At 40.3% G+C, this 144179-nt stretch overlaps 1 long non-coding RNA gene across 1 annotated transcript; it reads left to right on the top strand.

Moving 5' to 3' along the window:
* Positions 1–34753: 34753 nt before the first annotated feature.
* Positions 34754–109397, top strand: LOC119625295 (uncharacterized). Its single transcript, XR_005241439.2, has 4 exons — positions 34754–35003; positions 100237–100440; positions 101851–101924; positions 107358–109397. It is a non-coding gene; the product is annotated as an uncharacterized lncRNA (long non-coding RNA).
* Positions 109398–144179: the final 34782 nt, after the last annotated feature.

Below are 144179 nucleotides of genomic sequence, written 5' to 3'. Positions count from 1 at the left end.
GGACCAGGGGCTTACATGACAGAGGATGAGGAGGTAGAACATGTTTAGTGAGGACGAGGGACTTGGGGGGCACAGGATGGGGAAGTAGAGGATGTGTAGTGAGGGTCAGGGGTTTGAGGAATAGAGGTCTGGGAGGTAGAGTTTGTTTAGCGAGGGCCAGGAAACTGGGGGGTACAAGATGGGGAGGTATACTGTAGCTAGAGCCAAGTTTATCTCCTTCACCATTTATACCAGAAATGACTGTTTGCATGGATCTGGATTCTAGGAAGCTGGATGAGTCCTTCTCACTCTTTTTCTTTTTTCTTTTTTTTTTTTTTTGAGACAGAGTCTTGCTCTGTGGCCTAGGTTGGAGTGCAGTGGTGCGATCTCGGCTCACTGCAAGCTCCACCTCCCGGGTTCACGCCATTCTCCTGCCTCAGACTCCTGAGTAGCTGGGACTACAGGCACCCGCCACTATGCCTGGCTAATTTTTTATTTTTTTTTATTTTTTAGTAGAGATGGGGTTTCACTGTGTTAGCCAGGATGGTCTAGATCTCCTGACCTTGTGATCCGCCCGTCTCGGCCTCCCAAAGTGCTGAGATTACAGGCATGAGCCACTGGGCCCAGCCTCACTCTTTTTCTTTAACTCTTTGTTTGTTTGTTTACTTTTTTCCTTACTCAAGATTAAATAGTTGCTCCTTGACTTAGCTGCGAGGGAAGATTTCAGCCCTTGCAGGTCTTCTGTCTTCCCTTGTTCCCATTCTTCCAATTCTTTTATTTTTGGGGGTAGAGTCTTGCTCTGTTGCCCAGGCTGGAGTGCAGTGGCATGATCTTGGCTCACTGCAACCTCTGCCCCCCAGGTTTAAGCAATTCTCCTGCCTCAGCCTCTGGAGTAGCTGGGCTTACAGGCACATGCCACCATGCCCAGCTAATTTTTGTAATTTTAGTAGAGACGGGACTTCACCATGTTGGCCAGGCTGGTCTCAAACTCCTGACCTCGTGATCTGCCCGCCTCAGCCTTCCAAAGTGCTGGGATGATAGGTGTGAGCCGCTGTGCCCAGCCCACTCTTTCCATTCTTAACCGTCAATTTCCCAGTGACTCCGTATTACCTCCTGGCTGTTCTACTCAGTGGGGTATTTCTCTCTCTCTCTCTCTCTCTCTCTCTCTCTCTCTCTCTCTCTCTCTCTCTCTCTTTGTTTTTCTTAAACTATGTCCAGGCAGTGGTTGTCCTGGCCATGTGTATTCTATATAAGGCACAGTTATCCTGTGCTGCACTTACTGGAAACCACTCATAGACAAACTTACCTACTGCAGGGTAAAATGTCTAATAGCTCTCCTCCCAGGGATATTACTTCCAATTCAATAAGGGCATTATACTAAACAAAAACAGTGAATCTGTGATGGTAAAAGACTGAGTAAATTTTTTTTCTAGAGTTAGAGTAGGGGGGAGAGAGAGAGAGAAGGAAAGGAAAGGAAAGGAAAGGAAAGGAGAGGAGGGAAGAAAAGGAATGTAAAGAAAAGAAGGAAGGAAAGGAAAGAAGGAAGGAAGGAAGGAAAGGAAGGAAGGAAGGGAAGGAAAGAAGGAAGGAAGGAAAGGAAGGAGGGAAGGGAAAGGAAAAGAGGGAATAAAAGGAAAGAAAAGAAGAAAGGAAGGAAGGAAGGAAAGGAAAGAAGAGAAGGAAGGCAAAAAATGCAAAAACAAACTAATACAGTTGTGTATGTTTGAATTTTCAGAAACTTGGCAAGCTGGCACAATATTTCTGTATTCTGTATCTTCTGTTTTATATGAGAAGGTATTCTCAATCCCCTTCACTTAATAACAAATTATCCAACTCTAGAATCAGTCAAGTAAATGCACTGAGACAGACCATCAGGAAGACAGACTAACATAATACCATGGGTTTGCTGTTTTTTGCCATGTATAGACATGAATAGAGAGCATGTTGGGAACTTGTGGTCTTAAGACAAAATTTCAATCCCAGCTTGCTACATAATGGTATATGGCCATGTGATCTTAGAAAATCACTTAATGTCTTTGTTTCAATTATTTCTCTCTGTGTTACAAACTATCCCAAAGCTTAGTGGCTTCAAACAAGAATTCATTAGTTCAGGATTTTGTGGGTCAACAATTTAGACAGCACTTAGCCGGGTGGTCCTTCTGCTAAGCTCGCCTGGGATCACTCAAGTGTCAGCAGGCAGGCAGCTGCTTCCTGGGATCTGGAAAGTCCTGGATGGCCTCATGCACATGTTGGGAGGGTGTTGCTGGCTGTTGGCTGGTCCTCTTCTCCATGTGAATGCTCATCTTCAAGGCACCTAGCCCAGGCCTCCTCACGTGATAGTCTCAGGACAGGAGAGTGAAAATGAAATCTAGGGTCTCAAAGCTGAGACTTGGAACTCCTGCAATGTCACTCCTGCCACATTTTATTGGTGAAAGCTATTCACCAGGACCACCCAGAACCAAAGCCGTGGAGAAGAATCCTTCACTTTTTGATAGAATAAGTAGCAATGTAGCATTGCAATGGGATATGCATACGGGAAGGGAAGGGGAGGAAATTGTGACTGTATGTTTCAATCTACCACACTCTCTGAATCTATGTTTCTAAATCTGTAAAATGGGGCTAAAATCTCTTGTTGGCAGATCGGGATTTTCAGTTTCTTTTGGTGTCTCATCATTCTCTTCTTTATCAGGCTATGTCCTAGGTCCTCTGTCCGCTCCTTCTATGATTCTTCTTAAAGCTATCTCAACAATGCAGGCATTGGCAAACTCTGTAAAAGCCCAGATAGTAAATGTTTCAGTTTTTGTGGCCATAAGGTCTCTGTCATAATGACTCAACTTTGCATCGTAGGAAAAAAGCGGCCATAGACAATCTATGCATGATTAAGTGTGGCTGTGGTACAATAAAATTTCGTTTACAAAAATAGGCAGTGGACTAACCCCTAATCTATGCCAATGACGTAGATTACCCTCCACCTGCAGATGACTTTCTTTAAGTCCATTCCCAGCTGTTTCCTTCATTGCAACTAGAGTAATTTCCAAAACAGAAATTGATCACATCTCTCACTTATTTAAAATTCTCCATTGCCTCTGATTGATCTCAGGGTAAAGATGGAATCCTTAACATGGTCTGCAAGGCCCTGCAAGATCTCACTTGACCCACTTCTCCAGCTTCATGCTCTTCCACCTTTTTCCTCACTCTCTGAGCAGCGCTCTCAGGGCTCCCTTCCTGTTCCTTGAAATTGCCCACACTACCCACTGTTTCAACATCTGGGGTAATTCCCCACCTTCCTCTTTACCTAGTTATTTTTGACCTATCCAGTTTGCAGCTAACTTCTCTTATCTTCAGGGAAGTCTTCCTGACCCCAGATGTGATCCAGCCCTCCTGTTTGATCCTGACCAAGTACTCTCAAACTTCTGTCACTTTGCTGCCAGAGTTTTCAATTCTGTCATTATTTGTGATAGTTTGGATTATTGTTCAGCAAATTCCTCTCACTGTCTCACTGTGGACAGGGTATACTTTCCACTCCATTAGTTTTGGGCTTGGGGTCACGGGACTTCACTTGGTCAATGGGATGTTAGTGAATAGGACATGAGCAAAAGCTTGAAGTGTGTTTGTGAAGTGGGACTGGTTCTCTTGCACCTCTGCCATTGCCTTAAGAAGGACATGCACTTGGTCATTTCCTCTTCCTGGAAGAATGAGAGACATAAGGAGCTGAGCCGCCCCAGCTGACCTACAGACCAAACAAATGTGATAATTGATGCTTATAGTTGGATGCCACAGAGTTTTAGGATAGTTTCTTCTGCAGCAATAGATGACTGATGGAGTTATGTTCTATGAATCTCTCCCACCAGATTGAAAGATGCACAAAGAAAATATGCCTGCTTTGCTCACTGTTGTATTCTTATTGTCTGCTACAGAAGGTGTTTAATTTGATAAATATGTGTTGAATCAATAAATGATTAAATGAGACACTATATGTGGATACATTTAGTATACTACAGGCACATAGTTGTCACTCAGCAGACAGTGTTTTAAAGTGGGTGATATAATGCTTGATAGAATCAGTATTTGGTTCTCTTCTGGACTTGAAAATAATCTGAGCTTTATAACTCAGCTTTATGCACAAGAAAAATGTCCCTAGATCTAAAATCAGCTGTATAGGGACTCTGCAAGCACATTCTTTTACCCAAAGGAAATTTAAGATTATTAAGGAAAATAAAAAATAAATGCAAGTTCAGGAAGTTCTTCGCTTGTGTTACTCTGTTTTCTAATTTTAAATCTTATTCGTTTAAAGTGATAATAAAGAAAGTCATTTGGAGACAGGACAATATTATCACATCTGGAGCAACTTAATAAGATTAGGACAAAGGCTCTATTCTCTTCTTGATGCACATGTGCAGTTCTCATTAACTTTTGTATTATCTCGAGGAAAATATTAGAGAATGTCATGCACCATAAACATTCCACACAAAGGGGGTTAATTAATAGGTACATGTAGTATTAATGCAGATGTTAAACATTAACTGTGATAAGTGTTTCCTAATAGCTGGTGTCTGTGGACAATTAATGCTCACCAATTTCCACAGTACTTACAAAAAAACCATAAATATAAAACACAGTATAAATTATTACATAATTTTTGAAAATTCAAAATAATTTTGAAATGCCCGACGATTTATGTGTCCAATTGCTATGTGAATTCTTAAAAATAAATGTATACTTTCTATAAAACTATTTAAGATAAACTGAACCCCTCTCCCACCCCACTGCACCAATCACTTCCCAAACATTCTATATATGTGAAATACTAGATGTTGAGTATTTACATGTTCTTCCAATACCAGTGTGTCATTTTATATTAATAAATATATTATTAAATGTTAATATATAATATCTATGTGGAATTAAGTTTTTCTTTGCAAATATAACATATATTTGTATATAAAGAACTGGTGTTTTTCTTCTCCATTCTTTTGTGCCAATTTATGGCTGTCCGTTGGATTTCTAGCATTGCACATTTTAAAATGTTTATATGAACAAAATATGATGGCACATATTAGCAAGTCAGATATGTGGATTTGTAAATTTGTGTATGGTGTTGGAAAACTAAATAATGACATTGCGATGTATGTATTTATGTATCCTGATGCAATATTTAATCTATTAGTCTTAGAATTTCTCTTTCTTTTCAAAATTTTGTGTTGATGATTTGTCATTTGTTTAAAATAAAATAGAGGCCAGGCTCAGTGACTCACACCTGTAATACCATTGGAGGCCAAGGTGGGAGGATTGTTTGAGCCCAGGAGTTTGAGACTAGCCTGGGCAATATAGACTACTGTCTTTCTACAGAAACAATTAATTAATTTAAATAGATTTTTTTCTGTAGCAGACACAGAGATGCACTACTCTGATCCCCCTTCAAGAAAGGAGTTGCTGCCAGAGGAGTGTGGTTAGTGGGTAGTTCCTTGAGAATCTGCAGTTTTTTGCACTGCAGTCTTGCTCTTCTTGGGGAAGTTGGCAGACAATGACAGAGAAAGACGGTGGTACAAGGACGATTTGATGGAATTTCCATTCCAAAATGGGACGGGTTCATCTAACAGGCAATCTTTGCTCCCTGCTGGGCAGACAGTGACTTTATCAGATCTACGTCACTGTCTGACCACTTCCCCTGTCCCATCCTGCCTTCTTTTCTTTTCTTTCATGGATGCTACCCCCTAATAAACCCTTTGTTTGCCTACCTTCCCTTCAGCGTCTGTCTCCTGGAGAATCCAAATGGTACATTATATTTCCCTGGACCTAAGGGACAAACATGAATAAACTTGAGATCTGATTCGAGATGGTAAAGTTGGAAAAATTCATTACCTAAACAAACAATGATAACACCATATGCTGAGCTAGATAGGATAGAAGGGAAAAGTGAGAAAAGGGAATCAGTTCACTTTCTAAGATATGAAGAAATATTGGTGATAAAGAAATCAGGATAAAAAGCAAAACAGCCTTTACTACCAACCAACAAAACATAGAGATAAATGCTGTTCCAATACTTTTTTAAAAAGTTCTAAACTATCATATTTGAAATATAAGTTTGGCACAGATTCTGGATTAAAAAGACAATTTTCGCTGTTGTTAAACAAATAAATCTTTAAATAAATATGCCCTATAAATGAATCTATTTAACATATATTTAACACTAAAATACAATTTATAGTAGCCATCTGAGCAAAGCTGTGCCAGCCTGTGCTAACATCGGGTGTTAACTGTGCTAACTTCTAAATCAAGTCTTGGAAGGTATTCATTAAAATGATATTCTACCTGCAAAAACGTTAAGCTTGCCACAGACCATTCCATGGATCACATATTGAGAAACACTGCTCTATGCAGAATGCACTAGGCTGAATACAATTCTGATAGTTTTTAGGTGAAGAAGGAATCACAATGCAATACAAATTCATCTCTAATGCGTAACAGAAGGGGGAAAACAATGGAGAAAAAAGAGACAGAAATGGCCCCTGGTTACAGTCGGAGAAAATGTAACAAAACAAGTATGCATGTGTTTGTAGTTACTTTAAATAGATTCAAGTATTTTCATACAAACCCCTTTATTGTGATGTATTTGCAATAACTGGCACAGTGTGGAGTAAGTTGAAACATGTGTGTAATACCATCAGTTCATGTGGTAGAACCAGGAAAAATAGTTGACCAATTAAATGTGCTGTTTTCAGGGCAGCCTTGGAATAGTGATATTAACCCCTCAGCTGCCAGTGCCGAGTTCCTGTTGTCAACTTTTCATGGCCATGCCACGGGAAAAGTGTGTGGCAGGGTGTCCACCTAACATGCATTCACAGATGACAGAAATGCTCCCCTGAGCAGTTGAGCTTTGGCATAACATTTTAATTTGTTTCTATTCTTATTATATTTCAGAACAAAACAATACCCCCCGCTTTATCATAAGACAAAGAACAATGCTTTGAAAATTTTGAACAGAGAAGAGTTTCAGAACAAAACCCTTTAGGTGGGAATGGGTGATTACTGACAAAGACCCTTTTCTCAATTAAACTGTGGGCTCTATGCCCTTTTTCTGCTGGGTCCTGTCCTTGGGCCTGTTTTCAAGAGCAAGAATCCTAGTAAGTGCATTTAGCCATCAGATATCACCATCCGCCAGGTGATGTCTCACTATCCTGTCCTGCCTTCAGCAAGAATCCTGTCAAGCCTATTTAGCCAGAATCCTTCTCACCCCAATGCTTCCTCTTAGCAGTTGTATTAGTCCATTCTCATGCTGCTATAAAGAACAGCTTGACACTGGGTGATTTATAAAGGAAAGAGGTTTAATTGACTCAGTTCTGCAGGGCTAGGGAGGCCTCAGTAAACTTACTATCATGTTGGAAAGGGAAGCAAGCACATCCTTTTTCACGTGGTGTCAGGAAGAAGAATGAGAGCTGGGTGAAGTGGGAAGCCCCTTACAAAACCATTAGATCTCATGAGAACTTATTCACTATCTCGAGAATAGCATGGAGGGAACTGCCCTGTGATTCATTCATATCCCACCAGGTTTCTCCCATGACATGTGAGGATTACGGGAACTACAATTCGAGATAAGATTTCAGGGGGGACACAGCTAAACCACATCTTTCTACCCCTGGCCCCTCCCAAATCTCACATCCTCACATTTCAAAACACAATCATATCCTTGTAACAGTCCCCCAATATCTTAACTCATTCCAGCATTAACTGAAACTTCAAGTCTAAGGTTTCGTCTGAGACAAGGCAAGTCCCTTCTGCCTACGACCCTGTAAAATCAAAAGCAAGTTATTTACTTCCTAGATACAATGGGGGCACAGGCATCAAGTAAATACACCCATTCCAAATGGGAGAAATTGACCTGAACAAAGGGGCTACAGGTCCCATGCAAGTCTGAAATCTAATAGGACAAGCATTAAACCTTAAGGTTCCAAAATGATCTCCTTTGACTCAATGTCTCACATCCAGGTTATGCTGATAGAAGGGGTGAGCTCCCATTGCCTTGGGCATCTCTGCCCCTGTGGTTTTGGATGGTACAGCCCTTCTCCCAGTTGCTTTCATGGGTTGGGAATTGAGTGTCTGTGGCTTTTCCAGGGGCACAGCGTAAGCTGTTTGTGGATCTACCGTTCTGGCATCTGCAGGATGCTGGCATGCTTCTCACAACTTTGCTAGGCAATGCTCCAGTGGAGACTCTGTGTGGGGGCTCCAACCTCACATTTCCCTTCAACCTTACCCAGCAGAGGTTCTCCATTAGGGCTCTGCCCCTGCAGCACACTTCTGCCTGGACACCCAGGTATTTCCATATATTCTCTGAAATCTAGGCGGAGGTTTCCAGACCTCAGTTCTTAACTTCTATGCACTCACAGACCCAACACCATGTGTAAGCTGCCAAGGCTTGGGGCTTGCACCCTCTAGAGCAATGACCTGAGCTATACATTTACCCCATTTAGCCACAGCTGAAGCTGAAGCAACTGGGATGCAGTGCACCGTATTCTGAGGCTGCATGGAGCAGAGGGGCCTTTGGATGGGCCTGTGAAACTATTTTTTCCTCTTAGGCTTTGGGGCCTGTGATGGGAGGGACTGCCATGAAGGTCTCTGGCATGCCCTGGAGACATTTCCCCCATTGTCTTGGTGCTTAACATTCGGTTCCTCGTTACTTATGCAAATTTCTGCAGGGCTTGCATTTCTTCCCAGAAAATGGGGTTTTCTTTTCTGTCATACCGTCAGACTGAAAAATTTTCAAACTTTTATGATCTGCTTCTTCTTGAATGCTTGCTGCTTAGAAATTTCTTCTACCAGGTACCTTAAATCATCTTTCTCAAGTTTGAAGTTCCACAGATCTCTAGGGCAGGGGAAAAATGCCACCAGTCTCTTTGCATAGCAAGAGTGACCTTTACTCCAGTTTCCAACAAGTTACTTATTGCCATCTGAGATCAGCTCAGTCTGGACTTCATCGTCCATATTCCTATCAGCATTTTAGTCAGAGCCATTCAACAAGTCTCTAGGAGGTTCCAAACTTTCCCACATTTTTCTGTCTTCTTCTGAGCCCTCCAAATTTTTCTAACCTCTGCCTGTTACCCAGTTCCAAAGTTGCTTCCACATTTTCAGGTATCTTTACAGCAGCACTCCGCTCTCTGTGGTCCCAATTTACTGTATTAGTTTATTCTCATGCTGCTATGAAAAACTGCCCAAGACTGGGTAATTTATAAAGGAAAGAGATTTAATCGACTCACAGTTCCACAGGGTGGTGGAGGCCTCAGGAAACATAGATCATGGTGGAAGGGGAAGCAAACATGTTCTTCTTTACATGGCAGCAGGAAGGAGAAGAATGAGAACTGAGTGAAGGGAGAAGGCCCTTATAAAACCATCATATCTCATGAGAACTTATTATCACAAAAATAGCATGGGGGAAACTGCTCCCATGATTCAATTACTTCCCACCAGGTTTCTTCCATGACAAGTGGAGGATTATGGTAACTACAATTCAAGATGAGATTTGGGTGAGGACACGGTCAAATCATACCAGCAGTTTTCCATCCACTGACCCCCATCCTGCTCTTGGGCTATAAATCCCCACTTTTCCTACCAGAAAACTTCATTGCAATAGGCCCTTTTTGGATAAATTCCCTCTCACTGTCTCTAACAAGTGTTAGAATATTTTTTTAAACATTCTGTAGGTAAGATTCTTTATTCCATCTCAATTGGGGTTTTCATAAGTGGATTTCCACTATCTTTACCCACCTTCCGCTGACTGCTTGGATCCTTCTTATGTGGCCATAATTATCAGTATTTATTTAAAGTTGTCATTGTTTATAATGAATATATATGCACTTATTTTGTTCCACTATACTTTTTTTTTTTTTTCCCGAGACGGAGTCTCACTCTGTCGCCCAGGCTGGAATGCAGTGACCAAATCTCAGCTCACTGCAAGCTCCGCCTCCCGGGTTCACGCCATTCTCCTGTCTCAGCCTCCCGAGTAGCTGGGACTACAGGCGCCTGCCACCTCGCCCAGCTAGTTTTTTTTTTTTTTTTTTTTTTTTTTGTATTTTTTTTTTTAGTAGAGACGGGGTTTCACCATGTTAGCCAGGATGGTCTCGATCTCCTGACCTCGTGATCCGCCCATCTTAGCCTCCCAAAGTGCTGGGATTACAGGCTTGAGCCACCGTGCCCGGCTTGTTCCACTATACTTTAATGTATTTGTGCCCATCCTATTCTGCTGATGGTCCCTACCATCGTATCTTTTGGTTTAATGGGAAAGAAAAGGGTATTGGTAGAGCTAGCTTGCACATAACTCATGGCTGCCAACCTAAGTGGTCTAAGCAGTGGGAAGTAGACAACAGTCATTGACGGAGGGGTAACACGTGTATGGACATTTCTGTCAGACATATCATAGTAGATAAAAAAGTCCAAGAAATACAAACTGACAAACTTCTCTGAGATCAGTGTCCATTTCTCACCCTCCTGTCCAGCTCTCTGGACACTGCCATCAAGGTAATGACTTGGGAGGGCACCACTCCACCCATAGTGGGCATGCTTATTGGGTTGGTACAAAGGTGGTTGACTCAAAGAAGAACAATTGAGGGAATGGTGGAAGAGGCCTTGAAAGAGAGAACACAAAAGCTTGGGCAGGTGGGGTAGGGAAATTAAGGAGAGAGATGGCTGTAGTCTGAGTGTTTGTGGCCCCTCCAAATTCATATGTTAAAAGCCCTAGCCCCCAAGGTGGTGGTATTAGGACGTGGGGCCTTTGATAGGTGATGTGGTCATGAGGATGAGCCCTCATAAGCAGGATTAGTGCCCTTAAAAAAGAGGCCTTAGAGAGCTCCCTTGTGCCTTCTGCCATGTGAGGACACAGTGAGAATGTGCTATGAACCGGAAAGCAGGCCCTCACTGGGCAGCAAATCTTCCAGCACCTTGATCTCAGGCTTCTCAGACTCTGGGGCTGTAAGCAATACATGTTTGTTATTTATAAACTATCCAATACATGGTATTTTGTTATAACAGTGTGAATAGAGATCTTATTACTGGGGATCCACTATGCTTCCAGAATAAGTGAACTGTTTTGAGTGATCTCATTCTGAGAATGGTCCAGCCCAGGAGAGCATCAGGCTTAAGTTGCTGAGGTCTCCCTTACTGCACTTTCTCTCTCCATTGGCCATTAAAGAAATGAACTGACTAGCTGAGATTAAGTCTTTTGTTAGGTTTACCTTTTGTAAGTTATTTGCAAATGTGGTATTTGTATTATTTTCTTTGTAAATTAAACCTCTTTCTATGAATGATGACTGTTTGAAAGATCAGTGGGGTTGGGTGGAGGGGAGGGGAGACAAAGGGAAAGAGGTGTGTATATAGTCTCCATTGAATACAAATAATAATTGCAGGAACATCATAAGGTAATGTGTATTCCTATAAACAGCAACCTGAGCTCTTTGATGCTTTGGAAGGTGATATCAGAATTGCAAATGGGAATTATCTAATTACTTTGAGGAATATTCTGATTCTTCCTTATTGTCTAAAGACTGTCACCGTGTTAGGTACATACATCAAGGACAAATTACAAGCACTGTTACAGCAGTAGCCCTAGTAGGTTAGTGAGTCAAGTAAAAGACCATAATTTATTCTGAAAGGGACAGCAGGAAGGAGAAAAAAATCTATAGATGGTTTTTCCCTCCTTCTACCCCTGGGATCCTTTATATGCCAATTTTCTATGTCAAGGTGCCAAACAACTCATTTGGAGTTATTAAATGTGAGCTTAAGCTTGTTCTTTGCATAAATGTGTGGCACTATGAGATACAGGCCTCCGAGTATAAATTAGATCGTTGCTTCTAGCGCAGACACCTGAATTTGTACCTTTACTTTTAAAAACAAAAAGTAATTACACAGTGTTATGTATTCCCATTAGCTGTTTAGTAATACCTATGGGGGGAGAGGGATTGAGAGGGAAAAGTATGATCCAAGCATTAATATTTATGAGCTTTGTAGGCACACTCTGCCCCTGGAAATAAGAAAATTTAATGAACACATTTGCAAGGTTGAAATGCTCTATGGCTGTGACTATGTATTGCCAAAACAATTAGATCATAAATGAAAAATGCAGTGGATCAACATGCTGGCTAGTTTATCCAATGGCTAAAAATAACGTTGAATATTGTTTTTCCACCAGCGGGTCCTGAGCTGTCAATCAATCAGTCAGTTAGTATTTCATGGGCACCTACTATTGATCTGTAGGTGACTAGACACCCTCAGCTTCCTCTCCACCCAGTGGGGATTTGTAGGCACCTTCTAACATGATCTGCAGACTTCAGTGTCTTAGGCCACCTCTCCAGGATTCTGTCTTGGTTTTTTTCCCTTGGCCTGTGGTGTCTCCCTCATTGCTCCACATTCTAGCTTATGTCTCTTTCCTTTTAGATAAATTCTGCAGTTTGATGGGGGTGCAAGAGGGAGGTGGAGGTGGCACAAGATAGCTCATACCTATGAATACAAAGCACTTAAAGATACTAAGTGATTGGCTGAGAGCTCAGAGTTCATCTTGGGCCTCAGATATGGTTTTGTTTAGATCACACTTAAATTTTTAAAGGTCTTTTACATAGAGGAAAACATAGAGTGACTGCTTTGTTTTATCTTTCAATATCTAATTGAAACCTAGATATTTAGACTTCTGTACATTTGTATCTGATCTTTCATGAAGTCTCGATGATTTTCCTGGCTAACATGTTCTCATCTTTGCCCTTTTCTCTTGTATAAACAACGAATGATTTGGGTGTCCTGTCTCTTTCCTCTGAGAAATGTCTGGTTTTCTCACAGGAGTGGACTCCCAGCTGCTGCTGTTTTCTATTTGACCTTACATACTAGTCCTGAATGACTGGTCCCAAGCAGGGTAATTCTGGTTGATGCTTATGAAGATTCAAACCTGAAATGAGAAACACAGAAACCAGGAGTGGTCAGAAGTGGGATCACCCCTCCAGAGACCTCAGGCCTGCAAGAGAAGGTGCAGGGACCATTGCTGGTGAGGTCCCTGGCTCTCCCTGTTCCACTTCTCTGAGAATTGGTTTGCCCACTATTTCTCAGATTCCTCGAGACATCGCAATATGCTTGCATTGATTTCTTTTTTATTTATTTAAGTTAGAGTTGGTTTCTTAAGCAATACAATAGCCATATTGTTTAACAACACAAACAAAGGATCTCAAATGAGGGAGATCCTGTTTTACTGATTAAAAATACTTCTATCTTCTAAATATACAGGAGTGCTAATATTTTTTATCTTTTTGTCTGGTTTGACCAATAAATTAAAAAGAATAAATAGAATACCACCTCAGGAAGGAAATGAAAATTAAGCAAAGGGAATGCATATTTGTTGAGAATAAGAAGCACAGATTACTGGAAGGGTTATGGTTTTGGAGATAAGGAGACTTGGGCTAGGATTCTGACCTTTCGCTTGTAAGCTACGTGACCTTAGAGAAATTCCCTCACTTCTCGAGGATTTGTTTCCCTATTTGTGAAGGGGATAATAATACTAACCTTACTCGGCTGTTTTGAAGATTCTCAAAACTCACACAGTGTGAGAAGGTCTTGAAAATTACCAAAAACAATTTCTGAATGGTCCCAAAACTGTAATACCATCCTGTGTCGCCAACGGAGAGATTCAAAAGGAAACTGTCCCCTATTCCCAGGTGACTTTGTGCCAAGTACTTGACTTGCTTTTTTACATGATCGATAGTTATTCATGGTCATTGCAGAATCAATTTTCTAGGTGGAGGCGGTGTGTGAGGAAAGAGCAATAACAAGTAATGCACTTTGTAAACTTAGGGAAATAAAATACAGCCGCTTAAAGTGATAATGATGATTTTCACAGTCAAAATTTAACTCGGGAATGACCATAGGACTCAGGAGAGCCTTCAGAGACCTGAGTTCCAGCTCTGAATGTGCCACTCTGTCACTGTATCACATAACTTACAATTCTGTCAGCTTTCTTCTTTCAAATAAAAGGATTAGAACAGGTATTTAAGTTTCCATCTCCTATAGGAATAAAGATTTTCATTATTTTTAAGCAGAGATGAGTTTATTAGAGAACTGCGTTGAGATCACCAAAATGTCCCCAATGAGAGATGGAGGGTACGGATCCTGGATGTCATTTTGGAGATTTGTGTGTTTGAGGGGAGGGACTGGGTGTCACAATGGTTGCCAGAGGCCGGTGATGCTACATGTCCTGTAACACTGAGGTTTATCCTATGGAACAAAGTATTGTCCTCTGAGTGTAGGACGGTTCTCTGGGTGGCCTTAGACTGACCCAGTTCTCCTCCCTTTCTTCCTTGTAGTTCTTATGAGTAACTGTAGAATGTGTTGGGAATGTAGCATTCTGTGATAGGGAGGAACCAGCCAGAATAGCCTGGACTCTTTGTTCCAGTCCCTGCTAAAAACAGGATATCCTTGAACACTTTAGTTCAGTGTGTCATGTTAACTTGGGGTATAAAACCCAGGCTGGGCTGCCTGCTGAGGTCCTTCAACAAAGGAGGCACATGCAGATGAGACTCTGTCCACCCTAGGCAGCTTTCCTGAGCCATGGGGGACAGGCTTGAAATGACTCCTAGGCTTCTGGTGACCCCTGTCACCTATCTGTGAGTAATAAACCCACTTCATGTAGTTTGTGTGAGTGAATGTTCTGTTTGAGCAGACTTGGGCAAGTAGTGTAAGTGCAGCCCAAGACTCAGTGGGCTGAAGTGGTAACCAGTGCACAGTGAACCTGCTCAGCACTATCCTGTACAACTTAAACTCCCTGAACTTTCATGTGGATGAGAAACGTGTTTGCAATTATCTGAGTCTAAAACAGAACTTTATTTAACATACGAAAGCAAAATGTTTTCTGTATAGTTTTAATATATACTGAATTTTCCAAGAATGTAATTATTGGGTAAACTACAAATATTGTGTTTTGCTCTCTTTGGACGTTGACTATGAGAAGTGCACCATTTCAGATGCATCCCAAATGCTCATGGGATGAGGCATCGGTAGCATTCACAGTGGTTTCATGACTAGAGGCAGTGTCTGACAACTGTAGATGTCTTCTAGTGCAGCTGAGATAATGTATTCTAAATGACCTTCCCTGTACGTCTCCTTGATATTTCAGTTTACTCATTATGTTTATTTATTTTAAAATTTTAGTTGGTAGATAGGGTGCATTAGCCCATTTGAATTGCCATGAAGAAATATCTGAGGCTGGATAATTTATAGACAAAAGGGTTCTAATTAGCTCAGGGTTCTGCAGGCTGTGTAGGAAGCTTGGCACCAGCCTCTGCTTCTGTTGAGGTCTCAGGAAGCTCCCACTCATGGCAGAAGGCAAAGGGAGAGCAGATGCATCACATGGAGAGAAAGGAAGCAAAAGAGAAGAAGCGTGAGAGAGGAAGGAAATGTCAGTCTCTTTTAAACAAGTAGATAATGCATGAACTCATAGAACGAGAAATTATATGTTACTGTGAGGATAGCACAAAGCTATTCATAAGGTATGTACCCCCATGACCCAATCACCTCCCATTAGGCCCCACCTCCAACAATGGTGATCACATTGCAGCATGAGATTGGAGAGAACACACATCCAAGGCATATCATAGGGTATACTACCTATGGATTCTATTTTAGGACGACAAAAGGGATATAATTGTTAAAAGGGGGCATTGGATTTGGTGGAGTTGAGATTTACTGGTCCCACATCAGTTGAAGGATACTGGCAACCCCAGACGGTCTCAAAACTGCTATGAGGAGGATGTGGAAAGTGTCTATCCAGGATCTGAGAGGAAAGTACAGGGGATTTACTCTTGGCTTAATTTAACAGTAATAAACTACCTGCACCTGGTGAGAAAGGGCCCATTTCGTTTCCTTTTAACTGTGCCTAATCACACCTGTACATTAGTAGCATTTCTAGTTTGGATGAATTTATTTTAAACTGTCAATGCTCAAAGTCTGAGGCCTAGGAAAAGTCAGGCAGTTAGCCCTATGCTGTTTGAGCTTTAGACGTCACAGTTACAGGCAAGAGCTACTGAACGTTAGGCAGAACATCCTTCCAGGAGGATGTCATCAGCTGTTACAGTACAGCTGTCCTGCTTCAAGCCTGTGCAGTCTACAAGCATCACAGGCCTCTTACCAGACTCTCCTTCAACCTTTCTTCCTTCCAGTTTATCCATATTCAGCAAGTCAAGGAGAAAATAATTTAGTCTGTGTTCGAACCTACAGCTATTAGAGCAATAGCCATGAGAAGAAGGGAGATAATTCTAATGGAGAATGGAGAGGAGCTCAGGGCTTTTGTCTTGGCACCAACTGCCAGAAATTAGCAGGTGATAAATAAGTGACATTCACGACTGAATAATCACTTTTGAGCCTTCCTCGAGGGTAGATTCCAACATTTTTGTTGTTTGTATTAATGGTAGAGAATTGTGCATATAAATTTGTTTGTGGTCTGCTTTTTAAAAGGTGTGCATGCCTACAATCCCAGCTACTCAGGTGGCTGAGGCATGAGAATAGCTTGAACCCAGGAGGCAGAGGTTGCAGTGAGCCGAGACTGCGCTACTGCACTCCAGCCTGGGCGACAGAGCGAGACTCTTCTCCAGAAAAAAAAAGTGTGCATAGGAGAAATAGACACTGAAATCCTAGTTACCACCGATATTCTGATCTATTGTCTTTACATCTTCTTTTTAGAAGGCATTTTCCAAATATTTCTATTATTTTTTCTTTTCCTTTCTTTCTTTCTTTTGTTTAGTAAACCCAAAAGCTAAATATTGCAACCTTAATAAAGCAAGGGTGAATTTGGCAACGGATACTAACCTTAAGAATAACACAGTGGGCATTTCCACTTTTGATATTTTCTTTATGGTTGTTGGTATGTGTTGAGCAATTTTTAGGTAATAAAATTGTAATGAACTTTCTAAATGAGAGTGCCTCTGCTGACTGTTCCATAAGAAAAATTGAAGTAATTTGGAAGAAGTGAGACTGGCTGTTAAACTCTCACTTTCACTCTCTCTGTCTTGCTCACTCACTTGAAATACCCCTTTGTTCCTGAAAACCTCTTATCAACTTCAAACCCTAGGCCTATGAAATGATGCTTTTGTCATGCTGTATATAACCTGCTCACCTGCTCACTGCATTGTGAAAAAGACAGATTCTCTTTTATTTTCAACATAGAAAAAAGGATAGATAGCTGGATTTCTTTAAGGAAAGGGTGAGAGGTGGAAACACCAAATTGCTCAAAAAAAAAAAAAAAAAAAAAAAAAAAAAAAAAAGGTCGAGGGAGGGATGTTAAATGAATTTCCTCCCAGGAAACTCTAGAGGAGGATTACAGTAAACATGCACAATTCCAGATGAGGGACAGCTCCCTGAACTCAGGGCTAAAGGCGCCCACAGATCCCTGGATGGAAATTTCAGGATAAGGCAATGGTTTCTGTGCCTTCTAATTTCCTGGAAGGAATCACTTTGAAGTTGTCCTTTCTGAAAATGTCAGTTACACCCAGCTAACATGATTATTAGATATAAAACCAAAGGCCTTTCTTCACTCTATTGGAAAGAGTCATTTTTGCAGGCTTGAAAGTTGTCATTTCCACATGGGCAAAAGATAGAGTGCTAGATTCTAGCTATGGGAGGAGGGCAGAGATTTGTGCTAAAAAAAAAAAACCCAAAAAAACAAAAACACACAAAAAACCTCTGTGATGGCATTATTTTTTCTAGAAGGTGACTTTTCTTTGATTAACAAATATACTGCTTCTGGGGCAATGATTTCTCAATTACTCCCCAGACATTTTCTGACACAACTACCAGAGCTGGCAGAATTTGAGGTGGGTGAGCTCTCCTCATTCCTGTCCTCACTACTTACAGTAGCCCATCTTGAACTTGTCTCACTCTGCCCTCTTCTGATGTTTATGAAACCCATTTAGCACTTAATTACACATTGCCTAGAACCACTGCTTGTATGAGGCAGAGCTCTTTCAGGCAAGAGTTAGGAGCCCAACTTAACCTACTTCAAAAAAAAAAAAAAAAAAAAAAAGAAAGAATGTATTGGCTCACTTAACAAAAAAGTCCAGAGGGTTGTTGATATCAGGCACATCTAGATCTTGGGACTCAATTGATGTGGCCAGGATCCATCATTTCTCCTAAGCTGCTTCTCCTCCATGGTTTGACTTAACTCAGGCAGGCTCTTGCCATGTGTTAGCAAGATGGCCCCAGAAGAAAGATCCTTTTTCAAAAAAGTTCCAGACATGGAGCTGATTAGTATTCATGGAAAGTTTAATATGTACCAGGCATGGTTTTAAGCACTTTGCCCTTATCATCTTACCTAAACTGTCTCACCATCCTATGGCTAGAAATTATTTTCCCTATTTCCTACCCAAGGAGCTGGAGCCATCAGAGAGCAGATAACTTGCCAAGTTCTTACACCTGGCAATTAGTGAAGCTAGGATTTGAACCCAGGTGGTCTTCTGCTTAACTACTATACTATATTTGAATCTACTTCATATTGGGTTGGCTTGGATTATATGCCCACCCCTGGTCCAATTACTGTGGCCATGGCTGGGCTGCTCTGACTGGCCAGGCTTTGATCACTGTTTACTTGTATACTGAACGTAGGTTCAATTCCACCCAAAACAAGTGGACAGAGAGTGGAGGAGACATGTGTTTTCCCGAAGGAAAACGAGAAGGGAAAACAGATTCTGTGCAGAACAAATCATGTAATGTCCACTACAGTGTCCATTGTTTCACATGTGTTGGTTTCCTCAATAAGAGAAACATACAACCCAATATTAGGTACTTATTAGATGTTGGTTGATGATTGATGACTCTTCTTTTAAAGAGATGGATTTTGAGGTTAATTAAATGTTTTTTGATATGGGGTCTTAAAGTTCTGTTACCCAGGCTGGGATGCAGTGGTGGGATCTTAGCTCACTGTAGCCGTGACCTCCTGAGCTCAAGTGATCCTCATGCCTCAGCCTCCTGAGTAACTGGAATACAAGTGTGGGCCACCACATCTGGCTAATGGTTTTTTGTTTTGCTTTGTTTTTGTAGAGATGGGGTCTTGCTATGTTGATCTAGCTGTTCTCTGGTCTTGAACTCCTGACTTGAAGTGATTCTCCTGCTTGGCTTCCCAAAGTGCTGAGGTTACAGGCATGAGGTACCATGCCCATCAAGTGGCTCTTCTTGAATGTGTAATATGTTATGCTTCTGGCAAAAGAATTGGAGATAGAAAGTGTTAAGTCACCCTTGATTTCACAGTGGATCATTTTAGGGACCATGAGCTTATTGCCCAGAATTCTGTAGGAACACTTCAAATGCCATATTCGTACATATATAAGTGACTATCTTAGTATGCAATATGAGGTTTTCTAAAATGTCTATAAGCAGGCCAATATAGTGAACAATAACCTCACTCTGTTTCATTTAAGAAATTCATGGGAAAAGAGCTATGGAAGGTGGAGGGAGGAACTGTCCGGCAGTGAGGAGAAAGAGTTAAGGACTGTGGAATGAGCTCCCTGCCTGGGGCCGGGAGGAGGGCTGGGTAGTACAGGCTGGGATGGAGTGAGGGGGAGACTCTACAGTAGCCTAATACTGAAGTGGAACTTCATGTTCTGAAAGCAAATTGCCTGTGTGACTTGGTTTAGTCACTGGCTGCCAGAAGAACCATGATGAGTAATAGAGGTGGAAATATGACACACTGGCGGATGGAGGCCGACGGGAATGCCACCACTCCATTCACTCATGTTCCACCCAGCAAATGAAGTATCATGAGCACATGCCAGAGGAACAGAATTCTCTAGCATGAGTCAGGTATAGCTTTTTGAAGAGGTGCTCTTTAAACTGAGACTAAAGATGAGTAGGATTTTACTAAATGAATAGGATTTTACTGAATCCAGGAATTGGAAGGAAAAGAAAACAGTTCTCTATTCAAGCTGGTTAACTAATCAACTCAATATGTATTTATTGAACACACTACATGCTAGGCACTCTTCTAGGTGCAGGGGAGACAGCAGTGAAGAAAGCATACAAAGTCTCTGAACTCCTGTGTCTTCTATTCAAATGGAGAAGATGAACAATAAACAGATAACACAAATATGTCAAATGACAATAAGCACAATGTTGAAAAATAAATCAGATTAAGTAAGGAGAGTAGGGAGTGCTTGGGAAAGATAGTGTTATTTTGTGCAAGGTGGTTGGAAAAATTCTCCAGAAGGTGATAGTTGAGCAGAGACCCAAAGGAGGTGAGAGAGTGAACCATGAGCCTGTCCTAGGGAAGAGTATTCTAAGCAGATAGAGCAGCCAGAGGAAAGATCCTGAGGTGGGACATGATGGTGTTTGAGAAACACACCCGTGGGAGCAGAGTGAGCAAGAGGGAGAGTGGTGGGTGGTACAATAAATGATTTTAATGGGAAAAGAATTGGGGGCCAGAGGATGCATGATCCTCGACACAACCTGAATGCCTTTGGCTTTCATTTTGAATGAGATGAGAAGCCAGTGGAAGATTTTGAGCAGGTGGGCTACAGACATGACCTGTCTTATATTAAAATATAAAGGATTGGTTTGCTTGCCATGTTGAAAAGTTACTATAGAGGGGCAGGGATGGAAGTTGGGAGATAGTTTGGAGGCTACAGCGGTAACCCAGGAAACGAGCATGGTGGCTTGGGTCATGATGGTGGCAGTGAGTTGGTGACAGGTGATTAGATCTTGGTTGTATTTTGAAGGCAGAGCCAGCTGGATGTGCTGAAACAAGCTGTAAGAGAAAGAGAAAGGAGTCAAGAATGGCTCCAAGACTTTGACCTGAAGAAATGGAAGGAAGACCATTGTCATTTGCTGAAGTGGGAAAGGCTGTGGGAAGAACAAGTTTGAGAGGGAAGATCAAATCAATTTTGAACATGTAATTTCAAGATGCCTGTTAGACACCCAAGTGATTGGTTTCTGGACTGCCTGCCAGTCCAGAAAATCTGTGGATTTTGGGAAGATGAAAACAGTGCTTTTTACCACCTCTGACTCTGGCACTTAAGAAACTGACATACATTAGGAACTTAACAAATTTTGTCCAGGGCTTGCATGAATGAATAATGGGAGATAAGATTGGAAAGGAAACATAGTGCCAGAACATGAGGGGCCTTTATTGGATGGGGAATGAGCAGCATTGAGGTTTTCCAGTAAGGCAGTAACATAGTCAGTGCTGAGACAGAGGAAGACACGGGAAGACTTACCTGGTAGGTGTCCCATCCTGCCTCCAGCCCATTCGGAAACCTGCCACCACCAAAGAGCTGCACTCTCAGAACCTTCCTTTTACTCCCCAACTTTCTTTTCTTTTTTATTTTTTTTAAGATGGAGTTTTGCTCTTGTTGTCCAGGCTGGAGTGCAATGGTGCTATCCTGGCTCACTGTAACCTCCGCCTCCCGGGTTCAAGTGATTCTCCTGCCTCATCCTCCTGGGTAGCTGGGATTACAGACATGCACCTCCACGCCCGGCTAATTTTGTATTTTTAGTAGAAAAGGGGTTTCTTCATGTTGGTCAGGCTGGTCTCAAACTCCTGACTTCAGATTATCCACCCACCTCGGCCTCCCAAAGTGTTGGGATTACAGACATGAGCCACTGTGCCCGGCCTACTCCTGAACTTTCTGTTGTTTTGACAGGCAGAAACCTGACAACACACTTGTAGCTCTATAGCCTTTTGGACTTGGTATTCAGGCCAGGTTTTCCCTGAACTTGAATCTTGACTTCCTTTAACAGATAAGTTTATTCCAGCTGTACCCAAGTTGCAGCCCTGTGGAATCCAAGCCTTGGTTCTGGCTGCTTAGCCAGGCCGCTGCTTGACCTGAGATGGCATCCAGATGTGTGGATGCGTGGATGGACAGGACAGGAAGGAGAAGGGAGGAAGGGAGAGGCCAGCTGCAGAGGTCACAGGGCCACAGACCCTGTCAGGCTGGCAGGGATCTCCAGAAGATAGTACAGACTTCTTACAAAAGGGAGGAAAGCAAGTATACTGACATTGATTTGTTCCGTTTATTTTCAGTATTACACATGATCATAAACTTTTATTACATGATAAATTTTGCACTGAACATTATTTCAGTTGATTCTTCATGAACTCTAAACCCTTTACAATTTTTCTTCACGTGGACTTTTCTTCCCAGTAGGATTCTCACAGATAATTTTTCACAATCAGCTCTTTTTCATTTGTTCTGTGTGATGTTATCTTGAATAATAAATAGCCACACGGACTCAAGAAAAGTATATTTTGAAGATAATATTTCATTGTTTCTTTGCTTTGTTTAAAAAAAAAAAGACAACTCACAGAACAAACAAAAAACCCGTTTTAAACCTATAACCTTGTTTGGTAGTAAAAATAATTTGAAAACAATAGCTTATGTGACCCAGTAGAGAGATTGCTTTACACTTTTCTTAATGCAGTCTTCATTCATTTGTCATCTATTTCAATTTTTGTCTTTGTGGTTATTTTTACCTTCCCTCTTTTAAGTTTCACCTCAACTCTTGGCAGCTGGGTCAATCAGCAAAAAATCTGCAGATGGGATCGGTGGGCAGCAGGTCTTAAGAAATCCACACAGGTTTGATAATGCTTTAGAAATAATCTAGAGCTGGGCGGGCATGGTGGCTCACGCCTGTATCTGTGATCCCAGCACTTTTGGAGGCTGAGGTTGGTGGATCACCTGAGGTCAGGAGTTCGAGACCAGCCTGACCAATGTGGTAAAACCCTGTGTCTACTAAAAATACGAAAATTAGCTGGGCGTGGTGGTGGGTGCCTGTAATCCCAGCTACTTGGGAGACTGAGGCAGGAGAATTGCTTGAACCCAGGAGGCGGAGGTTGCGGTGAGCTGAGACCACACCACTGCACTCTAGCCTGGGTGACAGAGTGAGACTTCTTTTTTTTTTTTTTTAAAGAAATAATTTAGAGCAGAGCCATTCTCTGCTGTGCATAGTGGTCTCCATGAGGGACCCTCAGAGGTCCTGATTCAGCCTGGGTCTCCAGGTCCGGACATCTGTACTTTAAGACCCTCTGATGTAATTATTCTGTATATCTGTGTCTTAGAACTACAGAGCTCAGATTTAATTTTAATTTTTTTTTTTTTTATCAGACCTTGCTTGGTTTCCAACTATTTCATTTTTTCTGTCTCCACAGCTGATGTTATTATTTTATTGCCTTCATCTGGCCTAGCACTTTTAACTGTAGTTTTAACCTTCCATGTGTGTGGGGGAGGGTATGTGAATGTGTGTATGTGTCTAGGATTAATCCTGGCCTAAATAGTAGAGATTTAAGTGCAGGCAATATTAAATATATTGAACAACGGGTAGGTGGTGGCAGCCTAGGGTAGAGGCTGCAGTCGCAACACAGAACCACCCGGGGCAACTCCAGGGAAAGGCTAATGGGCAGTCGCAACTTGAGGTGGTGATGGGGGACAGACAGCTGGCCAGCATTTGCCCACAGGGAGGCCAGTGCTCCCTGTATACTGAGTTGAAGTACTGGGAAGAGGCTGTTGGCTATTAGACAGTGGCTGTCGGAGGAGTGGCCTAGGTGTTTGCAGGTGGTTGAAACAGAGCGAGGGGAAGGGGCCACCTGTTGAGGGTGGACGAGAGGGAAGGGGGAGCTACAAGAAGTAGCTTATTGCCAGCCAGGTTAGTACTGTTCCAATATACTAAGCAGAATATTCCAGCTGAATCTCAGTCCAGAATTTAAAGAACTTCATCCCAGCACCCTGGGGCTCAGAATACATCTTTCTTGTTACTACCATTCTGTCCCCAACCTTCTGTGCCTGTTCTGGAGCCTTAATTTTTGTCCTTCAGTTCTTGCTTGATAATTTCCCCATAGTTTGATTCCCCTACGACTGAGGCTTGCCTTGTTCTTCCCAGGCCTAATTGTGGATGCTGGATCCAGCCACCCAGCTCCTGAACTATACGTAGCAGCTGGAGCTCAACTGCTGGCAGGTCTTCCTGAGGCTGACTTCTGCCCAGTTTCCTGCCAGTTCCTCCACCTGTCTTTTTACCCTGGCAGGTCCTGCTCCTCCAACTCTGGCCTCATCCCCTGCAGATAATGAGGATTTGCCCAGCCAGATTCAGGCTTCTAAAACAAGAAGAAAAGAGAGTGAAAAGAGAAAAAGCACATTCCCTCTCTTCCCTTAGAAAAATCTGAGTTAGAATTTTTTAAATCTCAAAACAGAATGCAGTCTTGAGGCCAATAGTCCAGAGAAGGTGTGCTAATTCTGTCATCAGTCAGCATATCATAGAGAGAATAAAGATAATAACAGTGGATTATCCAAATAATCCATTTAGTTTATTCCTCTTATTATTACCAAAGGTAGAAATTACTGGACCCAATAGAAAATTAACCAGAGGAGGATATGCAGTCATCCTTTGGTATCTGCAGGGAATTGGTTTCAAGACCTTCCTTGGATATTAAAATCTGAAGATGCTCAAGTCCCTGATATAAAATAGTGTAGTATTTGCATATAACCTATGCAAAACACATCTTCCCGCACACTTCAAATCATCTGTAGATTACTTATAATACCTACTACAATATAAATAAATGCTATGTAAGTAGTTGTTATGCTATATTTTTTAGGGAATAATGACAAGAAAAAGGCTTGTACGTGTTTAGGACAGACATAATTCTTTTCAAATGTTTTGGATTTGTAGTTCGTTGAACCTATGGATGCAGAACCCACAGATATGGAAGGCTGATCATAGTTAACAGGTGATGATCATAGTTCATTGGAACACTTTAGATAAAAAAGAAAACTTGCTTCCAAACAAGAATGTGAGATGTAGATCACATCACTGGCACACCCCCCCCACACACGGTTGTAATACAAGTGCAAGCCTTCAAACTGGCCCCTATGTGGCGTTAAAAGTAGACTGCTGGTGTAAAGTATTACTGTTAATGTTAAGATGGGTCCCCTCCCACCTCTTCACCTAGAAAACATGAGACAGCCTGTTCATACAGGAGACAGCCCCAGGAGTAAACTTGTTTTAGGACCTCATCTAGAAACTGTTCATATTTTTCCATTTAAACCACGTAATCTGAACCTCTTGCCTCCTCACACATCCTGTTCCAGCCATAGAGATTTTCCTTTGGTCTTCTCTTTCCCCAGGACTTTTGCACATGCTTCCCTCCATCTCAGAATAATTCCCCCTCTACCCTTTCTGGACTGGCTTCCCTTCAGAGGGACACTTCTTGGCCACTCTTCCTAAAGGAGTTTGCTCCTTATTATTCTCTATTTCAATGATCTTTGTGTGTCTTTCAAAGTACTTACCAAAATTTACAGCTGTTTTGTTTGCTTATTTGTATTTCGTCTAAACTCCCAAAGTTCTGTGCGTCATTAGAACAAGGACCACATGTGTCTTGTTCCTCCTTGTGTCCTCAACATTGAGTACAATGGGTGACACATTTTGGATACTCAATAAGAATTTGTTGAACAAATGAATGAAAATTGCTACAAATGTCTGTCTTACATAGTAATAGGAGAATGTAGAAGTCAAAATAAATAGAAATACATATTAGATTAAAGTAAAATATTAATTTATATCAACAAATATTTATAGACAACCTACCAAACCAACCCCTTCCACCTCTGTGCCATTCCCTGTATATTTTCCCTATGGGATTCTTTGATATGTTGTCTTTTTTTTTTTTTTTTTGAGATGGGGTCTCACTCTGTCACCCAGACTGGAGTGCCACAATCTCGGCTCACTGCAACCTCTGCCTCCTGGGCTCAAGCCATTCTCCTGCCTCAGCCTCCGCAGTAACTAGGATTACAGGCATGCTCCACCACACCCGGATAATTTATGCATTTTTAGTAGAGATGGGGTTGACATGTCATCTTATTGAATCGTTTTTGCATTTGCATGCTTTCTTCTCCTATCAGAACTTAAGAATTTAAGCCCCTTGAAGTAAAAAACTTAATTATAATGTCTTTGTGCCCCTTTTTCTCAGTACACTGACCAGCATGTGATAGTACAAATATTCTTTTGAATGAAGAGATTGTATGGGAGAGAGATACAAAGAATTGTAATTTGTGGTCTGTGTATGAGAGGAGTTTGTTTACCAGCTAGATGAGGGGACAAGGTAAAAAGACATTAGAAGTAAAATGACATTCAAAATGTAAAAAGCCTCCAGAGACCAATATAATCATGTTCCTAGACTGTTCTTGACTAATTACAAATATTAAGTTACTTGGCATTTCAGGAAAGTAAGCAACCCTTTCAAACTGAGTAATTGGGAAGAATTTCCAAGGAGAAGCCAGGATTGAAGTTTATTCTTAGGGAAGGAGTAGGATTTGGATAATGTCGATAGAATCCACCTTTGACTGTTTGCCACTAATGAGCTCTGTTTCTGTAATGTATTGATTTCTTTCCAAAATGGAAACCATCTAAAAGTCTATAGATTTCTTAAACCGATAGGTAGCATTTTAATTGGTAGCATTATCAAATTAAGGAGGAAAATGAAAAAAAAAGAGAGTAATTTAGTAAGTGAATGCTTGAAATAACTTTGTGATTTATTGCCCTCTGCATATGAAGGGATTAATGTGTGGAATTTTATAAGATTAAAAAGACTACCATCTTTCAATCTCATGGGAATGAAGAAAGGCATTGCTTTGGGTTTTGATTATTCCACCTTTACAAACTTACTTCTGAAAAGTTCAAATTTTAAGTCCATTTGGGCTGTGAGGATAGAGTTATCTCTAAGAACTAAATCCTTGGGATACATAGAGGTCTCATTTCTTAGGGTGCAATGACAAATGGCTATCTGTGTTTACATGAGTGAGAACATGCACACTGGGAAATTCTGCCTCTGCAGATTGAGAGGATTGAGTGAAGCAATTTCTCTGCCAGATCCCTGCCAGATTTAGGTCACTGAAGTTGTTCAACAAATTGAAAAAGTAAATAACATTACAATCTCAACTGTTCAATTCAGAAATTATATCTGAAATTAGCCTATCTTCAAAGAAAAGAAAAGATAGGCTGCTAAGGCAAGGATCTGTTTTTCTTTGAGATTAATATATGTTTGCAGGCTGTACCATGAGGGAATACTTGGGATCAAAAAGTTCTCTGGAGCTGATTTAGGGGAGGGATGTGATGTCACTTGGCTTGGGTTAGGGGTAAACAAAACCAAATTGGGTGGGCTATGCAGCAGAGGGTAGAGAGTTCTGCCATCTGATGCCCTTGTTTTGAAGTTATCTAGAGGCTCTCTGGCCTTCTCTGTGCAGAGCCCATAATTTTCGCCTAATATGGTTCCCCAGGCATTATTTAATGGTCAAATGGTGCTCAAGCCAGGGCTCATTTATCAGTTGCTAAGTCACTGCAAATTGCAAAGGGAAAAGAAAACACAGCTCAGTAGAAAGACTTAAGGAACAGGTAAGGGGGTTATTTGCTGAGTGCAGATGAATAACTTGCTGAATTAAAAACATGTATTCATGAGAAGCATGTCAGAAATGTGCCACATCAAGACCCCAATTTGTACCATGCCATGTTTTGATTTAGGGAGCAACTAATTTGACATGTCTATGGAAAGAAAGAGTGTTGATTCTTTCACTCATGAAACCTACATGAACTTCCAGAACTCTCAAATCCCCAGATAAACAAAGGAGTGTCTTGTATTATTTTCTCAGTTGGAGTCTGTTTAGAATAAAACTGAGCTATTTTCCCAGTGGCTAAAAAACAGTCATTGAACATTATTCAAACAAGGAAGAACACGTAGTCTCCTCAACTTAAATCCATTAACATCTATATTTTCTTAAGAACTTAGTTTATATTTAGACCTATTTATCATTAAAAAAAATCTTTGGGTAAATAAGACCAGTGAAGATTATCTGCCCATTAAGCATGTCCTTAGAGTGTTTTGAAATAATTCGTATAAAGGAGTGAGCTTCATACATTAAATTTTAATGACATAAATATATCTGATTTTAAGTAATCTTTTCTTGTTGTTCTGGGCAAGTATCCTAGTTCCTGTTTCCTTTGGTCCTCTCAAGTTTTTTTTAATGTTGAAAATTTATTTTAAAAAATATGGTGTATTGTTTTGTCTCAGCATGTCTATGCCCAGTTAAATAGGTTTTCATCAAAGGATGTTAAGAGCTGTTGTCTGAAGTGATGTCAAATTAAGTTCAAAAACATCAGCTTCAATACTGTAGCTGGGTTTTTGTTGTAGGCAAAAAAGACAGTAAATGTATCAATTTCTTTCTCTTTAATCCATTTTGATATATTTATAGATAGAGTCTGGTTTTAGTTCAGAAAAAATAAAGTAACCATTCCGATTAGGAAGTGTGGTCCTATGCTTTGTCTGATTCTAAAGGATGTTGAGTCTTCTCAGTTAAACATCTTGACCACTGAATTTATATCGAATGTATGTAAAACCAAGGGCTGGGCCACGCACAGTGGCTCATGCCTATAATCCCAGCACTTTGGGAGGCTGAGGTGAGCATATCCCCTGAGGTCAGGAGTTTGAGACCAGCCTGGTCAACAGGGTGAAACCCTGTCTCTACTAAAAATATGAAAATTAGCTGGGTGTGTACTTGGGAGGCTGAGGCAGGAGAATCACTTGAACCTGGGAGGCGGAGGTTGCATGAGCCAAGATTGCGCTACTGCACTCCAGCCCAGGCAACAGTGTGAGACTCCATCTAAACAAACAAACAAAAAAACAAGAAATTAGCTGGGTGTGGTGGCACATACCTGTAATCCCAGGTACTTGGGAGGCTGAGGCACAAGAATCGCTTGAACCTGGGAGATGGAGATTGCAGTGAGTCGACATTGTGCCACTGCAGTCCAACCTGGGTGATAGAGTGAGACTGTCTCAAAAAAAAAAAAAAAAAAAAAAAAAAAAAAAAAAAAAAAAAAAAAAGAAAAGAAAAGAAAAAGAAAAAGAAAAAAAGAAAAGAAAGAAAACCAAGAGCTGATAGCTACCAGTGATGATAACTTCCATTTATTAAGTGCTCAGATGCTTTATGTATGTTTCATAAATCCTCACATGTGGCTCTGTGAAGGAAGATGCTGTCTTACTCTGTTTTGTATGAGTGCCCTGAGGCTTTGAAAGGCTAAGCAGCTTTCCCAAGGTAGTGAAGCTGAGGTTAGAACCCCATTTTCTTTACCTCTAAGTCACAACTCTTGTCGTTACTATGGTTCTTGAACTTTCATGGACCAGTAAAACTTCAAAAAGCAAAAACAAAACAGAAAAATAATTTTTTACATGTCCAAATAAATAAAAAAATAAAAGGAACTATCATTATCTACTCAACATAATTTTATGAAAGAAATTCAATGTTATAATATAATAATTTTATTATATTTTAAAATGCTAGCATGTAACATTATTTTGCAGTACTTTGTGATTTTGGAAGGCCAGAAGTCCATGAATGTGTTTGATTCCTAACCTGGAGGAAATGCTTGCTTTGAGCATGTGTGTAGCTAGGGTTACATCACATCTTAGAACAAAGAACAGTTCTTCCTGGGAACAGCTGGTAAACTTACACCAACATACTTATATAAACACTGTGTTGACCTTATCTTCCTCGTTTTGTTGAAAACCAGTGAAAATTTTCCCATAGACCAGCACAGGTCTGAAGACAAACCTTTGGATACCATGTAGAACAAAACTGTTTTCCTCACGTATGTTTTTTAGAGATAGGGAGACAGATGGGTAGGTATAGATTGCAATGTTCAGTTTCACTTTCTAGACCTGTAATGTAAAACATGGCTCCTCCCCGTGCCTATGGGGACTGCAGTAGTCCCTTGGTATCTGCCACGAGATAGCATTATCAGAAAACACAGGCTTTTCCCTATTCTTTAAGGCAATGGACTGAATTGGGTTTTCCTTTCTGCTTTATTGTTTTCACATGTTTGCCAACTCTCAACTGACCATTTTCTTTCACTGATAAATTTGAAGGAAATTATAGTCCCTGCACATAGAAGGCCAGAAGTGTCCCCTCAAGCCTCTAGATAACAAAAAGGGACTGTTTCTTTCATCTCTCAGATCAACTAAAAAATTGAAAACAGGGCCGACTCCATCAATAGGAGCTGGAATGATAACTCCATGGCTAGGAACAACCACCGTTAATGTAAAAGATTAGTTTTCAAAGCTTATATGAACATGAGGAACAGTTTTCCTCAGTGTCATTGTTAACTTAATTTAATGACGATGTTACTTACATAAGTGCAAACATAAAACTAGGTATAAAGGCTGATGCTTATAGCTCTTCTGATTATAAAACTGAAACAAATTTACAAACGGAAGAATAAAACTCTAAAACCAGTAAAACTCAAATTAACAACATAAATTTGGTGTGACAGATGAAGTTTTGAGAAAATTAAACGGCTACTTGCAGTGTGAATGTATTACTGGCTGTCATGGTACAGGTTTTGGAATTTGGCATGTTTATGCTGTTGCACAACACATTGGAGTGGCCTCAATTTCTCCACCATTTCTCCATTTGAACTACAGAGATACTTGGCACCTAAACCTCCTTTGCTTTCATTTGGCATAAAGTCATCTTTTATTTCACAAATCTACCTTTGTTTTTCTCTCATTTGCTTATGTCAATTAAAATCCTCACGCTTGTAATCCCAGCACTTTGGGAGGCCGAGGTAGGTGGATCAACTGAGGTCAGGAGTTCGAGATCAGCCTGGCCAACATGGTGAAACCTCACCTCTCTCTACTAAAAATACAAAAATAAACTGGATGTGGTGGCACGTGCTTGTAGTCTCAGCTACTTGGGAGGCTGAGGCAGGAGAATTGCTTGAAGCTGGGAGGTGGAGGTTGCAGTGAGCTGAGATTGTGCCACTGCACTTCAGCCTGGGTGACAGAGCAAGAGTTTGTCTAAAAAAACCTACTTGACAATAAAGTGATCTTGAAGACAAACACAAAGACAATGAAATACAGTAGTTAAAAAAACTCATTACAAGGTTCATTTCCTTTTTCAGTCTTCCCTGCTGCCGGATCCTAGAGAAACTGGAAGGGGGCTGTATCTGCTTTATCTTTGTATCTCCAACACCTACAACAATACTCCAGCACACAGAAGATCCTAAACCGTATTTGTTGAATGAATGAATAGATGAATACAAGTCTTGATAGAAGGAAGTAATGGTCTGGTACAGAAGGGGATGCGAACTCATATGGAGGTAAAGAGAGTCAATAAGCAATGCCACCACAGCAGCAGAATAGTGGAAGATAATTTGAAAAAAAAATGGAGAGATATTTCTTTAGCTACATGTGGAATTTACCAATATGCTACTGAGGAAGGATTGATAGAGAATATCAGTGTCATACCCTGCTGCTAGTACTATATCATTTGCATTTTTTTTTTGTGTAAATGTATGATTGTGTTATTTATTCAGTAAACTATAGTTAATTCCATAATATAGGCTTTATCGTTATCAACAAATCTTTCTAATGCCCTTATAAAATGCAACTTCAAAGGTAGGGAAATCAATTGGTTGTACTTAGCAGGGAATCAACCGGGCCTACCCAGCCGATATGTCAGCATCTTGTTTCCTTAAGTATGTTATTCAATGCCATGGTTTGAGGTGGGAGGTAGAGGTGATGGTCCTCCAGGCATTCCAGGCTGGTGACATTTGATGATCCTCCAGGCATCACAGGCATGGCCAGACCCTTGGTTGGGAAACAACACTTTCAAAGAGCAATAATAATCTAGCAAAGGAGCTTAAACTAAGACAATGCCTTGCTGCTGGAGTGTAAGAGATGTGGAACAACTCATGGTATCTACTTTCCAGACTGTCCCCTGGCCCAGGTCCCATGGGCTTGTGCCTGAGTCTTAAGGAGAGGGGTCATTGGGAGCAGGAGGCAGTATTACTTTGTTATCCATGCCAAAGGGGAAGAGGAAATTTTCCCTTACTTAAAGAAGAGCAAAACATTGCATCAGCATCTCAAAATCAGCAGCTTTGGTAGTGCTGTGACTTTTGGTTTCTCTGAACTAGTGTTCCTCAAAGGAGCCAGTATTTGAACGGTTTGCTACTCAGCCACAAAGAGATAAGAAGCCTGTCAGAATGCATGTGAACACGCTGCTTCCTTCCTAGAAGTCTTGCTGTGAAAAAGAAGGTCTGCCCATCTACATCATTTTGGCTGGTATGTCTCTGTTCTGCAGTTATTATTTTTAGTCTTTGCTCTCATGTAAATGGTAAGGTCTGGCCTTGTTAATGTATAACTCTAGTCTCTCAGAGAGTACTGCCGATAAAGATTTTTTAAAGTTAAATTAGTTCAACCACTGTGGAAGACAGTGTGGCAATTTCTCAAAGATTTGGAACTGGAAATGCCATTTGACCTAACAATCCCATTACTGGGTATATACCCAAAGGAATACAAAGTATTCTGTTATAAAGATACATGCATGCATATGTCCATTGCAGCACTATTCACAATAGCAAAGACATGGAATCAAACCAAATGCCCATCGATGATAGACTGGATAAAGAAAATATGGTACACATACACCATGGAATACTATACAGCCATAAAAAGGAACAAGATCATGTCTTTTGCCAGGACATGGATGAAACTGGAAACTATTATCCTCAGCAAACTAACAGAGGGATAGGAAACCAAACACTGCATGTTCTCACTCATAAGTGGGAGCTGAACAATGAGAACACATGGACACAGGGAGGGGAACAACACATACTGGGACCTATTAGGGGAGGTCATTGTGGGGAGAGCATCAGGAAAAAGAGCTAATGCATGCTGGGCTTAATACCTAGGTGATGGGTTGATAGGTGCAGCAAACCACCATGGCACATGTTTACCTATGTAACAAACCTGCACATGTACCCTGGAACTTAAAAAATATTAAAAAAAGAATAAATGAAAAAAATGTTTTTAAGTCACTCAGAGATGTAATGAAATATTCAGTCCTATTTCACTTCCCAAAAAAGGGTTTGGAGAAGCTTATGGACTGTGCAGTAGGTGTCCTCGCATGCCCTGATAAGCAGAGAAGAATGGCTGGTTTGCCTGTGGTACGTATGACCTCATTGTCCCAATTGCCCTGTGACTGGCTGGACTGTTTAGTCATAAAGGTGTGGTCCAAGCAGTGATCTGGAGTCAGGGAAATTAAACTGCAACAGTCCAGCTGGGACCCTTCTGCCATTACGCAGTGAAGCTACTGGGAAGCTGTGTCTTCGGGGGTCGGGGAGTCTGAAGCTTCGTTTCACCTCCCTGCTATGGTGTGAGGCTTCTCTCTTTCCAAAGCTAATTATTTGAAGCCATTGTGAACTCTTACTTTCAGGCGATTTGAGTTCCAACAGTTTATTTCACTGTCAGTTGTTTTGAACTTAAAAATAATTTTTCTACCAAAAATAATAAAAGAAAAGAAGGAACAAAAAGCCAGCTCATGGAAATCCAATTCAAACCTAGATGAACTAATGGACATTTGCAATGAAAAGAAGCAGAGAAATCAAATGTTATAGTTTAGGTATGCAGACTGTGTTTGCAAATCCATTAATCATAACTGAACATAACCAAATTAATAAAAATAATTTCTTTTTTCTACAATATGGCTTTGACAGTGGCATTTTTAATTAGAGGAGGAGAGGAGAACTTTGGAGACTTGTGGAGATTATCGAGGAGGAAATTCTCAGCATATTTGAAGGCTTTAGAAGTTAAGGAATAATTTTCCTTAAAAGTTTACTTTGACACCCATGTTTTACTAGCATTGATCAGTCACCCCAAGGTTCATTTTTAAACACAAAGAAAGAATACAGAGCCTTGAGAGTGTGAAGGATCATGACTGTAGTCCCAGCGACTCCAGAGGCTGAGGCTGGAGGATCACTTGAACCCCAGAGTTCAAGGTTACCTTGAGCTGTGATCGCAGTACTGCACTCCAGCGTGGGCATCCTAGAGACACCTGTCTCTATAAAAATGACAAGAAAGAAAGAATGTGGGGAAAAAGGGATGGGTATCTTGGGTCAGTTTCCTGGAATTCAGACTGTGAGCGTAGTTGACTGGGGAGCCGCTCTGAATCAACCCCTGTGGAGTAAGGGAAGTAGAACTGGAGAACAGGAGATGCAGCTACTGCAAAGGACTTGGCTGATGGCAGGGCAGCCCTGAAGCAGACACAACCCTTCAGTTGTCTGCCTCCTCATTGATCAGTGAGTGGATAGGGGCCACTTCAGGAGAGGTGTGACTTGCAGCATGCAACTCCCCAGCTGAAAGCAATTCCCAGGGACAAAGTCTCCTGAGTACCATGGCCACTGATATGGTTTGGCTGTGTCCCCACCCAAATCTCATCTTGAGTTTTAGCTTCTGTGATTATCATGTGTGGTGGCGGGAACCTGGTGGGAGATAATGGAATCATGGGGGCAGTTTCCCCTCTACTGTTCTCGTGGTAATGAATAATTCTCACGAGATCCTACGGTTTTATAAGGGGAAACCCTTTCGCTTGGCTCTCTGATTCTCTCCTGTCTGCCGCCATGTTAAGACCTGCCTTTCACCTTCTGCCGTGATTGTGAGGCTTCCCCAGCCACGCGGAACTGTGAGTCCATTACTCCTTTTTCTTGATAAATTACTCACTCTCGGGTATGTCTTTATCAGAAGCATGAAAATGGACTAATACAGCCACCAACACCACAGCCGTTGGTGGAATTGGTTCCGGTCCTTCCTGAAATCACAGTATCCACTATATCGCCATATATATATATATATATTTTTTTTTTCTCTCAGTAACTGGGCAAGGATGGGAGAAAAGAAGAAAAAGTGTGTTTATGTATGTGCGTAAAGATAGGGGAAAAAAGGCTGTGGAGGAATTAACCAAATTGAGCTTTCGAAGACAGAGGGCAGCAGGGAGCAGCTCTTGCAACACCTTTCTGAGGGGAAGAGGAGGTGAGAGGGAAGGCTCTGCTCAGGCTGCAGGCTGCTCTTGCCAGAACAGTTGAATTGCTGGTGAGGGTATGCTGCCCTAGGGGAAGGAGGGACAGCAGCCTGTGACCTGATATTCAAGGCAGGAAACAGTGGATGACATTTTGTATTCTACCTTAGGGGGTCCTGCACAGAGAAGCAGGTAAGGGCTGCTATGGTAATTCCCAACTTTTTTTTTTTTTTTTTTTTTTTTTTAAATATGGCAATACAGATCAGTTTTTTTTTTTTTTAAATCTTTCTACAGAATAGTGTTATGCAGGCAATTTTTCTTTTCTTTTTTCTTTTTTTTCCCAGACTGGAGTGCAATGGCCTGATCTCGGCTCCTTGGGTTCAAGCAATTCTTCTGCCTCTGCCTCCCAAGTAGCTGAATTACAGCACCACCATGCCTGGCTAAGTTTTGAATTTTTTTTTTAGTAGAGATTGGGTTTCACCACGTTGACCAGCTGGTCTCGAACTCCTGACCTCAGGTGATCTGCCTGCCTCGACCTCCCAAAGTGCTGAGATTACAGGTGTGAGCCAATGCACCTGGCCTAGGCACTTATTTTTGATGCCAAAGTAGAAATAATTGTTTTCATTGATTTTTAAATTAAGGCCAGGTGTGATGGCTCACACCTGTAATCCCAGCACTTTGGGAGGTTGAGGCCAGAGGATCATTTGAGGTCAAGAGTTCAAAACTAGGCAACATGGCGAAACCCCATGTCTACAAAAAAATAATACAAAAAATTAGCTGGGTATAGTAGCATGCACTTGTAGTCCTAGCTACTCAGGAGGTTGAAGCAGGAGGATCTCTTGAACCCAGAAGTGTGGGGTTACAGTGAGCTATGACTGCACCACTGCACTTTAATTTGAGGAATGGAGCAAGACCCTTTCTTTAATAATAATTAATAATAATAAGTTTTAAAATTAACTGTGCTTTAAGGATTTTTGTGATACCTTCCGAGACATACTGTTTATTGTTGCAGAACTGATTGGATTATCTTTTATAGAGCTCTGACCATAGAGGATACAAAGCAAATAAATAAAACAATCCTTGCTTTCAAAGGAGATTTTGATGCAATTTTGAAAAAAAAAAAAAAAAGAATGCAAAGTATGCTGCTCTTCCTAATGCCAAGGAGTATTTTACTTTTCAGCAAAAACCTTCTCTTAAATGTGGAGAACACTCAGGGGGAGGTAGAAGACAGAAAGCAGTGAACAGATTCATCTTCCCTTCTATATCTGAAAGTTTAAGCAGTCCGTGCTTTCCAGAATGAGTTAGCATGCTATTTTATACAAATTCTGGGAAATCTCGGGTGTTTAAGTGTTGCTTTCTTGTTTGTTTAGTTTTCATGGTACTCTGGAATGTGTGTATCTCAGACATTTGAGAGGCGTTCTGTAACCTAGATATTATCCCTTAGTCATCTTTTGGGCTAGTCTGTCTGTAATTGACGAGTGTGCTTTTGAAATCCAGGGTTATGTTTGTTTAGGAAATTATTAATTGCTTGACATCGATGACCCTATTTTGTGTTTCTTTATTCTATTTTGTAAATTAAAAAATGCTTCTTGTATCTTTGTATCTTTAACTTTGCCTTTATTACCTGAAAAATAGTTTATTTGCTGCTTAGGTGATGACCACTGCAAATCAGTGTTTGGTGGGAATGGCAAAGGGAACATGTAACTGTGCCTAAGAAGTAGTCTTTCTTTATCTCTTGTTCCACTCTTATGGACTCCAGCGAACCACTAGAACGAGCCTGTATCAGCCACTTACCAATTCTCTGCAGTGATTATGTTTGAAGCAGATGTTTATGTTTTCATTCCTGGTAATACTGGTGGGAATACTCTTGATAAGCATGAGATGTGGGAAATATTTATTTCTGGGTCCTCTATTCCTCTTTCAGAAACCTTTCTCTCTCTCTCTTTTTTTTTTTGTCCACTGATTCAAACTCCAGGCTTGCCACTTCTTAGTGGCATGACTGTCTCCTTTGCCTATCCCACCTAGACCACTCCATAGCTTGTGGGTCAACCTCCTCACCTGGCTTTTCTGGCACCTCTGCTGTATAAACTTGCTCTTTTGGTTTCACTGCCTCAGGGCCTTGTTAAAAGATCTGCCAGTTCTTCTGATGAACTAGTCTAGGCAATGCTGTTAACAGTTGATCAAAATCAACCCCAAATATGCCTCCCCTAAGAACCCATTCCCATTCTAATCTGACTGGGGTCTTTAATACATTTAATTCCAAGTTTTCCAATCTGGCCTGTACTTAGGGACAAATTCACGGGATAAGCACAACACAGTTTTCTGGAGCTTCTCATTTACTTTAAGAATTTTAAAGGAAAAACTCACATTATTTTCATATTAAAAGAAATAAAGATACAGATTACATTAGACATCAGAATTGCTCATATCTTAAAAATAAAACATAAGAAAATAAGAAATTTTTACTTTTGGTGAATTATTCCGGGTTAGGTCTCTAGATAGCCTGCAAGGCTTGCAATAAAAATCTGAAGAAGCCAAACTTCTTTGGTTTAAGCAAAAAAAAATTTTCAATGCTCAGAATTATAGACATTTGAGGAGGTTAATTTTTTTTTCTCTTTTCAGCACTTCTCTGATCATTTGCCCAGATGGGATGTATTTGCTGGGCCAATAATGTGGGCAGGAACACATTTTTCAGGCCTGAATATTTTTTGAATCTCTTTACAAAGTCTTGTTTGGGTCTATTTGTGTTTTTGCTCAAGTCTTGGTTGGTGAGTTAGACATCTAAGTGATGACATTTAGCAAAAACATGGCATGGAGCTGCTTTTTAGTTTGCATTTTGGGCTAAGATAAGACACTTTATGGGCTTCCTTATGAAAGATATTTTACATTTTTTGAAATATTTACTTACAGTAGTCAAGTCAATGTCAAACAAGAGAATGAATCTTCAGGGAACTTTGAAGATAGGTTTAAACTTTTAAACATACACATTTGTTTTATTGTATCATAAATTATATTCTTTAAAGAAGAATTATAATGAGGAATTGAAAAATTATGGGTTTTTTTGGTCAGAGGATTCTCTATGGAGAAATTATTGTAGAATTGGACAACAGTGCAAATTATTCACACTGTTGCTTTTAAAAATTTTTATCTTTTTTAGATTTTTTTTAATTTTTATTTTTTTAATACTTCAAGTTTTGGGATACATGTGCAGAAAGTGCAGGTTTGTTACATAGGTATACACATGCCATGGTGGTTTGCCACATCCATCAACCTGTCATCTGTGTTAGGTATTTCTTCTAATGCTATCCCTCCCCTATCCCCCCACCCCCTGACAGGCCCTGGTGTGTGATGTTCTCCTCCCTGTGTCCCCATGTTCTCATTGTTCAACATCCACTTATGAGCGAGCACATGCGGTGCTTGGTTTTCTGTTCCTGTGTTAGTTTGCTGAGAATGACGGTTTCCAGTTTCATCCATGTCCCTGCAAAGGACAAGAACTCATCCTTTTTTATGGCTACATAGTACTCCATGTCCCACATTTTCTTTATCCAATTTATCACTGATGAACATTTGGGTTGGTTCTAAGTCTTTGCTATTGTGAACAGTGCTGCAATAAACATACATTTGCACGTGGTGTCTTTATAGTAGAATGATTTATAATCCTTTGGGTATATACCCAGTAATGGGATTGCTGGGTCAGATGGTATTTCTGGCTCTAGATCCTTGAGGAATCGCCACACTGTCTTCCACAATGGTTGAACTAATTTACACTCGCACCAACAGTGTAAAAGTGTTTCTATTTCTCCACATCCTCTCCAACATCTGTTGTTTACTGACTTTTTAATGATCACCATCCTAACTGCCATGAGATGGTATCTCATTGTGGTTTTGATTTGCATTTATCTAATGACCAGTGATGATGAGCTTTTTTTTATATGTTTGTTGGCCGCATAAATATCTTCTTTTGAGAAGTATCTGTTCATATCCTTCACCCACTTTTTGATGGGGTTGTTTGTTTTTTTCTTGTAAATTTGTTTAAGTTCCTTGTAGATTCTGGATATTAGCCCTTTGTCAGGTGGAAAATTGCAAAAATTTTCTCCCATTCTATAGGTTGCCTGTTCACTCTGATGATAGTTTCTTTTGCTGTGCAGAAACTCTTTAGTTTAACTAGATCCCATTTGTCAATTTTGGCTTTTGTTGCCATTGCTTTTGGTGTTTTAGTCACGAAGTCTTTGCCATGCCTATGTCCTGAATGGTGTTGCCTAGGTTTTCTTCTAGGGTTTTTATGGTTTTAGGTCTTATGTTTAAGTCTTTAGTCCATCTTGAGTTAATTTTTGTATAAGGTATAAGGAAGGGATCCAGTTTCAGTTTTCTGCATATGTTTGGCCAGTTTTCCCAGGACCATTTATTAAATGGGGAATCCTTTCCCCATTGCTTGTTTTTGTCAGGTTTGTCAAAGATCAGACAGTTGTAGATGTGTGGCATTATGTCTGAGGCCTCTGTTCTGTTCCATTGGTCTACATATCTGTTTTGGTACCAGTATGATGCTGTTTTGGTTACTGTAGCCTTGTAGTATGTTTGAAGTCAGGCAGTGTGATGCCTCCAGCTCTGTTCTTTTTGCTTAGGATTGTCTTGGCTATACAGGCTCTTTTTTGGTTCCATATGAAATTTAAAGTAGCTTTTTCTAATTCTGTGAGGAAAGTCAATGTAGCTTGATGGGGATAGCATTGAATCTATAAATTACTTTGGGCAGTATGGCCATTTTTACCATATTGATTCTTCCTATCCATAAGCATTAAATGTTTTTCTATTTGTTTGTGTCCTCTCTTATTTCCTTGAGCAGTGGTTTGTGGTTCTCCTTGAAGAGGTCCTTCACATCCTTTGTAAGTTGTATTCCTAGGTATTAAATTCTTTTTGTAGCAATTGTGAATGGGAGTTCACTCATGATTTGTCTTTCTGTTTGTCTATTATAGGTGTATAGGATTGCTTGTGATTTTTGCACATTGATTGTGTATCCTGAGACTTTGCTGAAGTTGTTTATCAGCTTAAAGAGATTTTGGGCTGAGACAATGGGGTTTTCTAAATATACAATCTTGTCATCTGCAAACGGAGACAATTTGACTTCTCTTCCTATTTGAATACCCTTTATTTCTTTCTCTTGCCTGATTGCCCTGGCCAGAACTTCCAACACAGTGTTGAGTAGGAGTGATGAGAGAGGACATCCTTGCCTTGTGCCGGTTTTAAAAGGGAGTGCTTCCAGTTTTTGCCCATTCAGTGTGATTTTGGCTGTGGGTTTGTCATAAATAGCTCTTATTAGTTTGAGATACATTCCATCAATACCTAGTTTATTGAGAGTTTTTAGCATGTAGGGCTGTTGAATTTTGTTGAAGGCCTTTTCTGCATCTATTGAGATAACCATGTGGTTTTTGTCATTGGTTCTGTTTATATGATGGATTATGTTTATTGATTTGTGTATGTTGAACCAGCCTTGCATCCCAGTGGTGAAGCTGACTTGATTGTAGTGGATAAGCTTTTAGATGTGCTGCTGGATTCGGTTTGCCAGTATTTTACTGAAGATTTTTGCATCGATGATCATCAGGGATATTGGCCAGAAATTTTCTTTTTTTGTTGTGTCTCTGTCAGGTTTTGGTATCAGGATGATGCTGGCCTCACAAAATGAGTTAGGGAGGAGTCCCTCTTTTTCTGTTGTTTGGAATAGTTTCAGAAGGAATGGTATCAGCTCCTCTTTGTACCTCTGGGATAATTCGGCTGTGAATCCATCTGGTTCTGGGTTTTTTTTTTTTTTTTTGGTTGGTAGGCTATGAAGTACTGCCTCAATTTCCGAACTTGTGATTGGTCTATTCAGGGATCCAGCTTCTTCCTGGTTTAGTCTTGGGAGGGTGTATGTGTCCAGGGATTTATCCATTTCTTCTAGATTTTCCAGTTTATTTGCATAGAAGTGTTTATAGTATTCTCTGATGGTAGTTTGTATTACTGTGGGATCAGTGTTGATCTCCCCTTTATCATTTTTTATTGTGTCTATTTGATTCTTCTCTCTTTTCTTCTTTATTAGTCTGGCTAGCAGTCTATCTATTTTGTTAATCTTTTCAAAAAACTAGCTCCTGGATCCATTGGTTTTTTTTAAAAGGGTTTTTTGTGTCTCTGTCTCCTTCAGTTCTGCTCTGATCTTAGTTATTTCTTGTCTTCTGCTAGCTTTTGAATTTGTTTGCTCTTGCTTCTCTAGTTCTTTTAATTGTGATGTTAGGGTGTCGATTTTAAATCTTTCCTGCTTTCTTGTTTGTGAATTTAGTGCTAAAATTTCCTTCTAAACACTGCTTTAGCTGTGTCCCAGAGATTCTACTACATTGTGTCTTTGTTCTCATTGGTTTCAAAGAACTTATTTATTTCTGCCTTCATTTCATTATTTACCCAGTAGTCATTCAGGAGCAGATTGTTCAGTTCCCATGTAGTTGGGTGGTTTTGAGTGAGTTTCTTTATCCTGAGTTCTAGTTTGATTGCACTGTGGTCTGAGAGACTGTTTGTTATGATTTCCATTCTTTTGCATTTGCTTAGGAGTGTTTTACTTCCAATTATGTGTTCAATTTTAGAACAAATGCAATGTGCTGCTGAAAAGAATGTATATTCTGTGGATTTGAGGTGGAGAGTTCTGTAGATGTCTTTTAGGTCTGCTTGGTCCAGAACTGAGTTCAAGTCCTGAATATCCTTGTTAATTTTCTGTCTTGTTGATCTGTCTAATATTGACAGGGGGGTGTTAAAGTCTCCCAGTATTATTGTGGGGGAGTCTAAGTCTGTTTGTAGGTCTCTAAGAACTTGCTTAATGAATCTGGGTGCTCCTGTATTGGGTGCATATATATTTAGGATGGTTAGCTCTTCTTGTTGCATTGGCCCCTTTACCACTGTGTGATGCTCTTCTTTGTCTTTTTTGATCTTTGCTGCTTTAAAGTCTGTTTTATAAGAGACTAGGATTGCAACCCTGATTTTTTTTGTTTGTTTGTTTTTTTGCTTTCCATTTGCTTGGTAAATATTCCTCCATCCCTTTATTTTGAGCCTATGTGTATCTTTGCATGTGAGATGGGTCTCCTGAATACAGCACACCAATGGGTCTTGACTCTTTATCCAATTTGCCAGTCTGTGTCTTTTAATTGGGGTATTTAGCTCGTTTACATTTAAGGTAAATTTCGTTATGTGTGAATTTGATCCTGTCATTGTGATGCTAGCTGGTTATTTTGCCCGTTAGTTGATGCAGTTTCTTCATAGTATCGATGGTCTTTACAATTTGGTGTGTTTTTGCAGTGGCTGGTCCCAGTTATTCCTTTCCATGTTTAGTCCTTCCTTCAGGAGCTCTTGTAAGGCAGACCTGGTGACAAAATCTCTCAGCATTTGCTTGTCTGTAAAGGATTTTATTTTTCCTTTGCTTATGAAGCTTAGTTTGGCTGGATATGAAATTCTGGGTTGAAAATTCTTTTTTTTTAAGAATGTTGTATATTGGCCCCCACTCTCTTCTGGCTTGTAGGGTTTCTGCAGAGAGATCTGCTGGTAGTCTGATGGTCTTCCCTTTGTGGGTAACCCGACCTTTCTCTCTGGCTGCCCTTAATATTTTTTCCTTCATTTCAACCTTGGCGAATCTAACAATTATGTGTCTTGGAGTTGCTCTTCTCAAGGAGTATCTTTGTGGTATTCTCTGTATTTCCTGAACTTGAATGTTGGCCTGTCTTGCTAGATTGGGCAAGTTCTCCTGGATAATATCTTGAAGAGTGTTTTCCAACTTGGTTCCATTCTCCCCCGTCACTTTCAGGTACAAATGTAGGTTTGGTCTTTTCACATAGTCACATATTTTTTGGAGGCTTTGTTCATTCCATTTTGTTCTTTTTTCTCTGATCTTATCTTCATACTTTATTTCATTAAGTTGATCTTCAATCTCTGATATCCTTTCTTTTGCTTGATCGATTAGGCTATTGATACTTGTTTATGCTTCACGAAATTCTCATGCTGTGTTTTTCAGCTTTATCAGGTCATTTATGTTCTTCTCTACACTGGTTATTCTAGCTAGCAATTCCTCTAACCTTTTTTCAAGGTTCTTAGCTTCCTTGCATTGGGTTAGAATATGCTTCTTTAGCTCGGAGGAGTTTGTTACTACCCACTTTCTGAAGCCCACTTCTGTCAGTTCATCAAAATCGTTCTCCATCCAGTTTTGTACCTTGCTAGCGAGTAGTTGTGATCCTTTGGAAGAGAAGAGGCATTCTGGTTGTTGGAATTTTCAGTCTTTTTGTGTTGGTTTTTCCCCATCTTTGTGGATTTATCTACCTTTGGTCTTTGATGTTGGTGACCTTTGGATGGAATTTCTGTGTGGACGTCCTTTTTGTTCATATTGTTGCTATTCCTTTCTGTTTGTTAGCTTTCCTTCTAGCAGTCAGGCCTCTCTGTTGCAGGTCTGCTGGAGTTTGCTGGAGGTCCACTCCAGACCCTTTCTGCCAGGGTGTCACCATCAGAGGCTGTAGAACAGCAAAGACTGCTGTCTGTTCCCTCTTCTGGAAGCTTTATCCCAGAGGGGCACCCGCTAGATGTCAGCCAGATCTCTCCTGTATGAGGTGTTGGGTATCTCCCAGTCAGGAGGCACGGGTGTCAGGGACCCACTTGAGGAGGCAGTCTGTCCTTTAGCAGAGCTCGAGCACTGTGATGAGAGATGCGCTGCTCTCTGTAGAGCTGGCAGGTTGGAATGTTTAAGTCTGCTGAAGCTGCACCCACAGCTGCCCCTTCCGCCAAGTGCTCTGTCCCAGGGAGATGGGAGTTTCATTTATAAGCCCATGACTGGGGCTGCTGCCTTTCTTTCCGAGATGCCTTGCCTAGAGAGGAGGAATCTGGAGAGGCAGTCTGGTTACAGTGGCTTTGCCGTGCTGTGGTGGGCTCCCCCCAGTTGGAACTTCCCAGCAGCTTTGTTTACACTGTGAGAGAAAGCAGCTGATCCAAGCCTCAGGAATGGCGGATGCCCCTCCCCGCCACCAGGCTCGAGCATCCCAGGTCGACTTGAGACTGCTGTGCTGGCAGCGAGAATTTTAAGTCAGTGGATCTTAGCTTGCTGGGCTCCATGGCGGTGGGATCTGCTGAGCTAGACCACTTGGCTCCCTGGCTTCAGCCCCGTTTCCAGGGGGTGAATGGTTCTATCTTGCTGGTGTTCCAGGAGCCACTGGGGTGTGAAAAAAAAAAAAAACTCCTGTAGCTAGCTCAGTGTCTGCCCAAAAGGCTTCCCAGTTTTGTGCTTGAAACCCAGGGACCTGGTGGCGTAGGCACCTGAAGGAATCTCCTGGTCTGTGGGTTGTGAAGACCATGGGAAAAGTGTAGTATCTGGGCTGCAGTGCACCATTCCTCCTGGCACAGTCCCTCATGGCTTCCCTCTTCTAGGGGATGGGGTTCCTCAACTCCTTGTGCTTCCTGGATGAGGCAATGCCCCATCCTGCTTTGGCTTGCCCTCTGTGGGCTGCACCCACTGTCTAACCAGTCCCAATGAGATGAACCAGGTACCTCAGTTGGAAACACAGAAATCACCTGCCTTCTGCATTGCTGTTCCTATTCGACCATCTTGCCAGCCATCCATCCTTTGTTGCTTTAATGCCCATTGTGTCCAGCTGTGACTTCATAGCTCATGTGCTTTCTTTACAAAGGAGTTCAAATTAATAGTAGACTCAAAACATTGCAAAGTCATTTCCTTTGAAGAAAAAATTCTGTTTTTATATTATTCTCAACAAATAATTTACAGTCAGTATTGACTGAAATATGTTAGTATCTTTTGTCAGAGATGTTGGGGAAAAAAGTATATTTTATCTTCCTGCATAAGCATTTTCCTAGAGATAATGGGGGCTTTTTGGGAAAGGCTTACCCCATAGTGGTTTTACTATACTCATGCTACTTCATGAAATCTAGCAGGAGGGATTTATTATTCCAATCTCAGTGACATCTTGCTGAATGGATGAATGGACATTCATGTCATCTCAGTGGCAACCTGTAAAATCATTTATCAATCACTTAAACCTCAGTGCTGATTTATCGGCTCTAGTTCAGGCCTCAGGTTGAGAGAAGGGTGTGGGGAGATAGTCACATGTGGTCCAGGGTCTGGTGTTCTATGTTAGGTAGTTTGGATGTTGTTCTTTGGGGAATAGGGTACTAAAATGGAGATTTGGGGATACAGAAATGTGATCAATGTTTTGCTGGTTTTAAGAGGGAGTAATTATGGTGGGTAAGGGATTGGCAGGGTGAGGGTGAACTGAGGAGCCTAATAGTCCCATAGTTCTTTCCTTTGTAATGAATTTCTCACTATCTAGTGTGCTGTGAGTGAGGCTCATAGAAGGTGTTTAGTAACGATTTGCTGAATGGATGAATGGATTTAGCATGCATCAGAGCTTAAAGGTGATCATGTGTCTGCTTTAATCCCTGATCTTGTATGCTGTTTTTCCAGCCCAGCAGCCCCATGACTTGGGGCAGGACAACATACATCAAGGACACTTGAGCAACCCACTCAGTTCACCCCTCTTCCTTGCTTCGTGAGACTAGTGGCCAGTAAGGCCGAGGTGGAATTTAAATTCCATTTGGGACAATCACCAGGGATCTCTATTTAATTCTGAGATAAACCTCCTTGACCTTGGCTTCTATTTTGAATCCTGATTCTGTCTGCCAACCTAAAATAGTCAAAAGGGTCAGAGTCAGTTTAAAAGTTTATTCAAGCACGAAGATTGAGGATGGCCATCTTGGAAGCACAGATTCCAAAGAATGGAAGTCAGTGTCCTGAGGTATAGAAATTTGGGATTGTTTATATAGATAAAGTTTAGAGAAGCTTCACAGAAGTTCAATATCCTTCTACATAAGGCTTAAAGCATAGTTACAACCATCTGATTAGCTGAGGTGATTTTTCTTTTAGGAAAGGTATATTTAACATTCCACAGTAAAGCTATAACAGTCAAACAGTCATGGGGTCTTTTGCACCATCTGGTCTGAGTTAGGTACAGGACAATAAAGGAGGCAGTTAATCTATAACAAAGATCAGTGATTGGAAGGATAGAAGGTCTGGCTTTGGGCCTGTCCTGGTCATTTACAGAACAAGAACAATGAAGAAGAGGGTTAATCTGTAATAGAAGAAACAGAAGCTGCAGGCTGGGCATGGTGGCTCACCCTGTAATCCCAGCACTTTGGGAGGCTGAGGTGGGAGAATTGCTTGAGCCCAGGAGTTCCACACCAGCCTGAGCAACATAGTGAGAACTCCATTCCTATAAAAAGAAAATAAAAAAGGAAAAGAAAGAAACAGAAGTTGCAAACATGTTGCATGCCTCAGTCTCCAGGGCTTAACTTACCCTTGGCATAATATATTCAGAGGGTCCTAAAATGTATTTTCATTTCAGTTTCACCCATTTCTTCAAAATCTTTTGGAGAAAGCGTTGCAGAAGAATCATGTATTTAGGTCATTTATGTAGGTCAAAATCCCACATCGCTAGGAAGGCTCATTCCTAGGAAGTCATGTCCCATGGAGGGGAAAGTTGGAAAAGACCAAAGCTGAATTATAAAGCAAACACGGGAGAAATGGTCCTGAAACCTGATTCAGGCTACATGACTGCCTTTTCAATCAAAGTAATTTTTTGAGTGACCATTATTCCAGACTTTTCAGGTGTACATTGGCTCAGTTGCAAACAAATGCTGTAACAGCAGTGTAGGCAAAAACAGGACCAAACACCACAAATCATTATAATTACTAGAATAAGTAACAGCTTTTGCCACCAAGTTTCTAAGATTTAAAGCAGTTGCTTAGGCAATCATTTGGAGAGGGCCTTAGATCTGAAAAGTCAGTTATTTGGGTTTTCATATCAGCCATTAAGTTAATGATGTTATCTGATTCATCAGGGATTTGGACACAACACTGTTTCTACGTTAGCACAAGCTCCCCCTTGGGCTGCAGCGAGTATGTCTGAAGCCATACAGTTCTGTAATATAGCCTTTCTCATAAGAGTAACTTCATTGTTTAATAATGAAATACCCATATGGCTATCATTTAGGGCCTTTATGTATCATTGGTCAGGGCCTCTACATGCCAAATGACATCCTCAATACCCGGTTGTAGTATGAAGATGAAAGCTAATAAATGGTCATACCCATGAAACATAGAACAAACCCAATGAGATTGTGAATGAGGAAAATTTGCAGGTTTTAGCAGAGTATGAACTACTCAACCCTCTGCCCAAGTAGACCCCAAGGAATGTCACCTAATCATCCTGGGGTAACTGTGACCATAAGTTAGTGCCACAAAGCCCAGACGTTCCATTTGGAGCTAACCAATGAACACCTGCTGGTTGTGCCTATTCGGTGGCATGCCAATCAGTACTCTATCTCTAGTGCTATTGGGCCAGGTACTTTTGGTATAATTTCTCTGTTCCCAAAATAAGGGGACAAGCTGACTGAGCTGGCCAAAGAAGGGGGCAAGCCAGATAAAACCATCCCAAATTTGTGTTGTATCGTTCTAAAATTGACTTGTCTCAACTCTCAATTGGGGCAGCCTGGTTGTTTCATCCCTCAGTAGGGACAGCACCAGCATGAAAGCTAATGGACTAGTTTCTTTTACTGAGAAGCTCTTACTATGATCTTCATTCTGTAAAGTATTATTAATAGGCCAGTGATGTACTTTATCCTTAGTCCTACTAGCATCAAACATCGATGACTATTTTTGAAAAACACAGATATATTTCTGATATTCTATCCTATCTTTTCCTGGGAGATACCCATCATAGAAGGCCAAAACTGCTAGAAAGGGCATGAGACCACATACCCAACAAGCATATTTTTGTAATCTTTTAGCATAGTCTTGGGCACATTGCAAAGAGAGGTTTGCTTCAAGGGCAACAGCTGGTGATAGTAGAACCAAGACATGAGAACTAAGAATAAAAAGAAGTTTAGTGGGAGCTTGTAAAGGAAAATCTTCATCATCTATTTATTAACAAATGTTAATATTAAGCATTTGTTTACATATAGACCTGGTATGAAGCCTTGGGTTTTAGCTGTCTACATCAGGTATCCTCTTTTTTTTTGGCCTGGCATTAACTTGAGTTGAGAGTCACCTTCTGGGGAAACATTCCACTCAGGAGACAGAGCCTTTTTGATGAGAAATATGGATCTAGGAGTCTAGTCTTTATCATTTTATAGCACGAGGATTAGTAAAGGACACTTTGTAAGGGCCCTTCCACTTCGGTCAGAGATAGTCTTTTAAAATATGCCATTTCCAATAAACAAAATCTCCTGGTTAAAGAGTGTGGGTCTTTAATTCTTCATTTCTTGAGAGGTCTCTAAGAATCTTTCACTAGATTATAATTCTTAGTTAATTGTTTCATAAGGTTATAACAATAAGGGAACATGTCTCCCTTTATAATTAAGGAGTTACAGTTCCCTGGGAGCAGATTCATAGGTTTGCCAGTTACAACAACAACTGATATTTTCTAAATGAGACTGATCTTAGGTTAAGAAAAACCAATGGAAGAGACTTTGGCCATGGAATCTTTAAAACTTCTGTTATTTTTGCCAATTGAATCTTAATTATTCCATTTGTATGCTCCACCAATCCAAATGATTGGGGATGACACGCACAATGAAAGTGTTGCAGGAGAGGGCAACTTTTACATACTGACTGAATTTTCTGTCTGGTAAAATGAGTACCTCGGTCACTGTGGAGTTTTAAGGGAGCTCCCCAAGTCAGAATAATCTTTCCTGAAAGAATTTTACTTACTGCTAAGGCAGTCAGTCACTCTTCTACATGGATACACTTCGAACCAATGAGAAAACATGCAAATAATCACTGGAACATAATGGTATCCTTGCAATGGTGGCAGCTGAATAGAATCTAGTTGTCATACTCCATAGGGGCCTTCAGTTAAAGGCAAATGTCCTTGGGAATTGTGTAAAGGTTTCCCTAGATTATATTTTGAGCAGATAACATGGCAGTGATTGTATACCTTATGAGCTATAATCAGAGATGGTTTTTAAAAGTATTGTTTTCCCCAAGCAACCATTTCCTCAGGGCTCCAATGAGTTGAATCACGTATATAGGTTAAAAATGATGACTATAATTCAGCAAGAAGCATAGGTAAATTATTTGGCCCACACCACACCTCATCTTTGGGAGAGTGTGCTCTCCTTTTCGTCTTCCAATTTTCCTGTTCACCTTCTGGAGCTCTGTACTTAACTCATTTTATGTCAAATTCAGGTGCTTCTTTAAAAGTTAATATAGATTACTTTTCTTGTTTAGATGCATTTAGTGCAGCTCTTTTTGCTGCCGTATCAGCTAGCTGATCTGGAGTATCTGATTTGGGATGATCTGGGATTTTAATAATGGGCAGTGATCTTGGTATAATAATAAGTCTTCTAGCAATTGTGAAATAAGGTGTCCAATTTTTACAGACTGATGAGAAGCATTTAAAAACCTTCTTTGTTTCCATAGCATTCCAAAATCATGAGCAACTCCAAAAGCAGATCTGTTGCCTGTGTGAATATTAGCAGTTATTCCTTTTGCCAATTGACAGGCCCTGATTAATGCTATCAATTCTGTTTGTTGAGCACATGTGGCTCCTGGAAGGCAATCACTTTCTATTTCTCCCATTAAAGATACTATAGCATAACCTGCACAGTAAGTCCCAGATTCATCCTTTAAGTATGATCCATCTGTAAACCAAACAACATCAGTGCTAGTAAGGGGAGTCTCATGGAGGTCCGTTCCGGGAGAGAGAAGCTGGTTGGTTAAGATTTTGCAATCTTGTGCCCTGTCATCTGAAGCCAGAGGCAAAAGAGTGGCAGAGTTTAGATGATTGGACCTAGAGATTGTAATGTGAAGGGCAGAATTAGGGGGATGCTGACCTTTGACTGTCATCTATACCCTTAATCCCCTAGAAGTTCCCCTGCCCAATACATCGGTTCTACTTGCTTCTGGAGTCTCAATTACCTGAGCCCACCGCAGCCTAAGCACATGAAAGCAGTTTTCTTTAATTCAACAGTGGTTTTGGAGAGCTTTGTATCTTCTTCCTATAGGGAAAGAGCTTTGTCAGAGCCTCTCTTGAACAGGTCCACCATTGGAAGTAACTCTCCCAGTTATTGTTTAATTTTAGAGCTGTTTTTCTAATTGTGTGTGTAAATAAGCTAATTTAGGTATTTCAAAGGTATCTCATTTTGGTCATTGGAGTTTGGTGTCTTCACGGGTTAAGACTATTTCTCTAGATATTGACAGGAGATGGCCCCATAAGTATTGCATAGGAATCCAACCGGAGTTTCCACAGGTGGATCTCTCCTTTCAGAAGGAAGATGCGGTTTTTCATAGATAACTGCCCATAAATTAGGTTCTTTTTAAGCTGAAAGGGAAAGATGTTTTGGATCTGGTGTGCTGCCTAATGAGGATTACTCCTCAAGGTGTCATCTATGAGTTGCTTCTCCCCTGTTAAGCGTCTTGGCAAAACCATGAATCCTGGGTGCTTAAGGCACTGGGAGAGCAGCCTTTCATGGGGTCCCCTGGGTTAAGCAAGATTCCCCCTGTGTTCTTTTTTGAGGATTGCCTATGGGACCATTGCACATCACGAGCAATGAGGTCAAACACTTCCACAAGAACCTAGTTGCCTAAGGTACGTTTTGTCCAGGAAGAATAGTGTCCCTTATCTTTGGGATTTATCTTCGTTCTAATTAAAAGCTTTCCATTGGCTTTGGCCACTCAAAAAGGGACTTTAGATATGTCAAATGAACCCAGCTTCCGAGTTTAGCCAGTTTGTTTGTTTGTTTGTTTTTTAATTACAAACTTTGCTTAAACCACAAAAAATTCACTTCCTCTTTCCAGAGAGAGAAATAGTTTCCTTCCCTGACCATAGTGCGAATGAGAGAAAACGCTATACGAAGTCTAATGCATAGTTCAACAAACAACTCTTAACCTCAGAAAAAAGTGAAAATCACAAATTTATAGGACAGGCACAGTAGCTCATGCCTGTAATCTCAACCCTTTGAAAGGATCACTTGAGGCTAAGAATTTGAGACCAGCCTGGGCAACATAGTGAGACCCTGTCTCTACAAAAAGTAAATTAGCCAGGCATGGTGGCCCCGCACCTATAGTCCCAGCTTCTTGTGAGACTGAGTTGGAGGGATTCCTTGAGCCTAGGAGTTTGAGGCTGTAGTGAGCCATGAGTGCACCATTGCACTCCAACCTGCGAAACAGAGCAAGACCCTGTCTATTAAAAAAACAAGACCCTGTCTATAAAAACGAAACAAAACAAAACACAAAATAAACAAAACAAAATCTGAAAATAGCTGAATCTCTAGAGAACAAAACCCAAAACCTTACCTGGTTTAAAGCAGAGCTTTAATTCCAGTTCTGTTGAACGTGAAATTAGGTGGCTTGAATAAAGTCTGAATATCAACAAAAATCAGGGAGATTTGAGGTTGAAGAGGAACCTCACCAGAGACTCATCCTGGCTCTAGTGAGGTCGCATGAACAAAAGTCATTTGTGCTGATACCTATGCCCTGATTGTTGTTGGTGAAATGGTGGGGATCACTGGAGGCTTGCTTTGGGTCCCATCTGGGTAACCAAAATGTCAACCTAAAATAATCAAAAGGGTCAGAATCTAGTTTAAAGTGTTCAAATGCAAAGTGTGAAGATAGCCACCTAGGAAGCACAGACTCCAAAAAATGGAAGTGAGTGTTCTGAAGTGTCGAATTAGTCTATCTTTGGCCAGTGGGAACCTATTTAAGTTGTCTTTTGAATCTTTTGAGCAATCTCAGTAATCTCTGAGAGTCTCCTTATTGTCTGGTATGACAGAATGTTCTAGGCTCATCCTCTACTTTTTCTTTCTCAGACTTGGAGTCAGCCATTTTTTCTTTTTCTTTTTCTTTTTTTCTTTTTTTTTTTTTTTTTTGAGATGGAGTCTCGCTCTGTCACCCAGGCTGGAGTGCAGTGGCAAGATCTTGGCTCACTGCAACCTCCACCTCCTGGGTTCACGCGATTCTCCTGCCTCAGCCTCCTGAGTAGCTGGGATTACAGGCACCTGCCAGCAAGCCTGGCTAATTTTTGCATTTTTAGTAGAGACCAGGTTTCACCTTGTTGGTTAGGCTGGTCTCGAACTCCTGACCTCGTGATCCACCCGCCTCAGCCTCCCAAAGTGCTGGAATTGCAGGCGCATGATTGCTTTGATTTAGAAGTGATTAATAGAAACAGCAATATGAAAATTAAGACTCCTTATTGCTCTTAGGTTGATCTTTTCAGAGGATAGAGGTAGGAAATACATATATATATATGTATATATAATACATCATGAATTTATACTGATATATATTCAAATATAGAATAGGACTTTTAACTAAATCTCCTGCATCTTACATTTGTATCTCCTTTCTCTCATGTCAAAAATCCTGGTTTCTGATGTCACCAAGACAATTACTTATTTACTTAATCTCACAATACACCCAACAGTCTCAGAACAATACCTACCACTAGTGTCAGTGATTTGATAATTTTAAGATTTATTTGCAGTTCTTTTTGTCCTCAGAGTATATTTCAATAGAAATTTACAGTCAGTTTACAATGTTTCAAAGTCATTTGGAATAGTTCCTACATATGGTTTTGCCATCCACCTGATACACAGTTGCATTTACTTGATTAATTTTGCTCTCAATTGTTAAGTATCTCATTTTGTCATGTTTAATTTTATTTTGCAATTATGCAAAATATTTACACTCTACCAAATTCAAATATATATTCAAGGTATGTATATACAAGGTATATTCATAGAAGTATTACTTTGACCCTGCCCCTTCTTCTTCTTTTTTTTTCGTCATTCTACTGCTCAGGCTGGAGTCCAGTGGTATGACCTTGGCTCACTGCAACCTCCTCCTCCTGGGTTCAAGGGATTTTTGTGTCCCAGCCTCCTGAGTAGCTGGGATTACAGGCATGCACCCCATGCCCAGATGGGAAACCCCACCTCTATTAAAAATTTTTGTATTTTTAGTAGAGTTGGGGTTTCCCCATGTTGGTCAGGCTGGTCTCGAACTTCTGACCTCAGTTGTTTCACCCACTTCGTCCTCCCAAAGTGCTGGGATTATAGGCATGAGCCACCATGCCTGGCCCTGCCCCTTCTATGTAATTCCTTCTTTCATCATAGGTAACCATTTAAAGAACTATATATGTTAAGCCTTCCATCCCTTTAAAAAATTTAAGGACTTATCTGAAGATGATTCCATGGTAATATAGAGATAATTCTCATTTCTTTTTGTAGCTGCCTTATACTCCATTGTGTGGCTGTATCCTGATTTATTCTTTGTTGAATCCATTATCTATTATAGATATTTGGATTGCTTCCAAGTTTATTATTATTAATGGTGTTGCAATGCATGGCCTTGTGCATCTTCTTATATTTTTGCCAGTGTATCTTTTGAATAGATTACTCAACATGGGATTGCTGAGTAAATATCTAGCAAGGTATCAGCAAATGTTCCTCTGGAAGAGAGGTGCAATTTTGCATTCCCACCAGCAGAGCAAAAGTGCTTGCTTCCCCAGAGTCTGGTCAACTGTGTATGTGATCAAACTTTTGGATTTTTCCCATCCAATGATAAATGAGAACCAGAATCTCAGAGAAGTGTAAAATTATACTTCTCTTATTATTAGCACTGTTGAGCTTTTTGTAGGTCACTTGAATTTGCTTATCAATTGTTTCTTAGCTTTGTTTGGCAATAGAGTGTCATAGGTTTTTTTCTTCTCAAATTCTAAAAGCTCTGTTTACGTGAAGAATATTCGCTCTGTGTAATGTAAGTGGCACATATTTTCACTGGTTTGTCGTTTGTCCCCTTTTTACATTACTTATGACGCTTTTCACATACAAAGGTTTCTAACTTTATTTTACTTTTTACATCATCAATTTTGTCAGTCCTTTCTTTTTTTACTTCTGGATTTTGAGTCATGATTGGGAACATTTTTCCAAGTGTCATGTAATAAAGCAATTCACTCATGTTTCATGTAGTAGTTGTATGGTTTCATTTTATTACATTCCTGATACACTTGGAATTTATCTTGTTTTATGGTCTGAGAAATGGATCCATTTTCCCCTTTTAAAGTATAGCTATCTATCTGTTAATAGTTATCCTAATACTACTCACTTAAATGTTCATCTTTGCCTCACTAATTTGAGATGCTGACTTTATTATATGTTAAAGTTTCATAGGCAGTTGTATTCATTGCAGGGTTTTCTGTTCTACTGAAGGTATCACTAAGGGTTATGACTAAAGTTTGAACTCTAGTTAAATGAATAAGCAGGTCCTTATTCATTTAACAGGTCTGTGTTGCCCAGAGCACAGGAGAAGTGATACAGAATTGTATTAGCCATTGTCTCTGCATGATAAAAGACATGAAACATTTTGGATGTTTAATGAATAGTTACATGAGTGACTCAATTAAAAAAGTAAATTAGTAAATGATCAAAGAAATACACTTGAGATATATATTTGGAACAGGACAAAGTTTCTATGAAATAGCAATTAGTGACAATGCAGTGGTGAACAGTATAACAGGGAGAAAATAATGGTATTTATAATCTATCTGCTTAGAAAAAGAATAACTTTGTTGCATATTTTAAAATGCGAAACTCTGAGAACTTGTGCGTAAATCTTAAAATACACTCAGATAATTTCATTATATTGAAAATTCTTACTACTGTATTGAAAATAAACCAATGATGAATCCTTTAGTGAAGAGAATCTTTTTTTTTCAATTGTGAATAATTGTAATTTAAATGAGGTGTTTTCTTGGTTCAAATTTTGTGTGTAAGATTTTTTAATCGTGAGGCACATTGATGTGTTTTGAAAACAGAGTGTAACAAAAACAGTGACCATTTCTCCTTTGAGAGTGAAAGTAATGACATAAAAAAAAATTAATCTAGGTTTTCATTACACTGGGAAGACAATTCGTAGACACCATTGTCCAGAAATCTTTGACAAAACGCCTAATTAGTGTTCTCATCTAGCTTGGAAGTAAGAGCCAGAACTGTGAAGGTGTCACCCTGACTTTTGAAGGATTGTACATGTAATTCAACATAGCTATGTGTGACAAGCTCTTCACACATCTCCGCCTTTCTTTTAGTTTGACATACAGCACTGCAAAAGAAGTTAATTAATAGTTTTGTAAATAAATTACTTTAGGAGGTACACAGAGAAATTAAAGAAGAGGCGGGAAAGATAGGAAAAGCATTAAGCGAGAAGGAAAATTGACAAGATTGAGAAAGGAACTTCTCCATCTGGCTAAAGATTCAGGGCTCAAAATTCCTTTTCCAGCCATAACTGGAGTGTGTGGAAGGAAATGACAGCTAGTCCTCACTAAGCACCTGGGGAACAGAAAGGCTCTTTCTATGGTGTTAACTTTGCAGTAGTTCTCTGGGTTTTCTTGCTTTAGGATGTTATAATCAAGACGTATTGAAAGTGTAGCTTCTCTTTTTATAATCTTGCGATTCTGAGAACCAGCAGTACGAAATGTAGAGAGCAGTGAGATGAAAAACAGCTTGGGAAGAGCAGCCTTCTTTATTTTCTCTTAAAGCTTGAAAATATTTTTGTTTTATTGAGAGGCCAAGGTTTGAACTGGCCCAATTAATATTTATGTGGTTTTACCACCCTTACTAAGTATACTTAACCTCTCCATTGGACATTTTCCATCTCTTTATTTATTATTATTATTATTATTATTTATTGTTAACTTGAACTAGCCCTTAGTTTCACAACATTGGCTGCCCTCCCTAGGGGCATGAAAGTTACCTGAATGAAGTTTAACTCTAAAACATACAGTAAACCTTTTAAATTTGGTCACACTTGCCTCTGAGCCACTGTTAATATAACTAAATGGATGCCAAAGTTATTGTGAAAAACATTTTTTCCCTATTCTTTTAATCCTCTTATGTCAAATGGATAAGTGAATTTGTAGTATCATCATTCAAACTTGTCCTTGTTCTTCCTGCAGTTTTAACTATAATCTCAACCTCAGAAAATGAAAAACTTCTTCCAACATCTTTGCAAATAATTTCTCTTGTCTATGAAACATTTTATGGCAAAATATGAGGGAATTATATGGCTTCTGGACCCAGTAAAGGTTTGTGCTGAATGTCAGTTGAGGTTCATGGCAGAGGGGCCAAGTGAAGGCAAAGAAAGCAGGTGGGGAAATAGAAAACATTTTTAGTACCTGGTACAACTTAAATTTGCTACAATAGCTTTGTAAGATCCCATTGTGGGAAGGTGCTCTGGTGAGGCTTTTTCTGCATCTGGGAATTTTACCATGAATTTCAGGTCTCAACTAGGAAAAAATCTTCACTCAACTTGGTATTCTGGACTTTTCAGGTGTTGTGTCTTTTTGACAGCAAGAGAATAGTATATATTTTCATTTATTGGCTTCCAGAAAAGTAAACAATTCCAGAAAAGTAAAGTGTTTTACTTCCAGAAAAGTAAACATTGTTATTTTGAAGGGGTATGTGTTACAGGAGCATCTCACCATGTGCTTCCCCTTCTGATATATTTTAATTCATTTAAAGATAAGCTTAAAAAACAAATATTAGGGACAGCTTTAAGGGGTGATGATTTTGAAAGTCAAAAACCTTAAGACTAGGTGTTTTAAAAAATTCTTTTATTCACTTACTATGCAGACAACTATTCAACACCTGTTCTATGCCAGGCACTGTGTTAGCTACTGGAAATGAAACAATGGCTAATATAGTTATAGTTCCTGCCTTTTACAAGGCTTGGTATCTAACAAGGAAGTGAGATAATTAAACAAATAACATAAGAGTACATACATTTTGTGATAGATAATCATGTAGTTTATCATTCAAACTGGGACCTGAAGATGAAAGGGGAACTCTTAATAATTACCCTGGACCAAGAGGTTTAAACTGAGATCACCCTGGACAAAAGGAGATGCTTCTGACCTTAGGGTTAAGAGATCCAGAGATAGTTACAGGACTGTGTATAAGGATCACTTAATCCAGTCTGTATGTGGTGATGGTGGGAGAAAGATTTTTAGGAGGAAATTATGTTGTTACTCATGGGACTGCCTCTTCAGGTGGGTTCTCTCCTGCGGCTCTCTAATGACTGCCTGTACCTCTGGAAGCCAAATGCTTTACATTTTTATGACCAGGTGGGAGAAAGGAGTCTGCTACCCCAACAGCTCAACCCAAGACTTAGATTTGAGTCTCATTGGCCTGATGGACTCGTGTGTCCATCTCTGAACCAATCACTGTGGACTGGGGAATGGAATATGGAGACTGGCCTATCCTTATAACAGGCGAATTCAGGATAGTGTTAGGGAGGGGAATGGGTTAATAATAAAGCAGTTGGCAGGTACTACTTAGCCCAGGGCCTGGTGGCTAGGCTGGTTCTCTTCTTTCTAATCGGAGGCCTCTACCACAAACATGCTCCACCAGATCATCAGTCAGGCCACAGCATCCGAGCTTGATCCCCCTCTTTGTATTTATTGTAGCTGGAGATACGGGAGCGGCACTGTATCTTTTGCATCTGGCATTGATCAATCAGATGTTAGTTGGGACAGAAAGAATAACCCAGAACCCTGGAACAAACTGGGTCCTCGTGATCAATACGAGTTCTACTCAGTGAATGTGGATTACAGCGAACTGAAGAAAGAAGGTCCAGATTTCTATGAAATATTTCACTATAAAACTGCTTTAGAATGAAGGTTTTCCAGAAGCCATCTGCACAATTTTCCACTTAATATATTTCTCGTCTAAATGCATGAAATAATGTTGATGTAACCTACTGGAGATTATACTGATTAATAAATAACCGAAACTTGAAAAAATAATAAAGCAGTTCTTTTTTTTTTTTGAAACGGAGTCTTGCTCTGTCGCCCAGGCTCACAGCAACCTCCACTTCCCGGGTTCAAGCGATTCTCCTACCTCAACCTCATGACTAGCTGGGACTACAGGGACATGCCACCATGCCTGGCTAATTTTTTGTAATTTTAGTAGAGACGGGGTTTCACTGTGTTAGCCAGGATGGTCTCGATCTCCTGACCTTGCGATCCGCCCGTCTTGGCCTCCCAAAGTGCTGGGATAAAGCAGTTTTTATATATAGCACTTATTATGTGCTAGGCATTGTTCTATGAGTTTAATGTGTTGTATTTTTAATTCCCCTAAAAACGCTTTGAGCTAGAAATTATTAATGTCCTCATTTTACAGCTAAAGGGACTGAGGCACAGGGAGGTTAAGGAAGTTTCCTGATGTCCCACATCTGGTAAGTGATTAAGCCAGAATTCCAACAAAGGCAACTAGCTCTTATCCATTACACTCTACCACCCGGACATCCTGTACAGCAGGAAGTCGGTCTGATTGAATTGAAGAGTGTGAAGGCGAATGGTGAGAAATACTGCTCTCCAGTAATGGTTGGTTTGCCTTCCTACATCAGAAAAAAACAATTACATCATGTTTAAAAACACTAATAGCTGCTTTGTTGAGAGATAATTTACAGACCATACAATTCACCCATTTAAAGTATACAGTTTAGTGGTTTTTAGTTACAGAATCCATGACTAATCATTTTTTGTTGTTGTTACAGAGTTGGGAAATCTGTAACAACCCAATCAATTTTAGGACATTTTCATCCCCCCGAAAAGAAACCATTAACAGTCACTCTCATTTTCCCCACCCCTTCCAGCCCTAGGCAACCATGAATCTACTTTCTTTCTCTGAAGATTTGCCTATTAAAAATATTTTATGTAAGTGAAATCATACAATATGTGGTCTTTTGTGACTGGCTTCTTTTTCAATGCTTACTTATGTTCTAGAATGTATCGGTATTTCATTCATTTTTATGGCCTAGTAATATGACATTGTATGGATATATCACATTTTATTTATCCACTCATCAACTGTTGGATATTTAGGTTGTTTCTAGTGTGTGGCTATTATGAATAATACTACTATAAACATTCATTTATAAATTGTTTAGGTATATACCTAGGAATAGAATTGCTGAGTCATATGGTAACTCAGAGGAACTACCAAATCTTTTTCCACAGTGGCGGCATCATTTTAAATTGCCACCAGCAGTCCCAATTTCTCCATGTCCTTTTTGAATACTTGTTATCTGTCTTTTAAAAAAAATGTATATTATTAGCACCTAGTAGGTGTGACATTGTGTTTTATCATGGTTTTGATTTGCATTTTCCTGATGACTAATGATGTTGAACATGATTTAATGTGCTTATTGTTCATTTGTATATCTAGTTTGGAGAACTGTCTGTTCAGATATTTTGCTCATTTTTAATTGGGTTTTCTTTTCATTACTGAGTTGAAATAGTTCTCTATCTATTCTAGATATACATACCTCATCAAATATACAATTTGCAAATGTTTTCTCCCATTCTGTGGGCTGTTCTCGAACTTTCTATGTGATATCCTTTTCAGTACAAAAGTTTTTAATTTTAATGATTTTCAATTTTTCAATATTTTTCTTGTTTTTGATTGTGCTTTTGGTTTCATATCTAAGCAATCGTTGCTAAATTCAAAGTCACAAAGATTTATAGTTACGTTTCCTTCAAAAGTTTCACAGTTAGCTCTTACATTTAGGTTTTAGATTCATTTTAAGCTAATATTTGTATATGGTGTGAGTTAGTGGTCCAGCTTGCTTTTACACATGGATATCCAGTTGTCCCAACACCATTTATTTAAAAAATTACTCCTTCTCCATTGAAATATCTTGGCACTCTTGCTGAAAATCAATTGATCATATACACAATGGTTTATTTTTAGACTTTCAATTCTGTTTTATTAATCTACATCTTTCCTATACCAGTACCATATTTTATTGGTTACTGTAGCTTCGTAGTAAATTTTGAAATCAGGAAATGTGAGCCCTCCTACTTGGTCTTTTTCAACATTGTTTTAAATATTCTGGATTAATTAAATTTTCATTGGAATTTTGGGATCAGCTTGTCAATTTCTGTGAAGAAGCTAGCTGTGACATTGATAGGGATTTTGATAAATCTATACATCAATTTGAGAAGTATTGCCATCTTAACAATCCAGTCCATGAACATGGGATGGCTTTCTGTTTACTTGGGTATTCTTTAATTTATTTAAATAATGTTTTTTAGTTTTCAGAGTATAAGGCTTGCATTTCTTTTGTTAATTGTATTCCTAAGTATTTTTTAATGCTATTACAAATGGAATTGTTTTCCTAATTTTATTTTTGGAATGCTTATTAGAAGCATATAGAAATTAAATTGACTTTTGTGTAATGATCTTGTATTCTGCAGCTTGCCAAACTCATTCATAAGTTCTAATATTGTTTTTAATGGATTCCTTAGGATTTTCAGTATATGTGATCTTGTCATCTGCAAACAGAGATAGCTTTACTTTTTCCTTTTCAATCTGGATGCCTTTTATTTTATTACGTTGCATAACTGCTCTAACTAGAGCTGCTAGTGCTAGTTTTCTTTTCTGTGATGTCTTCATTTGGTTTCAGTATCAGAATAATACTGGCCTCATTGAATCAGTTGGGAAGGTTTCCCCTTGCTTCTGTGTTTTGGAAGAGTTTATAAAGAATGCTATTAATTATCCCTTTTTTTTACTTGTTTTTTTGAGACAGAGTTTTGCTGTGTCACCCAGGGTGGAGTGCAGTGGTGTGATCTTGGCTCACTACAACCTCTGCCTCCTGGGTTCAAGTGATTCTCCTGTCTCAGCCTCCTAAGCTGCTGGGATTACAGGCATGCACCACCATGCCAGATAATTTTTATATTTTTAGTAGAGAGGATGTTTCACCATATTGGCCAGGCTGGTCTTAAACTCTTGACCTCAGGTGATCTGCCTGTCTTGGCCTCCCAAAGTGCTGGGATTACAGGTATGAGCCACCACACCTGGCCTAATTCTCACTTAAATGCTTGGTAGAGTTCACCAGTAAAGTCATCTGGGCCTAGTAATTCAATTTCTTTACTTGTTATAGGTCTATTCAAATTTATATTCCTTCTTAGGTCAGTTTTGTTAGTTTGTGTCTTTGTGGAAGTTCTTATATTTCATCTAAGGTATTTAATTTGTTGGCATGCAATTGTTCATAATATTCCCCTATAATCTTATTTATTTCAGTAGAACTGTCCCTGCTTCATTTTTAATTTTAGCAATTTGAGTTTTCTCTTTTTTGCTTGGTCAGTCTAACTAAATATTTGCCAGATTTCTTATTCTTTTCAAAGATCCAGTTTTTGATTCTGTTGATTTTATTCATTATTTTTCCTAGCCTCTATACAGTAGTTTATTCTCTAATCCTTATTGTTTTCTTCCTTTGCTTGCTTTTTGTTTAGTTTGCTCTTCTTTTTCTAGTGCCTTTAGGAGGTATGTTAATGACTTGAGATATTTCTTATTTTTTAACATAAGTATTTTCAGTTATCAAATTTCATCTAAGCACTGCTTTAGCTACATCCCATAAGCTTTGGTATGTTGTGTCTTTATTTTATTTATCTGAGAATATTTTCTAATTTCACTTCTGATTTCTTCTTTGACTGATTGGTTATTTAGTATTGTGCTGTTTAATTTTCACAAATTTGTAAATTTTTCAAATTTTTTTGTGATCAATGTCTAATTTTACTACATTTTGGTTGGCAAACATACTTTGCATGATTTCAATTCTTTTAAATTTATTCAGGCTATTTTATGACTTAGCATATAGTCTGTTAATGAAAATACCAAACTCTAAAATATTTTAAAGAAGTTTATTCTGAGCCAATATGAATGATTGCAGCCTGGGGAAACACAGTCTTAAAAAGTCCTGAGAAAATGCACCCAAGGTAGTCAGATTACAGTTTGGTTTCATACATTTCAGGGAGGTAGGATGTATTAGTCTGTTTTCACACTGCTATAAAGAAATGTCTGAGACTGGGTAATTTATAAAGAAAAGAAGTTTAATCGACTCAGTTCCACATGGCTGGGGAGGCCTCAGGAAACTTACAATCATGCCAAAAAGGGAAGCAGGCACATCTTACATGCCTGCAGGCGAGAAAGAGCAAGAGTGAGCGAAGGGGGAAGAGCCCCTTATAAAACCATCAGATCTCATGAGAACTCACTCACTATCATGGACAGGATGGAGGAAACCACCCCGATGATCCAATCACCTCCTACTAGGTTCCTCCCTCAACACATGAGGTTTATGGGGATTACAATTTGAGATGAGATTTGGGTGGGGACACAAAGTCAAACCATGTCATTGGAGTTATAAGTAAAGACATAAATCAATACATGAAAGGTATATAGAGAGTCAGGCTGAAAAGGTGGGATATCTGAAAGCAGGGGACTTATTACAGGTTGTAGGTGGATTCAGAGATTCTTTAATTTCCAGTGGATTAAAGAGTAAGGCTCAGTCTCTAACTCGGTGTGATTTAACCCTTGCCTTTCATAGCCTTCGGCCTTCTTTATAATTTGGTATTTTATTGCCACAGAGAGTCTGTTTTGTCAATCTTATGATCTTTCTTTTACACTAATGCTGGTCAGTTGTTGTGCCTAAACTCCAAAAGGGAGGGGGTACTATGAGATGTGTCTGCCCTCCCTTCCTCTCATGTCTGGGAACTCAGTGTTTAAGGTTTCTCTGTGGTTCCCTTTGCTAAGAGGGAGTCTCTTCAGTTGGTAGGGGGATTAGAATTTTATTTTTAGTTTACAAGTCTATCCTGGAGAATGTCCCCCGTGCTCTTGAGAATAAGTGTATTTTGTGGTTTTGGGATGGACTGTTCTATAAATGTCTGTCAGATCTAGTTGGTTTAGAGTGCATTCAAGTCCTCTATTTTCTTATTTATTATCTGTCTAGTACAGTAGCCCTCTCCTATCCATGGTTTTCCTTTCCAGGATCTTAATACATAAGGTCAGCGATGGTCTGAAAATACCAGATGGAAAATTCCAGAAATAAACAATTAATAAGTTTTAAATTGTGTACTGTTCTGAGTAGATGGTGAAACCTTGTGCTCACTATGTCCTGCCTGGGATGTGAATCATTCCCTTGCCTATATACTACCTGACTGTTAGTCACTTAGCAGCTGTCTTGTCCATCAGATCAACGGTTTTTGTGCTGCAGTGCCTGTGTTCAAGTGACCCTTATTTTATTTTACTTAATAATAGTTTCAAAGTGCAAGAGTAGTGATGCTGGCAGTTTGGATATGCCAAAGAAAAGCCATGAAGTGCTTTTATTTAAATGAAAAGGTGAAAGTTCTCAACTTAATAAAGGAAGAAAAAGAAATCATATGCTGGCCAGGTGCAGTGGCTCAAGCCTGTAATCCCAGCACTTTGGGAGGCCAAGGCAGGTGGATCGCAAGGTCAGGAGTTTGAGACCAGCCTGGCCAACATAGTGAAACCCTGTCTTTATTAAAAATACAAAAAATTAGCCAGATGTGGTGGTGGGTGCCTGTAATCTCAGCTACTCAGGAGGCTGAGGCAGGAGAATGGCGTGAACCCGGGAGGCAGAGCTTGCAATGAGCCGAGATCACACCACTGCATTCCAGCCTGGGCAACAGTGCAAGACTCCATCTCAAAAAAAAAAAAAAATTATATACTGAGGTTGCTAACATCTATGTTAGGCATGCATCTTATATCCACAAAATTGTGAAGAAGGAAAAAGAAACCTGTGTTAGTTTTGCTGTTGCTCCTCAAACTGCAAAAGTGCATAATATGTGCTTAGTTAAGATGGGAAAGGCATTAAATTGTGGGTGGAAGACGTGACAAGAAAACATGTTCTGATTGCTATAATTGTTCTATTTTATTATTAATCATTGTTAATCTCTTACCAGGCCTAATTTATAAATCAAACTTCATCATAGTTATGTATATAGAAAAAAACATAGTGTATTTAGGATTTGATACTGTATTCATGGTTTCAGTCATCTACTGGGGATCTTAGAATGTATCCACCATGGTTAAGGGGAGACTAGTATATTGAAGTCTTCAACTATCATTGTAGACCTGTCTATTTTTCCTTTCAATTCTGTCAGTTGCTTTTTGTATTTTGGGGTTCTTTTTATAGATGTATATATGTCTATAATTGTAATATCTTCCTGATGAATTGATATTTTAATCATCATAAGATGTTCTTCGTTATACGTAATAACTTTTTTTGGTTTAACGTCTCTTTGTCTAAATTAGTATGGACATTCCAGCTTTCTTATGGTTGCCATTTGCATGACATATATATTTATATCTTTTTACTTTTAACATATTTGTAAATTTTAATCTAAATTGTGTCTTCTGTAGACAACATATAGTTGGATCTTTTTTAAAAATCCAGTTTGACGATCTCTGCCTATTTGATTTGATCATTTAATCAGTTCATATTGAATTGAATGTTATTATGGTTATAACTGAATTTATGTCTGCCATTTTACTTTTGACTTTCTCTTTCCCTAAGCTCTCCATTAAGCTATCTGCCTTATTTGGTATCACACTAAGCTGTTAGGCTTTACCAATTTCTAGCCTATTGTTTTGACAATTCCTGAGGCATAATTTGTTCTACAGCCTGACACGGTTAAATTCAAGCAAGAATAATTTTTGAGGCCAATCTTTGAGATTTGTTCTGATGCCAAGAGTACTCTTCTTAGCTATTTCTTTCCCTGATTTTCTCTCTTAATTTAGCTAGCCTATGATTTAGCTTGTTACTCTTACAGAGCTAGCAGCTTCCTTTTAATTATTTACCATCAAAATGTCCATTGTTTTTGAGAGTGTCCTTAGGCTTGAACTTCCCCACACACTATTTACAATAAAGTAATTTTTTTCACTGTCGCTCAGGCTCACTGCAACCTCCACCTCCCAGGTTCAAGCGATTCTCCTGCCTCAGCCTCCTGAGTAGCTGGGACTACAGACACACGCCACCATGCTCAGCTAATTTTTTGTATTTTTAGTAGAGATGGAGTTTCACTGTGTTAGCCAGGATGGTCTCAATCTCCTGACTTTGTGATCCGCCTGCCTTGGCCTCCCAAAGTGCTGGGATTATAGGCGTGAGCCACCGCGCCCACCCTAAAGTAATTTCTTTTTGGGAGAGATTCAGAGCCCTCTATTTAATGAATTGCTTCTCTCTCTGAATAAAAACTAAGCTTTGGGTGCTGGGCAGGGGGTAGTAGCCTCTGATCTTCTTATTTTGCTTATTCGGTGTGGAACCTCTGTCCTGTGAGTGAGCTGGAGGGTGATAATTGGGACCCTAGTGTTCCTGGCCTGCCACATCTGCTGTAGGGTTTCTGGGTGGTAGAAAGGAGCTCCCAACCTCTGGACCATACTTACCAGGATTTAGCGTTTCCAACCTGGAGCTGGAGAGGATGAAAACACTAGTACCCTGCCCTTTTGGTTGAGATAGCATATCCCTTAACAAGGGAGTAGAGGGAGAGGGAGCCCCACCTTTTGGCCAGTCCCACTCAGAGTGAAACTTTCCTGAAATTGAGCTGGAAGCGGGAGGAAGCTAGTGTGTTATGGCTCAAGTGCCACAACCTCAGTATTCTTACCAAGATTTAGTAGATTTTCTTTAATAGATTTATTTTCTGTACCCTTAGAACAATTTCTAGAAACTTTAATTTTTTAAAAATGATTTTTATCAGTTACAATTGCTTCACTGGAAAATGAGTCCTCAGAGGTCCTCGTGTTGCTGGCAGTGGAATCTATAGCTACTTCTTTGCAATCTAAAAATGCTCTTAAATGTGAAAAACAGCATTTTAGATTTTAGCTGTGTTTTGAAAAGTTGACGTAGATATAAAATCCTGACAATGAATGAAGAGGTTGTGGTTAAGGTCCCAGTAGGAAAGACATGGCCCACTCGAAAGGTCAACTAAAGAGGATGGTTTAAAAAATGTGTGAGTAATGTTAAGGCAAACCACCCAGGGATGGTGACAGGGACCAGCACAGCAGAAAGTGGCATCACTCCCTGCATGGTCTGAAGGAAGGCAGAGAGTGGTTACCAGAAATTAGTGCAACCTGGAGTTCTCTGGCAAGAGAGATTCCACCCGATAGGAGTAGTGGCCTAGTGCCAGGATTACAGTCACTGTACAACAGAACGTGGGAGAGAGGGAGAGGGAGTGGGAGGAGACTGGAGTGGGAAGAAATTTACTTTCAGAAGTGCTCACTCCTCTCACTCTCTGATCTCCTGCCAATGACTCTCATTGGCTAAACTTAATAAAAGCCAGAGGACAAGTGAGCTGGAGTGATATGGTCCACAGAGTGCAGCCTCCCAGGGAACAGAATGGGGCAAAGTGGTGAGTAGATCTATAGTACAAATACAGAACACCCAGCCCAGTGGGCTTCCCTGCATGGCACTTACAGTGCTGTAAACTTCAATGCTCTGCTCAATAGATCCTTGCGGAGAACAGTGGGAAGAAGAGGCCGATGGAATGGCATTGATCTGCTTGTAATCTCACATCTTCCAACATGCATCTTCATCAGAGTCCATAGTTCTCAGGTTCTTTAGGAATCACATCTTCATTGCATTAAGGAACTCAAAAGCAACTTTCAGTGCTGTTTTAAGCCAAGGAAGTGGATGCAAAGATGTTAGCAAGGTTGGTAGTGCTCTAGGAAACTGATTGAGAAGAAGCTTTCTCTTTAAGTTATATGATGAACAGAGAGAATCTGCCTTTGTTTTGTGGATCATATCAGCTGTCAAATATGTGGTCTAACAATTGCATGCATTTAGAAGGCAGAGAAAAAAGAAAATTTGCAAATGATCTCATTACGCTTAGTGACAGAGGAATAATATTCTGCAATAAATCACCCAATACCTCACCTTTGGTGATACTCAAATGCTTGAATAACAGCTCATAAAATAAGCTGGAATAACTAACTCATGCTGATGTATAAGCTGGTGAATAGGTAGGTCACTGCCTTCCATAAGCTTGAAGAGAAACCCCTTGGCTGGAGGAATTGATCAGGAATGACAACATCATCAGGTTGGTGTGATTTTGTGCAGGCATTTGCTAGAGTTCTGCCAGAAATCTCCTTGATGCTCAAAGCTCCCACTTCTCCTCTTTACTATTTGTAGCTTATTTTTTCCTTGACTATTTTTTCTATTTACTCTTCTTCAGGCTTCTACTCTGTGCCTCTAAAGACTCAACAAGAATGCTATTAGTTGTTTTTCTCCTCCCAATAACCCATAAAACCTTATCCTGGTGTCTGGTGATACTGCCCTGGCAATTATTCATTCACCAACACCACCTTCCACCTTGTATAGGAAGGCACCTTCTTGGCAAATGAAACTCCCACTTAGCACTTTATGGCTCAAAGTAGAGCTGCTGCCCCTCACCCTATGCCTCCAGCCCCACTCCAATGGAATATTTTCATGGTCACAGCAGTTTTAAGTAAGGCATAGCTTTTCTTGTCCCAGAAGGGTAGAAATGGGGATGGGGTAGAGGGATGTATTAAGCACAATTGCAATAAGGACTTTTGAGCCTTCAGGTCCCAGGCAGATCATATTTTAATACTTGTGACTAAGACCGAGCTATAAAACTTGGAGAAGATTGTAAATGCTTTGTTTTACAACATACAAATAACAGCCTGACCCTTGTTTAAAAAAAAATGCTGGCACTTGTTAAAACAGTAAGGAAGACTTTATTCAGGACTATTGCAATAGGTATCAAGACTATTAAAGTAGGGGAGAGACATTGGGTTCAACTCAATATAGCAAAGCCGTTGGGCATTTATAGCCAATGAACAGAGTGAGGGGGTCCGTGAATGGAAAACTACTAAGAGGAGACAATGAGGATAGGGAGATTCTTCTAAAGAGACTAACAGAATTCTTGCTGAAGGCAGGCCAGGGTGATTAGATATCAAGGGTGGGGGATTTTTGCTAGATTGACTTAGCAGAATTCTTGCTAAAACTGGACTAGGCAGGACAAAGACAAGGCCCAAAGATGAGGCCTCTTTGAGAATAGGGCACAAAGAACCTGGTCTAAAGTTTGTTTACAGAGACAGTCTTTGTTGTTATCCTCTATGGTGTTAAGTTGCTAAGCTTAACTTGGGTTTTCCATCCCTGTCCTTATGTCAATGACTAAGCTTACCCCAAACACAAGTACACACAGTCTTCATTAACAGAAAGTAACCACTAAAAGAGAGCAAAACAAATAAACCCATCTCCTACTGATTAAGTAAGCTAACTTGTAGAAACTTCTAGATTTAACCAGCTCCACCTCCCTCCTTTTCCTCCTTGCTTTGCTGAAAGTAAGTGCATTATTGCATTGTAAGCTGTGGGATTCTGCTGTGTATACTGTGTGCTGTCAAAATAATATCTGTTCTCAGGTTCAAAGTGATACAAGTAAAATGTTTGGAGATGTGTGCTAGGTGACACAGAAAGCAAACCAGAGATTTCCTTGCAAACACAAACTCAGTGGCCTAGTGTGACTAAGACTTCCCATGCCTGGTTTGGAGTTAAGCCAAACCACGCTTGACACAAAAAGGAGGAAGTCCTAAACTCATGTACTGCTCAATCATTCCCCAAGTAACAGTCTTCACTAATCAGAGGAGTCTTGGTTTTAGTAGAAAAAGGTAAGAATGTATGTGTTGGATGTAAGTTGGTTTTCCCTGAGTTGCCTTTCTGAAGCCATAATGCACATAAAGAAAATAATTTAAATAGCAAAAAGTTTTAAATGGCAAAACTTGTATTGACAATGTAATCTGTATTTGAATATTTGATTTTTAGCTAAGTAGATGCATTTACAGAAAATGAAAGAAAGGAAAAAGGAAATTATTGGGGCCCAAGGTGTGATACCCCAAAATATAGCATCTTAACAATTGAGAAAGCCACAGAAGCAAGAAGGTCACTCTGAGCTTCTCCCATTTTTCTCCCCTAAAACATGGCCATAAATAAAAATTCTCAGCCGGGAGCAGTGTTTCACGCCTGTAATCCCAGCACTTTGGGAGGCTGAGGCGTGTGGATCATGAGGTCAAGAGTTTGAGACCAGCCTGGCCAATATGGTGAAACCCTGTCTCTACTAAAAACACACAAGTTAGCCAGTCGTGGTGGCATGGGCCTGTAGTCCCAGCTACTCAGGAGGCCGAGGCAGGAGAATTGCTCGAACCCGAAGGGTGGAGGTTGCAGTGAGTCAAGATTGCACCACTGCACTCCAGCCTGGGCGACAGAGCAAGACTCCATCTCAAAGAAAAAAAAAAAAAAAGGGAAAAGAAATTCTCTGAACTATCTTGCTAAGTCCCTCTGAGTTTATTACCATTGGGTCATACTCCCTTTTTGTCCAATCATAGTTCTACATGACTGCCCATTCTCAGAACCTTAGCAAAAAAAACAAAAACAAAAAACAAAAAACAAAAACAAAAAAACAAACAAAAAAATTTCACAATTTCCCCTGGTTTGGGGGTATTCATTTCTGAAGCCTCCCATGTCATGTAAAACTCTAGTTAAACAATTTTGTTACGATTTTATCTTGTTAATCTGTCTTTTGTTATAGGGGTGTCAGCCATGAACCTTGTCATCAGTGAGAAAAAGATAATACCTTTTCTCCCCTTCAGAATACGTTTCAACAAACCTGGCTTAATATTTTAGCAAAAATGATACTAATTTTATTTGGAGTATATTGGGATGATGAAAATATTTATCCTAAATTATTTTTAAAAAACTGATTTCTAAGAGAGTCTATGTAGGGATTCTGGAGAAATATTCTACACCTTCATAGATTCAGAAATTATCTGACTTAGAAGGAGCTCTATATATAATCTGATCTACTTCCCTCATTTTCAAATGAACAACTAGAAAGTCAAGGAAAATATTCTTAATGAGTTTTCAATAAAAAGTACCAGTCATACAGGCATTTTTTTAATGCTCTGAAAATTCTGATGCCAATATTAATATTCAATATAACATTGTATATGACTGTGATTTTTACTAGCATAACTGAAAAGAGATTAGTCTAGGAAAAAATGCTTATTTTGGTACAAAAAGACCAGAAAAGTAGTACAGCAAAGGATGAATTCTAGGAGACTTAATATTAAGGTTCCCACAAGGAATTTCATCAAGAACAACCTTACCGCTAAATATTTGAATTTAATGATAAAAATAACTCTTCTAAGCATCAGAAAAGGAGTACTAAACCACCCCGTTTCGCCTTAGATTCATCTCAGGGCACATTTCTCTTTGGCAATAAATCAAATATGGAATATGGTAAAAATTACAGGGGTTGGTGATGCCTGTGGAAATGTTACATTTTGGTTGTAATTTTTTATTCTAAAGAATGGTTTATGATATTCCATTGAGACTTCTGTGCCCTAGGAGTAAGGATAAGCCCCACACCAGAGTTTGTATACAACAGTGGGATTTAGGCTACCTCTTTGTAAACAGGCTGAGAAAGAGGCTTATCTATGAATTGCTTTAGATTGAAAGAAAAAAGAAAAGTGCTGGGGTCTCACCCCTAAGTCTTCAGCTTTGTTCTTCAGTGAATGTAAACTTAACCCAAGGCAGTGAAGCAGCAGATGTGATAGAGCACCTAAGAAAACAGGAAGCCCTGAGTCTGGGAGCTGATGAGCACGTATTTGTCTTTCAGGAGAGTTTGGGGTAAATAAAAAGCACAGGGCTTCAGACACATCTCTCTGGTCACCTTAGAGTGGCTGGGGAGAACAGGAGCCAGCACAGTGCTGAGAGCTTTTGCTGCTATGTCTTGGACTTTTGTGCTCAGAAAAGACTCTGGAGTCAGCTAGGATTCAGGTCAGGACTTGGCCCCTCTGAGTTTATCTCACTCTTCTCGGAGAACCTCCTGCTGGGTCTGCAAGGCAGTTAATCTGACAGTGAGCCCAGAAAGCAAAATTCCATTCACGATGGGTTCAGTGACTCACACCCCGTGAGGTGAAAAGAAGTGATGGGCAGAATAGGAATGTCTGCATAGGTCCACTTCTTTCTGGCTGTGAGAATAGGGGTAAATTGCTCGACCTCATTCAGCATCAGCTTCCTCATTTGTCACAAAAATACCATTTTACCTTACAGGATTGTAATGAAGACCAGCTGAGCTTGTGCACAGAAATTGCTCAGTGCAGTCGTGCCAAAGGTTTTGACAGGCCAGTGTCGTTCCCCTAGGCACAGCCTCTGTGTCCCTTAGAATGGCCAGACCACCTGCCCTCATCTATAGGGATGACCTGTAGCCACTTACTCATTCACCACACTATGGAGCATGTCTTCTCCCATTCAAAACCCTCTGCTGGTGTATCAAATTTTGGACTGCTTAGAAGAAAATCAGTAGAAAACAAGTCCCTTTTGGCTTCTGTTGCTGTGTGAGCTGGTATTTAGAAATTTCTCTACGAAAAGTTAAATGACTCCTTCTCTGACACTAAAGACACATGATTGTGCTAATGTTTCAAATCTGTGCCAAGATGGCTGTTTGGAAGACAACTAAATGTTTCACTGTGGTCTTGTATCTCATGATCAGAAAAACAACAAACCAAAAAACAAAACAACGAAACCAGGCTCAGCCACCTTCAGGACGCCACTCTGCTCCCAGTTCCCATGCTCTGCAGGAGAATTTTGTAAATCCATCTGCTGCAGGAGGTTAGGCAAAGCCATAGCTGTAGAAATTCAAAACAGCAGGGTTTAACTAAAGAATATTTTTCCTGGAAATGTACATATATAAGCTGCTTCAGCAGAGCTGTCTCTAGCCTCAGGACCCAGGAAAGCTCTGTGGAGTCTAGGAAATGCACATTGGTTTCTCCTCATGGTGAGGGGGATCCTCACAGATACAAGGTTCAACTTGGACTTTGAAACACTAGGCGAAGGGCAGAGTCATTCTGTAGCAGGGGAGAGCAAGCATGTTTGAGTCATCCAACTCTTCTCTTGCTTTTTCTGGGGAAGTTGCATATGTAGTGAAAAGAGCATATCGTTTGGAGCTGGACAGACATGAGCTCAACTCCTGGTCCTGCTGGTTTTTTCCTTTCTTTCTTTTTTATTTTGAGACAGAGTCTCCCTCTGTCTCCCAGGCTGGAGTGCAGTGGTGTGATCTTGGCTCACTGCAACCTCCGCCTCCCGGGTTCAAGAAATTCTCCTGCCTCAGCCTCCTGAGTAGCTGGGACTATAGGTGCATGCCTCCATGCCCAGGTAACTTTTGTATTTTTTTTTTTAGTAGAGACCGGGTTTCACCTTGTTGACCAGGTTGTTCTCGATTTCCTGACCTCAAGTGATCTACCTGCCTCGGCCTCCCAAAGTGCTGGGATTGTAGGAGTGAGCCATGGCCCTGCTGCTTTCTAAGTGATCTGGGGGTGTTTCTTTCATCTGTAAAGGATGGTGACGCCTACCTTATGAGATTTCTGTGAGGATGAGATGAGACAGCGTTTGCACGACATCTACAGAATAGATAAGTTCTCAGTACATAAGTTTTGGGAAGTAGGTTGGGAAGCACACAAAAGGCCATGTGTTGCATTGTGTAAAGAAGCCAAACAGTATTTGTGTAGTTCATATATCATTTATCTTAGTGTGCAGGAGAGTTCTGGGCTTGATGCAGTTAGGACTCCTCGGTTACCTTTAGATCGAATGCACCTTCCAGTTTAGCACAGACTTTGAAACTCTATTTTTGGTATAGAGTTCAGTCTTGGGACTACAGAGAGTGTTAAGGGCAACCAGGAGGACTCTCTTAACCATTGAGGTCTTGCATTTTCACAATTCTTGAGTTTTGAGAACTTTCCTGGGTCTTAGATTATGCCCCTAATGGTCTTTTGCTGCAAAGCAAAATATGACCTAGGAATTCCAGGAGGTGCCTTAAGGAGGGCCAAAGAGCGATTTGGCTGAATATCAATCCCTGATAGCTTGCTTTTGAACTCAGGATCCCTGACCCTTGGCAAAGTGTCTGAAGAACCCTTTGGATTCCTTGGAAGATTAAGAATAAGGAGCTTCCATTTCTTATTCCAGGAAACCACCTCTGACCTTATCGGAAACCTGAGTTGAGAAGCCAAGGTTAAGTTGGATCAGTGGTGAGGGCTGTTAAGTGGGGCCCTATGTTACTGGATGTACTTTATTATTATTATTATTTTGAGACAAGGTCTCACTCTATCACCCAGTGGCATGATCTTGGCTCACTGAAACCCCCACCTGCTGAGTTCAAGTGATTCTCCTGTCTCAGCCTCCCAGTAGCTGGGGCTACAGGTGCACACCAGCACACTTGGCTAGTTTTGTATTTTTTGGTAGAGATGGGGTGTCACCATGTTGGCCAGGCTGGTCTTGAACTCCTGACCTGAGGTGATATGCCCACCTTGGCCTCCCAAAGTACTTTGGTTACAGGCATGAGCCACTACACCTGGCTTTTATTTCTTTAACAGGCTTCTGGGAACTGCTAGTTTCCAATCCTGTAAAAGCAAAACTTGGGAAGACCATATTCTTGCCCTCATAAGATTCCATTCTGTACCCTACTCCAGATGCCGCTACCTTAAATACAGACACCTTATTTCCCCCAATCTCAACCCTCAGCAAATCACTTTTATTCTTCTTTTTCTTGAAATATTTGACAAGAACTTTTGTGGGGAAAAAGAAATGGTGTGGGTGTATTGGAAACTGGGGAGAAATCTGGTTCTAGGGCTTGGTTTTCTACTAAATTACCTCTCTCTGAACCAAATTCCCTTCACTGGTAAATGAGTTGTTAGAGGTTCTCAACTCTACTGCCCATCAGTATTATCTATAGTTGCTTTTTCAACATCTGGGTTTGGATTCCTGGAATTCACCCCAGACCTATTTTATTTACTTAATTTTTAGAAACAGGGCCTTGCTCTGTCACCAAGGCTGGAGTGCAGTGGTGTGATCATAGCTCACTGTAACCTCAAACTCCTGAGCTCAAGTGATTCCTTCCACTTCAGACTCCTAAGTACCTAGGAGTACAGGCCTACACCACCATATCTAGCTAATTAAATTTTTTTTTTTTTTCATAGAGATGGGGTCTCATTTTGTTGCCCAGGCTCATCTCAAACTCCTGGCCTTAAGTAATACTCCTGCCTCAGCCTTCCAAATGCTGGGCTTACAGGCCTGAGCCACCATGGCTGGTCAGACCTGTTCAGTCTGACTCTCTGAGGGTAGAGCTCTTTGCCAAGGGGTGCTTATGTACATTGGGTAGAGAGCCCCAGGGTTGTGTAAACTTCAATCCCAGGATTCTTTAGAGGCCCAACACTGGAATTGGTGAAAGAAGTCTCCTTATAGCAAAAAAAGACTCTCATTTTAGTGTGGGGAGTGGGTTTGAGGAAACTTAATGCTTTTCTAGAAGGCTTCGGATAGCTGAGAAGAAAGCAGTGTTGTCAAAGATAAGAGCAGAGTGTCTCAACATGAATTGAGTCTCAACTATCAGCAAGGCCCTCTAAGCACAGCAGGATGGCCTGTCTCTGAGCAGGCAGATTCCAACCTTGCTTTATCCCAATTGTCTTTCCCATTCTCATCCACCCCAGTTCTAAAGGAGGAGACTGACAGGGGAACAGATGATGTGCCCAAAGTACCTGGGGCATGTTAGAAGGGGAAACACCGTAGCCTCAAGACAGCTCCACTTCTACAGCCTGAGGCGTCTGACATGCCGTCCATCTTCTCCATGGCCAGCCTGTGGGTAACCCTTGCCTTCATTCTGCTCCCCATATCTAGCCAGACATTCAGTTGTTCTCTAGCCCAAGCAAGCTTTAAGGTATTGATTCAGGATTAATAACTGGGATGGACAGGTCAAGATCTTGGCTTCACTCATTTACTCAACACGTATTTATTAAATGCATGACTTTGCTATTGATAGAGCAGTTTTCATTGGGAAACTCCAATACAGCAATGACCAATAAAGGCAGGTAGCACACCCATATAAAAAGGAAAAAGAAAGTGAAAAAGCCACCTAGAATGACATCTTAAATACAGCAAAATTAATTTAATTCTAAATGGGCACTAAAAGAATCCTGATAGATATGTAATGTATGCAAATATATGCAAATCCTGGTACCAATTATGCAGAAAAGGATTGGGTGGCATTTCTAAAGACCAGCCATGCTCTAAGCTGTCACCTGCCAGCTTGCTTCTCTCTGGAGTCAGATTAAGACCAGATGGCAGGAATTAGAAATCAAGAAAAACGCCTCCCTTGAACCTTCACCTTCAAGTCTAATTTAAGCATCTGTGAGCTTTGAAGTGGTGGGACTACTTTGGTTAGCATTCAAGAGCCCTTTTAGGAGTTGCAGCAGGACATTGATTCAGGAAACAATAATACCTGACCATGCGGACTCTGCTAGACTCTTGCATGGCCTGCTGAGGTAATGTCTATAAAATGTTTTGACCTTCTTAGAATAAGACAGCTTTATGTATTGCTAGAAAAACAACAAAACAGAATGCCTCACAAAATAAAATATTCTATTTCCTCTAAGGGGATAAATTACAAATGTGCACCTGCATACACACACACAGGCATGCGTCTGCATGCACACATACACTTACCATCACTTTACAATGGAGCTAGTACAATTTCTTTACAGAACCCCAGTCCTGTCCCATTCAGGCTTAGCAGCAGATCACTTGCACAGTGTTGACTGCAGCTCCTTCCTTCATAAGTGTGTTCCCTCTAGACTTCTGAGTCAGCATCATTATCCAAATAAACATCTGCTATATTTTGTTGTTAGTAATGATAATGACTAGCTGGGGTCACTAAGGATGGGCTTAACGCATACCATCCAAATGGAAAATTTGAGAAAATTGGAAGCTTTAGAAAGAGCGCAATTGTGTGTCCCTGTTTACTTTTAAAAATAAAACTCTGCCTTATATTAAAGTCATTCTGTTTTGTTATAGTGCTCAGGGCACCAGCCTTGGGATTTACAGAGTCCAGTGTACTCCAAAGCATTGTTGGACGCAAGATGGGGGTTAGAAGCCTGAACCACGTACTTCTGAGGGTCTCTCAAAGCCTGCAAAGAGTAGGAGGAATGCAAGGTCCTAGCTGGTAACCTTGGGACTGATAAAGGATGCCAGAATAAAGTACCTTCTTTTGGAGATCTGAGGAGTAGGGCTTCCCCAGCAGAGCAGTGCGGGGGGTCTGCAAGCTGGAAGGGAGGAGTTCGGATGTTCTGAGCTGTGTCTCACCGTGGATCTGGCACAGCCCAAAAGCTGGCCCTCACTAAGTGAATTTTGGAAACTCCCCACAGGAGGATCCTGCGGTGTGAGGTCTGAGCACACACTGAAATGTCCATGGGGAGAATGAATCGCTTTATCTGGTGGAGAGCAGAAGCTTCTCTGAAAACAATTCCTGCATTTTCTATTGTGACCAGGAAGCTCAAAGCACTCCATATGTCTCAGAAGCAAATGGCACATACTGGCGTTATATTAAACTCTAGAGCAACTTCTGAAGTAAGTCTTCTTAGGCTCAGAATCTACTGTTGGGGACTGACTATGGAGAACTGTTCTCTGAATGATGAGTTAATTTCTTTCCTGAACTTCATTTACACATACAATGGGCGCATATTGCAAGAGGTAATGTGCTTAGCCCCATGAGTTAAATAGATGCTTCAGCACATTCAGGCAGGTGAGCTCAGAAAACAACTCTTGGAGCAGACTCTGTGTGTGTGTGTGTATGTGTGTGTGTGTGTGTGTGTGTGTCTGTGTTTTAGAAAAGAGAATAGGGATGGCACCCACTGTAGGAAGAAGTAGGTACTCATTGCTTTTGAGCTTTTCCTCAGTTTTACATTTGGAGGAGTTCTTGACTTTTCTTCATCCTTCTGAAATCTCAGTGCTTCTTCCAGGGTTTGTTTTCTAAGGGTATAATTTCTTGGTAGAGACAAATGTCTTTATTTCCTGAACTACTGGGGCTTATGACTGAATGGGAATAAGAGTATAAATCAACTATGCCAATTGTGGGGCTGAAGACCAGGAAGTGCTTTGAAGGCATTAAGGGCTTCACCAATTTTTAGGAATAATGCATTTTTATATGAGTTTTATATGTAAAATTTGTCAATTAGTTATAATTACGCATCACTCTGAAATGATCTGAGACTTAGCCAGAACTGATGAAAACTCAGTAACAAAAGACTGAAACACTATCTTATTTCTATATTTCTATGCCTCCTTCAGGTCCAGATCTGTTAGTGACATTCTGAGTCTATACTACTTGTCTCTGGAGGTAGTGTATCAGTTAGCAGGGCTTTCGCCTGCAAGTAACAAATGCATCTAAAAATGGCTAGAGCAAATACTGAGTTAATTTTTCTCACATCTTCAAAAGTCTGGAGGTAGCAGTTTTCTGATTGGTTCATTAGCTCCATATTGCCAGCACTCGTGTCTCTGGGATTCTCTTGAGTTTTCCCTGATGGTTACAAGATGGCTGCTGCAGCTCCAGGCATCAGGGCCTCTATTTTTTAAAAAAGTTGATGAGTATGTTGGTTTTAATATATGGCCTCAAATTCTTTCACATACCTCTTGTCTTTAAGTGGGGTCTATGTCCTTTTCCCTTGACTCTCAGTGGGTTTGTGTCCATTTCAACCCATAGAGTATGGTAGAAGTGACACTGTGTGACTTCTGAGGCTAGATCATAAAACGACATGCAGCCTCTGGCTGGTTCTCTTGGAACACTTGCTGTCTGGACATTCCCCTTGGGAGTCTTCCTTTTGGGATCCTCCCTCTCAAAACCCAGATCACATATCCACAGGAAGGATAGAAAGCCCATTAGGAGCGTGCTACAAAATGGAAGACATTTGTGGAGTTTAGGAACATGAGTCAGCAACTGCGGGTAATAGCTCTGTATTAAAGGAGCAGCAGTGCTCTGCACCCATAAAGTGCACACAGCAAGACATCCTTGAGCTTTGTGTTTATTTTCTGACCGTACATGTTTTTTTAATCAGTCTGCAAGGCTCAGCTCTACTCCAGAGGCAGGCATTCTGCTTTCCAGAGAACAGCTGGACTTTCTCAGAGAATATGCAGACAAGTCAGGCACCCTTTTTCTTTGCCCGTAGCAATATAAGAATGCACTGGCAGACTTATTTCTTCTCACTACTAAGGATCCATTTTTATAACTCCCTGCCTTCTAGAATGTCTTTCCTTGTTTTTTTGTTTTTTTTTTTTTTTTTTCTGTGTTGGCGGTGCCCTTCTTTTCTAGTCACCTTTGAAAGACATTCTTTTTTTTTGTTCCTTGGGCATATCTCCAGTCTTTTCTCTGGCAGCTACTATTCATTATTTAACTTACTTCTGTATTTTTCTTCTTTTTTTATTTCAGCTTTGTGAAAAATATAGGGGAAAATCTTGCTCCGGTGTCCTCAGCATGTCCTGTTTTTGCTTGCTCTTAGTTTCCTAGAGACTAGCATAGTAGCTTGCACATGGTAGGCACTCAAAAAAATGCATTCAGTGTGAATGAATAAATGAATAGATGGATGGATGGATGGATGATTAAATGTTTATATGGAAAGTATGGACTCAAACTAAAATGCAGCACAGCAATTAAATCAATGATTCCATACAACAGGTCAGGAGTTTAAGTGTGATGTTGCTGCTCTTCTGTTGTGATATCTTGTGAATTTGCACCATTCTTTCTTTCTTTCTTTTCTTTTCTTTTCTTTTCTTTTCTTTTCTTTTCTTTTCTTTTCTTTCGACAGAATCTTGCTCCGTTGCCAGGCTGGAGTGCAGTGGCGCGATCTCGGATCACTGCAACCTCTGCCTCCTGGGTTCAAGCGATTCCACTGCCTCAGCCTCCTGAGTAGCTGGGACTACAGACATGCACTGCCATGCCCGGCTAAGTTTTTGTATTTTAGTAGAGACGGGGTTCACCATGTTGGCCAGGATGGTCTCGATCTCCTGACCTTGTGATCCGCTCACCTCGGCCTCCCAAAGTGCTGGGATTACAGGCGTGAGCCACCGCGCCCAGCCGAATTTGTGTGTTTCTTCATTTACTTCACGTTTATTGAGTGTCCATTTTGCTCCAGTCCCTGTGCAGTCTAATGGGGAGACAGGCTTACATAATGCAGCCTAATAAACACTATGGTAGAGCAGCCAAGTAGGCTCTGGGAGCACAGAGTTGTATGCAGGCTTTGGGTGGATGGAGTTTTGCTCTCATCTTGACTAAATCAATTTAACATCAGGGTCTCCCAGAGGTAGCATGGCCAAGGGTTACATTTTCAATATGAATACTCATTTCTTTTTCTTCTTTTCTCCCAACACCTCTGACCCTGTCTTGGGAATGAAAGCTTTTCCTTTCCCATCCTGGGAGGGGAGGTAGAGCATTGTGCTTCTGAACATTGAGCCCTCCCTATATCTTAGATTGTGGAGATGCACGGTTGCCCATGGTTTGAATCTAAACTAGTGGGATTCTGAACTCTTCCGGGTGAAACATCCTATCAAAGTTAAAGTCTTTTCAGTTAAAGAGCATTTGAGAAGGGATCCCGGGACAAGTAGGAAAGGCTCTGGATCAGAGGCACCTGTTGCCAAAAACCTGATTCTAGAGAGTTATCTAAACAATAGGTCTGATGCCAGCTTGGTGCTCCAGTCCTGGGGGAAGATCTGCTGTGATGGGAACTGTTTGAGCACACAAGAGATATACTAAACCTCAGGCCTCCCCAGCAGACCTCCTGATCTTCATGTACGTGAGAACTTTGCATGCCTGCACCATAGCTCTCTCTCATCGGGCCACCCAGTTAATGACTGAAAGGTTACAATACCAGCCCTGGCTCAAGCCCCATCATCTGGGCCTTTCAGAAGAAACTTCCCTGCAATGTACAGAATGTTCTGTAACCTACGATGACCCCTGGAGACTCCTGGGGAGGAGCTTCTATACAGATATTTTGGAGCCAAGGGGAATAATCCAAGTGACCTCTAACCAGGACAGTGGGAAGAGGGCACACCCATTACAATGAAAGCATATTCTGAATTCCCACAGCTTGCATTTGAATCTTGCCTTCATCACTTCCTAGTTGTGTAACCTTAATCCTGGGCAAGTTGGTTAGCCTCTGTGAACTTTAGTTCTCTCATCTGTAAAGTGAGGTCCTAGTATCTATTACACTTAGTGGTTGGGAGGATTCGATAAGCTTTTACATGGGAAACAGTTGTCACAGTGCCTGGCATATAGTATGTGTTGCTATTGTATTTTTGTTGTTTTTGTTTTTATTATGATGGGCAAGAAAGACTCAAGGGACATTTTAGAAATATCTAGAACTTTCCTGAATCCGAAGAAAAGATTTGGCCTCTACTCATCTGCCCATCCCAGCCTTTATTTGGGGAACTTACTCTTCTCTGGGTTCCACTTTAGGATTGATCTGGGATCAAACAATGGTGGAAAAGGGAGAATTTCTACAAAAATAAAAATTTGAATTTATATAAAAATGTATGTAATAAATACAATTCTGTTTATTTCATTCTTCTGTGAGGAATAGGTATCTCTATCTATCAGGACTACGAGTATATTTAAACGGAGTATATTTTATATTTATATGGAGTATATTTTAAACGGAAACAAAAGGTCTTTGTCTTCCCCTGTTTTTCTATGCCCGATTTGGGACCAGCTTCTACAACTAACTGTATTATTGTCCCTCCTTGGCCATGCTGTTTATCTCTGTCTTACATCCAGCTCCCAATACTGACCAGAAGAAATGATGTACTAGTCTGAGGGACAGGGATTCAGATATCATCAGAATAAGATTAAGACCTTCCTCTTGCTTAGAGACTTTCAAAGCCATAGTAACAGGAAGGAAATTTTTTTTATGTTCATTTAGGTTCTTACTCAGAAGTGGTTATTTCTTATTTTTTGACTCAATTTCTCATATTGTTCTTTTCAGCCTTCTTGTTGTTATGCTAGATTCAATAGACACTACTGATGGTTTACTGTGGGCCAAATGCTGTGCTTTCAAGTACAATTACCTCTCTTTCTCCTCCTCACTTCCCTAGGCTGTAATTCTCTCATTTTTATTACTTGGGAAAGTGCCCCAGATTGCCAGTTCTTCAATTAACAGAGCAAAAGAAGACATCATATAGAACGTCACTGACAGACTGAATAAATTACTAAGAAGTGATTTTGTATGTTTTATTTTGCCCTAGAAAATTTTCTTGTTCAGATTCCAAAAGTCACTTCCTTTAATCTAACGTGCCTTGAGTTTTAATTCTGAAAAAAATTGATTGCTCTAAAGTGACAGACAATGACTGAAAAATCATACAGAATTTAGTATTACCAAATTGACTGGCAATATGTGTTCAACAAAGTAACAACAAACATCTTATTTCTACAACAGTGCTAGTGTACTTGGCATGCCAGGAACATTTTGACTTCATTTTCAGCTCTAATTGATCATGTTCAAGGATTTGGATATCTGAAAAGCTGCAATAACTTCAACATCAAATCATCCTGGTAGATTACCAAAATGCATTGTTCTTCCAAAAATCGTTGGATAGCTTTCTTTACAAGTGAACTGGAAAACCTAGTACCAAGGCCAGAAAAGAAAAGACGTGAACAAAAGTAAACTGCACAAAACTGCTTCAGAACCACCAACTACTTCATTTGGATAAAATGAAAACTTTAAATATAAAGAGACACAAAAACTAGACATGTTTGGATAGCATTAAGCTGGATGGAAATAAATTTTGATTTGTGACTTAGAAGCCCTTTCAAGTCTGTTATAGTTTTAGTCTTTAAAAACAGCTGGGAAAACAGTATTTTCTAATTGAAGAGGGAAAATAATTATATATCTTCAAGAAGGAATTCTGACCTAGAAATTTCCTTGTATATAAAGAAGCAAATAATTTCACTAATAAAGAAATTAAGGGCAAAGGACTTAGGATCTTCAAGAACCTGAATTTTAGTAGAGTAAGATCTCACAGTACTTGAAATATGGAAAGGCTGAGGAAAAAGACTAAACAGCGAGGATCACCAAGGGCAGGAATTGAGAGGTACTGATTAGTAATGTAGATTTCCCTGAAGATGATACCAGCTTACATACTGCTGAGAAAATTGATTCCAAAACCTTATCTTTCTGACCTATTTTCCAAAGTCAGCTTTTTCCTGTCATGCTATTAAAGGGGGACTTTCTCCTGGCCCCTGCCGTGATGGCATCTTTCTCTTTCTACCTGGAGCTCCCCCCTGCCCAAGCCCTGAATTGCCTTCCTCCATTTCTTCCAGAGCCATTGAGTGTCATCCCATTTCACCCTACAAATGGACATTTTGACATCATTTACTGTGCACAAAAGACAGAAGGCCCTCCTGCTATGGTAAAACACTCCCTCACTTTACAGAAAAGTAAAACACTTTCCTTTTCTGTAATCTAATGTGGTGGGGCTTCTGGGCCACTTTGGTGAGTCACTGGCATTGTTTCCTACAGAGCCTGGGGGTCTTTCTTTCTTTGACTTCTCTCCTTTCCTTCTCCAATCCTCTCTTTGCAGCATGTGCTCTCCAAAGCTAGCTTTTGACACCTTGAAGACACCAAGAGGGTGCTTGCTGCTCTGTTAAGTCCCTGGTTTAGCTGAAGGTTGCTGGGATTGGCCTGTGCTGCTCTTGGTAAGACAACTTCTGTGCTGCAGAGGTGGCTCTCCGTCCCCAGTGGGCCCCGGTGGACCTCCTTACAGAGAGTGAGTCTCAGGTTCTAATGGGCATCCCTGCCCAAAGCATGTGATGTAGAGAACACAAATAGTGGCCTTGATTATATTGTTCAGGTCCCAAGTGCTTGCTGTGAAGTAAAGAAAGGTTGTAGGTTTTGGTGACAGTGGTCGGTGGTCAAATTGGCCTGGAATTACTAGGGAGAAATTTCTTGGAGCAACTGGGTCTTGAGTTGAGCAGGATTTGAAGCAGCATCAGCAATGAAGAAAGCATTTCCCAGAGGAGCAACCTAAACATTTTGAGAATAAATATTGTTTGTTTGAGGGTAGGTAGGAGAAAGTCTGGCTGGAGTAGAAGGGGCAGGCTAGAAACTGGGACGATATTTATTTGTCCATTGCTTTCCATTTTAACTGTTAATTAATTAAAAAATTAATGCATACAGATGATAAGAAACCATAATATACATTGGTAAATGGTGAAAAGTTTCTCTTCTACCTTCATTTTCCATTTTTCTTTCCCAAAGGTAATCATTGTTTCCAGTGTATCATTCCAGAGATATTATATCTAGGCCTGTATATTTATATATTCCTATATATTTCTATGTTTCTACCTGCCGATTTGTCCTTCTGTCTCTCCATCCATCTCTTGATCTCTAACCCCCTTCGTTTTACACAAACAGCAACAGACATTACATGCTGGTCTGTATGCAGGTTTTTTTTTTTCCTAACTTAACCGAATATTCTAGAAATTGTTCATATTGTGACCACAGTTTGTTCCATCAAAATTGGGATGTGGAGTGTGACGGATTCTTTCTGATTTGTAGATTCATTTTTATAAAAGACTTATAAAAGTACAATGATTGTATTGCATTTAATTAAGCATTAAACTGAATGTGTCTGTGGTATTTATAATATCCATAAGTTTAGCCTGGCAGGTGTATGTGTGGAGGAGACAGGTGGGACGCAGGCAGGCCTGGAAGTAGGAGCTCCTTTAAACAACTTGGGTGATCCAAGTGCAGTTGTGGTGGGAGTGGAACATAACCACGCACAGTAAAAGCTGGTTTGAGCCCTGTCTCCTATTATCAGGTTTTAAAGAGACTGCCACTCCATTCTTTAGATAGTATCAACTGGAGCTGGATGGTATTTGAAGGAATGACAAACCTCTCAATACCAGTGGTTTTTAATGGTGCCCACAACTTCTCCAGCAGATTTTAGCAGATGTTGTCAGAGCCTTGATCATATCTGCTTGGCATTCATCATCACAGTGAAAGTGGATGGCAGCGTCTCACTGCAAACACTGGGAACCTGCCTGAGGGTTTCCTCATGGACTGCCCGTGGGCGGTGGAAATTGCCAGGCAGTCAGTGCACCTGGAGGAGCCATCATCCATGATAAACTGGAGCTGGAGAATGAATACTCCTATTTCCTCACTCTTCAGTGGAACAACTCGGAGATTCTGGGATGTGATCCACCCTGCATCCTAGATGTACTCAGAGGGATTAAGACTCAGGTACCCACAGCATCCGGTTTATGTACTAACAGTATACCCTGTACTGGCTTTTCCCCCTTGCTCGCATTCACACTTTCCTCCTGTCCTCCTGGCACTTCCTAGGACTGACTTTCTGTTAACTACTTGCGTAGTTGTTTTTTTTTTTTTACGGGGTCTCACTGTCGCTAGGCTGGAGTGCAGTGGCGTGATCTTGGCTCACTGCAACCTCAGTCTCCCGGGTTCAAGTGATTCTCCTGCCTCAGCCTCCCAAGTAGCTGGGACTATAGGCGTGCGCCACCACACCCAGCTAATTTTTGTGTTTTTATTAGAGACAAGGTTTCACCATGTTGGCCAGGATGGTCTTGATCTGTTCACCTTGTGATCTGCCCACCTCAACCTCCCAAAGCAGATCACTGTCTTAAGATCTGTTTCTGAGTGAAACCAATCTTAGACCCAGGATCTTTCCTGCCCTATTCTTACCTCACTCTAACAAAGAGAAAAAAGCAAATGTCATCATTTGGTGGTAATGAATCACTTAGTGTTAGTGACAAATTCCTTTTTGACACATGGAAACCAGTCTTACTGTTTCAGAGTCAATTTGGTCTCCTTCATCCTCACCGCACCCCTACCCTGGCTGCAGTCCCATTCTCATTTCCAGGGAGAACAGAGTGTGAAGGGGGCTGACTGCGGCCCATGCACTATCTATGTTTTCCATTTGAGGAGACTCCCGTGGGGGTTGGCTCATGTGGTTGACAGAAGGCAGCACTTTGCTGGGCTCATGTGAGGAAACAGTAAGAGTGATATGTCCAGCTCTCTATTCTGACAATAATCATTCCATGCACATCCTGTGACTTTCCAGCCAAGGTCTCTGCCCTTTTGTAGTCAGTTTATAGCTGTCTTGATCACCCACGTTTTGCCTTTTATTTGATGGGCTTTCAAAAGCACAAATTTTGTGAGTGTGCAGGATTTTGGATATATAAATGAACTCCACCCTGGGGCTCTCAAAGAGTTCTGTTTGTGCCAACCAGTAAGCATGGTTATGTGGGTCCTGTGGGGAGAAAGAGGATGAATTCTACAAACAAATCAAAGTGATCTGACCAGAGCTTCTCAATGCTTGTTTGACCATTGCCAGGAAAATTTACATTTTTATTGTGCATCATTACATACTCATGGACAGATTTCTACTAATAAACAAAAGGGATAATTGAAATGTAGGCATTTATTAAGTGTTGGAGTCTCAATCCACTCACGTATCTATGTGAAAGCAAAATGTTATGACTTCTCTGCAAAGACTGGTTCATCTAGTAAATGTCTGGTGTACCTTGCAAAGCTCCCTTTGTTTTAGAAGGAAATGTAGCTGTTGGTCACAACCTAATTATCACCAGTTACTCCACATGGCCTGGCTGTGGAGACTTGGCTTGGTAGCCTGGAGACTTGAAATAAAGATCGGATTTGTGCCTGAGGAGTATGAGAGTTTTCACATATGCATAACTCTGTTCTGCTTGAAAAGAAAGGTGGGATGGGCCAGAAAATAGCTTATTCCAAAGCCATTTAACTTTAGCCAAAGATCTGTCATTTGGTGCCGATTATGAGAATTACAGAATTTACTGCCTCAAATGAACTTCTTAAATCATCTCTTCCATTTTTAAAGATGAAAAACTGAAGCTTAAAGAGTTGAAGGAATTTGCTCAAGGTCATTCAGCTTGGAACTACCACGCGAGACACTGTCACCTTGATTTTATACTAATGATGCTCAACCCTGTCTCAGAATAAGGACCCCTTCTTTAACATAGAAGAAAAGTTTTGGGACTTTCGCAGGATAGCAGTTGTGGTTTTGAACAGTCACTGCTTGAGGAAACACATATATGCACCTGTTTATGTGAATTCTTGGTGGTAACTCAGCCCCCTGTCCATCATGGAACCCTGTCCAATGCCAGTATCAGTTCACCCTTTCCTTCTCTGTATAGTGGCCATGTCAACTGCTCGTTGTTTGCACCTCCACTCCTGGGTAAAGAGAGGCAAGAAAAGGGCAGAAAAGCCACTTTGGACTCCTGCCTCTCCTTTGTCACCTACCTTCCATCACTAAGCCTCACCAAGTGCCTCTAATCCCTCCTTTGAATGACTGGACATCATTCTCCACCATCGGCTCCTCCCATCTGACTTTTACTGCCAGCATTGTCTTCCTGCTTGCCATCCCTTCATGTCGGAATTACTGAAACAACCTCCAGTGGCATCTCAGATTCTGTTTCCTTCCTCCTTTAATCTGCCCTGAGCACCATGGTTGAACTTATCTTCCTAAACCACAAGTTTCGTATCAATCTCCTCCCAAGAAATCTCCAACACTCAGAAAACTCTACTGTCTCTAATGTATAAAACCTCCCAGAAAATCCATATTAGCTTTTAAAGTCTTGCACAATCAATATCTACCCTTTTGTAGGAATCACACTATTTTACTCTTATTTGGTGTGCTTTTATATTTATATGAATTTCTTTTTCATTTGATCTTGTGAGATCCCTTGATATGAATAGCGTAGGCTTTGTAATTGGACAAGCTTATTATGTGCTGAGTCTCAAATTTACTCAGTTTCCATTTTGAAGATGATAAATTGGGTTCACATGCCTGCTTGGCTATTTACTGATTATGAGAAGTTGGCAAATTTCTTTGTCTCTGCAATTCTCAGTTTCTTTATCTGTAAAATGATCGCCGCCATGCCTATCTTTCAGAGTTGTTAGGAGAATTAGAAAAAATATCTGACACAGTACTTTCAGCCTTTATAATTTAATGCTGCCACTCCCCCACATGAACTCTTCTCTCTAATAAGACTGTTCTCTTTGCTGACTGACTTCTAAATGTGCCATGCTCATTCCTAACTCTAAATTTTGGTGCATTCATGTCTTCTCTCATAAGAAACTTCTCTCTCTCTTTCCCCCCAACCCCAGGCCTATCCAAATTTTATTTTTATCTGAGAATCCAGCCCAGAATTCAGTTTAAATTTCATCTTCTCTGGAAGTCTTTCTCAAACATTCCACTCTGTTTCTGTCCTCGAAACTTCTTAAGTGAATAGAACAGATGATATCACTTAACTTAGTGTTTCTCCAAGTCTGATTGGTGGAAGGTGATGCACATAAAAAGGTGTTCACAATCAAGTAGTACAGGAAGGACTGCATCGTGCATCCCTGTCTTAGAGATTTGCAATTTACATTAACCCAGTCAAGGTTCTGAGAGAGCTGACAAAAAAGAAAATTATTTACCTTTGTTCAAGCTTGCAGTTCTCAAAACTATTTAGTGGTTGAATTGTTTTTTCGTATAAAAGCTATTAAATCAAGTAGTGTGTGTTCTTAGGAGCATGCTGTGGGAAACTGACTTATTGCCTTGTGATTTTTCTCTCTATAGGATGTTTCCTGGAAGTTGCTGTCTCATATTTTTATTTTTACAGCAACATTGAACTTTTAGCTATGCATCTTCTAGGTGCTCAACAAATACTTGTTAAGAGAAATAAAGTTTGTAGTGTGGAAAGTCAGAGGAATTTTAACATGGAACTCTTATCAGCAGGGACTCTAGTCAAAGTAAGGTAAAAACGGTTATGCAAACTGGTGCCTGAAATGAGGTTTGGGAGCTTGTGGGTTTCAATTAAATAAGCCATTCTTTTGTTCCATTTGCTTAAAGGCAAGAGATTTTGTTAAATTATACCTATATGTTCCCATTTGTTTTCCTTTATAAATAGACTTGGAATAAGCTTTCTGAATGGCTTCAAAAGTTTGTGAGGATGGAAGCACAGCTCTGAGAGTAAGATTGGGTATACCTCTTTCAGATATGCTTGTGTAGTGTCTAGTTTTATAGCCCACACACATTTTTAAGCTGTATTGCTTTTAAAAGGAACTTAAACATTATTTTGATTTAAAAGTTATATTTTGGGGGAAAAGTCTAGGAATAAAGAGACCATAACAATGTAATGCCATGAAGTTACAACCTTATGGTGGTGTTTCCTCTGGGCATGTGAAATAAAATTTGATTTATTGAAATGATTTTTTTAAACCATACTCTTAATTCACTGCACATTTAGGCCTTATATTTTGCTTAATTCTTATACTTGAGATCTAGCCCAAATGCCATATGTGTGCTTGTATGTATATCTCACTTTATAGGGAGGGCTCTTCCATTTAAAACTCGGAGAGGGTAAAAAGCAGAAGATAACCTTTGAAGAAGAGACATAACATTACCCACCAAATGCCAGAATTTCTAAAGGAAGTTGGATCTGTTGAAAGGAGCCTCCGTGTTCCTAAGATGCCTTGGTTGAGGCCATGGAGGTCTTTGGTTTTATATTCTTGGTCTCGCCTTTTAAAGAGGAAGTGCAGCTCCTATGAAGCAATGGCCTGACATTGGTAGGGTTGAGGTTCACGACTTGTTCAGCCTGTGGACCCTGAGATGACCTTGCATTAGTCATGTGTCTGTGGGCCAGCACCTCATCTCATGCCCCGTGGGAGGGTGGTGCCCTTTGTGAGGTTCATGTTTGGATGAATTACTAACCACAGTGAAGCAGCCTCTTGAATTAGGCTTCTGGATTATGGAGCAAAATAAAAAAATGTGTCCTTCTCTCACATGTTTTTGCATCAGCCCTGCTTGCCTGTGTGTGCTGCTTTTATTTCCTCAGCTGTGGGGCAAAGGATCTATAGCTCTTGTTTAGCATTTAAGTACAGAAGACATTGAGAGGGTAAGTCCTCAAGCATATAAAGCCCTAAAGAACATTGCCATTCTTGTGCTCTTAGATGTGCACGAATCTTTCAAGACACTTTTCATTTTCATATTCATTGTGAATGATGACGTTTGTAATTTATTTTGTTGAATTGTGAATATATTTTTTCATGTATTGGGCTGAAGCACACAACATTGCTGATGTTTGACCACTTTCCACTTATAAAAATAGCAATTTCATTTGGTTCCCTCTAGGGGAAGTGAAGAGAAAAATCTGCCCAGTCTCCTTTCCCTTTAATGAATCTTTATTATCCTGTTGGTGCAGATTGCCTGACTCTCCAACTATAAATCGGGAGGGAGGAGGGCTAGCCTTGGAGTTGTTGACTGGGTTGTCATAGCTGGCCTGGGCTCTGGAGTGAGGATGGTCAGTGTTGGGCACAATTAATTCATCCATAGAAGGAAAAAGATGTTGAGCAAAATATGTCAATGAAGTAATGGATTCAAATGGTGTCAGGAACATCTAAACAGCACAGCAATTGCTTCTACATCAAATGTGACATTTGGCATTGAGGGTAAGTTTACAGAGCCAGAGCTAAACTCAGGTCAGGATTCAACACTGTGTTAAACCATTTTGACATGTGGCTTATATTTGTTGATGAGACCAACTGCATTTGACCTGCTAAACATTAGGAGAATGAAAATACGAGAAAAACATAGATCCTTATGGGAAAAGATGCAAGTAGAATTATTTTCACTGAGTGGAAGATGGAGATGGAGGTGGGGGTCTGAGGACAGAAAAGAAAGTGAAAATATGAAAGTAAGAGAAGAGTGAGGATAATTGCCAAGGAATTTAGCACCGCAAAAGGTCAGTGTGTTCTTGGGCAATGCTAGTGGCTGTAGCAGGAGGTAAGCATGATTGGAGGTGCTGTGTCCTTTCCACAGCACGCCTCCAAGTTCAGTGAAGACTCTAATCAAATGCCTGGTCTACCAGAAGTAGGAAATTGGGTGACATTAGGTAGAAAAATATTTTATAGGTTTGTGACAAATTGTCATACCTCTAAATCCAATTCATAGCTGATATATATATATACACAATCTTACACAAACATCAACCTAACAAAGCATTGATCCACATATATCCACATTTCCTTTCATGTGGACTTAGTTTTTCTTAACCCTCAATCAGGTTTTAGTATTGCCTGTAAACAGGTATCTTGCTGAATGTGAGAGCAGTTTCTAAAAAGAAGATACAGCCCCATTTCTGGTCTGTACCTTTCCGCAGCTTATATGTATTTTTAAATAAACCTAGGGTTACTGGTTTTGATTGGCCTATTTCCGCTGAATATTACTCAAGGAGGAATATTATTATTGGAAAGAACCTGACATGTACTGGTTGTGGAATGGAGGAATGAGCATTCTGAACAAATAGTTAACTTCTAATAGTTAACCGTTTTCCTTGTAAAAGTCAAGATAAGATACACTCAGCAAGCTTGTGAATTTTGAACGCTGGGAAGCCCTGGATTCCTGCAGAGTCATTGTGAGGTTTGCCTTTATTGGCCTCTGTTTCCCATGCAAGGGACAACTGTATAAACCCCCTCTCCCTGCACCCACCTCCCTCCCATGTTGGTTTAATCCTTGGGCTGTTTCCTGCCTGTCCCCCTGGGAAATGCTGGTAAGAATTTCTTAAGATAGAACTTCCAGGGTCTTTATCTAGTTCCTCTCCCAGGCCAACCATTGGAACTTTCCTTTTGGATATGTCTCATTTGTGCAGCAAGTTTAACAGAGTGTGATATGCAAGTTCTAACAGGCAATGAGTATAATGGAGCATTCAAGACTGACACCAGTGTACTGGCTTTTTAAAACCTTAGGCACAAAACCTCAATTCAAAAGAGGAAAAATCTAAAGGTAGAAAGACTGCTTTTGGTCAGGGGGTTAAGTTAGATTCCTCAAGTCTCACTGTACAGGCAAGTTTTCATTGTTGTTTAGGGCTGTAGAATAAATCTTATTGTGCCCAATATGGAAAACAGAACAAAATGTTAAAGGGGAGTGCTGTGGCTTAGAGTCTCACCCACTCTGCTCTTTTCATTTCTTCTACTTTCCTGGGAAACCTTGAAAGATTTCACAGAGCCCTTGGGGTTGTACAGAGCACCAGGGCGGAAAATTGGTTGGGCCAATATTCTCAAATATAGTAAATCTGATGATTTTTATTAAGACCCACATGATGATGTAGATTTGCAGAGAGAGCAGATAATAAGATAAATAAGATAAGAGGCATGAGTAACGGGCCTGGTTCAATACACTCTCAGGTGGCCTAGAAAGCTTTCTGAGTTCTAAATATGTTGAACACATGTACAAATGGTTTATGAATGTAGGTTTTCTGAGAGAGATAAGTAAATAAAAAGAAACAGTACCAGGCTTGGGTCATTTTTGCCTCAGGAGGAAGAGGCTATTTGTTCATCCATGGAAAAAAGGACCAATGAGCTGCAATTTTCAGTCTAAACTCTCTTAAAGATGGCTGGTCAACTTTATGTCAGATGCAGAGTTCTTTCTCCTCCAAAAACTCATCATTGATTTAGGAGACAAGACATAGACAGATTAAGTAGTTGACTGTCAATACACGGCAATCCAAGGTAAACACTTATGGGAGTGACAGAGGTACCTGCTGCTGAAAAGGTACTTGAATGTTGAAATAGTCAAGGAAGCTTTTCTGATGAAAACGTCCTATGACCACAAGTGGTTAGAGAGGGTTCGTGTGCTAACTATATTCTCTCTGTGAGGATTAGCCTAGGTGGTTAGAGGATACAAGTGGAGATAAGAAATCTTGGCCCTCTAGCGAGGACTTTTGTGCACAGGAGAAATAAAACAAGCAGGCTTCATGCGTGGACTGGAAGCCATGGAACAGCCACGTCGCATGGTAATCAGGAACCTCAAAGGACAGTTGTCTACGGTCTGCCAGCAGCAGTGGCTCATGGGTGATTCTTCTAGGGCTGATCATTAACGTAACTCAGCCTCGTTGTGAATGCTCATTTCCATCTGCAGCTCACTTTTTAGAGATTGGCTAGTCTTGGTGAGGAGCTTAGTCAGTTGTGGACAAGTGGACAGATTCCCAGAGTAAGGCATAGAAATATGGATGTCTGTGTTGCGGTGGCTCCATCTCTGTAATCCCAGCACTTTGGGAGCCCGAGGAGGGCAGATTACAAGGTCAGGAGTTAGAGACCAGCCTGACCAACATGGTGAAACTTCATCTCTACTAAAAATACAAAAATTAGCTGGGCGTGGTGGTGCACACCTGTAATCCCAGCTACTCAGGAGGCTGAGGCAGGAGAATCGCCTGGAGGTGGGATTTGCAGTGAGCCGAGATCATGCCACTGCACTCCAGCTTGGGTGACAGAGCTGAGCAAGACTCCATCTCAAAAAAAAAAAAAAAAAAAACAAAACAAAACAAACAAAGAAAGAAAGAAATTTGGATGTCTGCAACTCTTAAGGCTACTTCCTTCCTTGGGGGACTGTGGCAGGGACCCCTTTAACAGTGCCTGAGATTGTGGCACTGGCTTCCCACTCAGGCGGTATCCATTGCGGAAGATGTGTTGTACCCCAAAGATCTACCTTATACTGCACACATTTGGATCAGGAAGCACTCACTAATTAATTCTGTCTTACTTTTTATCCATTGCGGAAGATGTGTTGTACCCCAAAGATCTACCTTATACTGCACACATTTGGATCAGGAAGCACTCACTAATTAATTCTGTCTTACTTTTCATATTTGTTTTTTAGAGTCCTTTTTGTCAGAAATGCATATGCAAACACAATGCAAACATGTATCAATGCCATTTCTATATGATTGTCAGGATTTATTATATAAAAGGATTGACTTTACTGATATTCTAATAGAATAAATCGGCCTGTCTTGCATTCTTCAAAGATCTCCTAAAGGTAGCAACAAATGATGGGATCATTATTAAACTGAGATGAAGGTGTTGGAAGGGCCTTGGAGAAACATGAGCATAATACTGTTAGGAGAACTGTAAGTTCTTAAATATGATCAAGACCCTCAAAGTCATCTTGCCCTGAACTAGGGAGAGTCTGTAAAAATCATCCACTGCTATCGTGAAGCTTGACAGGGAGGCTGAGACTGTGCAAGCTCTCTCGGACAGAAATTTATGGGACAAATCTGAGCTTTTATTGGGAAAAGAGAGTGAGAAGAGCCTTTCACTAAAGAGAATCTTGTCGCAGAAGATGGTCCATGGGACTTTGTGGCTAAGGAGAGGTTACTTTTAATATACAGTAGTGACAAGGAAAATAAGAGGAGGTGGCAGACACAATTCCATGCTTTTGACCCTTCAGTATTAGCTATTCTGAACTTTGTTCCTTTAACATCTTAATTTCTTGTCAACATTTCCCCGCCGCCCCCTGCCGCTCCTCTCAAATCACTCCCTTCTTTAATTACCTTGTATTTTTAATTTCTTTCGTATTGTCTTTGCCTCTTGCTATATTTCCTAATATAAGTGTTTTAATTGCTTTGAAATAATTCTAAGACTAAGGCATTTTAGGAATCAACATATTCTTTTCGTGTGTGTGTGTGTCTTCAGTTCTTTTTTCTCCTCCTTCACATCCAATGCAATTGTTCCTAAATTGTGTTATTTTTACTTGAAGTGGCCTATATTTGTGACACTGTGGGTTTAGCATAACACAAATAATTTAGTAAGTTAGTACAATGAAGTAATGACTTATACTCTCAATGAGTTCTGCTCCTAATCCTCATCCTCTTTATTTTGTAATTTTTCTTTTTCAAAGTATTTCCAGTTGTTATCTCAGTCTACTATTGTATAAACTGTCTTGTTTTATTTTCACACACATCGTTTAGGGAAGTAGAAAGGTGTGGTAGAGAATTCGAGTTATGTGCTTTTTATGCTTGCTCTCATTTAGTTTTCCCAATAACTGTATGAGGTAGGTATTCTTGTTCCTGTTGTACAGATGAGGAAACTGAGCCTGAGAAGGTTTAGTAACTTTTCCAATTGCACACAGTTCTATAAGTGTCTTAGTCAGCTTAGGCTGCCATAACAAAATACCACAGACTAGGTCCTTAAACAACATAAATTTATTTTGTTGCAGTTCTGGAGGCTGGAAGTCTGAGAACATGAAGGCAGCATGATGAAGTTCTGTGAGGGCTCCCTTCCTGCCTTGCAGACAGCTGCCTTCTTGCTGTGTCCTCATATAGCAGAGAGAGAGAGCAAGAGAGAGAAAAACAGAGAAAGAGAGAGAGAGAGGAGAGCAAAAGAGAGAGAAAGAGAGGTGAGGTGGGAGGTGTTGCTGAGATGCTGTGCTTATGTATGATAGAAAGTCTCCCTGCTGATAAAAAGGTGGAAGAGGTAAGCACTCTTGGGCATATTTCCAGGGAGTGAAAACACACATCAGGATTCTATGAGGGGTCTGCATTCAAGGAGATAAGGAGGAGGCTATGGGGACTGGCTCTCAGGACACAGAGTGGAAAGACACTGGTTGCCGTATTGGTCTCTAGGAGTGAGGCATTGGGATGTGGATCTGAATTGCTACATCCAGAGATGAGCTCTGGGATTGCCTTCAGGGTCATTCTACCTTTGTCTTGAAGAGTAGTGTATGTTCACAGCCAAATTGCTCTGTAGTTCATAAAGTCCAGTCCTTTAGGGTCCAAGAATTCCAACAGCCTGCCTTCATTTCGTCTCATCTTGATCCCTTTCAGTTCAAACTGGCAGTGTTTCTGCTGGGGTGGCTGATTAGGTTCATGGTTCACACCCAGCTTAATCTCCTTAACAAATGGTTGCTTGGTCACATCCTTAGTGTTCTTTTCAGAGCAAGCTTTCTTATTTTTTGCAATACAGATAGGCTGAGAAGTTCTTGTTCCTTTTTGCTTACAATTCCATCTTCAATTTATCTTGTTCTTCTCACATTTTACTATAAGCAGTCAGAAGAAAGTTGCTCTTTCAACACTTTGCTTAGCAATCTCCTCAGCTAGATGTCCAATTGCATCATTGGCAAGTTTTGCTTTCCATAAAACACTAAAAAACAATTCAGCCAAATTCATTGCCACTTTGTAACAAGGATATTCTTTTATGCATTGTCCAATAATTTGTTCCTTATTTCTGTCTGAGACCTCACCAGAATGGCCTTACCTTCCATATTTCTATTAACATTTTATTCACGATTACTTATATATTCTCCAAGATGGAAGGTTTCTCTACAACTTTCATCTTTTTTTTTCTTGTGCCATCACCGGGATTGCCTTTAACAGTCCCTTCATAGCAGTCTTGCTTTTTCTAGTATGTATCTCAAAACTCTTCCAGCCTCCTCTATCCATTACTTAATTACAAAATCACTTCCACATTTTTAGGTATTTGTTACAGTGGTACCCCACTTTTTGGTACCAAATCTGTATTAGTCTGAGTTTTCTAGAAAAACAGAGATATCTATAGATATCTCCTCCATTGGTTCTTTTTTGTGCATATATATAAAATAAAGAATTGGCTCATGTGATTAGGGGTCAGAGAACTTCATGATCTGCAGCTGGAAAACAGGTGACTCAAAAGAGCCAGTGGTATGGTTCCAGCTTGAGTCTGAGTCCAAAGACAGGAGAACACCTATGTCCCAGCTCAAAGACAAGCAGAGAGGCACTCTGATCCAATTGAGATGACACACAAAATCAATCCTCACAATAAGTGATGGAGTCTGGATACAAAATTCAAAGCCTGTGATTTAATTATTGTGCTCTACTGGCTCCCCATAGAACTACTATTTATGGGCTACTTACTATGTACCAGGCAATTTTAGATACATTTTCTTATAAGATATCTAACAATCTATGAGATTTAAAGAGCTATATAACTTACTAGCTGTGTGACTGTCTAGTTAGTGTGCCTGAGCCATAGTTACCTTGTGTGTAACATGAGAATAATAACACTTGTTTCACGTCTAACAGTTATTGTGAAGAGTTCATGAGAGAATGCATATGAAAATAATTATTGAACCATGACGTGTGATGTAATGGTATGCATTGCAAATGTGGAAATGTTATTTACTCCATTATGTTAGACAACTTCCAAATGAGGAATCCTGGAAACAAAGATTTATATGTAAATTTAGCCAATATTTATCAAATATCCACTGTGTGCCAGATACTCTCCTCAGCACTTGCTAGAGTGATCTTCTCAAGATCTCTTGCTTTGTTAGAGCAGATCTGGAATTATAATTGGTGTGTTGGCTCCAGATTGATGAATGAGTACTTGTCCCAAAAGTGAGAACTGAGCTGAAGACTTGTTGCAGACAGAGTTGCTACTGAGTTGACCAGTGAAATTTATTTCTTGTTGACTTTCCCTTCTTAATTTTTGTGTTTTGCTGGGCTTTCCCCCAGTCCTGCATTATAATAGGCTTTTCCAGTATAATAGTTCATATCCAGATTTTTTCAGCTCCTTTAGAAAATTCCTGTGATAGAGTGCTGGACCTGGAGCTTTTTACTATTCATTTCTTGCTTTACTTTTTAAGCTAAGGGAAAACAGAAGCAAGGTGCTTGGTTTAAAAGCATTCATGGCTTGACCATGCTGGTTCTACAGGTGCCCACATGCCACACATATGTTTTCTTGAGCACACAGCTTCACTCAAAGCAGGTTCAGGCCACCCGTTTTTCACCTGCTGGTGTGTTCTCTGTTGGAAGGAGGACAGTCTCTTGTCCTCTCTCTCAGATAATGAGGCAGGATGCCCCAGGACACTAGACAAGGACAGGGGGGCATTGGATTATCCTCCCTCTTCTGCCCCTAGCTCCCACTGGGCCTTCAGGTGGGGAAAGTTCATTACCTTGTGTAAGGCTGAATGATGTTTGAAAGACTGCAGGCTGTAGTTTCTAAGTGGAGATGTATTTGAGATAATGAGGAACAGACTTCTATATGAGAAATGAAGCTTTTTGTAGCTGGCCTCTGAGGCTTCTGCCAAAAAAACTCAAGGCTGAGCTAATCGTAATGAGTTTTTAAAAGTTATATTCAGGTAACAATGTAAAAAAATGGAAATATTATTTTAGCAAAAAAGCAGTGTTTAGAATAGAGGTAAATGATTTCATTGATTAACCCAAAGCTATTAACCAATAACACAAATATAAATTTTTATTATAGACATATATTGCCAAGCTACAGAAAATCCATGACTTCCCTAGAGGGAAAATTAGCATTTGTTTTATTTATATTAAAAATAATCATATTTAAGATTATTTTGCAGGTGGTGCATGCGTGTGTCATGTGGTTTAATCTATTTATTTACCTCAAGTTATGGAAAAGTCTATAGCTTAGGTGAAATGTGGTTTCAATCAGTCTTCATCTGTTTTTCAGATGCCTTATTCATTTGAATGAATAAGAGAAGAAAAGATGAAAATAATAACAATAAAAATAATGGAAATGATAATAGCAGTAATAATATTTGTTTAGTGCTTTGCAAAGTTCACTCACAAAATTTATCTCTTTTAAACTCTAAAGCTCTTAAGAGGGAGTTTTTGACCTGTGAGTCAAGACAAGCATCATTATTGCTGTTTCTTTGACAAATGAGCACAGTACCACTATAAAACATAGTTAAAAGAAATAAATATTTTTCTTCTTATAGCCACATTAAAAACTCAAGGTGAAACCTTTTAAAATTAATAAACTGAGTAGGATTTTATTTCCAGAACATAACGGTCTCTGGAAAACACTACCCCGGTTGGCATCACATGGAGTAGGAGAAAGGTATTTAGCGCTAAAGCTACGTAAAATGTCTAACACATGGTTGTTGCTCAATACATGTCCATTTTCCTCCTTGCCTGGACATGACTATGTCATTACTGCTGAGCACTGTGCTGGATTATCTTGAGGATACAAGTGAGCTTAGGACATGCGTCCTGTCCTCATGTTGTGTATAATCTAACTGGGAAGACAAAGCATGGCCATCTCTGAATCAATCACTGTGGCCAGTACTGCCTGAGTCATGGGTGTGTGTATGTGGGATAAGCTCAGCCTAACCACATACATTGGGTTACAGTGGGAGCGTTCCCTGAAGTAAAACCAAAGTGTCATTTCCAGATGAAGGGTGAATGAATGATGGGCTACAGATGTCCAACTCAGGTGCATCTTCTGACATCCATGGAGTTAAGAAATCCCAGGAATCCCTACTATCCAAAGCCCTCCCTCTTACGGTCAACTCTCCTCTTTCCCAGGCAATCCTGCCAGCTCTAGTTGCAAAATGGAATGCATTTCCCCATATAAACAGAGTTATAAATGCTGGCTAAGCATAGCTAATATGGTACTATTGGTAGTACATATTTCAAATACATTAACTTTAAAGTGCCTTTTGTGGGAAGTTTTGAGGATTTAACCACAATTTATAATACAGCGTATATGAGAAAATGTGTGCTGAGAAACTAAACACTCAAACCAACAGACAAACTCTCTAAACATGAATTGGAGTTATATGAGCACAATTGACTGCTAAGTTGTGCAGTAGAATTTGGAAGGGCTGAGGCCATTCAGAGAAAGGAGAGTTCCATAGGAGCACTCTGAGTCTGGGGAAGGGTTAGAGAGCCCGATACTATCCATCCATCTTGATGGCAGCAAAATCTGTCTTGGGTTTCCCAGATATTATCTCATGAGATGAGGGTGACCTGGGTCTTGTGTCTCAGGGCAGCTGAGTTTGGGTTCCCTCATTACCTGATATATGTCCCTCTCGACACTTCATTCTTGCTTGAAAACAAGAGAGGAGTATGTATGTATTTTAATCAAGAGTATTTTAAATATTTGTTTAAAAGGTTTTAAACATAAAAATACAAGAAAATACAAAAATGTTTTGTAAAAAGTGTAAATGGGAAGGTCTTTCTGTCCCCTCCACTCCCTCCTATCGCATTCCCTTAAGTGAGGTGTTGGTATGGTTTGGCTGTGTCCCCCCCACCCACATCTCACGTTGAATTGTAATAATCCCCACATGTCAAGGGCAGGACCAGGTAGAGAAAATTGAATCATGAACGTGGTGTCTCCCATACTGTTCTTGTGGTAGTGAATAAGTCTCACAAGATCTGATGATTTTATAAATGGGAGTTCTCCTGCACAAGGTCTCTTGCCTTCCGTCATGTAAGATGTCCCTTTGCTCTTCCTTCACCTTCTGCCATGATGTGAGGCCTCCCCAGCCATGTGGAACTCTTTCTTTTGACTGGGTGCAGTGGCTCACGCCTGTAATCCCAGCACTTTGGGAGGTTGAGGCGAGTGGATCAACTGAGGTTGGGAGTTCGAGACCAGCCTGACCAACATGGAGAAACCCCATCTCTACTAAAAATACAAAATTAGCCAGGTGTGGTGGCGCATGCCTGTAATTCCAGCTACTCAGGAGGCAAAGGCAGGAGAATTGGTTAAACCTGGGAGGTGGAGGTTGCAGTGAGCCGAGATCACACCATTGCATTCCAGCCTGGGCAACAAGAGTGGAACTCCATCTCAAAAAAAAAAAAAAAAAAAAAAGGACCCCAGAGAACTCTCTCATTGTCTTTGCACCATGGAAGGATACAACAAGAAGACAGCAACCTGAATACTGGAAGCAGGACCTCACCAGAACCGAACCATGTCTGCATGCTGATCTCAGGCCTCCAACCTTTAGAACTGTGAGAAATAAATTTTTGTTTTTTCTAAGTCACCAAGACTAGACTATGATACTTTGTTATAGCAGCTTGAACTGACAAAGATATTCTTTGCTTTGAAAATCATTGTTTCTTATTTCAAAGCCTACATTAACTAAACCTGTTATGGTTTACAGCATGCATCTTTAACTTATTGTAGCCCATTTAAAAAAGTATTATACTACTTTAGCTAAGAAATTTGCGATAACATACTTTCATTTTCTCTCTTTCTAAATGTTTTGCTATTTTAATATACTTCTACGTATATTATAAAACCCACTGTAAAAAAACCCCACGATATATATTTGCTTTACATACCCATCTTTTGAATAACCTAAAAAGCTAATCATTTGAAGACACTAAAAAATTAATATGTGTTTTATATTTTTTCCATTTCCAGCCATCTTCATTCTTTTTTGTTGATTCCAGTTTCCATTTCAAATTGAGGGAGGTGCCTGAAGCCTTGGTGGGTCTCATGCATGCATAGGGGGATGTTTGCAGAAAAGCAACCAGAAGTTTCACATCCCTGGGTGGGAGCTGGTGCAGAACTGCTGAGAGAAGGTGGACTGGAAGAGGCCTGGAGTCTAGACTGGAAAGCCATAGAATGCAGAGACATTGAAATGGGAGATTATAGCTGTGACCTGAGCTTTAGTAGTGGGTGTCTATTTATTATATAATAAAGAATTTGTCTAGTCTTTTTCTCTGGTTCCCGGGGAGAACTTCTAAACCCTTGGAATTTCCTGAGTGAGAATATCTTTTTTCATTCATGATGGCCCCTGATAGTTTATGCTAATGAGGTGACTTGGGATAGGGGCAGGCCAGAAAGACCAACCATGTGGTTAGAAGGTTGAGCCACAGGATATCAGCCTACCTTCCCAACCTCTGCACAGGGAAGGAGGCTAGAGGTTGAGTTCAATCATGTAGCCATGATTCAATTAATCTTGTCTACATAATAAAATTCCAGGCCAGGCTTGGTAGCTCACGCCTGTAATCCCAGCACTTTGGGAGGCTGAGACAGGAGGATCACTTGAGCCCAGGAGTTTGAGACCAGCCTGGGTAACATAGCAAGACCCTGTCTCTACAAAATATATATATACAAAAAATAATATAAAATATATATTTTAAATTAGCCAGGTGTGGTGGTGCATACCTGTAGTCCCAACTACTCAGGAGGCTGAAGCAAGAGGATTGTTTGACCTTGAGAGGTTGAGGCTGCAGTGAGCTATGATCACACCACTGCACTCAAGCCTGAACAACAGAGCAAGACCCTGCCTCAAAAAGAAAAATTCCAGTAAGAACTCTGGACACAAAAACTCAGTGGAGCTTCCTGATTGGTGAGCACATTGATTTTCTAGAAGGGTGACATGTAATTCTATGGGGAGAGTGCGTAGAAGTTCTATGTTTGGGACCACCTCCTTTCCCTCGACCTCTCCTTATGAGTCTCTTCATTTGACAGGCCCTGATTTGTATCCTTTATAATCAAACTGTAATTGTAAGTAGAACACTTTCCCTGAGTTCTGCAAGTTGTTCTGTAAGTCATTCTAGCGGATTATCAAATCTAAGGGAGGTCATGGAGACCTTCTGGATTTGTAGCCAGTTGAAGTGCTAGTGGCCTGAGGATCCCCAAACTTGTGACTGGCATCTGAAGTGGGGCAGTTTTGCTTTAGATTGTGCCCTAAAATCTGAGAAATCTGGCACTAACTGCAGTGATTAGCATCAGAATGAATTGTAGTGCAGAACCATCCCATAACCAAAAGGACTTGTGGGATTAGCCACACTGTAGGATGCCATGTAATACAGTATAGCTAGGACAAGATCAGACCAGCCACCTTGTAAGAAGTCATCAATATCATCCCCAGGTGATTCAGAGGAAGGCCCTGTGACCCGAGGCCAGATGCCATATTGAGAGAGGGAGGAGGGGGAAGGAAGTCTGCTTGTAAAGGCAGAAATAGCTTCACTAAAGTGTTTGAACTTTGAAGGGACTGCAAACTTATGTGCTTTAAATTAGAGGAGACTGTGGTTTTAAAAAAATTCTTAAAAACATTTTTTAATCAACAAGTTTGTACCTCTGAATCATCAAGACTGGGAGCTTGAGAATAGCAGATTACTATAGAAATGAAAGAGCACTGCCTTTTCTCCACCCCTGCTGCCAACACTACCCCCCAAACATTTGTGTTGTAGTGACTAAAATTGGAATCTACTATATATAGCTTATTTGAATGTTCCCTTACATTTCTTCTGGAGTTCTCTTTTTTGGTTCAGAAGTATCTTGCCCATATCAACACACCCACATTTTCCTTTCCAGTTGTCAAATTATATGTATCAGGTGGGCTGGAACAGACTCAGGTAGTTTCCACAAAGCAGATGGACTATATACCAGTGATTCATTGGTTTCCATGGGTGTTGGCCCAGCTTGTGTTTTGGGCCTCTGGTCCAGTGCTTGGTTACTGTGGGAGTCTCTGTGGCTTACAAGATTTGCTTAATCACTTACTGCTTATAGTAGGTTCTGGGAAGGAAGGAAATAATGGATAAGATTCTAGTTGAGCTTGTTTTTTGTTTTGTTTTGTTTTAAATAGCTCCCCTTTGCCACCCCAGTTGACTTCTGAATTTAGTAGGAAGACAGAAGAATAACTAACTTTAACAGAATTTTAAAATTGCTATAATAAAGTACTGCTAGTAAGGAATAAGTTATGGGTTCAATCAGTTATTTTGTGCATTCTTAGGCCCGCTCTGTCTCTGATTAGGTGTCTTGAAAATGTCAGATGCTGGTGACAAGTGCAGAAGAGGAGGTCACAGACTGAAGTGTCTGCAGGGTCAGGTAACAATAACAAATGAAATGGGCTGGTGTCGATTGGCGCAAACTGGGCAAATGATACCTGTGTTGCCAGGTTTTCTAATTTTTAAAGAGAAGCTAGAAATTTGTTATTTTTTAGAAAGCAAATGATGCCAATATTTAAATGTTGGCATAAGAACATAAACAAATATAAATCACTATGCAGGACAAATAATACCTCCTGGCTGGCCACATTAGGCTAACCATACACTGTTTGCAACTGTCTATATAAATGGAGTGGCTCAATGCAAATCCACATGTACAAACAACGAGAAAACCACACTGGTTTACATTTGAAGTTTATCTCTGAGCAGAGCTCTTCCTTTTTATTTTCCAGCTTGGGATCCTGTCGCTTGATGATAATTATTGATTAATATTCTTTCAACATGTCCCATAGTTGCCATTCTCCATGCTTTCTGCAGACTTCCCTCTTTGTGGATTGTCCATCCCTCCTCACTTCCACCTGGTCCACAAGGATTAAACATTGTCCCATCTGTTTCTGCTTTGTTTCTCTCTATTTCTCATATTCTACCTTGTGCTATGGCTCACATTTCTCTCCTCTGTTTTGGCATCACTCAATGTAACATCCTCTGTAAACATTCTTCTAAATTAGATGAGAGTCCAAATCTTGTACAGGGCTCACATCTTCCATTATCTTCTCTTTATTCCCCTTAATTAAACCCAAGGGATTGTATTCTAGAGAAATTGTGGTATTCTGTCCCATTCCTTCTCTCTGCCTCTTCTTTCCATACCTATATATGTATACTTAAAAAAAAATCCAGTCACATGTATCCTGCCAATAATCACTAGCAAGTTCTCTTTTACTGTAGTTTTAATTAGCTTTTTGGCCTTTAAACCATACGTTCACTTGTCAGCAACAGATTGGATTATTAGTTTTATTCTCATGAAATTGTTTAGTTAAAACTCATTTTTTTATTATGTACATTATGAGATATGCATCTAGAATATTCATAAATTATTTTACTTTTCATTATTGCTGGACTTTTTGTCCCTATGTCTACATTAGTGCTTAGGTTTGCCAATTTCCTTTGATTTGGAGGAGATAATTCATAATAAATGCTAAAAAATTGAATCTAGTTCTAACTACACCAACCATATCTACTGTGATTCATTTTTTCTTACCTTTTCAGTAGCTTCTGAGAGTTTCCTATGGATTTTACAGTACAACTCTGAAAATTAGTGTAGAGTGATGAAATCTAAAGGCACAGGTGATGGTGCAGAGATGTGAAGTCCTGAGAGGCCTGTCTGAGCCAATGGTCCCAGCCTGTGCCCACTAAGGACTGGCTGTCTCTTCTTCAGTTTTCTCTGGGCTCATCTGAGTGGGACCTCTAGAGATCCTTTGTGTGATTATATGGCTGAAAAGAGGTGGACTTGGCCAGCAGATCACATGAATGGGCCAACTCATTGTCTGAGAGGTAGTGATCATTGTGCAAAACTCTAAAGTATTTCCTTTCACTTAGATCAGTTGGAACCAATCATTTCAGATGAAACTGGCCATGGCCATAAAAGTTATTGTCAAGCTGCAGAATAAAAACAAATTTGCATCTCAGAATATTGTTCCTACTAAGGATGGAGACAGCACCTAATATTTGACTTATTCTACTTAGTATCTGTTGGTTTTGCCATTTTGGTTAACCTTTCTATGAGGGATGTTGGCTTCTCAGAATAGACTGGCTTTTCATTGGTAGGAAAATGTGTAGATATCTCAGACAACAGAACTTGGTGTTGGCAGTATTAATGCTTACATTTATTTCTCCTGCTTCTCCTTCCAAAAAAGAATGGCAGTATATGTTTTTTAAAGGGGACTTGGTAAATCACAAGTAAATATGATATTAAAAATATCTCAGCACCACCACACCCAACATACAGGCACTTATCTCACATTTACTGCCTAACTTCAGTTTTTTCTTAGATTAAGTCCCAAATATCACTTCCTTCAACAAGAATTTATAGGTTCAAGTCTCTCTGCTCTATTTTCATATTGCATACCTAATTTTTCCTATTAAAACATTTATGACACTTTAATTATTTCTTTTATGGCCTATATCCCTAACTGAACTGAAATTTCTAAGAGTAGGCACTGTGTGTGTTTTCTTTACTGTAGTATTCTTAGCACCTGGCACAACTGATCTATCCTTTATTAGTCTGTTTTCGTTGCTATAAAGGAATACCTGAGACTGGGTAATTGTAAAGAACAGATGTTTAATTGGCTCACAGTTCTCCAGGCTGTACAAGAAGCATGGCACCGACATCTGCAGAGCTTCTGGCGAGGCCTCATGGAGCTTTTATTCATGGTGGAAGGTGAAGGGGAGCAGGCATGTCACATGTTGACAGGGAGCAGGAGAAAGAGATGGGGGAGATCCCAGACTCTTTTAAACAACGGGATCTTGTGTGAACTTATAGAGTGAGAACTAACTCGTTACCTCACAGTCGGCACCAAGTCATTCATGAATGATCCACCACCTGGTTACCATGATTCAAACACCTCTCACTAGGCCCACTTCCAACACTGGAGGTCAAATTTTAACATGAGATTTGGCAGGAACGAAATATCCAAACCATGTCGTATGCCTTCAACAAATATGTTCTGGAAAAATACTTGTCCGAAGAAATAAATCTATTCTCCATTTACAAATATATCTATGATTCTTGATACTAAATTATTAACCCATTTATGGTACTAATCTAAATGGCATTATGTCTACATTTTTATACATATGCACAAACTTAGGCTTGTGTGTGTTTGTATATATACTTAGTTTAGTACTGTAACTCATCAAATTTAAGATAGCATTAATTATGTAACACACTATTATCTACCATTAGGAGAAAACAGTCCTACCAATTACAGTGTGACCCAATGTTTCTTTATTTTTATAAAAATAACCTCAGGTAAGTAATAACTCATTTTAAAATTTATTGAATTTAGTTTTTTTCAGTGACATTAGGAAATGCTCCAACTGAAGATTAAAACCAAATACAGGTACTGGTAAGCAATGAGGTAATTAAAAATATTTAAGCCCAAATAATTTTAAACCTTGTTGTGTATCCGTTACTAATTAAAATATATAAGAAAATAATTTTTCCTACAATGAGTTTTTAAAAAGTTGTAATGCATTTTTTGCCCTCTTCATGAATATACAAGAACAATATAGTTGCCATTTTAAATATAGTCATTTTCTTATTTCATGATGAAAACCTTGACCTTTTGTGTTTCTGAGATCCAATCTAATTTTGTAGTTTAATTGTATATTGTGAAGTGTTCTCTTCTGCTTCCTGGTTGCATTAATTCATTTGCATTGTTATAAAGAAATAGCTAACACCGGGTAATTTATGAAGAAAAGAGGTTTATTTTGGCTCATGGTTCTGCAGGCTGTACAGGAAGCATGGTGCTGGCAGCTGCTCCTGGTGGGGGCCTTAGGGAACTTTCAATCATGGCAGAAGGTGAAGGGGAGCCAGCATGTCACATGGTGAGGGAAGGAGCAAGAGAGAGGAGGAGGTGCCAGACTCCTTTAAACAACCAGCTCTCATGTGAACTGAATGAGAACTCACTTATTACTATGGGAAGTCACCATGCCACTTACGATCCACTCCCATGACCCAAACACCTCCAACTAGGCTCTACCTCCAGTGCTGAAGATCACATTTCAACATGTGGTTTGGAGGGGACAGATATCCTAACCATATCACTGGTATTCCCCAGAAGAAACGCAAAGTGGTGCTAAGTATTTTCCTCTAATTATTTTCACAAAACTCTTAAAGGAGGAATTTTGGTTTTGGGGGAGAGAATCAAATGCCTAGAATACCTTGGGTGACTGTTGGCAGGAGACATGAAAATATGAAAGTGGAGAGGAAGAGGGAGAAGGAGAGGGAGAATGAAGGGAGAGGGGCAAAAGAAAGATAAAGAAAAGGAACAGAAAATAAAGATCATTAAGTGTTGGCTTCTTTTATCTTCCCTCACACAAAGATATTTCCAACGCAGCAGTCATGTAATATAATGAAGTCCAGGCATAGTTTAGAATTTTAAAGTATTATACAAAAATATATTGTTAAGAAATCCATGTTTTGGGTATTGCAACTGAATTCTTCTCTTAATGCTTCTTCTTGATCGATCACATGGTTTGCTGCAGTTGCTCATTCTCAGAAAAGTCTTTTTTGCATTTGAATCGCAGGTTCCTTCCTGTTTAGTGAGTAACTTAATATCTCCATTTTGGGTATCTATTTAGGCATCTCAAACTTATTATACCCGATTCCTTATTTCTACTCTCCCCCTCAGCAACCTGCTTGTCCTACCATCTTACCTATCCAGTGAATGGCAACTCCACGCTTAGATGAAAGTGCTGGGTAGTTCTTGACTCCTCTGGCTCATTTCACATCCAATCTATCTTGATTGTTCTATCTTAGAAATATATCCAGAACCTGTCCACTTTTTACCATACCAGTGACACCAGCCAAATCCAAGTTTACCTGGGCCACTGCAGTGGTCGCAGGAGGTCTCCTGATTTCCACACTTGCCTTCATCCCACCCGCTCTCTCTCTCTCTTTTTTTTTTCTGAGACAAGAGTCTCGCTTTGTCACCCAGGCTGGAGTGCAGTGGCATGATATTTGCTCACTGCAACCTCCACCTCCTGGGCTCAAGCAGTTCTCCCACCTCAGCCTCCCAAGTAGCTGAGGTTACAGGCACCTGGCTACATACACCCGCTCTCAACACCTAAGTAAGGTTGTGTTACTCCTCTACTCAGAAAGAGCCTCCAATGGTTCCCTTCTCACTGACCGTGACTTACAAGACTCCTCATGGTCTGGCCCTGTTACATCTTTGATGTCTTTTGCTATTCTCTCCCTCACTGACTGCTCATGTCCTACTGGTTCCCTTGCTGCTCTTTGAAGAAGCTCAGGACCCAGTGAGGCCTTCTCTGGCTACTCTTTTTAATTTTTGCAATACCACCTAGTATTCTCTATCCCTGTTTTCTGCAAAAGTATATAGCTAAATTATTTATTTTGTTTATGTCTGTCTTCCCCAACTAGAATATAAATTTCACAAGGGCAAGAATTTTGTCTGTTTTGTTCACATAGCAATACTGGGCACACAGTGCGCGTTCAATAAATGTGCTGTTATCGCTGCTTCCTCTGTGCTAGGCATTACTCTAGCCACAGAGAGCTGAGGGTGGCAAGATGAGAAAGGGAAGGGGGTCATATGAGCAGATGACAGTGTTTTACAGACAAGCTGACATTTGAGTCAAGTGCAAATTTGTTAGGAGGAAAGACAATGCGCTCCACTTAGAGGAAGCCATGCCTGTAAAAGCATGATAGTATAAAAACAACTCCAATTCAGAATGCACTGTTCATTCATTCATTCATTCATTTATAGCATCTACTATGTTTTACTCACTACCCTAGGCATTGGGGGAAAGGAATAAAGAAGAGCAACAAAAAGTCTCTGCCCTTAAGAAGCTTTTGAGCAGCAGTTAAACAAGGACAAAAATACATAATGCCATTTTGCGATAAGGTCTATGAAAGAAATAAGCAATGTGACATTAACAGCCACAAGCAGATGAAATGTGAGAGTTACATTAAATAGGTGGTCAAAGAAGGTGTCTTTGTGGCAGTGATCTCTGACTTAAGACCTGAAGGAGAAGGCACCAGCCACACAAAGATGCAGGGAGGGTGTGGTCTGGGTAAGAGGACAGTAAGTACAAAGTCCCTGAGGAATCCAGATGGAGGCCAAAGATACTCCAGTCCAGTGGGTTGTGAGTGGGTAAGACCACGTTACATAGGTACACTGGGCCAGATCCTGGAGAATTTTACAGATCATGAGTAGTAGACCATGTTTTGCTATCCGGTCCAACTCCCAGAGCACCACTTTTTGGAATGGAGCACTCCTTTTCCCAGCTGCCAAGAGCGTGGGCAATGCCAGTTTGAAGCTGAAGTCTCACTGGGAATTGCCCTTGGCTGAAGAGATCCTGGTGGTGGTCCAAGGTCACACTTGTTTTCCAGAGGGCAGCCCAGGAATGACTGGCAATGCTAAGATACAAAGACTGGGCTCCTTTTGATTCAATTAAGGATGACGCTGCATAGTCACGCAGGTTCCCAAGCTCTGTGGGACTGGTGGCGGCTTTTGCTGCAACTGTTTTCTTCTCTGTCCAATCCTGCCTCCTTCATGTCCTCCACAGGAGTTGACCCTGAGAGCACTCCCTGATTAATCTCCTATATTCTGACCTTCATCTCAGGATCTACTTCTTGGAAAAATTGAACTGCAACACCATGGTTTATGTTTTATGTACAAACTGAATCTGAATAAAGCTTTATGCAGAAGGGTGACATCTGATTGGCAATTTAGGAAGAGGACCCTGGTTCCTGATTGAAGAATGGATTATAATTGGGCAAGGGTGGAGGCCCTCCTATAACTTTCAAAAGCTGTGATGGGTTCAAGGGGAGATATGTTTTTTCCACTTTGAGCTGTTTCTCAGGATATTACGTGCTATGTTGTTTATGCTGGCTGGAAGGATATGCAAGTCCAGCCCTAACACTGGAGAAAAGATTATTCAAAAGCAGAAGACTATGATTTCACTCATCGGTCCAGGCAGGACTGTGAATGTCTTAGATGAACTTCTCTCCAAGACTAGATAAGTGGATGTTGGAGAATGTTCTAATATCGGGCCACTGGTTTTTTGTTTTTTTTTTTTAGATGGAGTTTCACTGTTTAGCCCAACCTGGAGTGCAATGGTGCGATCTTGGCTCACTGCCATCTCCATCTCCCAGGTTCAAGTAATTCTCCTGCCTCAGCATCCCAAATAGCTGGGATTACAGACCTGTGCCACCATGCTTGGCTAATTTTGTATTTTTTTAAGTAGAGACGAGGTTTCTGACCATGTTGGCCAGGTTGGTCTTGAACTCCTTACCTCAGGTGATTTACCCACCCAGGCCTCCCAAAGTGCTGGGATGACAGGCATGAGCCACTCACCCAGTCTATTTTAATGTTATTGTTCTATTGGGTCTGGGGGAAACCATAAAAGTGGTTGAGAAGGGTGGACATTCATACTACTAATCATATGTGAAAGGAAGCGATTTCTGGATAAGGAAATGGGGCCCTCCATAGCAGGTCTAAGACCAAGGAAGCGAGTTGGGCTTCCTCAAGGCAGTTCACAACCCAGAGGGTTGCAGCCAGCCTGAGGTCAACCTAACCCAATTTTCCTCCTATCCTCTGAAGCCATAGGGAAAGAAGGCCCTGACCCATGCAGTCAAGAGAGGTCAACATCCTAAGCAGAGAACAAAGGTAGAAAAGGGTGGAGAGTGAATATAGAGAGGCCAATGTGCATGCAGATGAAAGTTTGTCTGTGTCAAAATTCACGTTTCTCATAGATGACGGGTTGATGGGTGCCGCAAACCACCATGACACGTGTATACCTGTGTAACAAACCTGCATGTTCTGCACGTGTACCCCAGAACTTAAAGTATAATAAAAAATATTGTTGAAAAAGAAATTCGTGTTTCTCGAACTTTAACATGCATAAAAATTACCTGAATGTTTTGTTAAAATGCAGACTGTTTAAAAAGACTGGGATGGGACCTGAGATTTTGAATTGCTCTCCAACTCCCAGGTGATGCTGAGGCTGCTGCTGCATGAACCACATTTGGAGCTGCAAGGTTACTATTCCCTCCTGTTATTTCAGGACCTTAAATGAAGTGTTGTCCCAAAAGTTACAGCCTGGCTTCATCTGTGTCAAGGAAATATCTCTTATACACCAGACACTCAAGGAAAAGGGAGGGAGTGCCTTCATTCCACTTTTCCCTTCCCTCCTCAACCAAGAGTGGCATGGAAATAGCAGCATTAGCCACAGACAGGTCGCAGTTCTAGAAGAGTAAACGGCAACTGGCATTTGGCCTAAGTGGCCAGTGGACAGAGTGGAGATTGATGGTCTGAGCCCGTGGAAGCAGAGATTAACTGACTCAGGAAAGCACATGAAATACCACCACGTTTGAGGATTCCTGGGGAAGGGGACTGTGGCCCAGCTAATTTGATAAATGGAGTCTTGAAGTTGTTGTAAATAATAGGAAAATGACCTTCCTTATTTATGTTTGCAAGCTAGGGAAAACTGGACTTACAGGGAATGAATCAAGTTGGATAGTTGAAGCTCAAAAACCATTGCAAAATACCTTTGTGCTTAGCTTTGTGGCTGCTTCACTGTGAACAGCTGCCTTTCACAGTTGTTTGTATTTTGTCCATGATATTGAGAACAGACAATCCTAAATGGGAGAGGACCTGTCTAGTAGAATCCTATGGATCCATGAATCAAAAAAGCGCAAAAATACATTTTTGACTGCAAGCAGGGTGCCTCAGCTTTTGCTACATGGTATTCTTACAAAAGTCATTGAAAGCAGAGGAATGGTAAGGAATGAATCATCTTTTCATCTCGTGCTGTGGTGTAACCAGTACTTACCTTCTTCCACCCACTAGCGTTCCTGAATTGGTAAGGCAAAATGTTAACAAGTTGACTTTGAGATGGATGAATCAGCGGGGAAACTGTTGAATGAGCGAATCAATGAAGTGAAAAGTGAAATATAGGGGTTTGTCAGCACCATCCAGGCAGCAAATGGATGGAATTTAAGAGGGGATGGCAGTGAGGACCGCCTGCACATTTTTCTTTTTCTCAGTATTAATTATTGAGAGTAGCTTAATCTTCAAGTTCCCTCTCCAAGAGCTACATCAAGTGGGGAGTACTTTTTAACTTTCTCATCTGTAGAAACAATGATTTTAATCAAAGTATTCAGAGTTAAATTCTGTAGGCCCTAAGCCCTGGACAGTGATGAAGGCCATGGTCTATCAGGAAAGGTAGGAGTTGGCTGGATTAGGGGTAGGGAATTCTACACGAAAGGTACAAATGTGAATGCAAATGTTACTACTGATCGCAAATGCTTACACAGCATTTGTTATGTGCCAAGCACTCTTCTAAGGGCTGTACATGAGCAAGCCCAGGGTCAAAACCACATCCTCCCAGGAGCTTTGAAGGTCCCCAAATGCAAAGGCGGCAGGGGTGAAGAATGGGGAAACTTGATTTACAGTATTTTTATTTTCTTTTCTGTGTATTCTGGCAACGTACCTCACTAATCACATAGAGGTTAAATTGAAAACAAATGAGTTTATGCAGTCCACATTCAGTAAAGGTAGACTGCAAAAGGAAGAAGGGAAAAGTTTTTATTTCTTTTGTGGAGCTTGGTGACAAATTCTTTTGAACCTTACACTAACTCCATGATGTGGTCTGATATGATCCTCTCTATTCTACAATTGCTTCCACTCCCTCTCCCTTCCCCTCAACCAGTTTCTTCAAGCACAGCTGAAATCTAGGAATGAACATGTTGATACGCCTAATCCTGGGCCCTCGTGGGAATATTCATTAAGAATAACCTTACCCTTTGCCAACTGCTAGATAAATCAGTTTCATCAGTTGGTGCACACTGGAGCCAGATAACTTCTAAAGACCTTTGCAAATCTGTTTCAGAATGCGTGACCCATTCTATCCTTCCCCTCATAGAAACGCCAAGTCATCCATGCCCTCTGGGCTGAACCTTGGTCTCAGCCTGCTGAAATCACCTGCACCCCATGGGAACTGTAGCCGTATCTTCAGTCCTGGGAGCCTCCGCATGCCCTGTCACAGGAGTAAATGAGGAGTAAGGTGAGGGAGGGCACTAAAGAGAGGATAACTAATCAATCAATCTATTATCATTTTTGACCAAGCCTCTCCGGTTGTGCTTAGCTCCTCTGAGGTTAGGAGACATGAAGAAGGTGAATTTTTAGTTTTCATTTTGATTATTTTAGAAAATACTGAGCAAAATGGCAAGCACATCCTGGTGACCTTTGGGAGCTCTTTCTACGTGGAGGGGCCCAGGGGCAGCAGTGTCTGAGGACTGTTAGGTGGAACCTACAATTCTGCCTACGTCCGCCTACATCTGATCTATATATTTAGTAATGATTCTGAGTCAGGAAGTTAGGAAAGTTTTCATGCACTTCATTTTTATCTGTAGTTGGCTAAGTTTGTGAGTTGCTATGAGGAAATAAACAAACAAAAGCAGCTCTCCCTCTCCTCTGCCGCCACGCACCACTCCATGCAGGACAAGGGCTCCAGGCTGATGACAGTGGCTCTGTCTCCCTGACTTACTTCATCCTCTCCTACAGCCCTTTCTGCTTGGAAGCTCAGGGGCTGAGCAGAGGCCCCAGGGTTGTGTCACTGTGGAGAAGAAGGCTGCGAGATTGCAGTGTTAGCACTGACTCCCTGTCCCCACACCCTGGCTGCCTTGTTCTTGACCCCTGCCTGCAGCCTTAGCCCTGTTCCAGACTCTGGGTCCAGACCTGACCTTTGTCAGAAAACTGCGGCGTCCAGCAGCATGGGCCACACACTGGTGAGCTGCCCTGCTCTGACCTCGTGCTCCAGTTCTGGTAACTGGGCTTCTGTTTTGACCTGTGGTCCCACTGGGTAGTGTTTTGTCACCCTGAACTTGTGTCCCTGCCCTGAGTTTCAGTTTATCTAAGCCTGAGGTCATTCCTCTGAACCTTAGCTCCTTAGCTAAACTCTGCTCATACCTGTCCCCTATTTTGACCATCTGCTGGGCAGCCTGTTTAATGCTTTTTCCTTGGTGCTCAGCTGCTGGTCCATCATGACTCTGCTTCCCTGAGGTTCTCTCTCCCCAAATTTTGACCTTTGGGATCTACTCTGATTATTTGGTAACTGTACCTCTATTTTACTGAGAATTCTCCAGGGTTACCACTGAATGACCTTGTCTTTGGAGATTTCTTTAAAAAAAAAAAAAAAAAAAAGAAGTTGACTGCCGCTGCTATGTGTTAATTGAGATTGAGATTCATTTGATTAAAGGGGGAGAAACAGACTTTGTCCAGTTTAAGTCAAAAGAAAAATTTATTGAGAAGATCTGAGTTTGAAAACCAAACCTCAGCAGGGTAAGAAGTAGGGAGGCTCCACAGACCTTAACTGTGGGAATATCTGGACTTTCCCTTTAGGATGCTCTGTGACCCAGCTTCCAGGACGCTCAGGGGCCGGTCCTCTGAACACAGATGTCCACATTTCCAGGAGAGACAATATGATTAGCCCAGTTTCATTTAGGCATTCAGCCCTGAAGAAAGTAGCCCTGGCTCATGTCACCAAGTAAAGACATGACCTCTGGAACTCACCTCAGTGAATCAGGGCAAGTCCCTGGGAAGGGGCCAGGGATGTGAACTGAGAAGTTCACTCCAAGAGTCACACCAGACGTGATCATGCTGGCCTCATATGACACGCCTCTCCTACCATGCCAGCCCAGCATGACCTTAGTTCCCTCCAGCACAGCTGAAGCATTTTTAAAGGCCCTCACAGAAGGCTAGATTTTTAACAAAAGCATCAAGTAAGAGAGGAACATAAAATGAGAAATACGCTTTGTAAAGTAAGATGTGTTAGTCTTCAGCTTGAGATATCTTGCCGGATGCTTTCTTACCTTCTTTGGGGCTGGGTTTGTGTGTCCAAAGCCGCCTTTAAGCTTTGCTCCCAAGCCAGCTGAACCAACTCCAAGTTCAGAGGGAGATAGAAAGAAAGGCTAGGAGTTCTGTCCTATCTGGCTAAAACCCGCCTCCTCCTCAGATAAGTGTGACACTGGAACTAGCCTCTCTTTTCAGGAGTAAACCTCTTCCCTTTCTACAGGAGTATGGTCTGGCCTGATGTTCTCAAAAAAATACTCTATCAGGGCTGGGTGGGGCGGCTCACATCTGTAATCAGCACTCTGGGAGGATGAGGCGGGAAGATTGCTTGAGCCCAGGAGTTTGAGACCAGTCTGGGCAACATATGGAGATCCTGGCTCTACAAAAGTAAAAAAATATTAGCTAGATGTAGTGGCATGTGCCTGTAGTCCCAGCCACCTGGGAGGCTAAGGTGGGAGGATTGTGTGAGCTCAGGAGTTCAAGGCTTCAGTGAGCTGTGATTGCACCATTTCATTCCAGTCTGGATGATAGAGCTAGACTCTCTCCGAAAATAAAAATAAAAACTAAAGCTCTATGCAGCCATTGAAAACATATATTTTATACACACACACACACACACACACACACACACACACACGGCGGGGGGGGGCAGAGAGAGAGAGAGAGAGAGAGAGAGAGAGAGAAAGAGAGAGAATCTATCAGAGCACTACCTAATAAGCCCAACCTAGTAGGCCCACTATTTATCCACAAGATAGTCACATCTAGTAGCAGGAGATTGACTTATTCTATTACCCAAATGCTAGGACATCTGTGCTTTCAGTCCTGGTCATCTCAATGTGGCTTATTGCCATGAGTACTTCGTTACAATCTGATTCAGAGTCAACACACACTGACTACATGTGGGTGATCTGCCAGGTTCCATGGGTAGGCATTTATACCTGTGTTATTTAATTCATTATTTAACACAAGTCACACAAAATTCTCTTGGGAAAAGTGTGGTCACCAAATCTGTTTGGTTAACATGGACTCATCTGCCTTTCTTTTGTAGGCCCAGAATACTCAGTACCTCTTAATGACCCTCAGACGATGTAGGAAGGAGATTGGTTCACCTTTTAATCCAGAATTTCTCACATTTAATGGTTAGTGTAATCCTTTTCTGTCTAGTTATATTTTTGCTGAACTGGCTTTCAATGGAACACTTTTAAGGAAATGAGAATTTAATTTAATGTTCCCAGCATTTGTATGAAGAAGGTGCCGTTAGTCTCATTTCATGGATGGGAAGACAGAGCCCCCCCACCTCAGTGTCCTCGTACAGCTTGACCAAGTTCATTGGGTAGCTCTGTGGAGCTCTGATCTAGGTCCTCTGAGTCCAAATCTATGCCTTTTTCTGCTGTGTCTGGATCTCCACCAGCTTTGAGACTTGCCAAATTCTGCTATGTGCCAGATCTGCATGCTGATTATGGTTCATGCTTTTGTTTCACCATGAAACCCCAGGTTTGGGTTGCAAATCCCTAACCAGTCAGAGAGAAAGCACGAAAAGGTGACCTCCCTGGGTAACTTCCAAGGCCACATACAAACTCCTCTTCTGTTTCCTCTCCTGCTGCCAACTCCACACACCTCCAATTGTCTGCATTCTTCATTCTAACTTGGCAGGCGATGCACTACAGTAGGCCTGTTTCTAATATGGTACCTCACACCTCCTGGTACCCCACAACATGTGTCAGCTTCCTCTCCCCTCGAGTGTTGACTAGACCAAGTAACTCACTTCTAACAAATAGACTATGGCAAATGTGATGGGCTGTCCCCTCCAAGGTTAGATTAGGTACTAGTCAGGAACTTCCAGAGAAACAGAACATGTAATATACGGCATTCAATTATAGAGGTTGGCAAGTCTCAAGATCCCCAAGCTCTGCAGGTGGAGTCTACAAGCTGGAGACCTAGAAGCTGATGGTGTAGCTTTCATCCAAATGCTAGGAGGCTCGAGACCCTGGAAGAGCCAGTGTTTCAGTGTGAGACCAAATGAAGGAAACAGCTGATATCCCATTACAAAGGCAGTCAGGCAGGAGGAGCTCCTTCTTGGTTGAGTAAGGGTCAGTCCTTTTCTTCTATTCAAGTTCTCAACTGATTGGGTGAGGTCTACCCATGTTGAGGAGGGCAATCTGCTCTACTCAGCCTACCAATTTCAATGTTCATTTCATCCTCACAAAGACACCCAGCATAACGCTTAACCAAATATCTGGGTGACCAAGTAAGCTGACACACAAAATTAGCCATCGCAAGTTTCAAAAATCTTCTGTGACTTCTTCTGTCTTGCTCCCACTCTCTCTGGTCCTCTCTGCTTGCTTGCTCTGCTGAAGCAAGCTGCCAGGTTGTGGGCTGTCCTATAGAGAGCACCGCATAGCAAGGAACTGAGGTAGCTTCCAGCCAACAGCCAGCAAGCAGCAGAGACCCTGAGTCCAACAGCTGGTGAGGAACTTTGTCCTGCTAATAGCCATGTGAGTGAGTTTGGAGGCAAGTTTCTTTCCTGTCTGTTGAGCCTTGAGATGACTGCGACCCTGGTTGACATCTTAATTATAACCTGTTGGATCCTAAAGCAGGGAACCCAGCTAAGCCATGTAGTTTCTGCCTGGGGCACTGCTTGTTCAATGGGTCAAACATTGCTTTGCAAGCAAATTTCCTTTGCCAGTAAGTGTAAGCTCAGGCCCCAGTCTATATAATGCAAAAGGTTGAGGCCTGGGGCACTCTCTGTGAATGAGTATTTTATTTAGGTCTATTTACCCATTGGTATTGTAGCACATCAATATTGCTCGGCTGAGATACTGGGATGCCCGTTTAGGGAAAGAATGTGCACAAGATACAATAATATGGAGTGTCTGCCATGTGCCAGGCACTAGAGGACACACACAGCATATTGAGACTTCCTATGGTTGCAATGCAAAGTATCCAGGATCCCCACGGTTATTGCACACTGTAGGGTCCAGCATCTGAGTGCCTCTGCTGTAAAAAGCAGATTTGTCATTTTTTGCACTCTCCACTTCCAGGTTGTTGTTGTTGCCATGTTAGGGGTCCCCTTCATCTGCTCACAAGTTATAAGAAGCAGACAAAGCCTAAGGTGACTCCATTGGCAATAGCTCTGCAGACACTGAGGAGGGGAGGAGGTGCTTCCAGGGGAAGGAAGGCCAAATGGTTGACTATGAAAAGTCCTCACAAGGTTGTTTAAGGTTAATTCTTGCAAGCACAAAAATAAAATATGAGGATACATAGAAAAGATCAGACTTGCAGAGACATTTGCATAATTAAATTTACGTGCAGCTAATAGAAAAACAGGCTACTAGTTTATTAACCTATGGAACAGGATGCATTCCAAGAGACCAGAGTATTTGCATCTCAGTTCCTGATGGTTTCCACCACAACCATTACTTTCTCTTTATCAAGACACCTGGGAAGCCAGGTGAGTATACCTAATATTCATTGGGTAATGAGACTATCTGGAGTAAGATTTCATCCAGACCATGGGGAGACCTTATGAAATACTCTTGCCTCTGAGCTGAGTATACCTCTCTAAGGGCAAGCACACCTCAGTGCCCTGATTCAGGATTTCTGGTTTTTGGGTGCACTGGCCTCCTGGTCAGTGAACTATATTGCATGCAGATCTTTGTTTGAGTTTTGTACATATGTCTTCATATATATCTTTGTATATCCAACTTAGTTGGACACACATTGCTAAGTTTGCTTCTTAGTACCTGGGTTTTCTTTTTTTTTTTTTTTTTTTGAGACGGAGTCTCTCTGCCGCCCAGGCTGGAGTGCAGTGGCCGGATCTCAGCTTACTGCAAGCTCCGCCTCCCAGGTTCACACCATTTTCCTGTCTCAGCCTCCCGAGTAGCTGGGACTACAGGCGCCTGCCACCTCGCCTGTCTAGTTTTTTTGTATTTTTTAGTAGAGAAGGGGTTTCACTGTGTTAGCCAGGATGGTCTCGATCTCCTGACCTCGTGATCTGCCCATCTTGGCCTCCCAGTACCTGGGTTTTCTATGTTGCCATTGCCTTTCTGTTTACTCATTCTTTCTTTGGAAGGATTAGCTATAGTGGTGTCTACTCATAATAGACAGTAACTTAAATAGTTTAAGAAGGTGCATGAAAGGAGTCAAGCCGAATCATTCCAGATTTCATGGTGATGTTGCGAAGAAGAGAAGAGGAGGTGCAGCCTTTTGGGGAAGTACTTATTGTTAGAAATAGAAAGATGAGACAGAGATTTTGCTATTATCTCAGGAAGCAGAACCCTTTTCTAAGGAAGTGCCCCAGAATTTGCAGGGCTTTTCTCCCTCAGTAGGGAGGCAAAGAGTAGCAGCCTGTTCTTTGCCACTGCCCTTCTGATGTCTCCTGGATCAATATGGAGTTGCAATTCTCCCTAGGGGAGAATGCCACACACCAGTGGCATTATGAATAAGCATCAAGATGACAGTGAATATGTGGGAGTGGTGGGCAAGAAGAAAAGGGGCCCTTGTTCTGTTTTCTTGAGCTACATAATCCTTGAGGTTTATGATATGTAGATATGGTTGAGGAAGTATAGGCAAAAGTAGAGAAGGGTTGAATGGGAAAATGATTGTAGCTGGATTCTCTACCAACTGGCAGGTGTGGGGTGAGCCAATTACATATTGGGTCAATGCAGGAGGTTTGTGTACAGCTGTGCCTATTTGCTAGACTACTAGTCTACTAGGACTGTACGTTAGCTCTTTAAGCCCTCCTCCTCCTCCCACTAGCTCATCTCCAATATGAGCCAGATCATGTCCCACTGCATTCCCCTACCTTTAAGGGAAAAGGAAAAAGCCGGTAGATACTACCTATGGAATGCCCATTGGTTTTTCTTTAAGGCAGTAGTTCTCAACTCTGGCTGCAAGTTAGAATCACTTGGGAAGATTTTGGAAAAAATGATTATGCTCAGGCCCAACCTGTAGCCAATGAATCAGAATCTCCAGAGGTGGAATCCAAGTGTGAAAGTTTTTTTGAAAGTTCTCTATATAATTTTAACATATAGCCAGTGACAGTGGCTGATCTGGGACCCCAAAGTAGAGCATAGTAATGTAATTCAGAACTGGAGGCTTTGCTAGGATAGTTAAATATCACTAAGCTGAGAAACAGACTCTCTTTTAAAGTCTTGATATTATAATAACATTCTAAGAACATGATGCATGGATACAGTCACTTAACCCTTCAGAGGAAAGGCCAGCTGATGAGTGAAGGGCTTGAGTATGACTTTCACCAGGGAAAGTGCTGGAAGTTTGGAGCCTTTTGGAATGTGCTTACTGCTTGAGATAATGTCTGAAGGCTGAGACCGATATGAATTATTTAGACCTTTAGGGAGATTCTTTACAATGGAATCCATTTTTCTTATCTTTTCTTTGCATAGTCAGACTGAAATGGTCAAACCTCTGGAGTGAAACTGACTTTACCAACAGCAGCAAAGAGAAAGTTCTGATGTTCACTATGGTGTTGCTGATAAAACCTAAAATTGATTGAGATGCCCCTTGGGACGTCTCAAGGAAACTTAAATCCTGTTGCTATAAAGTGTTGTAATAATTTCCTTTGTATGTTATATTCATGAGATGTGTGATATGCATTTAATGAGAACTCAGACAAGAGGGTAGAGCTTGGTCTCTTTAAAGCACTGTAGAGTAAAGATTCAGAGGTTGTATTGCAAGTTCACATTTTCTTTTTTTCTCGGGAGGTTTTGGCTTTCTGGCACAAAGAAGTGTCAGGTCTAAGAGGTTATCTGTTTTTGGTGTGACTGAAGTGACCATATGTCCTCATTTGCCCCAAAGGGTTTTAGTTTACACTTGTTGTCTTAATCATCAGTAGCCCACCTTTTCACTTTCTAAAGTGCCCTGGTTTAGATGATAAATCACATGGTCACCTTTGTCATCCTATAGTGTACCTTTGGACTGGGAAGAAGAGACCTGTGTTCTAGCACTATTTCTTCCACTAACTAGCTCAACAAAGGGGTATTTAACCCAGGGATCCAGGGACTACCCTCCTGGCCAGTGAACAACATTGCATGCTTTTGTATGAATTTTGTATATATGTCTTCATATATATCTTTGTATGTATATTTTTTTCTGGGGAGAGTTTTTGTAGCTGTCATCGTATTTTCAAGGGGTTTTATGACCCCCAAATGGTAAGGAATCCCATTGGATGAACTCTGCAGACTTATTAATCTCCAGAATTCTGTGCTTCTGTGGTTATGATGCTTCTAAAATAGAACTTGGGAGTCAGTTAAAATATTGTTTGAGAATATCTCCACAGTGAGAACTGTATCATAATTGATTTTCCTTGTACCAAACAAATAAATGGAATCTTATTTTTAGAGACAGGCAGCCCACGCACTGCAGTGATGAAAGAACTCTCCAACGAGGCAGACAGGAACCCTGCAGTTGGGAACACAGAGCCTTCTCCTATGGGAAGACCACAGGAAAAGGAAACACCCAAGGGGGAGGAATGGGTCTTTGTGAAGTAAGGAAGATTTACAAGGCAGCCAAAGAAATGTCTTGGCTTTCTTATCTAAGACTGATAGAAAAGAGAATGGAAGATAAGTAAGGAAGTAATTATATTATAGACCAAAAGAAGGGACAGTGAGCTAGGAGTCTGCAGATGTTTTCAGTTCTGCCATTAAACTAGAGCATGACCTTGGGCAGATCAGTTTCCTCTACTGCAAAACCAGAATCAAACTCTGTGATCTTTAATTGTCATGACTCAGATCTCTGCACTTGCTTATTTCAGCTCATTTCTCCCCTTTCAGTGACTTTGATGAAATTTTTCTGTGCCTCTTTTTATTTTTTCAGAATCAATCCATTTGCCAAAGTCCTTCCTATGCTGCATTTTTTTCATAAAGGATACCTCATTGAGAACATTTTATATTTTAAATACACCTATTTATTGTAGAGAGAAAATCTGCTTTGAAATTATGGCCAGAATTTTCCTAGTGCATTCTTTTGAAGAATGTAGCCCTTGAGCAAGAAAACCTAGAGGTTGTTTTTTGGTTTAGAGTGACCACTGAAACGATGAAATAGCTATAAACAGTAAAGTGATTTGAGTAAAATTGTTCAGAGGATCAGACTGGAGCCTGGGAAGTCCTAGAGGCCTAGCTCTGATAGTAACAGGGAACATTTGGTGCTAACACAAAATTCTGTTCGAATTTTTCATCAAGTAACCCACGGGTGATGATGAAGAATTTGCTATTTACCTTGTTTGCATTGTTGAACAACTCTCATTCACAATTTCTGCTATAATATTTAGATTCAGGGACAACTCAAAGCACAACAGTAATAACTCTTTGTCAGGCAGCATTATCCGGTAGACTGGCTCAGTGGTCTCTGGAGTGAGGTGTGAGCACCTCGGGGGAGGTGCAAGGTGATCCATTGGATCATGAGGAAAATGTTAAAGTCTTATTTAAACTTCTATTAGGTGTGCTATCAAGCATGTTTAGGGGATCCCCAGGCTAAGTCATTGTTTATTCTTTGTGAGGTGTTTGTCTTGGGAGATACATATATACAATGTGCTGTTGCTATAGGGGGTGCTAAGATTTCAACCCTGTAAGAGCCATGGGCTCTGGAGAATGTGAACTGGGACATTTCTAATGTGATGAGGATTGACAGATTGTGTCTGATACCATGTGCTAACAGCCTGAAGATACTGTGAAAAAGGACTACACAAAATGAATGTCCAATGGACAGTGGATTTGATACATCATCCCTTGATAGTGACTTTTGAGGTGAAAGTCACACAGTTCAGCCATCTGAGGATTCTGGCAGGCATCACTATAATCATCACCCCTTACCCCTAAAAGAACTCATGTTTTTCCTTCTCTATTTTCTTTTATCAAGTGGCAGGTAAAACAAAATATCAAGTTAATTATAGCTCTAGTATCACTTATGTCAATGTCATTCAAAATAATAAAGAATGAGGGGGAGAAATGAACAAACCCTTATGAGGAAAAAAACCTGAATCCAATAAAAAGATAGTATCCAAGCTAACTTTTAATTCTTGGCTGAGGCTAGTGGCTTCATTAGAATAATGTGGGAAAATTTTTAAAAATGCTAATGCCTGAGACCCACCCCCAGAGATTCCCACCAGAGATCCTAGTTTAATTGTCTGGAGTGGAGCCTGGCATCAACTTAACCTCCCATGTCTTGCTGGTTCAAAGACCTGCTGGGAATGTCCTGCCATCAGTTGATTTCTGCAATAAACATTAAACATGCTGGCTCTCTTTCTCTCAGACTCTTAGGAGTAACCATGCTTTTCCCAACCCATTAAATATTCATGCCCTCGAGAATTGACAAAAGTAGGAGCTGGTACCTATATAACATAAAAGCTATATTAGAGAAAGTAAGAAACTTGTCATTTGATAGAAGAAATATTGGTCATTCTATCATAAATTATTTACTCTTATGCTGTCCCTTTAAAGACATACTTTCTGATTTAAAACCCCCCTCTCTCTTTTTCATATTCAAGTGTGTACATTAATTTCTTCCTGGTCTATCTGGTGGTACAACTCTGTAAAGAAAAATGTTGAAAAATCATGTAATGTTAAAAGAACTCTAGGAAGGAAAAAAAAAAAGAAAAAAAAGAATTGGTTACCTCAATTCATTCACCATTTTTTCAAGGGAAATGAATATTCAGATTTCCCTTTTAAGTTATTAGTTGTTTTGAGGCTGATGTATCTAAGGTTGCTCAGCCATTCTTCTCAAATTGCAATCTAACTCATCCATTGTTTGGATGTAATTCCCCTTTGTGGTACAGACGCTTTCCTGTTGAATCCCTTCTGATGACATATGGAGCCACAGGAAATTTAGGGAACAAAAATGGTTTCTACATAAAACAAGAGTATACACTTTTGGGGAGATTCCTCTTTTTGGTTTATTCTTGGCACTTTGAAGTGTAAAAAAGAGGGAAGTTAAAAGTACAACAATTGGCATAAATACACATGGATGAAGGAAGAAATCTGATTACACTCCAACACGTTCCACTGTTACGTATAACCTGTGTATCCCTGGGGTCAGTCAGGAAAAGAGAGTATGAGAATAGTAGTTTAATAAAGCAAATTTAATATGGGAAACTAGTAAAAAACAATGCATATTAGTCTGTTCTTGCATTGCTATAAAGAATCACCTGCGACTGGGTAACTTGCAAAGAAAAGAGGTTTGATTGGCTCATGGTTCTGCAGGCTGTAGAGATAACATGACTGGAGAGGTCTCAAGAAAGTTACAACCATGGCGGAAGGCAAAGGGGAAGCTGGCACATCCTACATGCCTGGAGCAGGAGGAAGAGAGAGCAGGGAGAGGTGTTGCATACCTTTAAATACCAGATCTCATGAGAACTCACTCACTATCATGAGAACAGCAAGGGGGAAATTCCCCCTACCCCCACCCATGATCCAAACACCTACCACTAGGCCCCTCGTCCAACACTGGGGATTATAATTCGACATGAAATTTGGGCAGGGACACAAATCCAAACCACATCACAATGGTATTGGAAGAGAGGAAGAAACCAAACAGGGAATGCACGGTCAAAACAGAGGTTAGTGGCAGCAGCAGATCAGTACCAGGAGGTATCTGGGGAGGAGATAGTGTGAGCAGAGGCAGGAAACCAGGGCTTCTGGATGCAGTCAGTAACCATGGCGAAAGCTGCCTTTGGGAGCCAGGTGGGATCAGGGAGGGAGGAGCTTCTTTGCTAGACCAGAACCAGAAAAGGGAGGGAGCAAATATCCTGACTTTCCTTTCCCCAAACCTCCAATACATCTCTAAGTGCTTACCATTGCCTGAATCTAACAGGAAGCCAATTGTTTTTAACTGCAATACAATTTTAGCAAAACAATACTAATTGTCACATTAAATTAATCTTGTTAATTTGAACTGTATTGGTTTGGTAGTTTTGTTTCTAATTTGTAAATTCGTTTTGGTATTATAGTTGTTTAGCATAATGAGTTTATATCTAATTTTACATTTGTATATATTTTTAAGTAACATTCTAATGAAAGTAATTTGTCAACATTAGGGGCTCAGGAGAATATTTTTCCTCCAAAAAGAGGGTGTACGTTACTCAGGTTTGACAATAATGACATAAAATTCTGATAGCAGGAATCACCCAGGACTTAATTGGGAGAACTGGGAAAGAGAATCTGAGGATTGCCTAAGACTTGAGTCACAGAAGATAGGGAGTTCTCAGTTTTGCTTAGGATGACTATTTTAAAGACACACTTCAAAAAGGGAGAATGTTTACTAAAACTCCAACTCATAGGCAGATTTTGCTTTTTTATCAGAAGTATGTAATAAAATATTTTAAGTGGGGTCAATATAAATGTTGTCAACCATGAGGCTTGCCCCCAAGGTTGATTTTCTATGTGGGTGATCTTTGCAATATGTTCTTTTTAAAAATGACTGGCTTTGCAGCCTTTCTGGTCACCAGCAGGAGGTATTTTTGACAGACTTGAAGGTGACCCTAGAGGCCGGGCTGGGAACATCTGACCTTTAGCCTCTAGTACAATGGGACATGGAGATTAAGGAAAATCAGTTGCCCCATATTGGATGAAGCCGTGTGTTCACTGATGGAAGCATTTTGTCTAAATTCCTGTCTATCCCATATGGAAAACAAATACAAAACAAATCTTTACCATTCCTCCAATGATTGAGATACAAACAACATTTATATAAAGCAGAATAAGTAGCTTCATTTTTAAACTTATAATAATTATAAACTGTTTGACGTATACAGAAAATAATATATAGCATTTTTATATATAGTATCCAGCTTTAGAAACTATGTTTTATGATACTCATTTCAGACCTCTCCCTCTCTTTCTTAAAAAAAATTTCAGATATAACCCAAGCTCAATGTTTATTATTGACCATTTCTTTAAAATTTAATTTTCCATTAGAATTATTCTTTGACTCATGAATTATTTTGGAAATTAAAAATTTTCCGGATGCCTGGGATCTTTTGGGCTGTGTTTTGGGTTGATGTTGGTCAGAGAATACAGTTCATGTGATACCAGTTCTCTGATATTTCTTGAGATTTGATTTGTTGCCTTGGTAACTTTTGTACTTTTATTTGTGCTTGAAAATCAATATTTATAATCAAATTGTTGGGATAAGATTCCATATATTTCCATTAGCTTAATCATATTCATTGCATTGTTCAAATTATCTATATACTTACTAATTTTTTATTTCTTTGATATATCCATTTCTGAGAAAGAGACATTAAAATATTCCACTGTGGATATGTGTTTGTCAATTTCTCCTTGTATTTAAATTTTTGTTTTGTATGCTTTGGAGCTATAATATTGTGGGGGAAAAAAGGCATAGGATGATGCTATTTTCCTGGAGAATTTTCTTTTTCTTTTTAGGTAATAGCCTTTATTATTCCTCAAAATACTTGAAGTCTGTTTTGTCTACTATGTATGTCAATATACAAGCTTTCATTTGTTTATAATTTGCCTGGTATTCAGATGTTCCTTGACTTACAATGGGGTTACATTCTGAGAAACCCATTATAAGTTGAGAACATCATGTCAAAAATGTATTTAATATACCTAACATAATGAACATCATTGCTTAGCCTAGTCTACCTTAAACATGTTCAGAATACTTACATTAGCCTACAGTTTAGCAAAATTATCTAATGCAAAGCCTATTTTATGGTAAAGTATTGAATATCTCATGTAATTTATTAAATACTATACTGAAAGTGAAAAACAAAATGGTTGCATGAGTACTTGAAGTACAGTTTCTACTAAATGGAGTGCATTGCTTTCACACCATAGTAAAGTCAAACAATCATAAGTTGAACCATTGTAACTCAGGGACCATCTATATATATATTTTCATTTTTTCTGCCTTTCAGTGTCATTGTGTTCTAGGTAGGTCTCCTATAAGAAGCATTCACCTGGATTATTATTTTGTCTGTTTATTTTTAATCTAATCAGAGAGGCTCTTTGGTTTAGTAGATAGTTGTATTCTTCGCCAATAACCTATGGAAAAAAAATATATAATATATCTTATGTTTTTATTTCCTTTTCTCTCCTTTCTTTGGGTTGATCAAATTTTTATGTTTTTTAATACTGATTTAGAAGTTTTACATTCTTTTGCAGTCTATTTTTTTTAGTGATTACCTGTACACTTTTGACACACATACTTGACTTACACAGTGTAAAGTGAATCCTTCTGAACAAGAAAAAGACCTTAGTACATTTTGACTGTAAGCAGTCATATTTTTCACACTGACGTTTCAGCTCTACCTTATTTTTAAACTCTTCAAATGAAATATTAGAAGTTTTTTACATTCAATGTATATTTTTATTTACACATTTTTTTTTTTTTAAAATGAGGTCTCACTCAGTTGCCCAGGCTGGAGTGCTGGAGTGCAGTGACTCAATTATAGCTCACTGCAGCCTTGAACTTCTGGACGATAGTAGTCCTTCTGCGTCAGCTTCCAAAGTAGCTGGGACTATAGGCGCACACCACCATGCCCGAACATACTTACCAACTTTTTTGTTTAATAGTCCTTTTGTTGCCATTCTTTCTTCAATTTAATTTCGTTTTATCTTATCAGGGCCTGTGTTTGGCATTTCTTATTCTTTGTTGATTTCAACATTTATTTTTACTTTGCTTTCATTCTTAAATGACAACTTAGCTTGATAAAGGATTCTAGGTTGAAATTATTTTCCCTTAGCACTTGAACATATGATTTCATTTTCCTCTGGCCTCTGTTGTTGCTTTTGAGAAGTCTGCTGTAAGTCCAATTATTCCATTTTTTATTTTCCACTGATCTTAAGATATTCTCTTTTTGATGCTACACAGTTTTGCTTTGATGCATTTAAGTGCAGATTTATTTCTATTTCTCCCTTTTTGGCCTCTTTGCACACCCTCTTCGATGTGAGGATTTGTGTCAATTCCAGACATCACCTCTTTGAATTTTCTTTATTTTCTATATGAACCTTTCTAGAAATCCTATTAAATAGATGTATCTTGGACCTTTCACTTGAAGGAAGCTAAAATATTTCACCCCCCAAATATAATTCTTTTATATATTTCAAGATGGCTGTGCAGAAGGACTGGAACTATAAGACTAGGTGAAAAGCTGTCTTTTGTAGGGAGATTTGCTTCTGTAGAGAAAATCTGCATTGACAAAGCCAGGCTTTCTCTGAGGCTCTTCCTTGTCCAATTTAGGAAAAATTAACTGAGAGTTTGACACCTTTAAGGGCCTAAAAGAAACACTTACTACCTGTTCTCTCCGAGGGCTGCCACCTGTGAGGTTTCCTCTACGTAACAAGACCACCTTTACTACCAGCTTCCTCTCTATTCCTCCCGTAACCTGGTCTTGCCATCATAACCTGATTTACCATCAAAACCTGTTTTGGGCCATTCTCTGAGCCCCTGTTATTTCTGTAACCTGAAGATGGTATAAAAGCATCAAGCATCTTGCTTTTCAGATCTCTGTACATCTCCTGTGCATGCTAATACACTTGTATACCTTTCTCCTATTAACCTGCCTTTTGGCAGTATTAGAGCGCTTTTAGAATGTGTCTAGCAGGCAAATAAAATAAAATAAAATAAAATAAAATAAAATAAAAAATCTGCCTTTTTCTAGTTGATTTTTCAGCAAAACTTCTAAAGGGAAGTTTTCTCTTGGCTCCTATGCACACCATCTTTCATTTTGCTTACTTTCCACCTTTTATGTTTTTTACATTTAAAAAAGTCTCTCCATGCTACATTCAAAGTAATACGTTAGGATTTTTCTTCCAGTTAGCTAATTTTCTCTTCATCAGAGTCCAATCTGTTATTTAACCAATCCATTAATTTTTCAGATTCTATCTTTTATTTGCAGATTTCCATTTGGTTCTTTTAAAAATTGTGTGTGTTCTTTTGTCATAATGTCTTATTCTTTCATTATGAATTTTATTCCTTCTTTAATCTCTTTAATCATTTTAATATTTCTTTTATACTAGCTTGCAGATAATATAAAATTATTTGAAACTGGGCATGGTGGCAGGTACCTGTACTCTAAGCTACTTGGATGCTGAGGCGGGATGATCCCTTGGGCTCAGGAAGTCAAGACTGCAGTGGGCTATGGTCGCACCACTGTACCTACAGCCTGGGCGACCGAGTGAGACTCCATCTCTAAAAATATAATACAAATAAAAAAAAATAATTTGGAAATGATATCTGCTTTTCTATGGCAGAGACCTTTGGATCCTGAGAGAGCTTTGGATCCTCACTCATGTTGGATCTTTACCTTATATATTATATAATTAAAAAAAAATTATAACCTGATCTTTGGCAAATTTTTTTTCCTCTGTGGTAATCCCTGTGGCATTTCCTGTGGAATATCCTTCTAGAGATATTTTGGACTTTCTTCTTCAAGGAGCCCTGGGCAACCAGCCCAGGAGCAACGTCTATGTCAGCCTCAAACTGGGGAAATCCCATATCACAAGGAAAGTGCAAATTCAGCCTCCGAGCCTAGGATTGGCATGGGCTTGGGGCTTCATTTTCTCGTGGGAAACTTTCCTTTCCCACCCTGCTCTTAGGGCTGAGGCAAGCCTCATTGCTGTTTCCCTGGTGGGTAGGTGGACTTTGTACAGTTCCTCTATACTGAACTTGTAGCGCTGTAGGACTCCAGCTTGATGTAGAGGTCTTAGCCGCGACTGTCCTCTTTGCATGGCCCACCCTTGTATCTTGTCTTAGTATAGGTGTTGGAGCCTATTTCCCAGCATCATTTGGGCCCCTCTGCTCCTCCCATCCCAGGGCCACTGCTGCATCCATTTGCCTTTCTGGAACCTGGTCATTTCCATATTCTTGGAATTCGTCATTATTTCTCATGGACATTTAAAAAAGAATTCTTTTTTAATCCTGTTGTACTCAGCATTTCTAGATATTTGTAGCTGAAGTCATTCTACATTAGCTTGGTTGGACATGTTGACAGAACTGCTTTTTTTCTATGGAAAAATGCAACATATTTTATGTACTATAGGTTTTTTATTTAACAGCTACGTAATTTTATATAGAGAGTTGAGATGTATTTACACAGTGCTCAACTGTGTAATTAAGTAACTTACATGAAAAATATCTGCTTAATAGAATGTTTGGTACCAAAGACCTAAAGTCTTTTTTTAATTAGCCTTTTTCCTTTTAAGCTTTTAAAAACTTATTTTAAAAATATTCTGTATTCTGTGGACATATTTAAATTATCTCACTAGCATGTGACTATAGACTTAAAGGAGAAAAATTCCTAGTGGTTAGATAACACTCATATTGCTATGTATGGAGGGATAAGTAAATTGTTGAGTATGTAAAATGTATCACATGGAAACACCAACTAACCAACAGGTGTGTATTGTAAAATTCCCTCCACAAACAGATTTTAGAAGTTGCTACTGACCTCTTCAGAACAAAAAGGGTCAGGGAAAGGCTAGATCAGGAGAAAGACAAAACTCTCAACTGTATCACACTGGTATAGTGAGTCAGGACTAATCACAGGCAGAGCACCCTCAGGATAGGGGTTAGAATGGCTATTCCTCGTCTTCTGGCTACTTGGTATTCATTTTACCTTCTTACCCTCTTTTTTTTTTTTTTTTTTTTTTCCGAGACAGGGTCCCGCTCTGTTGCTCAGAGCTCAAGTGATCCTTTTGTCTCAGTCTCCCGAGCAGCTAAGACTACAGGTGTGTGTCACCATGCTCGGCTTTTTTTTTTTTTTTTTTTTTTATTCTAGAGATAGGGTCTTGTTATGTTGCCCCGGCTGGTCTGAAATTACTGGCCTCAATGATCCTTTCACCTTGGCTTCCCAAAGTGCTGAGATTACTGGCATGAACCACTATGCCCAACCCATTCTACCCTCTTTGATAAAAGCACCAATTTCCTTTGAGAAAACCATTCTCCACGAACCTGTGTAGCTTTCATGGGACTATAATTGAAGGTGCGTGATTGTGTCTGGATACTTGTTCCAAATTGGTCCTTTTATCCTGGAAATTTGAAGCTTGAGCTGAGTGAAAAAGATCAGAAAAATGATCAAAGAGGCACTTTCTATCAGTTCTATCTGGATTCCAAGAGCTGCCCTTTTTTTCTGGGTTAGGGGAGGCACAGATTTTTTTGAACTCTATTTCCAGCTTTATCTTTTATTTAGTTGTCTAGAGGCCACTCCTTAATTTGGACTTTATGTTTTATGCACACACTATCTTTCTCTGATAATATTTGTACAAGAATTTCTGTTTCAGCTTAAGCCAGCCAGAATCAGTCTCTGTTCCTGGCCATCAAGCAGCCCTTGGGGTACTTTTCTTCACACATAAAATATATTTCTGATGAAAATAGCTTTTGATAAATTGTCATTTTAAAACTCACTATTTAATGATCGCCATTCTAACTGGTATGAGATGGTATCTCATTGTGGTTTTGATTTGCATTTGTCTGATGGCCAGTGATGATGAGCATTTTTTCATGTGTCTGTTGGCTGCATAAATGTTTTCTTTTGAGAAGTGTCTGTTCATATCCTTTGCCCACTTTTTGATGGGGTTGTCAGGAAACAACAGGTGCTGGAGAGGATGTGGAGAAATAGGAACACTTTTACACTGTTGGTGGGACTGTAAACTAGTTCAACCATTGTGGAAGACAGTGTGGTGATTCCTCAAGGATCTAGAACTAGAAATACCATTTGACCCAGCCATCACATTACTGGATATACATCCAAAGGATTATAAATCATGCTGCTATAAAGATACATGCACACGTATGTTTATTGTGGCACTATTCACAATAGCAAAGACTTGGAACCAACACAAATGTCCATCAATGACAGACTGGATTAAGAAAATGTGGCACATATACACCATGGAATACTATGCAGCCATAAAAAATACTATGCAGCCTTTGTAGGGACATGGATGAAGCTGGAAACCATCATTCTCAGCAAACTGTCACAAGAACAGAAAACCAAACACCGCATGTTCTCACTCATAAGTGGGAACTGAACAATGTGAACACTTGGACTCAGGAAGGGGAACATCACACATCGGGGCCTGTCGTGGGTTGGGGGGCAGGGGGAGGGATTGCATTAGGAGATATGCCTAATGTAAATGATGAGTTAATGGGTGCAGCACACCAACATGGCACATGTATACATATGTAACAAACCTGCACGTTGTGCACATGTACCCTAGAACTTAATGTATATATATATTTTAAAAACTCACTATTTAAGTGAAAACAATGGTGAAATAAGCATAAAACAATCGCCTTTGTATGTCCATTTTGGAAATCAGTTATTTTTACATTTTAAGTTCTCTTCAAGTGAGTTTTACCTGAATTATGCTTTTATTTATTTATTTATTTATTGAGGCGGAGCCTCACTCTGTCACCCAGGCTGGAATGCAGGGGTGCAATCTCAGCTTACTGCAACCTTTGCCTCCCGGGTTCAAGCAATTTTCGTAACTCAGCCTCTCGAGTAGCTGGGATTACAAGCAAGTACCATTATGCCCCGCAAATTTTTGTATTTTGAGTAGAGAAAGTTTCACCAAGTTGGCCAGGCTGGTCTCCCACACCTGGCCTCAGGTTATCCGCCCGCTTTGGCCCCCAAAGTTCTGGGGTTACAGGTGTGAGCCTGTCCTGATTGTGCCTTAATGAATATAGTTAATTATGCCGTGGCTGTGACATAATTTGACTTGGGGTCTCTCTAACCCTGTATAGTCAATTATGGTATGCATATGAGGCTCCACTGTGTGTACAAAGTGAAGATATTATCTTATTATTAAGCTTGTACGGACAAGACTTAATAGGAGTTGTATGCAGGCTGGTCAAGTACCTCTTGTGGCCACATATTTGCTGAGTGGAAATAGTAGATTTGGCTTAAGTTCCCCTTTTTTGAACTTTCATAATTAAGAAAGGACTCTCAGTGTTTTATCATTTTGAAATTGCAATGTGTAATAGGAACTAATGAATCACTTTGCCATTATGAAAACCAAAGTAAAATTAGAATGTTGTTTTGCAAAAGCACATTGGCAGGTGTTCTGCTCAGAGTTGTGTAAGTTATTCTATGTGTGGCAGTTCCATGAGCCTTCAAATATATCTACACCCTGACTTCAGGCCTCTGTGGTTTGGATCAGCGTGTTCTCCCTGTTGAAGTGCCTCCTCCACTGAGACTTTGTCTGCTCAAGTTCTACTCATCTCCTAAGGCCAACCCAAACATTACCTTCCCCTGAAACCTTGCTGAATTTCACCCAGCAGAATTAGTCATTCCATCATTTGATCCTTTCTTCATCCCATTGGAGATCCTATTGCCTCATCGAATAGATTGTGAGCATGTCGGAGAAGTGGGAGAGGGCATTGGCTCAATGCTTTATGCAGACTCAATACCTGTACTCGAATTAGTTTATCTCCTTAGGTACCGAATACCCTCCTTCCTCACCGAACAGAAAACTCCTTTAATACATTTCTCAGACGCTCTAATACATGCAGTATTGTCAAGAGACCACAATTATCTGCAGAAGGACTTCAGTAATGCACATGGTAGAAACCAACATAACCCCATTACCTTATTTATTTGTTTCAATGTAAATGCTACTAAATTCTTCACACTTTGAATACACGGAATTGGGGAGATTCAGCAATTCTTTTTAGGGACTAATCCCTTTTACTGAGGAAAAGGAATGTCAGTTTACCAGACAGGAGAGAGATATTTTGTTAGTTTTCTTTTTTCCTGACTTAAAACCACATCTGTGCCAATTTGGAGTTAGCCATGCTCCTGCTCATCCCTTGGTAAATAGGAGTTTGAACAGTGGCCTTCAGTGGCCCTGTGGCTCACATGATCCCATCTAGAGGACACTCCTTAATTTGGACTTTAAGTTTTATGCACACACTATCCTTCTCTGGCTACCACACTCTTTGTATTTCTGTCTGCTCAGGATGTTCTACCTTTAGTTCTTTGCCCAGCCAAATTCTGCTCATCCTTTGAGACCCTACTACTACTCTACCACTAACTTTAAAAAATACTTCGAGTGCCTTTTAATAGCCAGGGAGACAAGGCAGATAAGAACCATGCCATTGAAGAGTTTACATCCCAGTAAGGCAGACAGATAAACAAGTAAAAATAAGTCAATTAATCATCAACTGTGGTAGATTTTCTGAAATAAAGGCACAGTGCAGTATGACAGCATGCCTGGGAGTAGGGTTTTTCAGGAAGGTTATATTGAAAGGCCTCTCAGAGGAGGTGACATTGGAGGTTAGTCCCAAAAGGGAAGGTTTCGTTGATCCTTCTGTGTTCAGCACCCCTTGGTGCTTTTATTATCTCTCTTGTTTAACACATCACTTTGTAAAGCACATCTATGTATTGCAGTGGTGCCTGGTAAATGTTTAACAAAAAGCCCAAATTTACAGTGTTTGCCAATTTCTATGGTATAAATACTCTTACTCTCACCATGGCTGATTTCAAGCTACTAACTTGATGTCAATGAAGTGGAATTGAGAAGAGATGCAGAGAATTGGCTCTTGGGAGCCAATGAGAGTCAGCTTGAGCCAGCTCCAGCATGTCTCTGTGCTTGTCTCTCCCACCAGGCTGTTTCCTCTCTTTGAGGTAGTAGTAAATATTTAATGAATCAATGAATTGACCCATGTACAGGTACCTACTCAATCTAAATCCATTGTTTTTAGTGTTATTATTATTAACTATAGGCTCCAAAGATGACACGTGAAAGGGAATACAAGTTATATAACTATTATATGTGCTTTTTGAAATTCAATGATAAAAATATTTATGAAGGCGTCAGCATTTGATACAATATTGATTCTTCTCATAAATCAAAGGTTTGAATGAATTAGGAAAGAAAAGAAGAAAGATTTATCTTTACAAGTATACCACATACATCAGTATCAAGGCAAATAATATGTAGGAAAATAAAAATAAATTTAGAAAGGTTATGCATTCTACTCCAACAAAGGAAATCAAAGCTGTATTTCAGACCTTGCGATGAGCAAAAAAATTTGGCTATAACCTAACCATCATTGTTTCTCAACAAAATGTGGGGGACATGATTTTATTTTCTGGGCATACCTTAATATGCTTTTTGTAGAACCTAAAACATATTCTTATGCATAAAACACATGAAAACATAAGTTAGTGAGTTTTGATGATTTTTTATCTTAGTGGTTATTTCCACAGACTTTGACACAGAAAAATGGTAGAAGAAAGACTTTTAAAAATACATATCTAAGAAAGATTAAAAATGTTTAAAACCAGAAGGATTTATAAATGATTCCTCAGACTGATCTAAACACATTAGAATGTTTTCTGGGTATCTGACACGGTTGGAGCTACCCCTTCCCTCCATTTCTAGTATAGATGGCTTTCATCATGCACTCCTCATTAGCTGAAATTTTATACTTAAAAAGCATAGGAGATTAAAGAGCTTCAACCTTTTCGTTATTCTTCCCATTGAGTGGTGAATTCAATGGTTATACATGAATAAAAACTGGAGCAGAGAGACAATTTTCCTTTTCCTTCCTTCCTTCCTTCCTTCCTTCCTTCCTTCCTTCCTTCCTTCCTTCCTTCCTTCCTTCCTTCTTTCCTTCCTTCCTTCCTTCTTCCCTTCCTCCCTCCCTCCCTCTCCCCACCTTTCTTTCTTTTTTTCTTTTGCTCTTTTTTTTTTCTTTCTTTTTGTGGTAGAGTGAATAAATGACCCTGAGGATGTTTATGTCCTAATGCCTGGAACCTGCAAATATGTTACCTTCCAAAGTAAAAAGAATTTTGTAGATGTGATTAAACTAAAAGTCTTGAGATGTGGAGATTATCTTGCATTATCAGGTGGACTAATGTAATCATAGGATTCTCATAAGAGCAGGCAGGTGAGTCAGAAGATAGGGAGAAGATGTAAGAACAGAGGCAGAGGTCAGAGAGGAGAAAAGAGGCTACTCTGCTGGTTTTGAAGTTGGAGGAAGGGGCCAGGGGAATATGGGCAGCACCTTGTAAACTTAACAAGGTGAAGAAATAGGTTCTCCCATGGAATCTCCAAGAAGAATCTTCCAAAAAGAAGAAATGCAGCCTTATATATGGATTTTGGAATTCTGACCTCTAGGACTGTATATAATAAATGCATGTTCATTTAAGGCACTAATGTGGAAATATGTTAAAGCGGCAATGGGAACAATCCCATCAAAAAGTGGGCTAAGTACATGAATAGACAATTCTCAAAATGTCCAACAAACATGAAAAAATGCTCAACATCACTAATGATCAGGGAAAAGCAAATTAAAACCACAATGAGATACCACCTTACTCCTGCAAGAATGACCATAATCAAAAAATCAAAAAACAATAGATGTTGGCATGGATGTGGCTATCAGGGAACATTTCAACACTGCTGTGGGGAATGTAAACTAGTGCAGGTGCTATGGAAGACACTGTGGAAATTTTTTAAAGAACTAAAAGTAGAACTCCCATTTGATCCAGCAACCCCACTACTGGGTGTCTACCCAGAGGAAAAGAAGTCATGATTTGAAAAACATGCTTGCACACACATGTTTATAGCAGCATAATTCACAATTGCAAAATGGTTACTAACCCAGATTGCCCGTCAATCAACAAGTGGAGAAAGAAACTATGGCATATATATACAATGGAATATGACATAGCCATAACAAGGAATGAATTAACAGTATTTGCAATGACCTGGATGAGATTGGAAACTATTATTCTAAGTAAAGTAACTCAGGAATGGAAAACCAAACATTGTATGTTCTCACTGACATGTGGAGCTAAGCCATGAGGACACAAAAGCATAAGAATTATATGATGGACTTTGGGAACTTGGGAGGAAGAGTGAGAGAGGGGCAAGGGATAAGTGACAACATATATGGTGCAGTATATACTGCTTGGGTGATGGGCGCACCAGGATCTCACAAATGACCAGTAAAGAACTTACTCATGTAACCAAATACCACCTGTACCCCAATAACTTATGGAAAAAAAATAAAGCAGCAATAAAAAACTAATGCACTTTCTTCCTTTCCTTTTTTTTTTTTTTTTTCTATTTTTTTAAGAGGTAGTAGAGCACGGTTGTCCCATCTTTAGGCTTTCCTGGTCTACACTGGAAGAAGAAGAATTGCTTTGGGCCACACCTAAAATACACTAACACTAACGATAGCTAATAAGCTAAAATTGAAAAATCACACACACACAAATCTCATGTTTTAAGAAAGTGCTAATTTTAGCAAATTTTGGAAAGCTTTTCAAAGTATAAGAGAAAGGAAGAGGTGTTAATAATTCTACTACTCTTCTAGGCTCCATTACAGGTAATATTTGGACATTTTTCTATCTAGATTATTCTATTTTTAAAGAAATGGCTGAGGTAATATTGTGTATATAGTTTCACATCCTGTTTTTTTTTTTTTTTTTCCACATAAGTAAGTGTATATCACAAGAAATTTCCAAAAACACCATAATGTGGCAATGACTAATGTTGGGTATTCAGCAGTTTTAAATTCTGTTTTTTTTGTTTTTTGTTTTTTTTTTGTTTGTTTGTTTGTTTTGAGACAGAGTTTCACTCTTGTTGCCCAGGCTGAAGTGGTGCAATGGTGCAATCTCGGCTTATCGTAACCTCCGCCTCCTGGGTTCAAGAGATTCTTCTGCCTCAGCCTCCCCAAGTAGCTTGGATTACAGGCAAGCACCACCATGTCTGGCTAGTTTTGTATTTTTAGTAGAGACAGGGTTTCTCCATGTTGGTCAGGCTGGTCTCAAACTCCCGACCTCAGGTGATCTGCCCACCTTGGCCTCCCAAAGTGCTGGGATTACAGGCCTGAGCCATAGCGCCCTGCCAGTTTTAAATTCTTATCACAAATAATAATGAAATGCATATTTTTTGCAGAATTCTTTGTGCATACTGTGGTAAAATAAATGACCTAAAATTTACCATTGTAACCATTTGAAACTGTTCAATTCCATGGCATTAAGTATATTCACGATGTTATGCAACTCTCACCACTATCCAGTTCCGGAACCGCGCGTAAATCTGCCTGAATTTCACACCATTTCTGCATAATAAACTCACAGAGAGTAGAGTATTGCATTAAAGGAAAAAAATGCATATTTTAAAGTACATCCAGAAAGATGGTACTCATTTGCTTTTCTGAGCATAAGAACATCGGTTATAACATTCTAGTTGGTCCTCATTTACACTATCGTTCAAAATATCTTTGCTAATTTATGAGTAAAAAATAAGATTTTATCTTTTATTTTGTTTGCATTGGATTATTATGAGGCTGAACATTTTCCAGCATGTTAATTAACTATTCTATTTTCCCATGTGAAATGTCCGTATGCCACCATGGGTCATGAGAAGGTGAAGTCACTACCCTGCTCTCTGCCCCACCTTCCCAATTCAACTAGAGGACTCTATTCTTATCTGCTTTTTATCTTAGTTTCTGTGAAGGATTTTATTGGAAGAAAGGATCCCTTGACTAATAAATGTTTGAAAACGACAAATCTGGACTACTGGTGTTCAAATATGTGTGTGTATAAGTAATACCTGAGAAGTGTGTTAAAAATACAGATTTCCTAAGGCCTATCTCAGAAGTCTCAGAAGCCAGGGGATTTGCATGTTAATATGGAGGTAGGTTATCTCTTGCAGACTGTCCAAAATCCACATTTTGAGAAACACTGCTGTATCTTGTTTCCCATAGAATAGGACTCACAAGATGATTCTAAATCCAAGAGGATCTTGAGTGGGTTAAATAAAACCAACGTGATGTTAAATAAAATGGAATCACATAAAATGAGAGATTTTCCTTTGCCTTCTCTTTCAGTCCTTGTGAATAGATTAAGAGACGTCTCAGTTTGATGTGAGTGTATCTTTAACGACTTTCTAGCACATATTAACCTCCCTTTCAACAAAAACAAAAACAAGCCTTAGGCTCAGAGCTTTTAGCAGGTAATAGTATCCGGTTAAATTTTAATGGCATTATTTTTTATTCGGTTTATTTGTATGGTTACTTTTTAATTATGAAAAGTTATATTACAATTTCAATTATGGTAGTGATATTAAGATATTAGGAAATAACAGTAGAAGTATTTTGGGTAAAAATAGTGAAGGTTATAATCAAATGAATCAAGTCGATGAATCACTGGTTTGGAACATGAGCTGCTATACAGAAAGAGCCGATCTAAATCCAGAGCTGGGGTGAGGGTGGTTTGGAAGATCCTTTGAAAGGGGACAGAAGTGGAGGTGGCTAAGGAGCTTTGGAAACAGCATTGGACGCTGTGTTCTCGGTGAAGGGACAAAGAGGAACACTTCTTCATAATTTTCACCTTGTGGCTCATACGGCCAGCCGATTTAACAGGGGTGATGCACTTTGCTGTTTGTTTCTTCAGATGATTCAGGTTAAAACAGAAGAACTTATGTCTACCTTCAGCGACACATACGTGATTCTTTGCAGGACTAAAGAGTACTAGCCCTTGCCAGCTGGCAGCCCAGGATTTAGCAGAAGGTTACAGATGCTGCCGTGAGAAGTTACAGATAGTTTCCCTTAGCCTTTTCTCTAATGCCATGTAAGTAAAAAAAAAAAAAAAATCACTGACTCACTATGCCATATAAGGCAAAAGGAAGACTCTAAGGGAGCGTGTAATGGTTCCCTTTTAAAGCATGGTAGAGACTGAATTATTATTGACTAAGAAAGTTTCAGGCAAAAAAAAAAAAAAAAAAGTATCCAAATGTTATGGATTTGAAAAAGCTGATTCTGTGTTTTTTTTTTTTTTTTTTAATTTTTATTGTTAAAAAATGTTTGTTTTACTTTAAGTTCTGGGATACATGTGCAGAACATGCAGGTTTGTTACATAGGTATACATGTGCCATGGTTGTTTCCTACATCTATCAACCCGTCATCTAGGTTTTGAGCCCCGCATGCATTAGGTATTTGTCCTAATGCTCTCCCTCCCCTTGCCCCCGACCCCTGACAGGCCCCAGTGTGTGATGTTCCCCTCCCTGTGTCCATGTGTTCTCATTGTTCAACTCCCACTTATGAGAGAACATGCAGCGTTTGGTTTTCTGTTCCTGTGTTAGTTTGCTGAGAAAAATGACTTCTGGCTTCATCCATGTCCCTGCAAAGGATATGAACTCATTCTTTTACATGGCTGCATAGTATTCCATGGTGTATATGTGCCACTTTTTTTTTTTTTTTTTTTAAGATGGAATCTTGCTCTGTTGCCCAGGCTGGAGTGCAGTGGCACAATCTCTGCTTGGCTCACTGCAAGCTCCGCCTCCCGGGTTCACACCATTCTCCTGCCTCAGCCTCCCCAGTAGCTGGGACTACAGGTGCTCCCACCATGCCCAGCTAATTTTTTGTATTTTTAGTAGAGATGGGGTTTCACCGTGTTAGCCAGGATGGTCTCAATCTCCTGACCTCATGATCTGCCTGCCTCAGCCTCCCAAAGTGCTGGGATTACAGGTGTGAGCCACCGCACCTGGCCAATGTGCCACATTTTCTTTATCCAGTCATTCACTGATGGGCATTTGGGTTGGTTCCAAGTGTTAGCTATTGTGTGTGTGTGTGTGTGTGTGTGTGTGTATGTATGTATGTGTATATATATGTAGTTTTTTGTTTTTTGTATTTTTTTCAGATGGAGTATCTCTCTTGTTGCCCAGGCTGGAGTGCAGTGGCGTGATCTCAGCTCACTGCAACCTCCACCTCCCAGGTTCAAGTGATTCTCCTGCCTCAGCCCTGCAAGTAGCTGGGATTAGAGGCATGCCCCACCAAGCCCAGTTAATTTTGTATTTTTAGTAGAGACAGGGTTTCACCATGTTGGTCAGGCTGATCTCGAACCCCTGACCTCAGGTTATCCACCCCCTGCTTGGCCTCCCAAAGTGCTGGGATTACATATGTGAGTCACCATACCCAGCCAAAGAAGCTGATTCTAAACCAACAACCACGGTGTTTTCTGATAGACTGTTTAGCATCCATATAAGAAGTGTTATTTGTAATGCTAACGGTTTTCCTTTCACAACAATCATTTATCTTACTGGCTGTAAGATAGGGTAAACTGTAATTTACCCTATTATCTAATTTACTGAACAGATCTTGTTTTTTAAAATGTTAAATCATGTTTTTGGAATAAAAATTGTAAATGAAGAATGCTTGTCACCACATGTTAGTAATGGAAGTATTCTATTATTTTTAATTTTATGTATGTATAGACAAGAGCTATATGGGAAATAACTATTATAGACCCATTATAATTTCATCATTTATAACCAGGGTTGGTAGTAAAGCAACAGAAATATATCTTCAATGCAAACTTGCTCCCAGCATCTCTTTCCTTTCATCCTTGACCATATTGCGTCCCGGACAGGAAGAAGACATCCTCAACCCACCAGCCCTTTCCCTCCAATGTGGGCTGAGTGTTGGGTCAACTGATAGGCAGTGCAGACCCTTCATTTTGCTTTGTTGGTGCCTTGGAGGCATGTGAGGGCACAGTCTCAAATTCCAGAGACCTTGCCTTCAGGATTTGAGGTGGGGGAAGATGTGAAAGAAGACCTTTAGCCACTCAGTGTTATCAAAAGCGATCACCAAAGAACTTTCTGTGTCTGGCATTGTGTTGGGACGTCCATCAGCAGTACTGAATGGTCTTTTTTAGTGGACAAGTATTCACACCTTGGTAAAAGCAGTATACACCCGGTGGAAAACTCCTATTCATGGCATGGCAGAATTGTAAACATTTCCTCTTTCGCCAAGTTTGTATTAATCTGGTGCTACAGATGATTCAGGTTAAAACAGAAGAACTTATGTCTACTTTCAGCGACACATACGTGATTCTTTGCAGGACTAGAGAGTATAGGCCTTGCCAGCTGGCAGCCTAGGATTTAGCAGAAGGTTAAAGATGCTGCCGTGAGAAGTTACAGACTTCTCACGGTCTTCCATCTGAGGGGCCCCAAAACTTTCAGAAGTAGGAATCCTGTGGCATCTGCTAATGGTGATTGGAAGAAAGAGTAGAGGTGACAGTATCTATGGGTGCAGTACCAGAACTATTATGAAATGCTTCCAGCTGCAATTTCAGAGGAATCTCCCCCTGAACCCCTGTATGTGGTTCTCCTATTTCAGTCACTCTTCTAGCTATGACTCTGCTTAGACAAGATGAAGTTGATGGATTCATTAGAAAGTTTCCACTGAACTTGTCTGGTGCAATTTCTCTTTCCTCAAGGGCATCGACACAGCTTTGGTTCTCCTTCCTGTACTCACTTGTCTGCTGCTCCCATTCTTCCCATGAGGGCATAGATTACCTAGCAGGTGAAGGCACCGTACACTATTTGATTTTTAATAGGAGAAACCCTCCAGTCAGAGATAAATCTTACTTGGAGTCTAGGTGACTGTAAGTCTGAAGTGTCAGTATGGCATTTCGGCACTTTCAGTAGGAGTTACCAAGGGCCAAATAAATCACAGAACCAGCCTTTGAGGTACTGAATTTGGCTTGAAATAGAATATGAGGAGATGATTCTGCTCTATTATACCAGAGGCCACGTTTATTCTGAAGTAGCCATAGCCGGGTGAAGGTGGCCTTCTGGAGGAGTAAGGTTTGAGAGAACTAAGTTGGAAGTCATTAAGAGAAAGAGCTTATTTCCCAGCTGCTTCCTGCTCAGAAGCAAGGGCTCTGGTGGTTGGTACAAGATAAAGCCAAGCATGGAGTTTCTTCTCTTGATAATCTAGATCGACCCAAAACAACTGGGTCTATAAAGAACCCAGATTGTGTCATGTGCCAATATGTCATACACCGGAATGTGTATCTCATGATTCAATAATTTCTGTGTTGTGTATGCAATTGTGATGTGCATGTCAATTCTCATCTTTCTTAGGTAATGTCTGGTAGTGCAGAGTCTTTACTGTCCTTGGAGGATAAGATGCATCATGTAAGGTGGCAGTCTGCTAAGATTGCTACTTTAAGGAAGAGGTGCTGTTGCAAAAGAAACGTTGAAGTTAAAAACAACTAATGATCAATTGATTGGTCTTGGACACAGACTCTAGCACTTGAGTACCTTACACTTTTTAACTTGCACTCCAGCTTTGATCAGGCTTTTCCTGTGATTGTACAACTAGGAAATAATAATTCTCTTGGCTTTGCTCTTGGTTGACATTTGGGAAATGGCTGCCCTTTAGAACTTGGCTCTGATCTCTTCGGTATTTGCCTGATGTCTTGAGACTCCATTCTTCTGAGCTCTTGTGTCTTAGATTCTCCCTGAGTTAAGAATGCTATCAATCCTCCAAACCTGCCTCTTATACTGTGACAACTGATAATATACTAAATTCAAATGAAAATCTTAGGCAAGACCCTTTGGGGTCTCCTAGTCTTCATATGAAACTGTATTTTTATCAGTATAATAAATATAATTTTCAAAAGTTACATAAATTCTACCAGTTTGAAAGTAAAAGGGGTAAAGATGCTTTGCATCATGTTTCTAAGGTTTCTTAGGATTTTCATATGAAAAGCACTTTTTACTTCCTGGTCAGCCAAGAACTCCAACTGATTTCAGCTGCTGTTATTTGGTGTGTGAAAAAAAAAATTCCAAAGAATTTTGTTATCAGTAATGCTACGCAACCCGGCATAACACGCTTGACAATATCAAAAGGGATGCTATCATATAAATGTAACAGGGAGCAGAATGCAGTTCTGTTTCATGATTTGGCCAGAAAAAACAAATTACCTTGAGTGACCCAAGGCAACCTGACTTCATTAGACTCCTGGCCCTTATACACATTATAATTCTGCCCCACTAAGGAGATTATAGAAGAAAAGTTTTCATGGCTCTCAGAAAGGAGATCCTTTCCTTTTCAATTCCATCTGATTTATGAACTGTTTAAGCTATTTCCCAAAGTCTTCCTTCACAGCCTCTCACTTGTCTGATAAACACTGCACAAAAATTCTGCTGGTTTGCAAAATCCGACTCTTACGTGTCTGAAGTCCCCTTTAGGATCCTGGGAGGAAGGAACATTGAAGTCTCCAAAGAGCTGCTGGTGACAAATGTCTACTGCATTTCCTGATGGCAGAGAACAAAAGTGAGACGTGAAAGAGAAAATATACACGCAGTGGAATCCTCTCTCCTTCAGCTCCTTTGGAGCCAAGTGCTGAGCTGTCTGATTTTTATACCCCTACCCCCTCAGCCTTTCTCCCTCTCACGCTGTGGTCTGTTCTCCACAAATATCTCCTTTTTGGTTTCAAACCAGATGGAATTATCGAAAACAAACTGTAAGTTCCCAGGCACACAACTTTCTCACAGCCAGGAAGGGAGTGGGTGACAGGACGTGGATTACTCTCTCCATCCCCAGCCCCCTCCACCTTCTTTTCAAAAGCAAATTCTTTAAAAAATATAGAGAGAGCATAACTCAGCAGTCATTTGGCAATGGGTGAGCATGGTTATCTTTCAAAATAATAATGACGCCAAACTTTATAGAAAAAGGAAACTGTTCTCTTTGTTCCAAAAACCCTACAATGTAGATAAGTATCTCTCAAGGCATAAATACAAAGACATTTTTAGAACTGGCCCATTTGCTAGTCTAGACTTATAGGAAAGCATCATAAAACTGTTATTTTTCAATGGGTCAAATTCTCTTCCAATGCAACTCTATCTTCCCCAGAACTGAAAAGAATCCTAGTTTTAGAAAGAATTTGGCAGCCCTAGGCCAGTTCTTTTCTTATTCATCTACTATAGATCTTGATCCACATCATATGAACAAGAGTTTTGAAGGTTTTTTTTTGTGTATGCTTTATTTTTTTAACAAGGGAAGCATCTTCTACCTGAGCTCCTCAAGATGACTTCTCAGACTCTACTGAGTGTGAGATGGTTTGCGTGTCTGGCTGGAAGGCAGGTTTGCTCCTACTGGACCTAACGTCTTGGTCCTATGAGAGAGTTTTGTGGGCCTCTTTGCCTCCTGCTCAAGGCACCAGTGAATATCATTTGCAGAATTAGGGTGTTGGCTCGAAAAAGACATAGTGTATTATCCCATAGAAAGTATGAGAGCATCTGGGAATTATGAGGGCATTTATGAGTAACATCTCTGGTAGACACATGAGATCAGCCTTCTTCCCGCTCACCACCACTGAAGATCTGGGGGCGGATGGGCAGAGGTGAGGTGGTGTGGCATGGCAGCTGGAATACAAGTGGAAATAGCCAACTTGGCCATACTAAAGCCGTATTTGCCATCTATGTGTGAGACCGTTCCAGCATTCGGTGTCCAAGGACACCTAGTCCTGGCCTCGCTTGCCTTCCAGTTTTTAAGGGGGAAAGGCTTCATATACTTACTTACGCAAAACGAAAAAAAAAAAAAAGAAAACCTTGAGTATCAAGTAATTGTTGAGCAAGCAACACAGTGATAAAATTTTAAAATACACAAATCAGGACTATATGGCATCAATTTTGCTAGAATGATCCATGAACTTTATATCAAGGAGCAATATCTTGGATACTGTGCATTAGTTTTACTATGATATCTTTCAGTTCAGAAGAGGACAAAGTTTTTACGTAGTTCCCTGCATCAGTGATGGGAGTGTTGAGTTTTCATGGTTTTTGAAGAAAGTAGAAGTTAAATCACTTCTTTTGACTGTCCAAGGTGGTGCATTTTATGGAAGAAGAAGAAGGCCCTATGCTGGGAGCCTTACATTTTGCTATGGCCTCTGTCAGTAACTGAGAGTGGTGATATGGAACCCCCCTGCCTGTCTGGGCCTCAGTCATTCTTTCTGCAAGGAAAGACTA

This window comes from Chlorocebus sabaeus, chromosome 10, assembly GCF_047675955.1.
Source record: "Chlorocebus sabaeus isolate Y175 chromosome 10, mChlSab1.0.hap1, whole genome shotgun sequence".
Lineage (NCBI taxonomy): Eukaryota > Metazoa > Chordata > Mammalia > Primates > Cercopithecidae > Chlorocebus > Chlorocebus sabaeus.
This window is presented reverse-complemented; position numbering and strand designations above follow the sequence as displayed.